The 144,179-nt window shown below is 39.2% G+C and overlaps 3 protein-coding genes across 3 annotated transcripts; all 3 read right to left on the bottom strand.

The window, feature by feature from the left end:
• Positions 1-23,569: 23,569 nt before the first annotated feature.
• LOC127543518 (proteoglycan 4-like) lies at positions 23,570-114,289 on the bottom strand. The gene is made up of 4 exons (XM_051969648.1): positions 114,159-114,289; positions 112,389-112,432; positions 108,874-110,310; positions 23,570-26,545 (listed from the first exon to the last, which is right to left on the bottom strand). The coding sequence occupies exons 3-4, from the start codon at positions 110,085-110,087 to the stop codon at positions 26,512-26,514; spliced, it is 1,248 nt and encodes a 415-aa protein (XP_051825608.1). The 5' UTR covers positions 110,088-110,310; positions 112,389-112,432; positions 114,159-114,289; the 3' UTR covers positions 23,570-26,511.
• Positions 33,167-40,012, bottom strand: LOC127543515 (proteoglycan 4-like). The gene is made up of 3 exons (XM_051969646.1): positions 39,847-40,012; positions 38,078-38,121; positions 33,167-36,004 (listed from the first exon to the last, which is right to left on the bottom strand). Exons 2-3 carry the CDS (start codon positions 38,106-38,108, stop codon positions 34,533-34,535), a joined length of 1,503 nt encoding a protein of 500 aa, XP_051825606.1. The 5' UTR covers positions 38,109-38,121; positions 39,847-40,012; the 3' UTR covers positions 33,167-34,532.
• Positions 57,429-63,913, bottom strand: LOC127543516 (uncharacterized). The gene is made up of 3 exons (XM_051969647.1): positions 63,790-63,913; positions 62,021-62,064; positions 57,429-59,954 (listed from the first exon to the last, which is right to left on the bottom strand). The coding sequence occupies exons 2-3, from the start codon at positions 62,049-62,051 to the stop codon at positions 58,501-58,503; spliced, it is 1,485 nt and encodes a 494-aa protein (XP_051825607.1). The 5' UTR covers positions 62,052-62,064; positions 63,790-63,913; the 3' UTR covers positions 57,429-58,500.
• Positions 114,290-144,179: the final 29,890 nt, after the last annotated feature.

Below are 144,179 nucleotides of genomic sequence, written 5' to 3'. Positions count from 1 at the left end.
TTCTTTCCTTTCCTTCTTCCCTTCTTTCTTCCTTTGCTTCCTCCTTCCTTCCTACTTCCCTCCCTTCCTTCCCCTCTCCTTCCTTCTCTCCCTCCCTTCTTCCCTCCCTCTCTCCTTTATTCTCTCTCTCCTTCCCTCCCTCCATATCTTGCTAAAGGGTAGCATAGACAATGAAGCAATGTCAATACTAAACATATATGCACCAAGTGGTATAGCATCTAACTTCTTAAAGGAGAAGTTAAGAGAGTTGCAAGAAGAAATAGAAAGCAAAACTATAATAGTGGGAGCTCTCAACCTTGCACTTTCAGTATTAGATAAATCAAACCATAAAATAAATAAGAAGTTAAAGAGGTAAATAGAATATTAGAAAAGTTAGGTATGATAAATCTTTGGAGAAAACTGAATAGAGACAGAAAAGAGTACACTTTCTTCTCAGCAGTTCATGGAACCTATACAAATATTGACCATATATTAGGACATAAAGACCTCAAAATTGACTGCAGAAAGGCAGAATTAGTAAATGCATTTTTTCAGATCATGATGCAATAAAAACTACATTCAACAAAAAGCTAGAGGTAAAGCAACCAAAAAGTAACTGGAAACTAAATAATCTCATCCTAAAAAATGAATGGGTGAAACAGCAAATCATAGACAAAATTAATAATTTCATCCAAGAGAATGACAATGAGACAACATACCAAAATTTGTGGGATGCAGCCAAAGTGGTAATAAGGGGAAATTGTACATCTTTAGAGGCTTACTTAAATAAAATAGAGAAAGAGAAGATCAATGAATTGGGCTTGCAACTTAAAAAGCTGGAAAAAGAGTAAATTTAAAACCACCAATCAAATACTAAATTTGAAATTCGAAAATTAAAAGGAGAAACTGAGAAAATTGAAAGTAAAAAATCTATTGAATCAATAAATAAAACTAAGAGTTGGTTTTATGGAAATACCAACGAAATATATAAATCTTTGGTAAATCTGATTAGAAAAAGGAAAGAGGAAAATCAAATTGTTAGTCTTAAAAATGAAAAGGGAGAATTTTCCACCAAATGAAGAGGTGGAATAATGAGGAGCAATAATTAGGAGTTACTTTGCCCAACTTTATGCCAACAAATTTGATAACCTATGTGAAATGGATAACTACCTTGAAAAATATAGGCTTCTCAGATCAACAAAGGAGGAAATAAATTGCTTATATAGTACCATTTTAGAAAAAGAAATAGAACAACCTATTAATTAATTCCCTAAGAAAAAATCCCCATGACCAGATGGATTTACATGTGAATTCTACCAAACATTTAACTCCAATGCTATTTAAACTATTTGGAAAATATAGGGGATGAAGGACACCTACCTGTATGACACAGACATAGCACTGATACCTAAACCAGGTAGGTTGAAAACAGAGAAAGAAAATTATAAACCAATCTCCCTAATGAATATTAATGCTAAAATATTAAATAAAATATTAGCAAAAAGATTACAGAAAATCACCCCCAGGATAATATACCATGACCAAGTAGGATTTATACCAGGAGTGCAGGGCTGGTTCAATATTAGGAAAACTATTAGCATAATTGACTATATCAATCACTAAATTAACAAAAACTATATGATCATCTCAACAGATACAGAAAAAGCATTTGATAAAATCCAACATCCATTCCTATTAAAAATACTTGAGAATATAGGAATAAATGGTCTTTTCCTTAAAATAGTCAGGAACATATATGTAAAACCGCTAGTAAGCATATATGTAATGGGGATAAACTGGAATCATCCGAATAAGATCAGAAGTGAAACAAAGTTGCCCACTATCACCATTACTATTCAATACTGTATTAGAAATGTATTAGAGCTCCAGAGATTCTACTAAAAAGTTATTAGAAATAATCCACCCCTTTAGCAAAGTTGCAGGATACAAAATAAACCCACATAAGTCATCAGCATTCTTATATATCACTAACAAAATCCAACAGTTAGAGACTCAAAGAGAAATTCCATTTGAAATAACTGCCAAGGTTGTGGGGGGACAGAGTCAAGATGGCGCAGAAGGCACACGCAAATTTCTAAGCTCCTCTCATGGTTCATGACCAACATTAAATTCAGCCTCAAAAATAGTGCTTGACTCGTAAAACCCATAAAGATTAGAAGCACAACAACTCACCAGCCGAAGATAATCTAGAAGATCTCCAGGAAAGGTTTGTCCTGAGGTCCCAGAAACAGACCAGCGCAGGCAGGGAGAGACTAGCATCCTGAGCAGACCGGGGGAGGGGGGGGGGTAATCTCTGTGGCTAGAGAAGTTATAGAGATGACTCTGCTATAGGCTAATTACACTGCCTTAATTATAAAGCAGTAAATCGGGAGAGAAATTAAAGCCAAAAACAGAGGTACTCTCTAAAAAACATCAGAACCTAATTTTCTGGTCCTAATCTATTCTTCAGTTCTGTCTTTTAAGTTTTGTTTCACATGGTTCAATTTGTTTTCAATATTTACAATCTCTACTGTAATTTCTGCTTGTTCTTCACTTCTATGGTTTCCCATTGCCAATTCTCATTTTGCAAAGACTTGTTCATCTTGAGATTCCTTTCCTCCTTTGCAAGTGGGTTTTCTTTCTTTTTTTTTTTTTTTTAATGCTTTTAGTTTTTCTTGGAAGGGTTTTTTTGGTTACTTTGTTCTCCATTTGGTTTGATTTTTAAATTCTTTTTTGAGTTCTCCATATTTTCTTTAGTTGTGCAGGCATTGCACATTAGTCTTGGTGGGAAAAAGCTTTTTTTTTTTTCACTTAAGTGTCCTCTTCTGAGGATGAAGTCTTGTCTTCCCTGTTCTGATCATCTATTTCAATGTTTCTTTGCAGGTGTGTGTGGAGAGAATGTTCCTAAAGCTTCCATGTCACTTTGCCCTCTGACCAGGAATGGGAAAGTAAGAGGTCCTCTCCCGTGGGAGTAGCAGCAGCCAGCAGTGTCCTGGATCCATTTTCTCTGCACCCAGCAGGAGCTGGATCCTGGCCAGGGCCACATCCTCAGCTTCTTAGGACCTGGCTGCCATCTTAGTCAGCCTAGCTTCATTCAGGCCTCCAGGACTCACACCTCAACTTGAAAAGTCTAGGAGATGAAAGTGTCTGTGGTGCCTGCTGAGGCTCCAGCCACTCCCAGCTTGGCCGAGGGTCCCCACTTGTTATTTCTGTGGATTGAAGTTTGCAAGTGGTAGAGAACTTCATCCCCAGCCTGATGACTTTGTCCCCAGCCCTTTGGGTTGTGTATAAGGGATCCCCTGTGATATTCTGACTCTTTGAAATGAATGTCGCTCAATGACAAATTTGTTTCAATTGTGGGGGAAGTTGGGAAAGCACGAAAACCTTCTTAAAAAGCGCCAAAATAGGCCTTGGTGTCTCCCACCATTTTCGTTGGACCTTTGGGAGGAATGCTCGGGGTCTGTTGTTGGAGAAGGGGTTGAGTTGAAGGTCAAGGGTGGCAGGAACTTGCCAGACCTCTTCCTGAGACAGTTGCCTGCTGGGGCAGCTTCTTCGGGTGGACCACCTTCTCCTTGGGTGAAGGGGGGTTCAGAGAGGACTCGGGGATTGGTGTGGGACTGGGTGGGAAGAGCCGGGCATAAATTGGTGGTCTCCGCAGGGGCTCTCAGTTCTTGCATGCCACAGGTGGGGCTAGCTTCTTGCGGTGGAGGAGCTCTGGGGGGTGTCTTCGGCTCAGGGGACTCCTCTTGAAGAGCAATCATGACTTCTGTGGTGTAGGCAGGCTGGGCTTCCTCGGCTGAAGGATCTTTTCCCTTTGTCCAATCGAAGGAAAGTTCAGCGAGAACTCTGGGGGACATCTGCAACTCAGTGGCAAGTGCCGGGTATATTTGCTTGGTCCCCTTGCGAAGAGCTTTCATGGAGCAGACTGGGCTGGCTTGTTGAGGGCGAGGACTTGTTCCCTGTGTCCAATGGAGAGAGGATTTGGAGAGAACTCTGCGGGATGCCTTGCAAGCAGTCGGAAGATCCAGGGATGCTTTGGTTATCATCCTCTGAGAAGCATTGAACCTGTCGAGGGCACGGGCTAGGCTGGCCTCTTCGGATCGAGGACTTTCTGCTTGGGCCCAACTGCAGGAGGGTTTGGAAAGAATTCGGGGGGATATTTGGCACTCCGTAGGAAGATCCAGGGACGCTTTGTGAATCTTCGCTCGGGGAGCACCGACCCCATCGATGGCATAGGCCGGACTGGCTTCTGGAGGACCTTCTCCTTGTGCCCAGTCTAAGGAAGGGTTGGAGAGAACTTCGGTTGATGGCTGACATTCAGTCAGAAGAGCTGGGGCCACTTTGGATGTTCTTTTCCAAGAAGTTCTGATTACTTTGATGGCCCAGAATGAGCCGACATCTTGGTCTGCAGCAGAAGAGTCTTCCTGAGGTGATTCCGAGGAGGGTTCGAGCCCAGTCTCAGAAGATGTCAGACATTCTGTGTCCAGCATCGAAGACAATTGGTTTGTCCTTTTCTGAGGAGCAGCAGCCGCTTGGCCAAGACAGGCCGGGGTGGTTTTCGAATACCTCGGAGGGGAAACAGGACGGAATGGGTCCATCCTGATGAAAGGATCGGGAAAAGACAAACTCCTCCCGGAGGTTGAGGCCACAGTGTCCTTTCCCTCTGTTTTTGGCCTAGAAGTAATGCTGCCCTCCTCGTCCTCAAGGTCTGGCTCTTGCACATTCTGGTTATTTGATGAGGGTGCAATGCAGTGAGGGGGACCTCGGAATCGCAGGTTTTTTGTCTTCTTCAATAAGCTCCTTGGCTTCTCCTGGCCCAAGTCTTTGAAGGAAAAAGGGACCCTATGAGCAAAGGGGAAGGAATCAGGAAAGAGATTGTGGGTGGGAAAGATAGCAGCAGCACAGGGATTATGATCTCCCAAGAGTGAGACCTAGCCTTTGGAGGACAACTGGACCCTTGTCAACATGCTCTCCTTCGTGGCATACTTGAAGGAAGCCCAAGAGACAATTCCCTTACTTCCAACCACATTGCTAAGCCCTTATTTGAACAGAGTCAGCTCCTTGGACTGGAAGCTCCTCCAAGCCAGGACCCACCTTCAGCCTTTCTTTATATACACCCAGTGCTTCTTATGGGGCTTAGTGCACAGTAGAAAATATTGATTGACTCTGCTCTCCACTTATTCTTCCCTCTTTCTTTGGCTTTTCAACTCTGCACTCTGGTTTCTCACATTCTCATTCAGTCGAGTTTTACAAGTTGAAATGTAAAATTACTCTTGGAACTCTCAAATTTCAAAACGGAATGCATTTTGGATTCAATTTATTTAATATTTTGGCAATTTACATTAAAAAAATATTCTTATTTGGTTTTTGTCTTTTTTCAATATTGCTTTGTAAGTTCTTTCCTTGATTCCCACCCACAAATAAGAAGCGACATTTAAAATTTTGCAAAACATTTCCATAAAAGTTGAGAAAAAACCATAGATCTCCCATCTTAATGAAAAATCAAGTCTTAAGAAAAATTAAGTGAAAAATAGAGAGATAAAGAGGGAAATAGAGAATGCTTCAATCTGTATTCAGATACAAACATTCCTTTTCTGTGAATGGATTTTTTTTTTACCATAACTCTTTAGAGTAATTATGGATGATTGTGTTACTAAGAATAACGAAATCATTTGATGCTTCTCACTGAAGAACATTGCTATCATTTCATAGAAGGCACGTTTCACTGTGTTCATGGAGGACTTTGCAGGGTATTTTCCCCCTGTGAACATTCTGCTCATTATTTCCCAGTGAACAATGATATTCCATCAGAAACTTGTTTCAGAAATTGTTTTTACATTTCCTATTGCTAATTTGATTTCCCCCCATTTATTCTCTCTTGTTTCACTCTGTCTCTCCTCAAAAGTGTTTTGCTACTGATCACTGACTCCTCCAAAATGAGCTGTTCTTTTATCCCCCCTGCCTTCCCATATTGCATTAACCTCCTATTTTCCTGCAGGCTAAGATAAGTGTTCCCTATCCCTATTCAGTATGTAGGGTGTTTCCTAGTTGAAGCAATACTGATGAGAGTAGGGTTCACTCAACCTGCCTCTCAAAAAGCTTTTACTTGACTCTTTTTTGTATGCAAGTTAACTTGGGCTATTCCCCTTCTCCCTTTCCCTTTTCTGGGCACGTTCCCATTTCACTCCTTTTTTAAAGAAAAGGTATCATCCCTTCCTCTTCACCTCACACCTCTCTTTTTCTCTGGCGATATTGACTGCTTATAACTGCCAGAATCACAGCAAAGTCCTAACGAGTTGCAAGTATCGTCCTCCTATGAAGCGATGGCAACAGATGAACTTGCAACACTCCCAAGAATATTGATCCTGATGCAGTCTCTATCTTGAACTTTCTTCTCCATGCACATGGAATGTCTGTCGGACATTTTGACTTGGATGCCCAATTGCACCGGAACCTCAATGTATCCAAAACAGAATCTGTTCTTTGTCCTGGAACCTGTGTCCTCTTCTGAAATTCCCTTTTCTGTCAGCCACGTTGGAAGGCTTAGTCATCCACCACTCTTCCCTTGGCTTAGCCCACATATCATCCATTGACTGAGGGATCTTTTCCTTCCTTCCTCAACATTTTCCCCAGAGGCTTGCTTTTCTTCATTCCCCTACCTAACAAGCTTGTCACCCTGTCCCCCCGTCTCCTGAGCTCTTCTGAGAGCCTCATTGTTCCATTCTGATGATGCCTTCGGACGTTATTTTTCTACACTCTCTATCAGGCATATTCTAGTTGAAGTACTTTGGGACCTCCCTCTTGCAATTAATTTGTGGGGTATCTTTCTCATTTAATACAGTGACTGATAGAAGAAGAAGTATCACTACATGTTTGTTCATTGATTCTCACCTTGGGGAATTGCTCCATGTTTTTTCACCATCTTGAAAGCTCTCATGAGGGAAAAGAATGTCAACAAATAAATATTCAGCTTTGTTTCCAATAATTACCCCATCTTCCTAGCTAAAGGAGCAGCAAACAGTCCAAGAAGGCTCTCATAACTCATCGGGCCCAGTCCAGTTGTTGCCTTTTCTTGTCCTCTATGTTTGAACAGTAGAGGCAGCCTCAACACAATTGATCAAAATGATCCATTCCTACGGCCCCATCCCTTTTTCTTCCTTTCTCCATCCCTTCTTTTTCGTCTCCTAATCTTTAAAAGAAATCCAAAGGCAGCAAGTGAGAACCTCCATTGTATGACAATATCAAGTAGAAGTTGCAATCTTGGAGGCAAACTGTCTGTCAGTATAAAGAAGAATCTATCAAGTTCATTGGTTTGCCGTGGCGTATGGGGACCTTCTATCAGACTGCTCCAAGCATCCAATTTCTGAGAATCCTTATAATATTCTTTGATTTCACAACCTCCTATGCACCTGTCAGGCTTACAGTCCATTGGCTCTTCTCCCGGTTTCTTCTTTCCAAGAAGAGTTCTCTTCTATTGCTGTTCTCAGATCCACAAGCCCTAAGGGCTACAATGTGGATCAGATGGGCCAGAATTAGAGGCTTGAAAGTCCTAACCTATACTTGTACCCTGGATAAACCTTTCTTAACACTTTCACTGCCTTGAAGCACCACAGGTCACTAAGAAGTCATGAAAGATCGTTGACCCAAGTACAGGGAGAAAGGGATTTTCTATGCTTACTTTGGATATCTACAGGGACAATGCACAACTTGGTCCATCCCCTCCAATAAAAAACAAAAAAATGGGATAGATATCCATTTTGAGATTACAAAGAATTTGTTTTATGACTTTAAAATATGGTTTGGAGAAAGGTGGAAGAGGCTCCAGTAGCTTGTCAGAAAACGTTTGAGAACTTTGCTACTGCTGTCCCGCATCCTCTCTGGCTAAGGGAATCCACAAGTATTTGAGGTTTAAGCTTGATCCCCCAAAGGATGGAATTGTTTGAAGGGTCTAAGCAATGAGGACTTGGAGGCAGTCTCGGGGTCATATCAGGGAAAGAGTATGAGAGGAAATACCTCTCTTCTGTCCTTTGCACTGTACTCTACAGCCTTTGCCAGTATACCGTCTCATTTGATCCTTAGATCAAGCCAGTGAGGAAATGGGAGGCAAAAAGGGGAAATGGTTTGCCTCAGAGCCTCTCAACTCTGAGCCTGAATTGGAAACTCAAGTCATCCTGACTCCCAGCTCTTTGTCTTTCTTCTACTCAAGAACAGAGGAGCCTCTTCAGGACAACCAAAAAATGCCATTTTCTTTGGAGGTGAGTCTCAGATTATTTGACTTCTCTCCTAAGAGGCTGCCAAAGACTTCTCGCTTACGATCTCAGTTCTATCGAGGACATTGAGGACAGAGGAACAAGCATCTTGTCCATTTCCTATTGCTGGCACAAGGAAGCTCTCTCACTTTCCTAAACAGCAAAATGGTTCTGTATGATGTCATCACTACCTCACAATCTGTTACTAGGATCAAAGGCCAGGAGTCTCCACAACTCTGCTTTGTGTGAGAGAGAGGAGAGTGAGAGTGAAAGTGAGAGAGTAAGTGCCAGACAACAAGGTCTTCCCACAAAATTATACACCTCCTCCCCAAACACAAATTTCCTCATTCTTCCTCCTACACATATTCAGCTTTCCCCATCCCCAGAATAGCCTGCATCATGGGGCCTCTTACCTGTAAGTGCTCCTCGCAGATGAGAAAAACACTCAGCCCCGTTAGGTGGTGAAATGAAGATACACAAAATACAAACAAACACGGACACACACAAAACACAAACACGGACACACACAAAACAAACACAAACACGAACACACACACACTCTCTCTCTCTCCTCTCCTCCTCTCCTCCTCTCTCTCCTCTCCTACTCTTCTCCTCTCTCCTCTCTCCTCTTCTCCTCTCCTTCTCTCTCCTCCTCTTCTCCTCTCCTCCTCTCCTCCTCTCCTCCTCTCCTACTCTTCTCCTCTCCTTCTCTCCTCCTCTCCTCTTCTCCTCCTCTCCTCCTCCTCTCCTCCTCTCCTACTCTTCTCCTCTCCTTCACTCCTCCTCTTCTCCTCTCCTCCTCTCCTCCTCCTCTCCTCCTCTCCTACTCTTCTCCTCTCTCCTTCTCTCCTCTCTTCTCCTCTCCTCTTCTCCTCCTCTCTTCCTCTCCTACTCTTCTCTCCTCCTCCTCTCCTCTTCTCCTCCTCTCCTCCTCTCCTCCTCTCCTACTCTTCTCCTCTCCTTTTCTCCTCCTGTTCTCCTCTCCTCCTCTCCTTCTCTCCTACTCTTCTCCTCTCCTCCTCTCCTCTTCTCCTCCTCTCTTCCTCTCCTACTCTACTCCTCTCCTCCTCTTCTCCTCCTCTCCTCCTCTCCTACTCTTCTCCTCTCCTTCTCTCCTCCTGTTCTCCTCTCCTCCTCTCCTTCTCTCCTCCTCTTCTCCTCTTCTCCTCTTCTCCTCTCCTCCTCTCCTCCTCTCCTACTCTTCTCCTCTCCTTCTCTCCTTCTCTCCTCCTCTCCTTCTCTCCTTCTCTCCTCCTCTCCTTCTCTCCTTCTCTCCTCCTCTCCTCCTCTCCTCCTCTCCTCCTCTCCTCCTCTCCTACTCTCCTCCTCTCCTCCTCTCCTCCTCTCCTACTCTTCTCCTCTCCTCCTCTACTCCTCTCCTCTTCTCCTACTCCTCCCACCTCTCTCGCTCTCTCACTTTCCCTGACTCAGGCTCTGGCACTCTCTCGCTCTCGCTCACTCTCTCGCTCTCCCTCTCACTCTCCTCTCTCTCCCGCACAGAGCACCGTTGTTGAGATTCCTGGCCTTTTATCCTAGTAAGAGATTGTGAGGTAGTGATGACATCAAACGGAAGCTTTTTTCTATTATATCCATTGCCGACAGAATGCTCCCTTTACATTGATGCTTGGTTACACTGTTTACTGAACCAAAGCCACTCTGCCTGAATTGGCTTTTCCACAGATTCTCATTTAATCATTTCGTCACCTTCCCCCTAGAGTGGATCTTTACCAAAGATGAAAAATATTTCCCAACACTAAACATTTAAAATTCTTGTCTTTGTCTGACTGTCCATTAATAAAGAAAAATATATATTTGCATCCCCCGTTCATGGGTAAAAGAATCGGATACGCTTCTTTGTAAAACTTTATGATTCGGCTTTCTTGTCTTTTCCCTTTCTGGTTCAAGTTCAGGATAGATCATTTGTCTTGCATTACTGATAAGGCAACAAAATTGAAATCTTCCTCCTTCTCTTCATCTTTATCTTCCCTAACACTCTTTTCCTCCTTTTGCATCTTTTTGGCAAACTTCTTTTGATTTTTTATTGAAGTTTTTTATTTCCCAAACATTGGCAAGGAAAATTTTTTCAACATGGACCCTCGACAAACCATGTGTTTCAATGCCTCCCAATTTTCCCCCACTTCCTCACCTGCATGGCATGCAATCCCTTATATGCTAAACGTGCTTAAACACATGTTCATTCCAATATAGGCATACACATTTAGACAACGATCTTGATGCAAAAGACAAATGAAACCTAAAACCTTTTTTAAAATGGCCTAGAAAATAAAATACAAGCAAATCCTAACCAAAAGTGTGAAAATGCTATGTTGTGATCCACACTTAGTTCCTACAGTCCCCTCTCTGGGTGCAGATGGCTCTCATCCTCACAGATCATTGGCTCAGGCCCGTATCATCTCTTTGTTGAAAAAGGCCACGTCCATCAGAATTGATCACCGTACAATCTTCTTGTGGCCTTGTACAATCATCTCCTGGTTCTGCTCATTTCACTCCGCATCAGTTCATGTAAGTCTTTCCAGTGTCTCTGACATCACCCTGCTTACTGTCAAACTTCCTTTGAACTCTCACACCCTAGGTAGAGAGTCTAGTCTGCCTCTCTTGAAATCATCTTGTGAATCCAACTCAGCCAATTTGTCAAGGCACTGGTAGATTTAGTGTGAAAGGGTTCATTTCAGCCTCTACAATTCCCCTAGCAGTGCTACAAATCAGCTTGAAAATAAGATGGAAAGGCGCTTGATCAATGGGCCATGTTCTCGATCAGCTCCCCAAACCCCTGTACCCTCTAGGTATTCATTTGACACTGAAGCATACAGTGCCTTGTTCTACATCTTCCCTTATTATCCTTGATATTGGATACTAAAAATGTCCTGGTGTTCCAATAATATCACAGGTTCCTTGGGAGCCTCAGTTTCTTCACCTCTAGAATGGGAATGGATAACAATACTTATATTGAGGAAGCGTTCTGAGAAAAGCATTCTGTAAACTGGATAGTTATATGAAAATGTAAAGGATTGCTCTATTTGCTAGAGAGTTGCAAGAAGAAATAGACAGCCAAACTGTAATAGTGGGAGATCTCAACCCACAAAACAAATTAGAAAGAAATTCAAGAGGTAAATAGAATATTAGAAAAAATTAGGTAGGCTAAATCTTTGGAGAAAACTGAATGGGGTCAGAAAGGAGGATACTTTCTTCTCAGCACCACCTACACAAGGGTAGTAGGAACCTACTACCTACACAAACCTGCACAACCTACACCAACCTACACAAAAATTGACCCTATATTAGGACATAAAGACCTCAGAATTCAATGCAGAAAGGCAGAAATAGTAGATGCTTTCTTTTCAGATCACGATGCAATAAAAACGACATTCCACAAAATATTGAAAGAACAGTTATCCCCAATGATATAGCAACTATTTGCAAAAACAAGGAATGAAGGAGTCCTACCAAATTCCTTTTAGGACACAGACATGGTACTGATACCTACACCAGGTAGGTTGAAAACAGAGAAAGAAAATTATAGACCAATCTCCCTAATGACTATTGATGCTAAAATCTTAAAGAAGATATTAGCCAAAAGACTACAGAAAATCATCCCCAGGATCATACACCATGAGCAAGTAGGATTTATACCAGGAATGCAGGGCTGCTTCAATATTAGGAAAACTATCAGTATAATTGGCCCTATTCATAACCAATGAACAAAGACCAATGATCATCTCAAGAGATGAAGAAAAACCATTTGATAAAATCCAACATCCATTCCTATGAAAACACTTGAGAGTATAGGAATAAATGGACTTTTCCTTCAAATCATCATTGGCATCTATTTAACACCAGCAGTCAGCACCATATGTAATGGGGACAAACTGCAACCATTCCCAATAAGATCAGGTGTGTGACAAGGTTGCCCATTATCACTGTTACTATTCAATATTCTATTAGAAATACTCGCTTTGGCAATAAGAGTTGAGAAAGAGATGAAAGGAATCAGAGTAGGCAATGAGGAAACCAAATGATCACCCTTTGCTGATGATATGATGGTATACTTAGAGAACCCCAGAGAGTCTTCTAAAAAGTTGTTAGAAATAATCCACAACTTTAGCAAAATTGCAGGATACAAAATAAACCCTCATAAGTTATTAGCATTCATATATATATATATATATATATATATATATATATATATATAAAATACAACAGTTAAGAGTTAAAAAAGAGAAATTCCATTTAAAGTAACTACTGATAGTATAACATATTGAGGAATCTATCTGCCAAGGGAAAATCAGAAACTTTATGAACCAAACTACCAAACACTTTTCACACAAATTAAGTCTGATCTAACCAAGTGGAAAATTATTAAATGCTCTTGGATAGGATGAGCTAATATAATGAAGATGACAATGCTACCTAAACTACTATATTTGTTTGGTGCTATATCGATCAGACTCCCAAATAAACGATTTGAATGACCTAGAACAAAGAACAAAGTTCATATGGAAAAAACAAAAGGTCAAGAATTTCAAGGGAATTAATGGAAAAAACAAATCAAATGAAAGTGGCCTAGCTGTACCAGATGTAAAATTATATTAGAAAGCAGTGGTTACCAAAATCATTTTGTATTGGCTAAGAAATAGACTAGTTGGTCAATGGATTAGATTCGGTTCAAAGGACAAAACTTCCAATAACTTTCATAATCTAATGTTTGACAAACCGAAAGACCCCAGTATTTGGTAGAAGAACTCACTGGGAAAACGAAGAAGAAAAAATTGTAACCCTTTCTAGCTGTATGAAAAGATGCTCCAAGTCACTATTAATCAGAGAAATGCCAATTAAGACAACTCTGAGATACCACGACACACCTGTCAGATTGGCTAGAATGACAGGGAAAGATAATCCATAATGTTGGAGGGAATTTGGGAAGACAGGGACACTAATACATTGTTGATGGAATTGTGAACACATCCAGCCATTCTGGAGAGCAATTTGGAACGATACTCAACAAGTTATCAACAAGTGCCTACCCCTTGATCCAGCACTGTTTCTACTGGGCTTATATCCCAAAGAAATCTTAAAGAAGGGAAAGGGACCTGTACGTGCACGAATGTTTGTGGCAGGTCTCTTTATAGTAGCCAGAAACTGGAAACTGAGTGGATGCCAATCAGTTGGAGAATGACTGAATAAATTGTGCTACATGTGTATTGTGGAATATTATTGTTCGGTAAGAAATGATCAGCAGGAGGATTTCAGAAAAACCTGGAGAGACTTACCTAAAATGATGGGGAGTGAAATGAGCAGGACCAGGAGATCATTATATACTTCAACAACAATACTATGTGATGATCAAGGGGAAAAATTGGAACAGAAGCTTTGGCAATTGTCATTGCTCTAAAATTATGCATGCATAGAACTTGTCAATAAAAAGCTATCAAAAAATTTTTTAAATAACTGCCAATACTATAAAATATTTGGGAATCTATTGGCCAAAGGAAAGTCAGAAACTATATATAAGCAAAACTACAAAACACCTTCCACACAAAAACAGTCAAGTCTAAACAATTGGAAAAATATCAAGTGCTCTTGAATAGGACGAGCAAATATAATAAAGATGACAATATTACCTAACCTAAACTATTTATTTCGTGCTATACCAATCAAACTCCCAAGAAACTATTTTGCTGACAAATAACAACAAAATTTATCTGGAACGACAAAAAGTCAAGAAATTCAAGGGAATTAATGAAAAAAAAAAAATGAAATGAAATGAAGGTGGCCTAGCTGTACCAGATCTAAAACTATATTATAAAGCAGAGGTTACCAAAATCATTTGGTATTGGCTAAGAAAAAGAGTAATCGATCAGTGGAATCGGTTAGGTTCACAGGACAAAATAGTCAATCACTTTAATAATCTAGTCTTTGACAAACCCAAGGACCCCAGCTTTTGGGATAAGGACTCACTGTTTGACAAAAACTGCTGGGAAAATTGGAAATTGGTATGGCAGAAACTAGGCGTTGACCCACACTGAACACTGTACACCAAGATAAAGTCCAAATGGGTTCATGGTCTCAGCATAAAGAATCTGATTATACATAAATTAGAAGAACATAGGATAGTTTACCTCTCAGACCTGTGGAGGAGGAAGGAATTTGTGACCAAAGAACTAGAGATCCTCATTGATCACAAAATAGAACATTTTGATTCTATCGAATTCAAAAGCTTTTGTGCAAACAAAACTAATGAAGACAAGATTCGCAGGGAAACAAACTGGGAAAACATTTGGAAAGTTAAAGTTTCTGATGAAAGCCTCATTTCCAAAATATAGAGAGAATTGACTCTCTAAGAAATCAAGCCATTCTCCAACTGATAGATGGTCAAAGGATATGAACAGGCAGTTTTCAGATGAAGAAATTAAAATGATTTCTAGCCATATGAAAAGATGCTGGACTTCCGGTTAAGATGGCGGAGAGGAGGCTCACAGTTGCATAAGCTCCGCGCTTTCTCTCACTATCCACTTCATTACAAGCCTCTGAATCAATGCTTGACTGAAGAAAACCCACAAATAGTTACCAAGAGAAGCCATCCTTGAGATCCGCCAAGAAAGGTCTGTCTTTACTGGAGGGCTGGGGCGGTTTTAGATCGGGCGCAGGCGGCGGGCAGCAGCAGTGAGAGCACGGGAGCAGACTGGAGAGGGGGTGGAGAGTGATCGTAGCCGTTTCTGCGGGGAGAGCTTCGCTACAGGTTTGGATACTTTGCTCCGGCAGCAAGTCAGCAGCCCAGCAGAGAAGCTAAAAACACCGGGGCTGAAGAATACAACCCCAAACAGCTGGAGTCTCTCAGGACCTGGCCGCCCCCCCCCTTCCCCCCCCACAGTGACTCAGCACGCTTTGGGATCTCAGAGCGCAGGCGCAGCACAGTCCTGCTAGTGCCTCACTGCTGCCCCCTGCAGTCTGTAGAGGAAGCTCGATAACACACCCAGCCCCCCCCCAAAGAAAGACTCCAGTTTTTTCTGTTTTTCTTTGGTAGTTTGTCTCTGATTAATAGACAGAATGAGCAAGAAGCTGAAGAGGACTTTAACCCTTGACAGCTTCTACACAGATAGAGAGCAGACTCTAAATCCTGAGGAGACTAAAAACAGGCAGTCCCCAGGTGATTCCCCAAAGGAGGAGATTGTCTGTTCCTCAGCACAGATGAACCTCATAGAAGTGATTAAAAAGGCTCTCACAAGGGAGCTAGAAGAAAAATGGGGAAAGCAGAGTGAGGCTTGGGAAAAGGAGAGGGAGGCTTGGCAAAAGAGCCTGGAGAAGTCGGTTAAAGAGAGAGTGGATAAAGAAGTAAAATCCTTGAAAAATAGGATTAGTGAACTGGAAACAGAAAACAGCTCTCTAAAAAACAAAATTGGCGAAATGGAAAAAAATTCCACAGAACAAAAGAACTCAATGGGACAATTAGAGAAAGATTTTAAAAAAGTGAGTGAAGAGAATACTTCACTGAAAATCAGAATTGAACAAGTGGAATTGAATGACTCGAGGAGACAAGAAGAATCAGTCAAGCAAATCCAAAAAAATCAAACAATGGAGAAAAATGTGAAATACCTTCTGGGGAAGACAACAGACCTGGAAAACAGATCCAGGAGAGACAATCTGAGAATCATTGGACTCCCAGAAAAACATGATGAAAAAAAGAGCCTGGACACTGTCTTCCAGGAAATTATCAAAGAGAACTGCCCAGAAGTCATAGGAACAGAGGAAAAAATAAACATTGAAAGGATTCATCGATCACCCACTGAAAGGGATCCTAAAATCAAAACACCAAGGAATATAGTGGCCAAATGCCAGAACCCTCAGATGAAAGAAAAAATATTGCAAGCGGCTAGAAAAACCCAATTCAAGTATCAAGGAGCCACAATAAGGATCACCCAGGATCTGGCAGCATCCACATTAAAAGATCGAAGGGCCTGGAATATGATATTCCGAAAGGCTAAGGAACTTGGTATGCAACCAAAAATAACTTACCCAGCGAGAATGAGCATCTTTTTCCAGGGAAGAAGATGGACATTCAACGAAGTAAGCGAATTTCATCTATTTCTGATGAAAAAACCAGAACTTAACAAAAAGTTTGATCTACAAATATAGAACTCAAGAGAAATCTAAAAAGGTAAAGATTAATCTTGGGAACTATATTTTGACTATATAGATGTATAAAGAATACATGTATACCTTGTTCTAGAAATTGATGTGGAAAGGACATTGTACCAGAAAAAGGGTAAAGTGGGGGTAGTACATCTCATGAAGAGGCATAGGAAACCTATTATATCTGAGAGAAAGAATGGAGGGGGATGAATATAGTGGGTATCTTACTGCCTTCAGAATTGGCTTTAAGTGAAAAATCTTAAGACATATTCAATCTATGGTGAAACTTCTCCCATCTCATTGAAAAGTGAGAAGGGAAAAGTGGAAAGGGAAGGAATAAGCTAAGCGGAAGGGAATACGGGAACTGGGAGGGAAAGGGGTAAGATAGGGGGAGGAACTCTAAGGCGGGGGGAGGGACACTAAAAAGGGAGGGCTGTGAGAAGCAAGGGGTGCTCACAAGCTTAATACTTGGAAGGGGGGAAAGGGGAAAGAAGGGAGGAAAGCATAAACCGGGTTAACAAGATGGCAAGTAATACAGAATTGGTCATTCTAACCATAACGTGAATGGGGTAAACTCCCCCATAAAGAGGAAGCGGTTAGCAGAATGGATTAAAAGCCAGAATCCTACAATATGTTGTTTACAGGAAACACACCTGAAGCGGGGAGATACATGCAGGTTAAAGGTAAAAGGTTGGAGCAAAATCTACTATGCTTCAGGTGAAGTCAAAAAAGCAGGGGTAGCCATCCTGATCTCAGATCAAGCTAAAGCAAAAATTGACCTAATTAAAAGAGATAAGGAAGGACACTATATCTTGCTAAAGGGTAGCATGGATAATGAAGCACTATCTATATTAAACATATATGCACCAAGTGGGGTAGCATCTAAATTCTTAAAAGAGAAACTAAGAGAGCTGCAAGAAGAAATAGACAGTAAAACTATAATAGTGGGAGATCTTAACCTTGCACTCTCAGAATTAGATAAATCAAACCACAAAATAAATAAGAAAGAAGTCAAAGAGGTAAATAGAATACTAGAAAAGTTAGATATGATAGATCTCTGGAGAAAATGTAATGGAGACAGAAAGGAATACACTTTCTTTTCAGCAGTTCATGGAACCTATACAAAAATTGACCATATATTAGGACATAAAAACCTCAAACTCAAATGTAGTAAGGCAGAAATAGTAAATGCATCCTTTTCAGACCACGATGCAATGAAAATTACATTCAACAAAAAAGCAGGGGGAAGTAGACCAAAAAATAATTGGAAACTAAATAATCTCATACTAAAGAATGATTGGGTGAAACAGCAAATCATAGACATAATTAATAACTTCACCCAAGAAAACGATAATAATGAGACATCATACCAAAATGTATGGGATGCAGCCAAAGCGGTAATAAGGGGAAATTTCATATCTCTAGAGGCCTATTTGTATAAAATAGAGAAAGAGAAGGTCAATGAATTGGGTTTGCAATTAAAAATGCTAGAAAAGGAACAAATTAAAAACCCCCAGTCAAACACTAAACTTGAAATTCTAAAAGTAAAAGGTGAGATCAATAAAATTGAAAGTAAAAAAACTATTGAATTGATTAATAAAACTAAGAGTTGGTTCTATGAAAAAACCAACAAAATAGACAAACCCTTAGTAAATCTGATTAAAAAAAGGAAAGAGGAAAATCAAATTGTTAGTCTTAAAAATGAAAAGGGAGAACTCACCACTAACGAAGAGGAAATTAGAGCAATAATTAGGAGTTACTTTGCCCAACTTTATGCCAATAAATTCGACAACTTAAATGAAATAGAAAAATACCTCCAAAAATACAGCTTGCCCAAACTAACAGAGGAAGAAGTAAATATCCTAAACAGTCCCATCTCAGAAAAAGAAATAGAACAAACTATCAATCAACTCCCTAAAAAAAATCCCCAGGACCAGATGGATTTACATGTGAATTCTACCAAACATTTAAAGAACAATTAACTCCAATGTTATATAAACTATTTGAAAAAATAGGGATTGAAGGAGTCCTACCAAACTCCTTTTATGACACAGATATGGTACTGATACCTAAACCAGGTAGGCTGAAAACAGAGAAAGAAAATTATAGACCAATCTCCCTAATGAATATTGATGCTAAAATCTTAAATAAAATATTAGCAAAAAGATTACAGAAAATTGTCACCAGGATAATACACTATGACCAAGTAGGATTTATACCAGGAATGCAGGGCTGGTTCAATATTAGGAAAACTATTAGCATAATTGACTATATCAATAACCAAACAAACAAAAACCACATGATCATCTCAATAGATGCAGAAAAAGCATTTGATAAAATCCAACATCCATTCCTAATAAAAACACTTGAGAGCATAGGAATAAATGGACTTTTCCTTAAAATAGTCAGGAGCATATATTTAAAACCATCAGTAAGCATCATATGCAATGGGGAAAAACTGGAACCTTTCCCAGTAAGATCTGGAGTGAAGCAAGGTTGCCCACTATCACCATTATTATTTAATATCGTATTAGAAACACTAGCCTCGGCAATAAGAGTCGAGAAAGATATAAAAGGAATTAGAGTAGGCAATGAGGAAACCAAACTATCACTCTTTGCAGATGATATGATGGTATACCTAGAGAACCCCAGAGATTCTACCAAAAAGCTATTGGAAATAATTCATAATTTTAGCAAAGTAGCTGGCTACAAAATAAATCCCCATAAATCCTCAGCATTTTTATACATCACCAACAAAACCCAACAGCAAGAGATACAAAGAGAAATTCCATTCAGAATAACTGTTGATACCATAAAATATTTGGGAATCTATCTACCAAAGGAAAGTCAGGAATTATATGAGCAAAATTATAAAAAAGTCTCCACACAAATAAAGTCAGACTTAAATAATTGGAAAAATATTAAGTGCTCTTGGATCGGCCGAGCGAACATAATAAAGATGACAATACTCCCTAAACTAATCTATTTATTTAGTGCTATACCAATCAGACTTCCAAGAAAATATTTTATTGATCTAGAAAAAATAACAACAAAATTCATATGGAACAATAAAAAGTCGAGAATCTCAAGGGAATTAATGAAAAAAAAATCAAATGAAGGTGGCCTAGCTGTACCTGATCTAAAATTATATTATAAAGCAGCAGTCACCAAAACCATTTGGTATTGGCTAAGAAATAGATTAGTGGATCAGTGGAAAAGGCTAGGCTCACAAGACAGAATAGTCAATTATAGCAATCTAGTGTTTGACAAACCCAAAGCCCCTAACTTCTGGGAAAAGAATTCATTATTTGATAAAAACTGCTGGGATAATTGGAAATTAGTATGGCAGAAATTAGGCATGGACCCACACTTAACACCATATACCAAGATAAGATCAAAATGGGTCTATGACCTAGGCATAAAGAACGAGACTATAAATAAATTAGAGGAACATAGAATAGTTTATCTCTCAGACTTGTGGAGGAGAAAGAAATTTGTGACCAAAGATGAACTAGAGACCATTACTGATCACAGAATAGAAAATTTCGATTACATCAAATTAAAAAGCTTTTGTACAAATAAAACTAATGCAAACAAGATTAGAAGGGAAGCAACAAACTGGGAAAACATTTTCACAGTTAAAGGTTCTGATAAAGGCCTCATTTCCAAAATATATAGAGAACTGACTCAAATTTATAAGAAATCAAGCCATTCTCCAATTGATAAATGGTCAAAGGATATGAACAGACAATTTTCAGAGGATGAGATTGAAACTATTACCACTCATATGAAAGAGTGTTCCAAATCATTATTGATCAGAGAAATGCAAATTAAGACAACTCTGAGATACCACTACACACCTGTCAGATTGGCTAAGATGACAGGAAAAAATAATGATGAATGTTGGAGGGGATGCAGGAAAACTGGGACACTAATGCATTGTTGGTGGAGTTGTGAACGAATCCAACCATTCTGGAGAGCAATCTGGAATTATGCCCAAAAAATTATCAAATTGTGCATACCCTTTGATCCAGCAGTGTTTCTATTGGGCTTATATCCCAAAGAAATACTAAAGAAGGGAAAGGGACCTGTATGTGCCAAAATGTTTGTAGCAGCCCTGTTTGTAGTGGCTAGAAACTGGAAAATGAATGGATGCCCATCAATTGGAGAATGGCTGGGTAAATTGTGGTATATGAATGTTATGGAATATTATTGTTCTGTAAGAAATGACCAGCAGGATGAATACAGAGAGGACTGGCGAGACTTACATGAACTGATGCTAAGTGAAATGAGCAGAACCAGGAGATCATTATACACTTCGACAACGATATTGTATGAGGACATATTTTGATGGAAGTGGATTTCTTTGACAAAGAGACCTGAGTTTCAATTGATAAATGACGGACAAAAGCAGCTACACCCAAAGAAAGAACACTGGGAAACGAATGTAAACTATCTGCATTTTTGTTTTTCTTCCCGGATTATTTATACCTTCTGAATCCAATTCTCCCTACGCAACAAGAGAACTGTTCGGTTCTGCAAACATATATTGTATCTAGGATATACTGCAACATATCCAACATATAAAGGACTGCTTGCCATCTAGGGGAGGGGGTGGAGGGAGGGAGGGGGAAAAAAATCGGAACAGAAACGAGTGTCAATATAATGTAATTATTAAATAAAAAATTTAAAAAAAAAATAATAAAATAAATAAATAAATAAATCCCTGACCAAAAAAAAAAAAAAAAAAAAAAAAAAAAAAGAACAATTAATTTATAGATCCAGGGAAAGAATATAGATCATCATTACTTTTCCCCCTTGCTATTTGCTTGGTTTTGTTATCAAAAGAATAAATAATGTTTTAAAATGGAAAAAAAAAAAAGAAAAGATGCTCCAAGTCATTATTAATCAGAGAAATGCAAATTAAGATAACTCTGAGATAGCACTACACACCTGTCAGATTGGCTAGGATGACAGGAACAGATAATGAGGAATGTTGGCGGGGATGTGGGAAAACTGGAACACTGATACATTGTTGGTGGAATTGCGAATGCATCCGGCCATTCTGGAGAGCAATTAGGAACTGTGCTCTAAAAGTTATCAAACTGTGCCGACTCCTTGAGCCAGCAGTGTCACGACTGAGCTTATATCCCCAAGAGATAGTCAAGAAGGGAAAGGGACCTGTATGTGAAAAAATGTTTGTGGCAGCCCTCTTTGTACTCTTTGTAGTGGCTAGAAACTGGAAATTGAATGGATGTCCATCAATTGGAGACTGGCTAGGTAAATTGTGGTATATGAATGTTATGGAATATGATGGTTCTGTTAGAAATGACCTGCAGGATGATTTCAGAAAGGCCTGGAGAGACTTACACGAACTGATGCTGAGTGAAACGAGTACAACCAGAAGATCATTATATACTTCAACAACAATACTACATGATGATCACTTGTGATGGGCGTGGCTCTCTTCAACAAGGAGATGAACCAAATCAGTTCCATTTGTTCCATAATGAAGAGAACCAGCTGTACTCAGCGAAAGAACTCTGGGAAATGAGTGTGAACCACTACATAGCATTTCCACTCCCTCTGTTTTTGTCCGCTTCCATTTTTGATTTCCTTCTCAGGTAAATTTCACTTGATCTTAAGTCCGATTTTTCTTGTTCAGCAAAATAACTGTGTGGACATGTACACATATATTGTATTTACCATATACTTTAACATATTGAACATGATTTGGTCTACCTGCCATCTGAGGGAGTGGGGGGAAGGAGGGGAAAAGTTGGAATGAAGCTTTTGCAAGGGTCAATACTGAAAAATTACCCATGCATATATCTTATCAATAAAAAGCTATAATAAAAAATAGTAAAACTTATTGGAGTAGGGATCCAAATAAATCATCTTTCATGGGATTTTGTCTCCAACAGACCTGAGCTCAATACATTTAACTTATAAGAGCCAACATCAAAGACTAATTTCAAGGGACTCAAGAAGGACCACTATACATGAAAATGTAAATCATGTGTCTAAAATTGACATTAGTAATTGAGCAGCCCAAAAGCAAGATTGAGGTAGAGCTGAGTATTATGTGACATTCAAAAGAAAAATTGTCCAAAAAAAGGCAAAAATAGCAATCATCCTATATGAATAAGATTCGAGCAAAGACCAACACAAAGGAATCTGATCAGAGAGTTGCACTGGTAATTCTTGCATCAGGAATGGATTAAAGAGGGAATATGATGCCAAGAAGAGTATATAGCATGCTTCGAACACTATGAAGGAATAAGTGGGGAGGGAATAGGATAAGGTGGAGTATTATAAGAAGGGTGTATAGAGTTATGGAAATGGGACAAAGATACGCAGATTCATGGGAAAGGGAAAGATTAAAAGGAAAGAGAAATAGGATAAAGTGAGGTACAGTAGGTTGTTTAGATTAATGAGAGTGGCATGAAGTGTGTAGATTAATAGGATAAAGACAGAGTGGGGAGGGAGAAAATGAGAGGGATCCATGAGTGGGAGTTGGTGTTGAGGTTAAGTAATATTGCGAGGCAAATTAAAAGGTAGAGTAAGAGTAGTTAGCCAAGATAGGAAACAAGATATCCACAGACATAATAACAGTGTAGAGCAGAATTAGAAAAAAAATAGGGGTATTAATAGTAAAAAAAAAAAAAATGATTCAAGCGACAGAGAACATCTGCATTATATCAAATATTGTCTTAGATATATGTGTATATACGTGTGTATAATGTGTTTTTAAGTGTCCATGTGTGTATGTCCATAGGTGTGTGTATGTATAATATATATATGCTTATGTGTGTGTGTGTGTGTGTGTGTGTGTGTGCCTGTGTGCGTGGTTATGGATATTTTTTTGTGTATCTGTATACATACATAAAACCATCTGTGTTTGATTGCACATCGTGCTTCGGAGAGGTGGGGAGAAAAGCTTGGGAGAGATGGGGGGGAGAAATAAAAAAGTGCACAGCAGAGAACAAAAGTTACCAAGAAGCAAAGATGGACACAAATATGGCTTATACTTTTTTGAAATGGAAATTACATATTTTGAATTCTTCCCAAGGATCTGCTGGGCATATGACAATTTTTTTGGTCTCTTCTATTTTGCTTTTTCTTTCTTACTTTGCATTTAAGTTCTAAATATATTTTCAAAATATTCTGTTCATAAAAAGCAATGAGAATAGTTTGAGAGAAACATGATATATCGTTTATTATGGGAACTGATGCAAAATAAAGAACTAGGAAATCATAGCACACAATAATAGTAAAGTTCTAATGATAAACTGAAAGATTTGGATGACTTTGATCAATATCAAATATATATGGAGTATGGAACTGAGTCAAATTCATAAAAATTTTAATTTTAATCATTCCTTTAGACTAAGTTGAGGAAAAGGTTCCAATCTGCTGCTGTAGAGAATGGCTTCCTTATGTGACATATCAGTGAAATCATAGGTCTACTTCCTCTATTTAATTGGGCATTCTGGTACATTGTTCCCATCAAATTGTAATTGGTCAAGTTTATTTTCACTGTGGCCTTCTTTGATCAATATCAAATATATATTGAGTATAGAACTGAGTCAAATTCATAAAAACTTTCGTTTTAATCATTCTTTTAGACTGAGTTGAGGAAAAGGTTCCAATCTGTTTCTGTAGAGAAGGGTTTCCTTATCTGACATATCAGTGAAATCATCGGTCTAGTTCCTCTATTAAATTGGGCATTCTTGAACATTGTTCCCATCAAATTGTACTTGGTCAACTTTATTTTCACTGTGGCCTTCTATTTGTTGTCAATACACTCTTCCTGATCTTGAACTTTTCTCCCAGATTCCCAACTATTTGCTGTCAATGCACTGTTCCTGATCTTGAATAACTTTTCTCCCAGATATCTTCAATAACCGAGGATGGTTGACCTATGATTTGAACAGTTAATCCCAGATAGATGCCATTTTTGTGATAGCTATTTCTCTCCTTCCCTCTGACCTTTTTAGAGATTCTCTTTCCATCAATTATTGTATTCACTTCTCTGTGTACATATTGCAAATCTCCCAATAAAACATAAGATCCTCAAAGGCAAGAAGGAAATAAAGAGAAGGGAGTGAATGGGACCAGGAGGTGGTTTCTTTGAGGCTCGAGGACGTCAGGCCCAAGGTTCAGGACATCACATGACCACTATTCTCAAGGGATTAGAGGGCAGAAAAGGTCAGAGCCTAGGCCCAAGTTTCAGTCCCATGACCTCCAGGAAGGAGACAGCCTTGTGGTCTTTGGTCAGTGGTTACTTCCGTTTCTGGCCCTCCAAATCTTTTCCTGTTTATGAATCCATGCCTCTTTCCGGCCTGGGGCCCCACACCATGTGGGGCCGTTCCCTTTAGGTGCTGGGACCTCTCCTTGCCAGCATAGAATCCATGCTTTCGGTTGCCATCTGGAGATGCCTCAGAGTAGCCCATCTGAGTTAGGGTGTCCCACAGAGATTCCTCAATTCTTCCTTTGTTCTGGTTTTTTGCCTCACAATTAGATTTTTTCTTCCACAGCCTGAGAAATGGGGTTGAGTGTGTACGAGAGTTCTAATGATTTCACTTAGATCGCTTGCTGTCTTGGGAAGAGTGGCTTAAGGGAGCAAAGGAGAAACACTGGGATCCTCAATTTTGAAAAAATTGAATGTAGAATTTGGAAAAATGCTCATTTCAAGATTTAAAATCATTTTGAACTATACTCTAGGAAATCTTTCCAATGGAAGCTCTCACGTTCTTCCCTCTTCTCTTGTTTGCCTCCCTCCCCTTCTGTTCTTTTCCTCTGTCTTCCTTCCCTCCCTAACTTAGGGAGTTGCTCCATGCTGCCTGATCCCTTTTTCTCCTTTCTGCTCGCCCTCTCTCCACCCTCCCCTCTCAGAATCGGCACTCACCAGATATCTTTCCAGTCATTTACTGAGGCTGCTGATGTGTCTTGTTCAATTCCAATTCTAGTTCCCACTTAAATGAATATTTTTTGGTTTGTTTCTTCAAAAATTTCCCTTTGATCTATGGGTTTCTAAATTGAACACCAATATTCTGATGTCTTTGGACCACTGGATTTCGGTGAGATGGTATTGGGGGATTTTTTGACCTCTTTGGACCTTTTCCCCTCATGCCCTATCATTCCAGGACAATTTGCCAAATTATTTCTTGCATTATTTGTGTTCAGGTTCTCTTTTTGGTCAACATTTTCAGGTAGTCCATTTCTTCAATTTTCTGGTCCTAATCTATTCTTCAGTTCTGTCTTTTAAGTTTGGTTTCACATGGTTCAATTTGTTTTCAATATTTACAATCTCTACTGTAATTTCTGCTTGTTCTTCACTTCTATGGTTTCCCATTGCCAATCCTCATTTTGCAAAGACTTGTTCATCTTGAGATTCCTTTCCTCCTTTGCAAGTGGGTTTTCTTTCTTTTTTTTTTTTAATGCTTTTAGGTTTTCTTGGAAGGGTTTTATTGGTTACTTTGTTCTCCATTTGGTTTGATTTTTAAATTCATTTTTGAGTTCTCCATATTTTCTTTAGTTGTGCAGGCATTGCACAGTAGTCTTGGTGGGAAAAAGCTTTTTTTTTTTTTCACTTAAGTGTCCTCTTCTGAGGATGAAGTCTTGTCTTCCCTGTTCTGATCATCTATTTCAATGTTTCTTTGCAGGTGTGTGTGGAGAGAATGTTCCTAAAGCTTCCATGTCACTTTGCCCTCTGACCAGGAATGGGAAAGTAAGAGGTCCTCTCCCGTGGGAGTAGCAGCAGCCAGCAGCGTCCTGGATCCATTGTCTCTGCACCCAGCAGGAGCTGGATCCTGGCCAGGGCCACATCCTCAGCTTCTTAGGACCTGGCTGCCATCTTAGTCAGCCTAGCTTCATTCAGGCCTCCAGGACTCACACCTCAACTTGAAAAGTCTAGGAGATGAAAGTGTCTGTGGTGCCTGCTGAGGCTCCAGCCACTCCCAGCTTGGCCGAGGGTCCCCACTTGTTATTTCTGTGGATTGAAGTTTGCAAGTGGTAGAGAGCTTCATCCCCAGCCTGATGACTTTGTCCCCAGCCCTTTGGGTTGTGTATAAGGGATCCCCTGTGATATTCTGACTCTTTGATGTGAATGTCGCTCAATGACAAATTTGTTTCAATTGTGGGGGAAGTTGGGAAAGCACGAAAACCTTCTTAAAAAGCGCCAAAATAGGCCTTGGTGTCTCCCACCATTTTCGTTGGACTTTTGGGAGGAATGCTCGGGGTCTGTTGTTGGAGAAGGGGTTGAGTTGAAGGTCAAGGGTGGCAGGAACTTGCCAGACCTCTTCCCGAGACGGTTGCATGCTGGGGCAGCTTCTTCGGGTGGACCACCTTCTCCTTGGGTGAAGGGGGGTTCAGAGAGGACTCGGGGATTGGTGTGGGACTGGGTGGGAAGAGCCGGGCATAAATTGGTGGTCTCCGCAGGGGCTCTCAGTTCTTGCATGCCACAGGTGGGGCTAGCTTCTTGCGGTGGAGGAGCTCTGGGGGGTGTCTTCGGCTCAGGGGACTCCTCTTGAAGAGCAATCACGACTTCTGTGGTGTAGGCAGGCTGGGCTTCTTCGGCTGAAGGATCTTTTCCCTTTGTCCAATCGAAGGAAAGTTCAGCGAGAACTCTGGGGGACATCTGCAACTCAGTGGCAAGTGCCGGGTATATTTGCTTGGTCCCCTTGCGAGGAGCTTTCATGGAGCAGACTGGGCTGGCTTGTTGAGGGCGAGGACTTGTTCCCTCTGTCCAATGGAGAGGGGATTTGGAGAGAACTCTGCGGGATGCCTTGCAAGCAGTCGGATGATCCAGGGATGCTTTGGTTATCATCCTCTGAGAAGCATTGAACCTGTCGAGGGCACGGGCTAGGCTGGCCTCTTCGGATCGAGGACTTTCTGCTTGGGCCCAACTGCAGGAGGGTTTAGAAAGAATTCGGGGGGATGTTTGGCACTCCGTAGGAAGATCCAGGGACGCTTTGTGAATCTTCGCTCGGGGAGCACCGACCCCATCGATGGCATAGGCCGGACTGGCTTCTGGAGGACCTTCTCCTTGTGCCAGTCTAAGGCAGGGTTGGAGAGAACTTCGGGTGATGGCTAACATTCAGTCAGAAGAGCTGGGGCCACTTTGGATGTTCTTTTCCAAGAAGTTCTGACTACTTTGATGGCCCAGAATGAGCCGACATCTTGGTCTACAGCAGAAGAGTCTTCCTGAGGTGATTCCGAGGAGGGTTCGAGCCCAGTCTCAGAAGATGTCGGACATTCTGTGTCCAGCATCGAAGACAATTGGTTTGTCCTTTTCTGAGGAGCAGGAGCCGCTTGGCCAAGACAGGCCGGGGTGGTTTTCGAATGCCTCGGAGGGGAAACAGGATGGAATGGGTCCATCCTGATGAAAGGATCGGGAAAAGGCAAACTCCTCCCGGAGGTTGAGGCCACAGTGTCCTTTCCCTCTGTTTTTGGCCTAGAAGTAATGCTGCCCTCCATGTCCTCAAGGTCTGGCTCTTGCACATTCTGGTTATTTGATGAGGGTGCAATGCAGTGAGGGGGACCTCGGAATCGCAGGTTTTTTGTCTTCTTCAATAAGCTCCTTGGCTTCTCCTGGCCCAAGTCTGTGAAGGAAAAGGGGACCCTATGAGCAAAGGGGAAGGAATCAGGAAAGAGATTGTGGGTGGGAAAGATAGCAGCAGGACAGGGATTATGATCTCCCAAGAGACCTAGCCTTTGGAGGACAACTGGACCCTTGTCAACATGCTCTCCTTCGTGGCATACTTGAAGGAAGCCCAAGGGACAATTCCCTTACTTCCAACCCCATTGCTAAGCCCTTATTTGAACAGTCACCTCCTTGGACTGGAAACTCCTCCAAGCCAGGACCCACCTTGAGCCTTTCTTTATATACACCCAGTGCTTCTTATGGGGCTTAGTGCACAGTAGATAATATTGATTGACTCTGCTCTCCACTTATTCTTCCCTCTTTCTTTGGCTTTTCAACTCTGCACTCTGGTTTCTCACATTCTCATTCAGTCGAGTTTTACAAGTTGAAATGTAAAATTACTCTTGGAACTCTCAAAGTTCAAAAGGGAATGCATTTTGGATTCAATTTATTTAATATTTTGGCAATTTACATTAAAAAAATATTCTTATTTGGTTTTTGTCTTTTTTCAATATTGCTTTGTAAGTTCTTTCCTTGATTCCCACCCACAATTAAGAAGCGACATTTAAAATTTTGCAAAACATTTCCATAAAAGTTGAGAAAAAACCATAGATCTCCCATCTTAATGAAAAATCAAGTCTTAAGAAAAATTAAGTGAAAAATAGAGAGATAAAGAGGGAAATAGAGAATGCTTCAATCTGTATTCAGATACAAACATTCCTTTTCTGTGAATGGATTTTTTTTTTACCATAACTCTTTAGAGTAATTATGGATGATTGTGTTACTAAGAATAACAAAATCATTTGATGCTGCTCACTGAAGAACATTGCTATCATTTCATAGAAGGCACGTTTCACTGTGTTCATGGAGGACTTTGCAGGGTATTTTTCCCCCTGTGAACATTCTGCTCATTATTTCCCAGTGAACAATGATATTCCATCAGAAACTTGTTTCAGAAATTGTTTTTACATTTCCTATTGCTAATTTGATTTCCCCCCATTTATTCTCTCTTGTTTCACTCTGTCTCTCCTCAAAAGTGTTTTGCTACTGATCACTGACTCCTCCAAAATGAGCTGTTCTTTTATCCCCCCTGCCTTCCCATATTGCATTAACCTCCTATTTTCCTGCAGGCTAAGATAAGAGTTCCATATCCCTATTCAGTATGTAGGGTGTTTCCTAGTTGAAGCAATACTGATGAGAGTAGGGTTCACTCAACCTGCCTCTCAAAAAGCTTTTACTTGACTCTTTTTTGTATGCAAGTTAACTTGGGCTATTCCCCTTCTCCCTTTCCCTTTTCCCGGCACGTTCCCATCTCACTCCTTTTTTAAAGAAAAGGTATCATCCCTTCCTCTTCACCTCACACCTCTCTTTTTCTCTGGCGATATTGACTGCTTATAACTGCCAGAATCACAGCAACGTCCTAACGAGTTGCAAGTATCGTCCTCCTATGAAGCGATGGCAACAGATAAACTTCCAACAATCCCAAGAATATTGATCCTGATGCAGTCTCTATCTTGAACTTTCTTCTCCATGCACATGGAATATCTGTCGGACATTTTGACTTGGATGCCCAATTGCACCGGAACCTCAATGTATCCAAAACAGAATCTGTTCTTTGTCCTGGAACCTGTGTCCTCTTCTGAAATTCCCTTTTCTGTCAGCCACGTTGGAAGGCTTAGTCATCCACCACTCTTCCCTTTGCTTAGCCCACATATCATCCATTGACTGAGGGATCTTTTCCTTCCTTCCTCAACATTTTCCCCAGAGGCTTGCTTTTCTTCATTCCCCTAGCTAACAAGCTTGTCACCCTGTCCCCCCGTCTCCTGAGCTCTTCTGAGAGCCTCATTGTTCCATTCTGATGATGCCTTCGGACTTATTTTTCTACACTCTCTATCAGGCATATTCTAGTTGAAGTACTTTGGCGCCTCCCTCTTGCAATTAATTTGTGGGGTATCTTTCTCATTTAATACAGTGACTGATAGAAGAAGAAGTATCACTACATGTTTGTTCACTACATGTTTGTTCATTGATTCTCACCTTGGGGAATTGCTCCATGTTTTTTCGCCATCTTGAAAGCTCTCCTGAGGGAAAAGAATGTCAACACATAAATATTCAGCTTTGTTTCCAATAATTACCCCATCTTCCTAGCTAAAGGAGCAGCAAGCAGTCCAAGAAGGCTCTCATAACTCATCGGGCCCAGTCCAGCTGTTGCCTTTTCTTGTCCTCTATGTTTGAACAGTAGAGCCAGCCTCAACACAATTGATCAAAATGATCCATTCCTACGGCCCCATCCCTTTTTCTTCCTTTCTCCATCCCTTCTTTTTGGTCTCCTAATCTTTAAAAGAAATCCAAAGGCAGCAAGTGAGAACCTCCATTGTATGACAATATCAAGTAGAAGTTGCAATCTTGGAGGCAAACTGTCTGTCAGTATAAAGAAGAATCTATCAAGTTCATTGGTTTGCCGTGGCCTATGGGGACCTTCTATCAGACTGCTCCAAGCATCCAATTTCTGAGAATCCTTACAATATTCTTTGATTTCACAACCTCCTATGCACCTGTCAGGCTTACAGTCCATTGGCTCTTCTCCCGGTTTCTTCTTTCCCTGAAGAGTTCTCTTCTATTGCTCTTCTCAGATCCACAAGCCCTAAGGGCTACAATGTGGATCAGATGGGCCAGAATTAGAGGCTTGAAAGTCCTAACCTACACTTGTACCCTGGATAAACCTTTCTTAACACTTTCACTGCCTTGAAGCACAACAGGTCACTAAGAAGTCATGAAAGATTGTTGACCCAAGTACAGGGAGAAAGGGATTTTCTATACTTACTTTGGATATCTACAGGGACAATGAACAACTTGGTCCATCCCCTCCAATAAAAAACAAAAAAATGGGATAGATATCCATTTTGAGATTACAAAGAATTTGTTTTATGACTTTAAAATATGGTTTGGAGAAAGGTGGAAGAGGCTCCAGTAGCTTGTCAGAAAACGTTTGAGAACTTTGCTACTGCTGTCCCGCATCCTCTCTGGCTAAGGGAATCCACAAGTGTTTGAGGGTTAAGCTTGATCCCCCAAAGGATGGAATTGTTTGAAGGGTCTAAGCAATGAGGACTTGGAGGCAGTCTCGGGGTCATATCAGGGAAAGAGTATGAGAGGAAATACCTCTCTTCTGTCCTTTGCACTGTACTCTACAGCCTTTGCCAGTATACCGTCTCATTTGATCCTTAGATCAAGCCAGTGAGGAAATGGGAGGCAAAAAGGGGAAATGGTTTGCCTCAGAGCCTCTCAACTCTGAGCCTGAATTGGAAACTCAAGTCATCCTGACTCCCAGCTCTTTGTCTTTCTTCTACTCAAGAACAGAGGAGCCTCTTCAGGACAACCAAAAAATGCCATTTTCTTTGGAGGTGAGTCTCAGATTATTTGACTTCTCTCCTAAGAGGCTGCCAAAGAGCTTCTCGCTTACGATCTCAGTTGTATCGAGGACATTGAGGACAGAGGAACAAGCATCTTGTCCATTTCCTATTGCTGGCACAAGGAAGCTCTCTCACACTTTCCTAAACAGCAAAATGGTTCTGTATGATGTCATCACTACCTCACAATCTGTTACTAGGATCAAAGGCCAGGAGTCTCCACAACTCTGCTTTGTGTGAGAGAGAGGAGAGTGAGAGTGAAAGTGAGAGAGTGAGTGCCAGACAACAAGGTCTTCCCACAAAATTATACACCTCCTCCCCAAATACAAATTTCCTCATTCTTCCTCCTACACATATTCAGCTTTCCCCATCCCCAGAATAGCCTGCATCATGGGGCCTCTTACCTGTAAGTGCTCCTCGCAGATGAGAAAAACACTCAGCCCCGTTAGGTGGTGAAATGAAGACACACAAAATACAAACAAACACGGACACACACAAAACACAAACACGGACACACACAAAACAAACACGAACACACACACACACTCTCTCTCTCTCTCTCTCTCTCTCTCTCTCTCTCTCTCTCTCTCTCTCTCTTTCCTATCTTGCCCTCTCTATCTCCTAGCTCTCTCTGTCTCTGTCTCACACACTCACTCACTCTCTCGTCTATCTCTATCTTTTTTCTCTGTCTGTGTCTCACACACTCACTCACTCTCTCGTCTATCTCTATCTGTTTTCTCTACTCTATCTTCTCTCTATAGATCTATTTCTACCTTCTCTTTCTCTATAAATGCACTCTCTCTAATTTCTCGATCTTTTCTATATCTGATCCTATCTTCTCTATCACTATCACTATCACTATCACTAGATCTATCACTATCACTCTGTCTATCACTATCACTATCACTCTATCTATCACTATCTCTATCTCTCTATCACTATCACTAGATCTATCACTATCACTATCACTATCACTATCACTATCACTATCACTCTATCACTATCACTATCAGTCTATCTATTACTATCACTATCACTATCACTATCACTATCACTCTATCACTATCTCTCTCTAGATTCTCTATCACTATATTTTCTCTAGTTAACAAAATCTTCCCTATATCTATCGTTTCCCTATATCATCTATCTCTATTTTCTCTATATCTATCTCTATCTTTATTATTGCTATCTCTATATTCTCTATGACTATCTTTTCTATCTCTATGACTATCTTTTCTATCTCTATTTCTATCTTCTCTATATCTGTCTCTATATCTATCTCTCACTTTCTATAGCTATCTCTATCTTCTATATATCTATCTCTACTCTTTGTCTATGTCTGTGTTCTCTATATAACTTCTCTGTCTATATCTTTCTATCTACTACCTCTTTCCCTTCCCCCCTCCCTATCCTTTCCCTCCCTTTTCCCCTCTTCCCCCCCTACCCCCCCAATTCCCCCACCCTATCCCTTCCCCCCCGCTCCTACCACCTCTCTCCTCTCCTCCTCTCCTCTTCTCCTCCTCTCCTCTCTCTCTCCTCCTCTCCTCCTCTCCTACTCTTCTCCTCTACTTCTCTCCTCCTCTTCCTCCTCTCCTCCTCTTCTCCTCTCCTCCTCTCCTCCTCTCCTACTCTTCTCCTCTCCTCCTCTCCTCTCTCTCTCTCTCCTCTCTCCTCCTCTCCTCTTCTCCTCTCCTCCTCTCCTCCTCCTTCTCTCCTCCTCTTCTCTTGTTTGCCTCCCTCCCCTTCTGTTCTTTTCCTCTGTCTTCCTTCCCTCCCTAACTTAGGGAGTTGCTCCATGCTGCCTGATCCCTTTTTCTCCTTTCCACTCGCCCTCTCTCCACCCTCCCCTCTCAGAATCGGCACTCACCAGATATCTTTCCAGTCATTTACTGAGGCTGCTGATGTGTCTTGTTCAATTGCAATTCTAGTTCCCACTTAAATGAATATTTTTTGGTTTGTTTCTTCAAAAATTTTCCCTTTGATCTATGAGTTTCTAAATTGAACACCAATATTCTGATGTATTTGGACCACTGGATTTGGGTGAGATGGTACTGGGGGATTTTTTGACCTCTTTGGACCTTTTCCCCTCATGCCCTATCATTCCAATTTGCCAAATTATTTCTTGCATTATTTGTGTTCAGGTTCTCTTTATGGTCAACATTTTCAGGTTGTCCATTTCTTCAATTTTCTGGTCCTAATCTATTCTTCAGTTCTGTCTTTTAAGTTTGGTTTCACATGGTTCAATTTGTTTTCAATATTTACAATCTCTACTGTAATTTCTGCTTGTTCTTCACTTCTATGGTTTCCCATTGCCAATTCTCATTTTGCAAAGACTTGTTCATCTTGAGATTCCTTTCCTCCTTTGCAAGTGGGTTTTCTTTCTTTTTTTTTTTTTAATGCTTTTAGTTTTTCTTGGAAGGGTGTTTTTGGTTACTTTGTTCTCCATTTGGTTTGATTTTTCAATTCATTTTTGAGTTCTCCATATTTTCTTTAGTTGTGCAGGCATTGCACATTAATCTTGGTGGGGAAAAGCTTTTTTTTTTTTTTTTACTTAAGTGTCCTCTTCTGAGGATGAAGTCTTGTCTTCCCTGTTCTGATCATCTATTCCAATGGTTCTTTGCAGGTGTGTGTAGAGAGAATGTTCCTAAAGCTTCCATGTCACTTTGCCCTCTGACCAGGAATGGGAAAGTAAGAGGTCCTCTCCCGTGGGAGTAGCAGCAGCCAGCAGCGTCCGGGATCCATTGTCTCTGCACCCAGCAGGAGCTGGATCCTGGCCAGGGCCACATCCTCAGCTTCTTAGGACCTGGCTGCCATCTTAGTCAGCCTAGCTTCATTCAGGCCTCCAGGACTCACACCTCAACTTGAAGAGAGAGTCTAGGAGATGAAAGTGTCTGTGGTGCCTGCTGAGGCTCCAGCCACTCCCAGCTTGGCCGAGGGTCCCCACTTGTTATTTCTGTGGATTGAAGTTTGCAAGTGGTGCCATAGGAGAGAGCTTCATCCCCAGCCTGATGACTTTGTCCCCAGCCCTTTGGGTGGTGTATAAGGGATCCCCTGTGATATTCTGAGTCTTTGATGTTAAAGTCCCTCAATGACAAATTTGTTTCAATTGTGGGGGAAGTTGGGAAAGCACGAAAACCTTCTTAAAAAGCGCCAAAATAGGCCTTGGTGTCTCCCACCATTTTCGTTGGACCTTTGGGAGGAATGCTCGGGGTCTGTTGTTGGAGAAGGGGTTGAGTTGAAGGTCAAGGGTGGCAGGAACTTGTCAGACCTCTTCCCGAGACGGTTACATGCTGGGGCAGCTTCTTCGGGTGGACCACCTTCTCCTTGGGTGAAGGGGGGTTCAGAGAGGACTCGGGGAGTGGTGTGGGACTGGGTGGGAAGAGCCGGGCATAAATTGGTGGTCTCCGCAGGGGCTCTCAGTTCTTGCATGCCACAGGTGGGGCTAGCTTCTTGCGGTGGAGGAGCTCTGGGGGGTGTCTTCGGCTCAGGGGACTCCTCTTGAAGAGCAATCACGACTTCTGTGGTGTAGGCAGGCTGGGCTTCTTCGGCTGAAGGATCTTTTCCCTTTGTCCAACCGAAGGAAAGTTCAGCGAGAGCTCTGGGGGATGTCTGCAACTCAGTGGCAAGTGCCGGGTATATTTGCTTGGTCCCCTTGCGAGGAGCTTTCATGGAGCAGACTGGGCTGGCTTGTTGAGGGCGAGGACTTGTTCCCTCTGTCCAATGGAGAGAGGATTTGGAGAGAACTCTGCGGGATGCCTCGCATGCAGTCGGATGATCCAGGGATGCTTTGGTTATCATCCTCTGAGAAGCATTGAACCTGTCGAGGGCACGGGCTAGGCTGGCCTCTTCGGATCGAGGACTTTCTGCTTGGGCCCAACTGCAGGAGGGTTTGGAAAGAACTCGGGGGGATGTTTGGCACTCCGTAGGAAGATCCAGGGACGCTTTGTGAATCTTCGCTCTGGGAGCACCGACCCCATCGATGACATAGGCCGGACTGGCTTCTGGAGGACCTTCTCCTCGTGCCCAGTCTAAGGCAGGGTTGGAGAGAACTTCGGGTGATGGCTGACATTCAGTCAGAAGAGCTGGGGCCACTTTGCATGTTTTTGTCCAAGAATTTCTGACTACTTTGATGGCCCAGAATGAGCCGACGTCTTGGTCTGCAACAGAAGAGTCTTCCTGAGGTGATTCCGAGGAGGGTTCGAGCCCAGTCTCAGAACAAGTCGGACATTCTGTGTCCAGCATCGAAGAGACTTGGGTTGTCCTTTTCCAAGGAGCAGCAGCCGCTTGGCCAGGACAGGCCGGGGTGGCTTTCGAATGCCTCGGAGGGGAAACAGGATGGAATGTGTCCATCCTGATGAAAGGATCGGGAAAAGACAAACTCCTCCCGGAGGTTGAGGCCACAGTGTCCTTTCCCTCTGTTTTTGGCCTAGAAGTAATGCTGCCCTCCATGTCCTCAAGGTCTGGCTCTTGCACATTCTGGTTATTTGATGAGGGTGCAATGCAGTGAGGGGGACCTCGGAATCGCAGGATTTTTGTCTTCTTCAATAAGCTCCTTGGCTTCTCCTGGCCCAAGTCTGTGAAGGAAAAAGGGACCCTATGAGCAAAGGGGAAGGAATCAGGAAAGAGATTGTGGGTGGGAAAGATAGCAGCAGCACAGGGATTATGATCTCCCAAGAGTGAGACCTAGCCTTTGGAGGACAACTGGACCCTTGTCAACATGCTCTCCTTCGTGGCATACTTGAAGGAAGCCCAAGAGACAATTTCCTTACTTCCAACCCCATTGCTAAGCCCTTATTTGAACAGAGTCACCTCCTTGGACTAGAAGCTCCTCCAAGCCAGGACCCACCTTGAGCCTTTCTTTATATACACCCAGTGCTTCCGATGGGGCTTAGTGCACAGTAGATAATATTGATTGACTCTGGTCTCCACTTATTCTTCCCTCTTTCTTTGGCTTTTCAACTCTGCACTCTGGTTTCTCACATTCTCATTCAGTCGAGTTTTACAAGTTGAAATGTAAAATTACTCTTGGAACTCTCAAAGTTCAAAAGGGAATGCATTTTGGATTCAATTTATTTAATATTTTGCCCAATTTACATTAAAAAAAATATTCTTATTTGGTTTTTGTCTTTTTTCAATGCTGCTTTGTAAGTTCTTTCCTTGATTCCCACCCACAATTAAGAAGCGACATTCAAAATTTTGCAAAACATTTCCATAAAAGTTGAGAAAAAACCATAGATCTCCCATCTTAATGAAAAATCAAGTCTTAAGAAAAATTAAGTGAAAAATAGAGAGATAAAGAGGGGAATAGAGAATGCTTCAATCTGTATTCAGATACAATCATTCCTTTTCTGTGAATGGATTTTTTTTTTTTACCATAACCCTTTAGAGTAGTTATGGATGATTGTGTTACTGAGAATAACAAAATCATTTGATGCTGCTCACTGAAGAACATTGCTATCATTTCATAGAAGGCACGTTTCACTGTGTTCATGGAGGACTTTGCAGGGTATTTTCCCCCTGTGAACATTCTGCTCATTATTTCCCAGTGAACAATGATATTCCATCAGAAACTTGTTTCAGAAATTGTTTTTACATTTCCTATTGCTAATTTGATTTCCCCCCATTTATTCTCTCTTGTTTCACTCTGTCTCTCCTCAAAAGTGTTTTGCTACTGATCACTGACTCCTCCAAAATGAGCTGTTCTTTTATCCCCCCTCCCTTCCCATATTGCATTAACCTCCTATTTTCCTGCAGGCTAAGATAAGAGTTCCATATCCCTATTCAGTATGTAGGGTGTTTCCTATTTGAAGCCATACTGATGAGAGTATGCCTCTCAAAAAGCTTTTACTTGACTCTTTTTTGTATGCAAGTTAACTTGGGCTATTCCCCTTCTCCCTTTCCCTTTTCCCGGCACGTTCCCATCTCACTCCTTTTTTAAAGAAAAGGTATCATCCCTTCCTCTTCACCTCACACCTCTCTTTTTCTCTGGCGATATTGACTGCTTATAACTGCCAGAATCTCAGCAAAGTCCTAACGAATTACAAGTATCATCCTCCTATGAAGCGATGGCAACAGATGAACTTGCAACATTCCCAAGAATATTGATCCTGATGCAGTCTCTATCTTGAACTTTCTTCTCCATGCACATGGAATATCTGTCGGACATTTTGACTTGGATGCCCAATTGCACCGGAACCTCAATGTATCCAAAACAGAATCTGTTCTTTGTCCTGGAACCTGTGTCCTCTTCTGAAATTCCCTTTTCTGTCAGCCACGTTGGAAGGCTTAGTCATCCACCACTCTTCCCTTTGCTTAGCCCACATATCATCCATTGACTGAGGGATCTTTTCCTTCCTTCCTCAACATTTTCCCCAGAGGCTTGCTTTTCTTCATTCCCCTAGCTAACAAGCTTGTCACCCTGTCCCCCCGTCTCCTGAGCTCTTCTGAGAGCCTCATTGTTCCATTCTGATGATGCCTTCGGACTTATTTTTCTACACTCTCTATCAGGCATATTCTAGTTGAAGTACTTTGGCGCCTCCCTCTTGCAATTAATTTGTGGGGTATCTTTCTCATTTAATACAGTGACTGATAGAAGAAGAAGTATCACTACATGTTTGTTCACTATATGTTTGTTCATTGATTCTCACCTTGGGGAATTGCTCCATGTTTTTTCGCCATCTTGAAAGCTCTCCTGAGGGAAAAGAATGTCAACAAATAAATATTCAGCTTTGTTTCCAATAATTACCCCATCTTCCTAGCTAAAGGAGCAGCAAGCAGTCCCAGAAGGCTCTCATAACTCATCGGGCCCAGTCCAGCTGTTGCCTTTTCTTGTCCTCTATGTTTGAACAGTAGAGCCAGCCTCAACACAATTGATCAAAATGATCCATTCCTACGGCCCCATCCCTTTTTCTTCCTTTCTCCATCCCTTCTTTTTGGTCTCCTAATCTTTAAAAGAAATCCAAAGGCAGCAAGTGAGAACCTCCATTGTATGACAATATCAAGTAGAAGTTGCAATCTTGTAGGCAAACTGTCTGTCAGTATAAAGAAGAATCTATCAAGTTCATTGGTTTGCCGTGGCCTATGGGGACCTTCTATCAGACTGCTCCAAGCATCCAATTTCTGAGAATCCTTACAATATTCTTTGATTTCACAACCTCCTATGCACCTGTCAGGCTTACAGTCCATTGGCTCTTCTCCCGGTTTCTTCTTTCCCTGAAGAGTTCTCTTCTATTGCTGTTCTCAGATCCACAAGCCCTAAGGGCTACAATGTGGATCAGATGGGCCAGAATTAGAGGCTTGAAAGTCCTAACCTACACTTGTACCCTGGATAAACCTTTCTTAACACTTTCACTGCCTTGAAGCACAACAGGTCACTAAGAAGTCATGAAAGATCGTTGACCCAAGTACAGGGAGAAAGGGATTTTCTATACTTACTTTGGATATCTACAGGGACAATGAACAACTTGGTCCATCCCCTCCAATAAAAAAAAATGGGATAGATATCCATTTTGAGATTACAAAGAATTTGTTTTATGACTTTAAAATATGGTTTGGAGAAAGGTGGAAGAGGCTCCAGTAGCTTGTCAGAAAACGTTTGAGAACTTTGCTACTGCTGTCCCGCATCCTCTCTGGCTAAGGGAATCCACAAGTGTTTGAGGGTTAAGCTTGATCCCCCAAAGGATGGAATTGTTTGAAGGGTCTAAGCAATGAGGACTTGGAGGCAGTCTCGGGGTCATATCAGGGAAAGAGTATGAGAGGAAATACCTCTCTTCTGTCCTTTGCACTGTACTCTACAGCCTTTGCCAGTATACCGTCTCATTTGATCCTTAGATCAAGCCAGTGAGGAAATGGGAGGCAAAAAGGGGAAATGGTTTGCCTCAGAGCCTCTCAACTCTGAGCCTGAATTGGAAACTCAAGTCATCCTGACTCCCAGCTCTTTGTCTTTCTTCTACTCAAGAACAGAGGAGCCTCTTCAGGACAACCAAAAAATGCCATTTTCTTTGGAGGTGAGTCTCAGATTATTTGACTTCTCTCCTAAGAGGCTGCCAAAGAGCTTCTCGCTTACGATCTCAGTTGTATCGAGGACATTGAGGACAGAGGAACAAGCATCTTGTCCATTTCCTATTGCTGGCACAAGGAAGCTCTCTCACACTTTCCTAAACAGCAAAATGGTTCTGTATGATGTCATCACTACCTCACAATCTGTTACTAGGATCAAAGGCCAGGAGTCTCCACAACTCTGCTTTGTGTGAGAGAGAGGAGAGTGAGAGTGAAAGTGAGAGAGTGAGTGCCAGACAACAAGGTCTTCCCACAAAATTATACACCTCCTCCCCAAATACAAATTTCCTCATTCTTCCTCCTACACATATTCAGCTTTCCCCATCCCCAGAATAGCCTGCATCATGGGGCCTCTTACCTGTAAGTGCTCCTCGCAGATGAGAAAAACACTCAGCCCCGTTAGGTGGTGAAATGAAGGCACACAAAATACAAACAAACACAGACACACACAAAACACAAACACGGACACACACAAAACAAACACAAACACGAACACACACACACACACTCTCTCTCCTCTCCTCCTCTCCTCCTCTTCTCCTCCTCCTCCTCTCCTCTCCTCCTCTTCTCCTCCTCTCCTCCTCTCCTCCTCTCCTACTCTTCTCCTCTCCTCTCTCCTCTTCTCCTCTCCTCCTCTCCTCTTCTCCTCCTCTCCTACTCTTCTCCTCTCCTCCTCTCCTCCTCTCCTCTTCTCTTCTCCTCCTCTCCTCCTCTCCTACTCTTCTCCTCTCCTTCTCTCCTCCTCTTCTCCTCTCCTCCTCTCCTCCTCTCCTCTTCTCCTACTCCTCCCACCTCTCTCACTCTCTCACTTTCCCTGACTCAGGCTCTGGCGCTCTCTCGCTCTCGCTCACTCTCTCGCTCTCCCTCTCACTCTCCTCTCTCTCCCGCACAGAGCACCGTTGTTGAGATTCCTGGCCTTTTATCCTAGTAAGAGATTGTGAGGTAGTGATGACATCAAACGGAAGCTTTTTTCTGTTATATCCATTGCCGACAGAATGCTCCCTTTACATTGATGCTTGGTTACACTGTTTACTGAACCAAAGCCACTCTGCCTGAATTGGCTTTTCCACAGATTCTCATTTAATCATTTCGTCACCTTCCCCCTAGAGTGGATCTTTACCAAAGATGAAAAATATTTCCCAACACTAAACATTTAAAATGCTTGTCTTTGTCTGACTGTCCATTAATAAAGAAAAATATATATTTGCATCCCCCGTTCATGGGTAAAAGAATCGGATACGCTTCTTTGTAAAACTTTTTGATTCGGCTTTCTTGTCTTTTCCCTTTCTGGTTCAAGTTCAGGATAGATCATTTGTCTTGCATTACTGATAAGGCAACAAAATTGAAATCTTCCTCCTTCTCTTCATCTTTATCTTCCCTAACACTCTTTACCTCCTTTTGCATCTTTTTGGCAAACTTCTTTTGATTTTTTATTGAAGTTTTTTATTTCCCAAACATTGGCAAGGAAAATTTTTTCAACATGGACCCTCGAAAAACCATGTGTTTCAATGCCTCCCAATTTTCCCCCACTTCCTCACCTGCATGGCATGCAATCCCTTATATGCTAAACGTGCTTAAACACATGTTCATTCCAATATAGGCATACACATTTAGACAACGATCTTGATGCAAAAGACAAATGAAACCTAAAACCTTTTTTAAAATGGCCTAGAAAATAAAATACAAGCAAATCCTAACCAAAAGTGTGAAAATGCTATGTTGTGATCCACACTTAGTTCCTACAGTCCCCTCTCTGGGTGCAGATGGCTCTCATCCTCACAGATCATTGGCTCAGGCCCGTATCATCTCTTTGTCGAAAAAGGCCACGTCCATCAGAATTGATCACCGTACAATCTTCTTGTGGCCTTGTACAATCATCTCCTGGTTCTGCTCATTTCACTCCGCATCAGTTCATGTAAGTCTTTCCAGGTGTCTCTGACATCACCCTGCTTACTGTCAAACTTCCTTTGAACTCTCACACCCTAGGTAGAGAGTCTAGTCTGCCTCTCTTGAAATCATCTTGTGAATCCAACTCAGCCAATTTGTCAAGACACTGGTAGATTTAGTGTGAAAGGGTTCATTTCAGCCTCTACAATTCCCCTAGCAGTGCTACTAATCAGCTTGAAAATAAGATGGAAAGGCGCTTGATCAATGGGCCATGTTCTCGATCAGCTCCCCAAACCCCTGTACCCTCTAGGTATTCATTTGACACTGAAGCATACAGTGTCTTGTTCTACATCTTCCCTCGTTATCCTTGATATTGGATACTAAAAATGTCCTGGTGTTCCAATAATATCACAGGTTCCTTGGGAGCCTCAGTTTCTTCACCTCTAGAATGGGAATGGATAACAATACTTATATTGAGGAAGCGTTCTGAGAAAAGCATTCTGTAAACTGGAAAGTTATATGAAAATGTAAAGGATTGCTCTATTTGCTAGAGAGTTGCAAGAAGAAATAGACAGCCAAACTGTAATAGTGGGAGATCTCAACCCACAAAACAAATCAGAAAGAAATTCAAGAGGTAAATAGAATATTAGAAAAAATTAGGTAGGCTAAATCTTTGGAGAAAACTGAATGGGGTCAGAAAGGAGGATACTTTCTTCTCAGCACCACCTACACAAGGGTAGTAGGAACCTACTACCTACACAAACCTGCACAACCTACACCAACCTACACAAAAATTGACCCTATATTAGGACATAAAGACCTCAGAATTAAATGCAGAAAGGCAGAAATAGTAGATGCTTTCTTTTCAGATCACGATGCAATAAAAACGACATTCCACAAAATATTGAAAGAACAGTTATCCCCAATGATATAGCAACTATTTGCAAAAACAAGGAATGAAGGAGTCCTACCAAATTCCTTTTAGGACACAGACATGGTACTGATACCTACACCAGGTAGATTGAAAACAGAGAAAGAAAATTATAGACCAATCTCCCTAATGACTATTGATGCTAAAATCTTTTTTTTTTTAATTTTTAATTTAATAATTACATTATATTGACACTCATTTCTGTTCCGATTTTTTTCCCCTCCCTCCCTCCACCCCCTCCCCTAGATGGCAAGCAGTCCTTTATATGTTGGATATGTTGCAGTATATCCTAGATACAATATATGTTTGCAGAACCGAACAGTTCTCTTGTTGCGTAGGGAGAATTGGATTCAGAAGGTATAAATAATCCGGGAAGAAAAACAAAAATGCAGATAGTTCACATTCGTTTCCCAGATGCTAAAGATATTAGCCAAAAGTCTACAGAAAATCATCCCCAGGATCATACACCATGATCAAGTAGGATTTATACCAGGAATGCAGGGCTGCTTCAATATTAGGAAAACTATCAGTATAATTGGCCCTATTCATAACCAATGAACAAAGACCAATGATCATCTCAAGAGATGAAGAAAAACCATTTGATAAAATCCAACATCCATTCCTATGAAAACACTTGAGAGTATAGGAATAAATGGACTTTTTCTTCAAATCATCATTGGCATCTATTTAACACCAGCAGTCAGCACCTTCAATCATTCCCAATAAGATCAGGTGTGAGACAAGGTTGCCCATTATCACTGTTACTATTCAATATTGTATTAGAAATTCTCGCTTTGGCAATAAGAGTTGAGAAAAAGATGAAAGGAATCAGAGTAGGCAATGAGGAAACCAAATGATCACCCTTTGCTGATGATATGATGGTATACTTAGAGAACCCCAGAGAGTCTACTAAAAAGTCAGTTCTCTTGTTGCGTAGGGAGAATTGGATTCAGAAGGTATAAATAATCCGGGAAGAAAAACAAAAATGCAGATAGTTCACATTCGTTTCCCAGATGCTAAAGATATTAGCCAAAAGTCTACAGAAAATCATCCCCAGGATCATACACCATGATCAAGTAGGATTTATACCAGGAATGCAGGGCTGCTTCAATATTAGGAAAACTATCAGTATAATTGGCCCTATTCATAACCAATGAACAAAGACCAATGATCATCTCAAGAGATGAAGAAAAACCATTTGATAAAATCCAACATCCATTCCTATGAAAACACTTGAGAGTATAGGAATAAATGGACTTTTTCTTCAAATCATCATTGGCATCTATTTAACACCAGCAGTCAGCACCTTCAATCATTCCCAATAAGATCAGGTGTGAGACAAGGTTGCCCATTATCACTGTTACTATTCAATATTGTATTAGAAATTCTCGCTTTGGCAATAAGAGTTGAGAAAAAGATGAAAGGAATCAGAGTAGGCAATGAGGAAACCAAATGATCACCCTTTGCTGATGATATGATGGCATACTTAGAGAACCCCAGAGAGTCTACTAAAAAGTTGTTAGAAATAATCCAAAACTTTAGCACAATTGCTGGATACAAAATAAACCCTCATAAGTTATCAGCATTCATATACATATATATATATAGTGTGTGTGTGTATATATATATATGTGTGTGTGTGTATATATATATATATATATATATATATAACAAAAGAGAAATACCATTTAAAGTAACTACTGATAGTATAACATATTGAGGAATCTATCTGCCAAGGGAAAATCAGAAACTTTATGAACCAAAGTACCAAACATTTTTCACACAAATTAAGTCTGATCTAACCAAGTGGAAAAATATTACATGCTCTTGGATAGGGTGAGCAAATATAATGAAGATGACAATGCTATCTAAACTACTCTATTTGTTTAGTGCTATATCAATCAGACTCCCAAAATAAAATGATTTGAATGACCTAGAACAAAGAACAAAGTTCATATGGAAAAACAAAAGATCAAGAATTTCAAGGGAATTAATGGAAAAAACAAATCAAATGAAGGTAGCCTAGCTGTACCAGATATAAAATTATATTAGAAAGCAGTGGTTACCAAAATCATTTGGTATTGGTTAAGAAATAGACTAGTTGGTCAATGGATTAGGTTCGGTTCAAAGAACAAAGCTTCCAATAACTTTCATAATCTAATGTTTGACAAACCGAAAGACCCCAGTATTTGGTAGAAGAACTCACTGGGAAAACGAAGAAGAAGAAATTGTAACCCTTTCTAGCCGTATGAAAAGATGCTCCAAGTCACTATTAATCAGAGAAATGCCAATTAAGACAACTCTGAGATACCACGACACACCTGTCAGATTGGCTAGAATGACAAGGAAAGATAATCCATAATGTGGGAGGGAATTTGGGAACACAGGGACACTAATGCATTGTTGATGGAATTGTGAACACATCCAGCCATTCTGGAGAGCAATTTGGAACGATACTCAACAAGTTATCAACATGTGCCTTCCCCTTGATCCAGCACTGTTTCTACTGGGCTTATATCCCAAAGAAATCTTAAAGAAGGGAAAGGGACCTGTACGTGCACGAATGTTTGTGGCAGGTCTCTTTGTAGTAGCCAGAAACTGGAAACTGAGTGGATGCCAATCAGTTGGAGAATGACTGAATAAATTGTGCTACATGTATATTGTGGAATATTATTGTTCGGTAAGAAATGATCAGCAGGAGGATTTCAGAAAAACCTGGAGAGACTTACCTAAAATGATGGGGAGTGAAATGAGCAGGACCAGGAGATCATTATATACTTCAACAACAATACTATGTGATGATCAAGGGAAAAAATTGGAACAGAAGCTTTGGCAATTGTCATTGCTCTAAAATTATGCATGCATAGAACTTGTCAATAAAAAGCTATCAAAAATTTTTAAAAATAACTGCCAATACTATAAAATATTTGGGAATCTATTGGCCAAAAGAAAGTCAGAAACTATATATAAGCAAAACTACAAAACACCTTCCACACAAAAACAGTCAAGTCTAAACAATTGGAAAAATATCAAGTGCTCTTGAATAGGTCGAGCAAATATAATAAAGATGACAATATTACCTAACCTAAACGATTTATTTCGTGCTATACCAATCAAATTCACAAGAAACTATTTTGCTGACAAATAACAACAAAATTTATCTGGAACGACAAAAAGTCAAGAAATTCAAGGGAATTAATGAAAAAAAAAATGAAATGAAATGAAGGTGGCCTAGCTGTACCAGATCTAAAACTATATTATAAAGCAGAGGTTACCAAAATCATTTGGTATTGATTATACATAAATTAGAAGAACATAGGATAGTTTACCTCTCAGACCTGTGGAGGAGGAAGGAATTTATGACCAAAGAACTAGAGATCCTCATTGATCACAAAATAGAAAATTTTGATTCTATCAAATTCAAAAGATTTTGTGCAAACAAAAATAATGAAGACAAGATTCGGAGGGAAACAAACTGGGAAAACATTTTGAAAGTTAAAGTTTCTGATGAAAGCCTCATTTCCAATCTCTACTGTAATTTCTGCTTGTTCTTCACTTCATTTCTTGGAAGGGTTTTTTTGGTTACTGTTTTTGTTGAATGTGAATATTTAGCTTGAATAGGATAAATCTGTGGAGATATATATACACATACATAAGAGGACACATCTATATTTATGAGGTCAAAATAATTCCTTATCTGTTGACTACCCCTTTGGAAAGCAATGTCTTCATGCTCAGATAACCCAATCCTCTAAGAGTAAATCTCTGGGTCCATCCTCAGAGCCTTCCCAGCTGGGTAAAATCTGCCATAGCTTATATTCCATTCATTTAGTCTTCTCAAATCAACATTCTCTAATACCTTAAGATGTTATATAAGTGCTCATGAAATTAGGTAAAAAATTAACCCCTAAAAGAAATTGAAGGAGAAAACTCACAGAGAAAACCTGGACAATTGAAAAGGTCTCGAGAGTGGAGAGAATCACCTTGATGATGATAGTATTAGAAACTTTATTAATTATAATAATTATTATTATTAACATAATGGACAGCTAAGTGGCTCAATGTCCTAAAGTCTAATTTGGAACATAGTCTTATAAAAATGAATATTGAAAACTATTTTACATGTTATTGGAAAAATACAATATTAATGAAATTACAAATAAAAAAAGAAAAACCTCTTGACTTCTGCTTCTGCCCACAATTAGATAACTTACCCTTTGACATGACCATGCTGTGGGCTAACATAGTCCAAGTATAATGGAAAATGAATTCTACCAGAGATGCCCATTAGTGTTGTTATCAAGTTGCTTCAATCATATCTGACTCTTTGTGACATCATTTGGCATTTTCTTGGTAAGGATAATGGAAGGATTTGCCGTTTCCTTTTCCAGCTCATTTTACATAAGTGGAAACTGTGGCAAATAGGTGAAGTGACTTTTTCAAGATGACATAGCTAGTAAGTGTCTGGGGCAGGATTTTGAACTCAGGAAAATGACATTGCCTGACTTCAGTCTGGGTATTCTATCCAATGCACCTATTTTAGTACTGAGCAAGCCAGTTAATTTTTCTGGGTCTTGTTTTTCTTTTCTGTAAATTCAGGAGGCTAGATTATATAATAACAGATAACATTTATGTAGTGCTCGCATTAATGCTGTGCTAACTGCTTTACAATTACACCATTTCATTTGATTCTCAAAACAAGCTTGGGAAGTAGGTGCTATTATTATCCCCATTTTACAGATGAGAAATTGAGGCAAACAGAGGTTAAGTGACTTGCCCAGATTCACTCAACTAGTAAGAATCTGAGATCATATTTGAACTCAAGTCTTGCTAATTCTAGGTTCAGTTCTCTATTCATTTTGCCATCAAGCTACCCTTATGTTGTCTAAAGTTCCTTCAAGCTTAGAATGAAGATGACTGAGACTAATATTGATCTAATCTTTTTGGTGATAATAATGGATTCACAGCATTTGGATTATAGCATCTTAATACATTTCACACTAGTATGCTATGTAATGTAAAAAAGTGGCAATTGCATTTAAAATGAAAACGAGAACTGCTAGACCTGATCAAATATGGATAAAAGAAAAATATGTTGCGAACAATACAGTATTAAAGATCCTCAGAGATTAATTTCAAATCTCTCTCAAATTGCTAAAATAGAAAATATTACTTATCGTAATTTTAGAGTTCCACTTCTTTCCTACTACAACTAAACATTCTTTATTACCCACCTTGTGCCTTTTTTCACCTCATATCTATGAAATCTTTATGAGAATGAATATATCAAACGTATTACTGAGAAAAACATGAAATAGGATCTTTCTTTCCAAGTTTTTTTTTAATTTTTCCTTCCTTCCCTCTTGCTCTCCTTCCCTCCCTTCCTTCTTCCTTCCTTCCTTCTTTCCTTCCTTCCTCCCTCTCTCCCTTCCTTCTTTCCTCCCTCCCTCTCTTCTCTCCCTTCCTCCTTCCTTCCTTTCTTTCTTCCCTTCTTTCTTCCTTTGCTTCCTCCTTCCTTCCTACTTCCCTCCCTTCCTTCCTCTCTCCTTCCTTCTCTCCCTCCCTTCTTCCCTCCCTCTCTCCTTTATTCTCTCTCTCCTTCCCTCCCTCCCTCCCTTCTTCGCTCCTTCCTTCCTTCCTTCCTTCTTTCCTTTTTCCCAAGAGGAGTCCACATTTTTATAGTCACACAACCGATTGAGAGATGCAGAAAACACAAGATTTTGTTTTGTTCATTGCTTGATTTTTTGAAAAAGCACTGGATTTGGTAAGGAGACAATGCTACTTTGCAGTATCTCCCTAAATAAAGTGCACCTATAAAATGCATCTTTCATGTATGTGTTAAAGTAATACAAGATTCTGGACAGATGTGGCCACAAGGATGAATATTCATACAAAGGATGAATTTGTATGAACATAAAATATGGAGATATAACAATCATCTAAGGTGATCTTCAGTGACACGGACAATATCCTACCCAAAGGTTAAATAGAAACATAATTCTCTGTTGATAGTCAGGTTCTTTTGGTTTTGTAGATGTGAGCCCTGCGGGCACTACAAAGCCTCCTCAGTGATATCTGCCATTATTCTAAAGAGATTGATTTAACCTTCCACACAGGAAAAACAAAACAAATAAAAATGCATATTGCTTTGAATATAACATTCAGTTGTATAAACAAGCCTTTGTAGCCTAGTACATCTTTCACAGACACTACAGACAGAGTGAGCAGGGTCCAGAATTGATTAGTAGGAGGATATGTGTGTCTGCATTGCATTTAGGGAAATAGATAGTCACTCCAAGGATCCTAAGTTGCTAGGTGATATAATAATCCATCTCTTTAGCACTAATATTCTTGAAGTGAGGCAGGATGGTACATAGGTAGAGAGCTGGCAGAGCAGAGTCCAGAAGGATTGGGTTCAAATTTGGTCTCTGAAACACTAGCTGTGTGACTGAGCAAGTCAAGTTCCTGACTGTTGTGAGTTTTCATGGAGAAGGACTTTCTTTAATATATTAAAAAAAAATAACCAAAGATTGCAGATCAGATTTTAGACTGAGGCTCAGAGCTAGGAATCATGGGTCACCACAATGTCAAAAAATAAAAATGGCAGTCAGATGCAGTCCTAATAGTTGACAAATGGAGATTTATATCCAAGAAGCTGATTAAAATACATCATCAATGATTTGTATGACCAGAAAAGGAGGTGGATTAGTCATGAAATGAAAGCAAGAGACAATAGATGAACAAACTTCTCTTAATATCATTCTTAATATATTAAAAGATCCAGAGGAAGACTTCTGGAGTTATGGAGAGTTCTTTTATGAAGGATTTATGAAAGAACAGGGATGAAAGCTCTGTTTGAACAGTCATGGATAGCTTGTGATCTTCACTGGTGAAGAGCATACAGCACAGGTAACAGTGATTGAGAGGATGACAAATATCATGGAGGCAGGGGGTTATGGCCTATTGACAAACTTTGCTATTCATCCATGAGTCACTCTTCTTTACTTTTCATATTTCATCTTTCTTTTCCCCAGCACTTTTGATAATTTGGACCTTTGCTGTTGTTGTTATCCAGGCATTTTTCATTCATGTCTAACTCTTTGTGATCCCATTTTTATAATTTTCTTGGCAAATCCTCATCCATCTAAGTATCAATACAAGACAAAAATGTTGGTCAGTTAAGGGTGTGACATACCAAGGGATTTCCTTGGACCAGTTCTAAAGAGTTGGAATGGAAAATAATGAACAAAGCTATACTAGAATAGAATGACCATGACTTTGTTCCAGGATGCCTAAATTTAGGGTGTGTTCATAGCTCTTGTATTCCCCCAATACATAGGAAAAAAATTAAGTTTAATACCTAGTTTAACAAAAATTATTAGTTTAGCTATGAGATCTTCATCATCCTTCCATAATCTCTTCTATATGATCAAGACTCACATCCCATGTCAGGTTTTTCTGCTGCTCAATCTAGCTCCTCCCCATCTTTTCTTCTGGTGAACATGAGTGTTGTCCCATTGTTTCCATAGAATCATGACCCAGGGTTTCTATTTATTCCCCATGAGCTCTATACCTCTCCTTTCATGCTACTTACCTTGAACTCCAAGAATCACTAGTGATAGTGCTGCTTTGGAATTCAGAGGATAGAGAGGTTTCTGTGGATTCGGTTAGTCAAGAGTGACTTCAGATAGGTAATACTTGAACTGAACCTTAAAATATGGAGACGATGTGAACAGGAGGAGGTGGAAGAGAATTCTACAAAGCTGAGAATAGCCTGAGCAAAGGCTTGTGCCGGAGACATGGAGGACACCTGGCCAGCTTGGAAGAAGGGACTGGGATATACAGTACTGGTAGAAAAGCCAAGGGGAAACTAGGCGGAGAGAAGTAAGGAAAATTCATTTTCCTGAGTTCAAATCTGGCCTCAGATACTTCTTGGTTGTGTGACCCTGGGCAAATCACTTATCCTTTTTGCCTCCATTTCCTTATCTGTCAAATGAGCTTGAGAAGGAAATGGCAAACTGTTCTAGTATTTTTGCCAAGAAAATTCCTGAAAGAGGATCACGAAGTGTTAGACATGAATGAAAAATGACTGAATAATCAACAAGAACAGCAGAAGAAAAGACTAGGGAAGTAAGATAAAGCCAGATTATCAGAAGTTTGGGGGGGGGAAGGGGGAGATGAAGTATGAGAAGAAATAAACAAGACCGACTCATGGATAAATTGCAAAGTTTGTCAACAGTTCATAGCCCCCTGCCTTAATGATATTTGTCATTCAACTAGATGCACTCTTAAGTTCTCCACAGAATTCTGCCAGATCAGTAAACAGTGCTATAGATCTCCCAAAGAAACCAGACATGGTAGAAACATCTGGGCTGTAGTGGGGCTTTTGGAGGAAGCTGTCCAAGAAAAAAAAATAATAATAGTTTACAGAGAAACTTCTCTCACCTCATGAAAAAGTGGGAGAGGAAAAGGGAAAAAGAAAAGAATAATAAGGGAAAGGTATAAGAGAGGGGAAGGGACTCAAAGGGAGTGGGAGGGATTCTAAGGAGGAAGAGCTTCGTGAGGCAAGTGGTGTCCATAAGTTTAGTACTTGGAAAGTGGGTAATGGGGGAAATAAAAAGAAAACCATAATCTGGGGATAATAAGATGGCAGAAAATACAGAATCAGTAATTTAAACCATAAATGTGAATGGGATGAATTCTCCTATAAAGCAGAGGCAAAGATCAGCAGACTGAATCAACAGCTGGAATCCTACAATATGTTGTTTACGGGAAACACATTTAAAGAAGGGTGATACATACAGAGTAAATATAAAAGGTTGGAACAGAATCTATTATGCTTCAGGTGAAGTGAAAAAAAGCAGGGGAAGTCATCCTTAGATCAAGCAAAAGCAAAAATTGGTCTAATTAAAAGAGATAAAGAAGGAAACCATATTTTGCTAAAGGGTAGCATAGACAATGAAGCAATGTCAATACTAAACATATATGCACCAAGTGGTATAGCATCTAACTTCTTAAAGGAGAAGTTAAGAGAGTTGCAAGAAGAAATAGAAAGCAAAACTATAATAGTGGGAGCTCTCAACCTTGCACTTTCAGAATTAGATAAATCAAACCATAAAATAAATAAGAAGTTAAAGAGGTAAATAGAATATTAGAAAAGTTAGGTATGATAAATCTTTGGAGAAAACTGAATAGAGACAGAAAAGAGTACACTTTCTTCTCAGCAGTTCATGGAACCTATACAAATATTGACCATATATTAGGACATAAAGACCTCAAAATTGACTGCAGAAAGGCAGAATTAGTAAATGCATTTTTTCAGATCATGATGCAATAAAAACTACATTCAACAAAAAGCTAGAGGTAAAGCAACCAAAAAGTAATTGGAAACTAAATAATCTCATCCTAAAAAATGAATGCGTGAAACAGCAAATCATAGACAAAATTAATAATTTCATCCAAGAGAATGACAATGAGACAACATGCCAAAATTTGTGGGATGCAGCCAAAGTGGTAATAAGGGGAAATTGTACATCTTTAGAGGCTTACTTAAATAAAATAGAGAAAGAGAAGATCAATGAATTGGGCTTGCAACTTAAAAAGCTGGAAAAAGAGTAAATTTTAAACCAACAATCAAATACTAAATTTGAAATTCGAAAATTAAAAGGAGAAACTGATAAAATTGAAAGTAAAAAATCTATTGAATCAATAAATAAAACTAAGAGTTGGTTTTATGGAAATACCAACAAAATATATAAATCTTTGGTAAATCTGATTAGAAAAAGGAAAGAGGAAAATCAAATTGTTAATCTTAAAAATGAAAAGGGAGAATTTTCCACCAAATGAAGAGATGGAATAATGAGGAGCAATAATTAGGAGTTACTTTGCCCAACTTTATGCCAACAAATTTGATAACCTATGTGAAATGGATAACTACCTTGAAAAATATAGGCTTCTCAGATCAACAAAGGAGGAAATAAATTGCTTATATAGTCCCATTTTAGAAAAAGAAATAGAAAAACCTATTAATTAATTCCCTAAGAAAAAATCCCCATGACCAGATGGATTTACATGTAAATGCTACCAAACATTTAACTCCAATGCTATTTAAACTATTTGGAAAATATAGGGGATGAAGGACTCCTACCTGTATGACACAGACATAGCACTGATACCTAAACCAGGTAGGTTGAAAACAGAGAAAGAAAATTAATAACCAATTTCCCTAATGAATATTAATGCTAAAATATTAAATAAAATATTAGCAAAAAGATTACAGAAAATCACCCCCAGGATAATATACCATGACCAAGTAGGATTTATACCAGGAGTGCAGGGCTGGTTCAATATTAGGAAAACTATTAGCATAATTGACTATATCAATCACTAAATTAACAAAAACTATATGATCATCTCAACAGATACAGAAAAAGCATTTGATAAAATCCAACATCCATTCCTATTAAAAATACTTGAGAATATAGGAATAAATGGTCTTTTCCTTAAAACAGTCAGGAACATATATGTAAAACCGCTAGTAAGCATATATGTAATGGGGATAAACTGGAATCATCCGAATAAGATCAGAAGTGAAACAAAGTTGCCCACTATCACCATTACTATTCAATACTGTATTAGAAATGTATTAGAGCCCCAGAGATTCTACTAAAAAGTTATTAGAAATAATCCACCCCTTTAGCAAAGTTGCAGGATACAAAATAAACCCACATAAATCATCAGCATTCTTATATATCACTAACAAAATCCAACAGTTAGAGACTCAAAGAGAAATTCCATTTGAAATAACTGCCAAGGTTGTGGGGGGACAGAGTCAAGATGGCGGAGAAGGCACACACAACTTTCTAAGCTCCTCTCATGCCTCATGACCAACATTAAATTCAGCCTCAAAAATAGTGCTTGACTCGTAAAACCCTTGAAGATTAGAAGCACAACAACTCACCAGCCGAAGATAATCTAGAAGATCTCCAGGAAAGGTTCGTCCTGAAGTCCCAGAAACAGACCAGCGCAGGCAGGGAGAGACTAGCATCCTGAGCAGACCAGGGGTGGGGGTAATCTCTGTGGCTAGAGAAGTTATAGAGATGACTCTGCTATAAGCTAATTACGCTGCCTTAAGTATAAAGCAGTAAACCGGGAGAGAAATTAAGGCCAAAAACAGAGGGTACTCTCTAAAAAACGTCAGAACCTAACAAGATCTGGCTATAAACACCCAAAACCAGAAGTGACTCAGGCAGACCTGTAACACAGCCCTGCAGCCATATCCTGCAGTACAGGCTTGCTCTAGGCAGTTACAAATCTACACACAGCCCGGGGCAGCCTCTAATCTGCACAGTGTGGGGCTCAGCCTGGGGCAATAGACCTTCCCGAGCACAGCTGTGCTTCCCGGGGCAGAGAGACTTCCAGTCCCTGCAGAGCTATTCACTGCTCAGCCCCTAATGCCCACATTCCCACCTCGGGCTTTGGCCTAGGGTAGTGATACATTCACTGCCCAGATTCTAGCCCTAGGGCAGTTATTAACCCGCACAGCACGGTTCTTTACAGGGCACTTCCTCAGCTCTGTAGTGCCTGCCTGAGTTACTTCCGGGGGGAACTCTTTCCCAGAGCACTCCCATCATTGCTGTTCTTTGTAGCAGGTTGGCAGCCTGTCCATACACCTATCACTGCTCTGCAGAGGAAGCTGGCAACCTCCTGGTCCAGAAGGCAGACCCTACAGTCTTTAACAAAATGAGTAAAAAAAAAAGCAAAAGGACAATCAATAGCTTCTATACAGAAAGAGAGCAGCTTTTCAATCCTGAGGAGACTAATAGCAGACCGTCTCCAGACAATTGTTGGTCCACAACACAAAAGGCTGTCTGAGAAGAGACTATTAAAAACCTTAAAAGAGAATTAGAAGAAAAATGGGGAAAGAAAAGAGAAGCTATGCAAGAGAGCAACAACTTCTTGAAGTGTGAATTAGAAAAGGTAAAAGACTCCGAAGAAGTGCAGGGAAACAGAATTTATGAATTGGAAAAGGTGAAGAATTCCCAAGAAAGTAGGATTTGTGAATTGAAAAAAAAAAAAAACTCACTAAAAAACAAAAAAAATAGTGAAATAAAAAAAATTCCATGCAGCAAAACAACTTATTTACAAACTATATTGGACATATAGAAAACGAAGTAAAAAAAGATAATGAAGAAAATAACTCACTAAAAATCAGAACCGAAGAAATAGAAATGACTGATTCATTGACAGCAAGAATCAGTCAAGCAAAACCAAAAAAATGAGATTAGAAAAAATGTCAAATATTTACTTGGAAAAACAACAGACCTGGAAAATAGATCTAGGAGAGATAACCTGAGGATCACTGGACTACCCAAAAAGTATGATGAAAAAAAGAGCCTAGATACTATTTTCTATCAAGGAGAACTGCCCAGAAGTAATTGAACCAGAAGGTAAAATAGGTGTTGAAAGAATTCATCAAACCCCTTCTGAAAAAGGCCCTAAAATAAAAACTCCAAGGAATATTGTGGCCAGATTTCAAAACTATCAGACTAAAGAAAAAATATTACAAGCAGTCAGGAAAAAAAAAAAAAAAACAATTCAAATGCCTTCGTGCCACAATAAGGGACTCAAGATCTGGCTGCCTCAACATTAAAGGATCGAAGGGCCTGGAATCTGATATTCCTAACAGCAAAAGAACTTGGAATGCAGCCAAAAATAAACTACACAGCTAAACTGAGCATTTTTTCCCATGAAGGAAGATTAACATTTAATGAAACAGAGGAATTGCATTTGTTTCTAAGGAAAAAGCTAGAGTTAAATGAAAATTTTGATCTCCAGAGGACTCAAGAGAAGCAGAAAAAGGTAAAAGTAACTCTTGAGAACTCTATTTTTGTTGTGGATATACAAAAAAAAAAAAACATATATAATATGATTTTACTGATATAACATAAAAAAGGGAAATAGGAATGGAAAGGGGATAGTTTCAGAAAAAGGAAAAAGGGGAGATAAAAAGAGGGAACTACTTCCCACGATGAGGCAAAGAAAAGCTATCATATCTAAGAGAACTTAGAGGGGAGGAACATTGTGTGAATCTTACTCTCATCAGATTTGGTTCAAAGAGAAAATAATTGGCATATTTATTTAACAGAGAATCTTCTCTCACCTCATTAAAAAGTGGGAGAGGAAAAGGGAAAAGAAAAAAAAAGTAATAAAGGAAAGGTACAAGAAAGGGGGAGGGATTCAACGGGAGGAGGGAGGAGGGAGGGATCCTAAAGAGGGAGAGCTGTGTGACACAAGTGGGGCCCATAAGTTTAATACTAGGGAAAGAGGTAAGGAGGATAAGAAAAAGAAAAGCACAATCTGGGCATATTATGATGGCAGGAAATACAGAATTAGTAATTTTGACCATAAATATGAATGGGATGAACTCGCCCATAAAGTGAAGGCAGATAGCAGACTGGATCAAAAGTCAGAACCCTACAACATGTTGTTTGTGGAAAACACATTTAAAACAGGGAGATACAAACAGAGTAAAGGTAAAAGGCTGGAGCAGAATCTATTATGCTTCAGGTGAAGTCAAAAAAGCAGGGGTAGCCATCCTTATCTCAGATCAAGCAAAAGCAAAAATTGAACTAATCAAAAGAAATAAGGAAGGAAACTATATCTTACTAAAGGGTACCATGAAAAATGAAGCAATATCAATATTAAACATATATGTACCAAGTGGTATAGCATCTAACTTCCTAAAGGAGAAGTTAAGAGAGTTGCAAGAAGAAACAGACAGCCAAACTGTAATATTGGGAGATCTCAACCCACAAAACAAATAAGAAAGAAATTCAAGAGGTAAATAGAATATTAGAAAAAATTAGATATGCTAGATCTTTGGAGAAAACTGAATGGTGTCAGAAAGGAGGATACTTTCTTCTCAGCACCACCTACACAAGGGTAGTAGGAACCTACTACCTACACAAACCCGCATAACCTACACCAACCTACACAAAAATTGACCCTATATTAGGACATAAAGACCTCAAAATTAAATGCAGAAAGGCAGAAATAGTAAATGCTTTCTTTTCAGAGCACAATGCAATAAAAATGACATTCCACAAAATATTGAAAGAACAATTATCCCCAATGATATAGCAACTATTTGCAAAAACAAGGAATGAAGGAGTCCTACCAAATTCCTTTTAGGACACAGACATGGTACTGATACCTACACCAGGTAGGTTGAAACCAGAGAAAGAAAATTATAGACCAATCTCCCTAATGACTATTGATGCTAAAATCTTAAATAAGATATTAGCCAAAAGACTACAGAAAATCATCCCCAGGATCATACACCATGAGCAAGTAGGATTTATACCAGGAATGCAGGGCTGCTTCAATATTAGGAAAACTATCAGTATAATTGGCCATATTCATAAACAATGAACAAAGACTAATGATCATCTCAAGAGATGCAGAAAACATATTTAATAAAATCCAACATCCATTCCTATGAAAACAATTGAGAATATAGGAATAAATGGACTTTTCCTTAAAATCATCATTGACATCTATTTAACACCACCAGTCAGCATCATATGAAACGGGGACAAATTGCAACTATTCCCAATAAGATCAGGTGTGATACAGGTTGCCCATTATCACTGTTACTATTCCATATTGTATTAGAAATGCTCGCTTTGGCAATAAGTGTTGAGAAAGAGATGAAAGGATTCAGAGTAGGCAATGAGGAAACCAAATTATCACCCTTTGCGGATGATATGATGGTATACTAGAGAACCCCAGAGATTCTACTAAAAAGTTGTGAGAAATAATCCACACCTATAGCAAAACTGCAGGTACAAAATAAACCCACATGAGTTATCAACATTCATATACATATACATATATATATATAACAAAATTCAAAAGTTAAGAGTTACAAAGAGAAATTCCATTTAAAGTAACTACTGATAGTATAAAATATTGAGGAATCTATCTGCCAAGGGAAAATCAGAAACTATATAAACCAAAATGCAAAACATTTTTCACACAAATTAAGTGTGATCTAACCAAGTGGAAAAATATTAAATGCTCCTGGATAGGGTGAGGAAATATAATGAAGATGACAATGCTACCTAAACTACTTTATTTGTTTAGTGCTATATCGATCAGACTCCCAAAAAATGATTTAAATGACCTAGAACAAAGAACAAAGCTTACATGAAAATTATTTCTTGCATTATTTGTGTTCAGGTTCTCTTTTTGGTCAACATTTTCAGGTAGTCCATTTCTTCAATTTTCTGGTCCTAATCTATTCTTCAGTTCTGTCTTTTAAGTTTGGTTTCACATGGTTCAATTTGTTTTCAATATTTACAATCTCTACTGTAATTTCTGCTTGTTCTTCACTTCTATGGTTTCCCATTGCCAATTCTCATTTTGCAAAGACTTGTTCATCTTGAGATTCCTTTCCTCCTTTGCAAGTGGGTTTTCTTTCTTTTTTTTTTTTAATGCTTTTAATTTTTCTTGGAAGGGTTTTTTTGGTTACTTTGTTCTCCATTTGGTTTGATTTTTAAATTCTTTTTTGAGTTCTCCATATTTTCTTTAGTTGTGCAGGCATTGCACATTAGTCTTGGTGGGAAAAAGCTTTTTTTTTTCACTTAAGTGTCCTCTTCTGAGGATGAAGTCTTGTCTTCCCTGTTCTGATCATCTATTTCAATGTTTCTTTGCAGGTGTGTGTGGAGAGAATGTTCCTAAAGCTTCCATGTCACTTTGCCCTCTGACCAGGAATGGGAAAGTAAGAGGTCCTCTCCCGTGGGAGTAGCAGCAGCCAGCAGGCTCCTGGATCCATTGTCTCTGCACCCAGCAGGAGCTGGATCCTGGCCAGGGCCACATCCTCAGCTTCTTAGGACCTGGCTGCCATCTTAGTCAGCCTAGCTTCATTCAGGCCTCCAGGACTCACACCTCAACTTGAAAAGTCTAGGAGATGGAAGTGTCTGTGGTGCCTGCTGAGGCTCCAGCCACTCCCAGCTTGGCCGAGGGTCCCCACTTGTTATTTCTGTGGATTGAAGTTTGCAAGTGGTGCCATAGGAGAGAGCTTCATCCCCAGCCTGATGACTTTGTCCCCAGCCCTTTGGGTTGTGTATAAGGGATCCCCTGTGATATTCTGACTCTTTGATGTGAATGTCGCTCAATGACAAATTTGTTTCAATTGTGGGGGAAGTTGGGAAAGCACGAAAACCTTCTTAAAAAGCGCCAAAATAGGCCTTGGTGTCTCCCACCATTTTCGTTGGACCTTTGGGAGGAATGCTCGGGGTCTGTTGTTGGAGAAGGGGTTGAGTTGAAGGTCAAGGGTGGCAGGAACTTGCCAGACCTCTTCCCGAGACAGTTGCCTGCTGGGGCAGCTTCTTCGGGTGGACCACCTTCTCCTTGGGTGAAGGGGGGTTCAGAGAGGATTCGGGGGGTGGTGTGGGACTGGGTGGGAAGAGCCGGGCATAAATTGGTGGTCTCCGCAGGGGCTCTCAGTTCTTGCATGCCACAGGTGGGGCTAGCTTCTTGCGGTGGAAGAGCTCTGGGGGGTGTCTTCGGCTCAGGGGACTCCTCTTGAAGAGCAATCATGACTTCTGTGGTGTAGGCAGGCTGGGCTTCTTCGGCTGAAGGATCTTTTCCCTTTGTCCAATCGAAGGAAAGTTCAGCGAGAACTCTGGGGGACATCTGCAACTCAGTGGCAAGTGCCGGGTATATTTGCTTGGTCCCCTTGCGAGGAGCTTTCATGGAGCAGACTGGGCTGGCTTGTTGAGGGCGAGGACTTGTTCCCTCTGTCCAGTGGAAAGGGGATTTGGAGAGAACTCTGCGGGATGCCTTGCAAGCAGTCGGATGATCCAGGGATGCTTTGGTTATCATCCTCTGAGAAGCATTGAACCTGTCAAGGGCATGGGCTAGGCTGGCCTCTTCGGATCGAGGACTTTCTGCTTGGGCCCAACTGCAGGAGGGTTTGGAAAGAACTCGGGGGGATGTTTGGCACTCCGTAGGAAGATCCAGGGACGCTTTGTGAATCTTCGCTCGGGGAGCACCGACCCCATCGATGGCATAGGCCGGACTGGCTTCTGGAGGACCTTCTCCTTGTGCCCAGTCTAAGGCAGGGTAGGAGAGAACTTCGGGTGATGGCTGACATTCAGTCAGAAGAGCTGGGGCCACTTTGGATGTTCTTTTCCAAGAAGTTCTGACTACTTTGATGGCCCAGAATGAGCCGACATCTTGGTCTGCAGCAGAAGAGTCTTCCTGAGGTGATTCCGAGGAGGGTTCGAGCCCAGTCTCAGAAGATGTCGGACATTCTGTGTCCAGCATCCTTTTCTGAGGAGCAGCAGCCGCTTGGCCAAGACAGGCCGGGGTGGTTTTCGAATGCCTCAGAGGGGAAACAGGACGGAATGGGTCCATCCTGATGAAAGGATCGGGAAAAGGCAAACTCCTCCCGGAGGTTGAGGCCACAGTGTCCTTTCCCTCTGTTTTTGGCCTAGAAGTAATGCTGCCCTCCATGTCCTCAAGGTCTAGCTCTTGCACATTCTGGTTATTTGATGAGGGTGCAATGCAGTGAGGGGGACCTCGGAATCGCAGGTTTTTTGTCTTCTTCAATAAGCTCTTTTGCTTCTCCTGGCCCAACTCTGTGAAGGAAAAAGGGACCCTATGAGCAAAGGGGAAGGAATCAGGAAAGAGATTGTGGGTGGGAAAGATAGCAGCAGGACAGGGATTATGATCTCCCAAGAGTGAGACCTAGCCTTTGGAGGACAACTGGACCCTTGTCAACATGCTCTCCTTCGTGGCATACTTGAAGGAAGCCCAAGAGACAATTCCCTTACTTCCAACCCCATTGCTAAGCCCTTATTTGAACAGAGTCACCTCCTTGGACTGGAAGCTCCTCCAAGCCAGGACCCACCTTCAGCCTTTCTTTATATAGACCCAGTGCTTCTTATGGGGCTTAGTGCAGAGTAGATAATATTGATTGACTCTGCTCTCCACTTATTCTTCCCTCCTTCTTTGGCTTTTCAACTCTGCACTCTGGTTTCTCACATTCTCATTCAGTCGAGTTTTACAAGTTGAAATGTAAAATTACTCTTGGAATTCTCAAAGTTCAAAAGGGAATGCATTTTGGATTCAATTTATTTAATATTTTGGCAATTTACATTAAAAAAATATTCTTATTTGGTTTTTGTCTTTTTTCAATATTGCTTTGTAAGTTCTTTCCTTGATTCCCACCCACAATTAAGAAGCGACGTTTAAAATTTTGCAAAACATTTCCATAAAAGTTGAGAAAAAACCATAGATCTCCCATCTTAATGAAAAATCAAGTCTTAAGAAAAATTAAGTGAAAAATAGAGAGATAAAGAGGGAAATAGAGAATGCTTCAATCTGTATTCAGATACAAACATTCCTTTTCTGTGAATGGATTTTTTTTTACCATAACTCTTTAGAGTAATTATGGATGATTGTGTTACTAAGAATAACAAAATCATTTGATGCTGCTCACTGAAGAACATTGCTATCATTTCATAGAAGGCACGTTTCACTGTGTTCATGGAGGACTTTGCAGGGTATTTTCCCGCTGTGAACATTCTGCTCATTATTTCCCAGTGAACAATGATATTCCATCAGAAACTTGTTTCAGACATTTTTTACATTTCCTATTGCTAATTTGATTTCCCCCCATTTATTCTCTCTTGTTTCACTCTGTCTCTCCTTAAAAGTGTTTTGCTACTGATCACTGACTCCTCCAAAATGAGCTGTTCTTTTATCCCCCCTGCCTTCCCATATTGCATTAACCTCCTATTTTCCTGCAGGCTAAGATAAGAGTACCCTATCCCTATTCAGTATGTAGGGTGTTTCCTAGTTGAAGCAATACTGATGAGAGTAGGGTTCACTCAACCTGCCTCTCAAAAAGCTTTTACTTGACTCTTTTTTGTATGCAAGTTAACTTGGGCTATTCCCCTTCTCCCTTTCCCTTTTCCCGGCACGTTCCCATCTCACTCCTTTTTTAAAGAAAAGGTATCATCCCTTCCTCTTCACCTCACACCTCTCTTTTTCTCTGGCGATATTGACTGCTTATAACTGCCAGAATCACAGCAACGTCCTAACGAGTTGCAAGTATCGTCCTCCTATGAAGCGATGGCAACAGATAAACTTCCAACAATCCCAAGAATATTGATCCTGATGCAGTCTCTATCTTGAACTTTCTTCTCCATGCACATGGAATGTCTGTCGGACATTTTGACTTGGATGCCCAATTGCACCGGAACCTCAATGTATCCAAAACAGAATCTGTTCTTTGTCCTGGAACCTGTGTCCTCTTCTGAAATTCCCTTTTCTGTCAGCCACGTTGGAAGGCTTAGTCATCCACCACTCTTCCCTTTGCTTAGCCCACATATCATCCATTGACTGAGGGATCTTTTCCTTCCTTCCTCAACATTTTCCCCAGAGGTTTGCTTTTCTTCATTCCCCTAGCTAACAAGCTTGTCACCCTGTCCCCCCGTTTCCTAAGCTCTTCTGAGAGCCTCATTGTTCCATTCTGATGATGCCTTCAGACGTTATTTTTCTACACTCTCTATCAGGCATATTCTAGTTGAAGTACTTTGGGACCTCCCTCTTGCAATTAATTTGTGGGGTATCTTTCTCATTTAATACAGTGACTGATAGAAGAAGAAGTATCACTACATGTTTGTTCATTGATTCTCACCTTGGGGAATTGCTCCATGTTTTTTCGCCATCTTGAAAGCTCTCCTGAGGGAAAAGAATGTCAACAAATAAATATTCAGCTTTGTTTCCAATAATTACCCCATCTTCCTAGCTAAAGGAGCAGCAAGCAGTCCAAGAAGGCTCTCATAACTCATCGGGCCCAGTCCAGCTGTTGCCTTTTCTTGTCCTCTATGTTTGAACAGTAGAGCCAGCCTCAACACAATTGATCAAAATGATCCATCCTACGGCCCCATCCCTTTTTCTTCCTTTCTCCATCCCTTCTTTTTGGTCTCCTAATCTTTAAAAGAAATCCAAAGGCAGCAAGTGAGAACCTCCATTGTATGACAATATCAAGTAGAAGTTGCAATCTTGTAGGCAAACTGTCTGTCAGTATAAAGAAGAATCTATCAAGTTCATTGGTTTGCCGTGGCCTATGGGGACCTTCTATCAGACTGCTCCAAGCATCCAATTTCTGAGAATCCTTACAATATTCTTTGATTTCACAACCTCCTATGCACCTGTCAGGCTTACAGTCCATTGGCTCTTCTCCCGGTTTCTTCTTTCCCTGAAGAGTTCTCTTCTATTGCTCTTCTCAGATCCACAAGCCCTAAGGGCTACAATGTGGATCAGATGGGCCAGAATTAGAGGCTTGAAAGTCCTAACCTACACTTGTACCCTGGATAAACCTTTCTTAACACTTTCACTGCCTTGAAGCACCACAGATCACTAAGAAGTCATGAAAGATCGTTGACCCAAGTACAGGGAGAAAGGGATTTTCTATGCTTACTTTGGATATCTACAAGGACAATGAACAACTTGGTCCATCCCCTCCAATAAAAAAAAAATGGGATAGATATCCATTTTGAGATTACAAAGAATTTGTTTTATGACTTTAAAATATGGTTTGGAGAAAGGTGGAAGAGGCTGCAGTAGCTTGTCAGAAAACGTGTGAGAACTTTGCTACTGCTGTCCCGCATCCTCTCTGGCTAAGGGAATCCACAAGTGTTTGAGGGTTAAGCTTGATCCCCCAAAGGATGGAATTGTTTGAAGGGTCTAAGCAATGAGGACTTGGAGGCAGTCTCGGGGTCATATCAGGGAAAGAGTATGAGAGGAAATACCTCTCTTCTGTCCTTTGCACTGTACTCTACAGCCTTTGCCAGTATACCGTCTCATTTGATCCTTAGATCAAGCCAGTGAGGAAATGGGAGGCAAAAAGGGGAAATGGTTTGCCTCAGAGCCTCTCAACTCTGAGCCTGAATTGGAAACTCAAGTCATCCTGACTCCCAGCTCTTTGTCTTTCTTCTACTCAAGAACAGAGGAGCCTCTTCAGGACAACCAAAAAATGCCATTTTCTTTGGAGGTGAGTCTCAGATTATTTGACTTCTCTCCTAAGAGGCTGCCAAAGAGCTTCTCGCTTACGATCTCAGTTGTATCGAGGACATTGAGGACAGAGGAACAAGCATCTTGTCCATTTCCTATTGCTGGCACAAGGAAGCTCTCTCACACTTTCCTAAACAGCAAAATGGTTCTGTATGATGTCATCACTACCTCACAATCTGTTACTAGGATCAAAGGCCAGGAGTCTCCACAACTCTGCTTTGTGTGAGAGAGAGGAGAGTGAGAGTGAAAGTGAGAGAGTGAGTGCCAGACAACAAGGTCTTCCCACAAAATTATACACCTCCTCCCCAAATGCAAATTTCCTCATTCTTCCTCCTACACATATTCAGCTTTCCCCATCCCCAGAATAGCCTGCATCATGGGGCCTCTTACCTGTAAGTGCTCCTCGCAGATGAGAAAAACACTCAGCCCCGTTAGGTGGTGAAATGAAGACACACAAAATACAAACGAACACGGACACACACAAAACACAAACACGGACACACACAAAACAAACACGAACACTCTCTCTCTCTCTCTCTCTCTCTCTCTCTCTCTCTCTCTCTCTCTCTCTCTCTCTCTTTCCTATCTTGCCCTCTCTATCTCCTAGCTGTCTCTGTCTCTGTCTCACACACTCACTCTCTCGTCTATCTCTATCTTTTTTCTCTGTCTGTGTCTCACACACTCACTCCCTCTCTCGTCTATCTCTATCTGTTTTCTCTACTCTATCTTCTCTCTATAGATCTATTTCTACCTTCTCTTTCTCTATAAATGTACTCTCTCTAATTTCTCGATTTTTTCTATATCTGATCCTATCTTCTCTATCACTATCACTATCACTATCACTAGATCTATCACTATCACTCTATCACTATCACTATCACTCTATCACTATCATTATCACTGTATCTATCACTATCACTATCACTAGATCTATCACTATCACTATCACTCTATCTATCACTATCACTATCACTCTATCTATCACTATCACTATCACTATCACTATCACTCTATCACTATCTCTCTCTAGATTCTCTATCACTATATTTTCTCTAGTTAACAAAATCTTCCCTATATCTATCGTTTCCCTATATCATCTATCTCTATTTTCTCTATATCTATGTCTTCTCTATATCTATCTCTATCTTTATTATTGCTATCTCTATATTCTCTATGACTATCTTTTCTATCTCTATGACTATCTTTTCTATCTCTATTTCTATCTTCTCTATATCTGTCTCTTTATCTATCTCTCACTTTCTATAGCTATCTCTATCTTCTATGTATCTATCTCTACTCTTTGTCTATGTCTGTATTCTCTATATAACTTTTCTATGTCTATATCTTTCTATCTACTACCCCTTTCCCTTCCCCCCTCCCTATCCTTTCCCCCCTTTTTCCCCCCTTCCCCCCTACCCCCCAAACCCCCCATCCTATCCCTTCCCCCCCCCCGCTCCTACCACCTCTCTCCTCCTCTCCTCCTCTACTCCTCTCCTCTTCTCCTACTCCTCCCACCTCTCTCGCTCTCTCGCTTTCCCTGACTCAGGCTCTGGCGCTCTCTCGCTCTCGCTCTCGCTCTCCCTCTCACTCTCCTCTCTCTCCCGCACAGAGCACCGTTGTTGAGATTCCTGGCCTTTTATCCTAGTAAGAGATTGTGAGGTAGTGATGACATCAAACGGAAGCTTTTTTCTGTTATATCCATTGCCGACAGAATGCTCCCTTTACATTGATGCTTGGTTACACTGTTTACTGAACCAAAGCCACTCTGCCTGAATTGGCTTTTCCACAGATTCTCATTTAATCATTTCGTCACCTTCCCCCTAGAGTGGATCTTTACCAAAGATGAAAAATATTTCCCAACACTAAACATTTAAAATTCTTGTCTTTGTCTGACTGTCCATTAATAAAGAAAAATATATATTTGCATCCCCCGTTCATGGGTAAAAGAATCGGATACGCTTCTTTGTAAAACTTTTTGATTCGGCTTTCTTGTCTTTTCTCTTTCTGGTTCAAGTTCAGGATAGATCATTTGTCTTGCATTACTGATAAGGCAACAAAATTGACATCTTCCTCCTTCTCTTCATCTTTATCTTCCCTAACACTCTTTTCCTCCTTTTGCATCTTTTTGGCAAACTTCTTTTGATTTTTTATTGAAGTTTTTTATTTCCCAAACATTGGCAAGGAAAATTTTTTCAACATGGACCCTCGAAAAACCATGTGTTTCAATGCCTCCCAATTTTCCCCCACTTCCTCACCTGCATGGCATGCAATCCCTTATATGCTAAACGTGCTTAAACACATGTTCATTCCAATATAGGCATACACATTTAGACAACGATCTTGATGCAAAAGACAAATGAAACCTAAAACCTTTTTTAAAATGGCCTAGAAAATAAAATACAAGCAAATCCTAACCAAAAGTGTGAAAATGCTATGTTGTGATCCACACTTAGTTCCTACAGTCCCCTCTCTGGATGCAGATGGCTCTCATCCTCACAGATCATTGGCTCAGGCCCGTATCATCTCTTTGTCGAAAAAGGCCACGTCCATCAGAATTGATCACCGTACAATCTTCTTGTGGCCTTGTACAATCATCTCCTGGTTCTGCTCATTTCACTCCGCATCAGTTCATGTAAGTCTTTCCAGGTGTCTCTGACATCACCCTGCTTACTGTCAAACTTCCTTTGAACTCTCACACCCTAGGTAGAGAGTCTAGTCTGCCTCTCTTGAAATCATCTTGTGAATCCAACTCAGCCAATTTGTCAAGGCACTGGTAGATTTAGTGTGAAAGGGTTCAATTCAGCCTCTACAATTCCCCTAGCAGTGCTACAAATCAGCTTGAAAATAAGATGGAAAGGCGCTTGATCAATGGGCCATGTTCTCAATCAGCTCCCCAAAACCCTGTACCCTCTAGGTATTCATTTGACACTGAAGCATACAGTGTCTTGTTCTACATCTTCCCTTGTTATCCTTGATATTGGATACTAAAAATGTCCTGGTGTTCCAATAATATCACAGGTTCCTTGGGAGCCTCAGTTTCTTCACCTCTAGAATGGGAATGGATAACAATACTTATATTGAGGAAGCGTTCTGAGAAAAGCATTCTGTAAACTGGAAAGTTATATGAAAATGTAAAGGATTGCTCTATTTGCTAGAGAGTTGCAAGAAGAAATAGACAGCCAAACTGTAATAGTGGGAGATCTCAACCCACAAAACAAATCAGAAAGAAATTCAAGAGGTAAATAGAATATTAGAAAAAATTAGGTAGGCTAAATCTTTGGAGAAAACTGAATGGGGTCAGAAAGGAGGATACTTTCTTCTCAGCACCACCTACACAAGGGTAGTAGGAACCTACTACCTACACAAACCTGCACAACCTACACCAACCTACACAAAAATTGACCCTATATTAGGACATAAAGACCTCAGAATTCAATGCAGAAAGGCAGAAATAGTAGATGCTTTCTTTTCAGATCACGATGCAATAAAAACGACATTCCACAAATTATTGAAAGAACAGTTATCCCCAATGATATAGCAACTATTTGCAAAAACAAGGAATGAAGGAGTCCTACCAAATTCCTTTTAGGACACAGACATGGTACTGATACCTACACCAGGTAGGTTGAAAACAGAGAAAGAAAATTATAGACCAATCTCCCTAATGACTATTGATGCTAAAATCTTAAAGAAGATATTAGCCAAAAGACTACAGAAAATCATCCCCAGGATCATACACCATGATCAAGTAGGATTTATACCAGGAATGCAGGGCTGCTTCAATATTAGGAAAACTATCAGTATAATTGGCCCTATTCATAACCAATGAACAAAGACCAATGATCATCTCAAGAGATGAAGAAAAACCATTTGATAAAATCCAACATCCATTCCTATGAAAACACTTGAGAGTATAGGAATAAATGGACTTTTTCTTCAAATCATCATTGGCATCTATTTAACACCAGCAGTCAGCACCATATGTAATGGGGACAAACTGCAACCATTCCCAATAAGATCAGGTGTGAGACAAGGTTGCCCATTATCACTGTTACTATTCAATATTCTATTAGAAATACTCGCTTTGACAATAAGAGTTGAGAAAGAGATGAAAGGAATCAGAGTAGGCAATGAGGAAACCAAATGATCACCCTTTGCTGATGATATGATGGTATACTTAGAGAACCCCAGAGAGTCTTCTAAAAAGTTGTTAGAAATAATCCACAACTTTAGCAAAATTGCAGGATACAAAATAAACCCTCATAAGTTATTAGCATTCATATACAGATATATATATATATATATATATATATATATATATATATATATAACAAAATACAACAGTTAAAAGTTACAAAGAGAAATTCCATTTAAAGTAACTACTGATAGTATAACATATTGAGGAATCTATCTGCCAAGGGAAAATCAGAAACTTTATGAACCAAACTACCAAACACTTTTCACACAAATTAAGTCTGATCTAACCAAGTGGAAAATTATTAAATGCTCTTGGATAGGATGAGCTAATATAATGAAGATGACAATGCTACCTAAACTACTATATTTGTTTGGTGCTATATCGATCAGACTCCCAAATAAACGATTTGAATGACCTAGAACAAAGAACAAAGTTCATATGGAAAAACAAAAGGTCAAGAATTTCAAGGGAATTAATGGAAAAAACAAATCAAATGAAAGTGGCCTAGCTGTACCAGATGTAAAATTATATTAGAAAGCAGTGGTTACCAAAATCATTTTGTATTGGCTAAGAAATAGACTAGTTGGTCAATGGATTAGATTCGGTTCAAAGGACAAAACTTCCAATAACTTTCATAATCTAATGTTTGACAAACCGAAAGACCCCAGTATTTGGTAGAAGAACTCACTGGGAAAACGAAGAAGAAGAAATTGTAACCCTTTCTAGCCGTATGAAAAGATGCTCCAAGTCACTATTAATCAGAGAAATGCCAATTAAGACAACTCTGAGATACCACGACACACCTGTCCGATTGGCTAGAATGACAGGGAAAGACGCCTTACCATTTCTGGTAGCCCGAGTCTGTGTTAGCATTAAAGTTACCCAGAATTATAAGCTTGTCTTTTTTTGGAGCATTAAAGATAAGGGTCTTTGAGTCTTTGTGAATATTTTTCTTTGACCTCATCATGGTGGGAGCATAGACACTGATGGTAGAGGCAAAGTGTTTTCTGTAAGCTCCACAGCACAGACAATTTTATTGTCACAAGCCTGTCATACATTTCTTTTGGAAGGCATGTGAGCTTATTAACTAAATTAGTTTTGATTGTAAAACCTACAGCAACTTCATGGCTCTCCCCTTTATTGTGGCCACTCGAGAAAAATGTGTATCCAACTCTGACTTCAGTAAGGCAGCCTTTATTTGCCAACCTTGTTTCACTTAGCGATGCCATTTGGATGCAATACTTGTTGAGTTCTCTTGCAACAAGAGCTATTAGCCTTTCAGGTCTACTAGATTTTGTGCTGTCTATAAGTGTGCACACATTCCGTGTACTGATGGTGAGTGGAATTAGCTTTGCTGAAGTTTTTTTTCGTACTTTTTTTTTTTTTTTTTAGTATTTTGACCACAGGACAGGATTCTTGCCTGCCTTAGTAATCAGGCAAGGATTGGGTAAGTAGACAAATTTTAGGGCACCTTTTCTAGCCTCTTCCTTACACCTGGAGGTGAGCAATGTGATCCTTAAAAGGCTAAGAGGTTGCCAAATCCCACTGCTGGTTTCAGCTTGGGCCCCCTGTGTATAGGGTTGTGACTACAGTTCCGAGGGTGTCTGCACCTGCTACTTTATCACTTGCCCATCACAACAGGGCTTTAAAGGTAAAAATGATAAAATGGTATGGTTATGTCTTTTGATTTGTATATAAATTGGATTGAAACAAGGCAGAGTTGCATGAAATTGTCATCCTCATTCTCTTTTCCAGAACCACCACTGTCCAAGCAGGATGGAGTCAACATGACTGGTGATGACTTAAAATGCCGAGGCTGACCTTGGTCTCTTTGATATCTAATCAAGCACTAAGTGCTCCCCAGCACCTGCTTCACTCACCCTTTTTAGATGCTAAGCCCTTTGAAGGCAAGAAATTGTCTAGTCACTATATCCCTAGCACTTAGCACAGACCTGATACATTTGTTGCTGTCCAGTTGGGTCTGACTCTTCATGATACTATTGACTATAGTATGCCAGGTCCTTTATCCTCTATTTCTGGAAATGGGTACTAGTACCTCTGAGGGACTAGTGAGGTTCACTCACCTTCATGGCTCTTGAATAAATTGTTCTTCTCTGCCCATTCCATCAAGGGATGTCTTCACATGCTTGGAGTAGAAAATCCTCTAAATCACCTGTTACCCTCAACCTGCTTTAGCCCATCTTCCAAAATGGTTTAGAGGGGTGTGGCTGCTGTGCCTGATGGCAGAGCTTTTTGGAGCCATAGATGAGAATTAGGTAGATCAAATGGACCCCAAAGGTAGAAAGCAGTCCTATAAAGGGCACAACAACCATCACGTCAGAGGTGGAGAAGATGTGGTGGCGATTCAAGGGTTTCGTGTGGCAGCCATGCAGATGGGGAAGAAGGGAAACGGGGAGGGGAAAGCAGGGCAAGCAAGCTAGAGAGACTCCTAGTTGGCATTAGTGGACGAAGTAGCTAAAGGGGAGTTGGAGGGATGGCAAAGGAGAACTTTTCAGAACGTCTGGGAACCCCAGGGGGACTGCGGTACTTTCAGGAGCAGAGAGAGGCGGATCGAGGAAAAGTTAAGTAGCGACAGGTGGTTTCCGCCTAAAGTTCTGTTGTGGCTTGTCCCGAAAGTTACATTGGCATTTTGGAGAGGTACGATTTCCTTTCTCTTTTCTCCCCCTACGCGCTTTCTTTACTCGGGAGATGGGGGTTGGAGGATGCTGGGGGAGAGCCGCCTGCAAGAATGTCCTGGCGCTGGAACCTCTCGAACTCCACATCTAAAGATGCTGCCAGGCCAGGGGAATATGCCAGGGAAGGGGACGGGACCGGTGAGAGATGTAACTGGGAACTGAAGTTGGATGAAGCTTTGTATACTATATTATATATTCTTGTTATCTCCGAGAGGAGAGGAGCTGGGAGAGGTAGGTATCCTGGGGAAGATGAGTGGGTGCTGAGGTTGACGGGCAGGGGAGGACTATATGTGGCTGACACTGGATATGCTTTTCGTAAATTCTGGTGAAATTTAAGGATCTACAAGGTGCCTGGCGTAGAAGATTAGAAGGACAGGGGGAGCCAAGATGGCGGAGCAGGCACATATGACTTTCTAAGCTCCTCTCATTCTCCTCATAACCAACTATTTAATGCAGCCTCAAAAATAACTCTTCATTACTTAAATTCAGGAAGATTAGAAGCATTACAACTTACCAGCAGATCCGGAAGATCACCAGGAAAGGTTTATCCTGAGGGGCCAGGAACAGACTAGCACAGGCAGCAAGAGGCTAGGGTTCTCAGCAGACCAGGGGTGGGGGTGATCTCTGTGGCTAGAGAAGTTATAGAGACAACTCTGCTATAGGCTAACTGCTCTGCCTTGACTACAAAGCAGTAAACTGGCAGAGGAATTAAAGTCTAAAACAGAGGGTCCTCTTAAAAAACGCCAGAACCTAATGAGATCTGGCTGTAACCCCTCAAACCCGGAAGTGATTCAGGCAGACATTACCGCAGCCCTGGGGCCACATATAACAGTTCAGGGCTTTTGCGGGGACAGTTACTAATCTGCAGGACAGAGGGGCACAGCCTGGGCAGCCTCTGATCGGCAGAATGGGGGGCTTGGCCTGGGGCAATAGAACCTCCCCAGCTGACTGTGCTTCCCAGGCAGACACTTCTGGTCCCTGCAAATCCATTCACTGCTCAATTGCTAACACCCACAGCCCCAGGGCAGGATTTGGCTTGGGAAGTGAAACTCTCACTGCTCAGCATCTAGCCCCAGGGCAGTCGTTATCTCACACAGCAGTGGTTCTTTGAAGGGCATTTTCCCAGCCTGGCCCTGCAGGCCTGAGTTACTTTCAGGTGGGGAACTCTTTCCCAGAGCACTCCAATTCGTAGCTGCTTTTTGTAGCCTGTTGGCAGGACAGCTACTGGGCCATATACCTTTCACTGCTCTGCAGAGGAAGCTGGTAACCTCCTGGCTCTGAAGGCAGACCTTACAGGCTTTAACAAAATGAGTAAAAAAAAAAAAAAAAATCAAAAGAACGATTGATAGTTTCTACACAGAAAGAGAACAGCTTTTCAACCCTGAAGAGACTAATAGCAGACAGTCTCCAGACGATTGTTGGTTTCCAATACAAAAGGCTCTCCTAGAAGAGACTATTAAAAACCTTAAAAGAGAGCTAGAAGAGAAATGAGGAAAGACACATAACTCACTAAAAGAAAAATTTGATAAAGTGGAAAAAGAAGACAACTTCCTGAAATGTGAATTGGAAAAGATAAAAATCTCCCAAGAAGTGCAGGGAAACAGAGTTTGTGAATTGGAAAAAGAAAATAACTCACTAAAAAAAAAAAAAAATAGTGAAATGGAAAAAAATTCCATAGAGCAAAACAGCTCAATTGGACATATACAAAAAAAGACGTTTAAAAAGCTAATGAAGAAAATAACTCACTAAAAATCAGAACTGAACAAATAGAAATGACTGATTCATTGAGACATCAAGAATCAGTCAAGCAAAACCAAAAAAATGAAAGATTGGAAAAAAATGTCAAATATTTACTTGGAAAAACAACAGACCTGGAAAATAGATCTAGGGGAGATAACCTGAGGATCATCGGACTACCAGAAAATTATTATGAAACAAAGAGCCTAGATAATATTTTATAGGAAATCATCAAAGAGAACAGCCCAGAAGTAATGGAATTGGAAGGGAAAATAGGCGTTGAAAGAATTCATCGAACACCTTCTGAAAAAGACCCTAAAATAAAGACTCTGAGGAATATTGTGGCCAAGCCTCAGAATTTTCAGATTAAAGAAAAAATTTTACAAGCAGCCAGGAAAAAACAGGAAAATACCGAGATGCCACAATAAGGGTCACGCAAGATCTGGCTGCCTCAACATTAAAGGATCGAAGGGCCTGGAATCTGATATTCCGAAAGGCAAAAGAACTTGGAATGCAGCCAAGAATAAACTACCCAGCTAAGCTGAGTATTTTTTTTCCATGGAAGGAGATGGACATTTAATGAAATAAAGGAATTCCATCTGTTTCTAAGGGAAAAACCAGACTTAAACAAAAAATTTGATCTCCAACAGCAGGAATCAAGAGAAGTAGAAAAAGGTAAAAGGAACTCTTGAGAACTATATTTCTGTTGTGGATATACATAAAAACCATATGTATAATTTGATTTTACCAATATAACATAAAAAAGGGAAGTAGAAATGAAAAGGGGATAGTGTCAGAAAAAGGGAAGAGGGGAGATAAAAAGAGGGAAACTACATGGGACAGTGAGGCAAAGGAAACCTATCATATATGAGAGAACTTAGAGAGGGGGAGGAACATTGTGTGAATCCTACTCTCATCAGAGTTGGCTCAAAGAGGAAACAATTGATATTTTGATTTACAGAGATTCTTCTCTCACTTCATTAAAAAGTGGGAGAGGAAAAGGGAGAAGGAAAAAGAGTAATAAGGAAAGGGTACAAGAAAGGGGAAGGGATTCAAAGGGAGGAGAGAGGGATACTAAAGAGGGAGAGCTGCATGACATTAGTGGGACCAATAAGTTTAATACTAGGGAAGAAGGGAAGGAGGGCAAGAAAAAGAAAAGTATAATCTGGGGATATTAGGATGGCAGGAAATACAGAATTGGTTATTTTAACCGTAAATGTGAATGGGATGAACTCTCCCATAAAGAGAAGGCGGATGGCAGACTGGATCAAAAGTCAGAACCCTACAATCTGTTGTTTACAGGAAACACATTTAAAACAGAGAGATACATACAGAGTAAAGATAAAAGGCTGGAGTAGAATCTATTATGCTTCAGGTGAAGTCAAAAAAGCAGGGGTAGCCATCCTTATCTCAGATCAAGCAAAAGCAAAGATTGATCTAATTAAAAGAGATAAGGAAGGAAACTATATCTTGCTTAAGGGTACTATAGACAATGAAGCAATATCAGTATTAAACATATATGCACCAAGTGGTATAACATCTAACTTCCTTAAAGAGAAATTAAGAGAGTTGCGAGAAGAAATAGACAGCAAAACTATAATAGTGCGAGATCTCAACCTTGCACTCTCAGATTTTGATAAATCAAATCACAAAACAAATAAGAAAGAAATTAAAGAGGTAAATAGAATATTAGAAAAATTAGGTATGATAGATCTTTGGAGGAAACTGAATGGTGACAGAAAGGAGTATACTTTCTTCTCAGCAGTTCATGGAACCTACACAAAAATTGACCATATATTAGGGCATAAAGACCTCAAAATTAAATGCAGGAAGGCAGAAATAGTAAATGCTTTCTTTTCAGATCACAATGCGATAAAAACTACATTCAACAAAAAGTTGGGTGTAAATAGACCAAAAAGTAATTGGAAACTAAATAATCTCATCTGAAAGAATGATTGGGTGAAACAGCAAATTATAGACACAATTAATAATTTCACTCAAGATAATGACAACGATGAGAAATATCAAAATTTATGGGATGCAGCCAAAGCAGTAAGGGGAAATTTCATATCCTTAGAGGCTTACTTGAATAAAATAGAAAAAGAGAAGATCCGTAAATTGGGCCTGCAACTTAAAAAGTTAGAAAAAGACCAAATTAAAAACCCCCAATCAATTACTAAACTTGAAATTCTAAAATTAAAAGGAGAAATTAATAATATAGAAAGTAAAAATACTATTGAACTAATAAATAAAACTAAGAGTTGGTTTTATGAAAAAAACAATAAAATCGATAAATTTTTGGTAAATCTGATTAGAAAAAGGAGAGAGGGAAATCAAATTAGTAGTCTTAAAAATGAAAAAGGAGAACTTTCCACTGATGAAGAGGAAATTAAAGAAATAATAAGGGGTTACTTTGCCCCACTTTATGCCAATAAATTTGATGACCTAAGCAAAATGGATGACAACCTCCAGAAATATAGGCTTCCCAGATTATCAGAGGAGGAAGTAAATTGCTTAAATAGTCCCATTTCAGAAAAAGAAATAGAACAAGCTATTAATCAACTCCCTAAAAAAAAATCCCCGGGACCAGATGGATTTACATGTGAATTCTACCAAAACAGTCAAAGAACAATTAGCCCCAAAGCTTTATAAACTATTTGAAAAAATAGGGAAAGAAAATTATAGACCAATCTCCCTAATGAATATTGATGCTAAAATCTTAAATAAGATATTAGCAAAAAGAGTACAGAAAATCATCCCCAGGATAATACACCACAATCAAGTAGGATTTATACCATAGAGCAAAACAACTCAATTGGACATATACAAAAAGAAGTTTAAAAAGCTAATGAAGAAAATAACTCACTAAAAATCAGAACTGAACAAATAGAAATGACTGATTCACTGAGACATCAAGAATCAGTCAAGCAAAACCAAAAAAATGAAAGATTGGAAAAAAATTCAAATATTTACTTGGAAAAACAACAGACCTGGAAAATAGATCTAGGGGAGATAATTAATAATCAAATTAACAAAAACCATATGATCATCTCAATAGATGCAGAAAAAGCATTTGATAAAATCCAACATCCATTCCTATTAAAAACTCTTGAGAGTATAGGAATAAATGGACATTTCCTTAAAATAATCAGTAGCATCTATTTAAAACCAACAGTAAGCATCATATGTAACAGGGACAAACTACAACCATTCCCAATAAGATCAGGAGTGAAATAAGGTTGCCACCTATCACCATTACTATTTAATATTGTATTAGAAATGCTAGCTTTGGCAATAAGAGTTGAGAAAGAGATTAAAGGAATAAGAATAGGCAATGAGGAAACCAAATTATCACTCTTTGCTGATGATATGATGATATACTTAGAAAAGCCCAGAGACTCTACTAAAAAGTTATTAGAAACAATCCACACCTTCAGAAAAGTTGCAGGGTATAAATTAAACCCACATAAGTCATCAGCATTCTTATATATCACTAACAAAACCCAACAATTAGAGTTACAAAAAGAAATTTCATTTAAAGTAACTACTGATTTATAAAATATTTAGGAATCTATCTGCCAAGGGAAAATCAGAAACTTTATGAGCAAAACTACAAAACACTTTCCACACAAATTAAGTCTGATCTAACCAACTGGAAAAATATTAAATGCTCTTTGATTGGGCGAGCAAATATATTAAAGATGACAATACTACCTAAATTAATCTATTTATTTAGCGCTATACCAATCAGACTCCCAAAAAACTACTTTGATGAACTAGGAAAAATAACAAAGTTCATATGGAAAAACAAAAGGTCAAGAATTTCAAAGGAATTAATGAAAAAAAAAATCAAATGAAGGTGGCCTGGCTGTACCAAATCTAAAATTATATTATAAAGCAGCAGTTACTAAAACCACCTGGTATTGGCTAAGAAATAGACTAGTTGATCAATGGAATAGGTTAGGTTCAAAGGACAAAACAGCCAATAACTTTAATAATATAGTGTTTGACAAACCCAAAGACCCCAGTTTCTGGGATAAGAATGCACTATTTGACAAAAATTGCTGGGAAAATTGGAAATCAGTATGGCAGAAACTAGGCATTGACCCACACTTAACACCGTACACCAAGATAAGGTCAAAATGGGTTCATGACCTAGGCATAAAGAATGAGATGATACATAAATTGGAAGAGCATAGGATAGTTTACCTCTCAGACCTGTGGAAGAGGGAGGAATTTATGACCAAAGAAGAACTAGAGATCACTATTGACCACAACATAGAAAATTTTGATTATATCAAATTGAAAAGTTTTTGTACAAACAAAACAAATGCAGACAAGATTAGAAGGGAAACAATAAACTTGGAAAACATTTTTTACATCAAAGGTTCTGATAAAGGCCTCATTTCCAAAATATATAGAGAATTGACTCTAATCTATAAGAAATCAAACCATTCTCCAATTGATAAATGGTCAAAGGATATGAACAGACAATTCTCAGATGAAGAAATTGAAACTATTTATAGGCATATGAAAATATGCTCCAAATCATTATTAATCAGAGAAATGCAAATTAAGACAATTCTGAGATACCACTACACACCTGGCAGATTGGCTAGAGTGTGGAATGTTGGAGGGGATGTGGGAAAACAGGGACACTGATACATTGTTGGTGGAATTGTGAATGCATCCAGCCATTCTGGAGAGCAATTTGGAACTGTGCTCCAAAAGTTATCAAACTGTGCCTACCCTTTGATCCAGCAGTGTCATGACTGGGCTTATATCCCCAAGAGATATTAAAGAAGGGAAAGGGACCTGTAAGTGCCAAAATGTTTGTGGCAGCCCTGTTTGTAGTGGCTAGAAGCTGGAAAATGAATGGATGTCCATCAATTGGAGAATGGTTGAGTAAATTGTGGCATATGAACAGTATGGAATATTATTGTTCTGTAAGGAATGACCAGTAGGATGAATACAGAGAGGACTGGCGAGACTTACATGAACTGATGCTGAGTGAAATGAGCAGAGCCAGGAGATCATTATATACCTCAACAATGATATTGTTTGAGGATGTATTCTGATGGAAGTGGATCTCTTTGATAAAGAGAGCTAATTTCAGTTGCTCAAAGATGGGCAGAAGCAGCTACACCCAAAGAAAGAACACTGGGAGATGAATATAAACTGCTTGCATTTTTGTTTTTCTTCCCGGATTATTTATATCTTCTGAATTCAATTCTTCCTTTGCAACAAGAAAACTGTTCGGTTCTGCACACGTATATTGTATCCAGGATATACTGTAATCTATTCAACATGTAAAGGATTGCTTGCCATCTGGGGGAGGGGGTGGAGGGAGGGAGGGGAAAAATCGGAACAGAACTGAATGCAAGGGATAATGTTGTAAAAAAAATTACCCTGGCGTGAGTTCTATCAATAAAAAGTTATTTGAAAAAAAAAAAAAAAAACAGGGTATATCTTTTCAATGGTTTTTGATGTAACCTGTCATTTGCCAGTACGCTTCCCTCGTGTCTGTGTGTGTGTGTGTGTGTGTGTGTGTGTGTGTGTGTGTGTGTGTCTTTTGAAAGAAAACCTAGTTGGGTCACTGTGCCCTTTGTTGTTCTGGTTATTTGTTTGATTTTATCAGATGAATGGTCAGGGAATCCCCAGGAGAGAATCAAGCGCATTTCCCTTTTCCTTTGTAACCTTGTGAAACTTGGAGGCGTTTGTGGAAACAGTCTGGGGAGTAAAGTGGGTTGCAGCTTCTTTCTCAAGGCTTCTACTTCTGATCATTTGGGGTTCTGGTGTTTGAGTCTGTCTGAAAGACATTATTCAAAGTGGAAAAAGAAGGCATCAGTTCAGAGTGGTGACACTTTATTTTTAGGAATAAGGATAGTGGGGGAAAGGAGCAGGAACCCCAGAAAAAGACACGGAGACAGACGCATTGTGTAGGTGCTGGAAATGCTGCCATTCCTAGGCTTGGTTTTGTTTATCAGCAGCACAAACCCGGTTCAATTTCACAAGCATTTATTAGATGCCTACTCTGTGCAAGATGCAGCTCCAGGCTCTGGGATTGTAAACACAAAACACACGAAAGGCCAAGGTATGGCATTGCTTTTTATTTATCTTCTGCTAAAAGAAATCCAGACCTACTCTTGTAGATCTGGAATTTAAAATTAATAAAAATTGGGAAAGGAGACAAGAAATCACAGTGCTTTGTCATTTTAGATACTAAGTAAATGCTTATTGACTGATTGATTTGGGTATTTATTGTCGGAAAATAAATTAAAAATCAAAAACAAAGCTATTGCTTTTAAACAATATTCACAAAAATGAAGAAGTAGGTGAGAGTGAGGAATAGAATGATATGGGGAAACGGAAGCTAATTGTCAGAGAACCTTTGTTCAAAACCTGCCTATGATGCTGACTACCTATATAACCTTAAACAAGTCAGCCTCTGAGGGTCTCAGTTTCTTTATCTGCAAAATGATGTAGTTGAATAACTTCTGAGGTCTCCTCTACTTTTAGACCCATAACTGAGATCAGTTTCCTTCTTATACAGATAAGGAAATGCCTAGTAATTTAGTGACTTGTCCAAGAAAAACTAGTTAGTACCAAAGCTGAAATTATAATCCTGGTCTTTCACTTCCCTGTGAAATAATTTTTGCATGCACCAAAGATGAAAGAAAATTAAGTCTACTTTGTTACATCTCTCCAATAATGAAGGATTACTTATATGCACTTTGCTATGTATTTCCTCTCAGTTGCTAACAGTTTACAGTGAAGAGTACTGTCCTGGGAATATTAAGGGAAGACATGTGGGGAAAAAACTCAAAAGACAGTGAAGGTATTTCCCCTGCCCTAAAGTAACTTATAATCTAATGTATGACAGGTACATGGAAATGAAAATGTATTGTATTTGTCCCACCACCTTGCTGATTTATACCCCTCTCCCGCAAAGTGGAACACAGAATCAGCTTTTCGTAGGACAATAAATGAGAATGATGAAGATAAAGAGAGCAATAATAATAAAAATGAATAAAATATCTTTATTAAATTAAAAATAAATGTATATAAACACAGTAAAGATATTTCATATCTTAATTTTATGTAATTATTTTTATTGTGGGACTATTTTTTTTCTTTCAAAGACATTTTGTAGAATCCCAGAATAGCAGAGTTGAACAGATCTTAGAGGTCCTTTATTCCAACCCATTCCTTAAAATAAAACAAACAAACAAAAAACCTCTCTATCTTATGCCTGAAAATCTTTGTTTAAGAATCTAGTGCTATGAGGTATTTGGAAAAGCAGGGGTGGTGTAGTGCATCAAGAACTGGCCAGAAAGTCCCTAATTCAAATTCTCTCTCATACTGGTTCTTTGATGGTAAGGCAAGTTAGATTTTCAGAATGCCAAGAAAACTTTCTGAGACTATAAGATGCCAAAATGTGTCAATGAAAAGAGAGTTGCTGATAAGAATGAAATTATAAATCCTGTGTATGTATGTGTAAGTATGTATAAAGTACAAATGTATATATTTGACAGGTATACATGTATATATACATAGGTCTATATTTATAGCTCAATAAACATTTCTATCCGGAAGTATAGAATTTAGAACAATGAGGGGCCTTCTAGGTCATTTAGTCCAACTCCATTTTACAGATAAATAAACCGAGGCCCACAGATGAAATAGGTGCTTTAAAAACAACAAAGATGCCATATATTTATTATAGCTCTACAATAAATGAAAACATAACTGCTGAGAAATTCTCTGGTGATGAAGCCATTTGTTTCTGGTACTTTACTTTCACCCCAAGCCCCCAAATCACCTCCAGGCTTAACTGATTTTCTTTTTCCTGACAGTTAGGTTAGGAGCAAACATTGTCTCATGTGGTTTCCTAATCCTAAACAATAAATTGCATTTCCATCCAATGTGCCCTTTGCTTCCCGTTTAAAACAACAAAAACAAAAAGCCCCAAACAAACAAACCAAAAAGCCATGTCTCTTACAATGAGCCTCTTTGGGACATAATCTTAACATCTTCTGATCTCTTTTTCCAACAAATAACTTAAACTGATTTTGCTACATGGTCTGGTTTGATGAATTGTGATGGGACTGGAGCTTAGGAGTTCCACTGAAGGGGATAACGGTTAAGAGGAGCCTAATTTTTAGATCAATTACCTCATGAATACGAATGAAATAAAGGATGATGGTAGATATCAAAAGAGAAGGGTGAACTATTGTTAGGAATGTATGACAATGTCAATGAAGAAATTTTCAGCAGTTTGTTAAATTGTATTTTTGTCAAATAAACACAATCTATTATTTGGTTGCAATGAATAGTAATCATAATTCATATTTATAAAGTCTTTTAGATTTAGGTAGGTTGTACAATTACTGTCCCCATGTTAAAGATGAGGGGGCAGAAATGGAAAGAGCAGAAGGAGCTGACCAAAAACACGTGTTTAAAATTTATAGTGGTAATGACATGTTTCTAAGTGTATCAAACATTGATTTTCAGCATAAGTCAAAGAGATAAATCATAGGGTCATACACCTTGAGCAGGGAGACTATCCCTTGGTTTATAAATAAGGAAATTGAGAGCCAGAGAGGTTGTGACTAATGTCACACAGATAGTTGGGACAGATAGGTACCATAGTAGATAGAATCCTGAACTTGGAAGACAGATCTTCATGAATTTAAATCAGATCTCAGGCACTTATTAATTTTTCAACCCTAGACAGGTTACTTCACCTTGTTTCCTTCAGTTTCCTCATTTGTAAAGTGAGTTGGAGAAGAGAATGGCAGATCATTCCATTATGTTTGCCAAGAAAACTCCCAGTTGGAGTACAAATAGTTGGACACAACTAAAAATGACTAAACATTGAAAAAATATGTGTATTATATATATGTGTGTGTGTGTGTGTATGTGTGTGTATGTACATATACATAGATATAGTATGTAAATGTATATGTGTATATGTATTTTTTTCCCATAGGATGGGAATAGGGATTGTTTCATCCTTTGTATTTGAATTTCCAATGTCTAGGCTATTTATATTAGGTATTTAATTATGTTTATTGATTGGTTGACCCAGCTCTAAATCTATTATTCTATGCTTTAATAGAGAAAGGGGCAAACAAGAACTATTAGTATGCTTCTAATTAAGTGGAAGTGAAGTAGAGAAACTATATTCTATATAAATTCATGGTAGAAAAACCCAGATTGAGTCATTTACATCCTGTCTCAAAAGATCTTAGTAAATATAAAGCCAGAAGAAATCTAATATTATTATTATCTAATACTATTTCCTCATTTTACAAATTGGGCCTTAGGAAACCAGGAGCAGGACATTTAATTAGGGCATACACTGAGAAAGATTAGAGTAGAAGTTTTGATGAACTATAGTATTCCTTTGGATTAATTTGTTCTTTACTAAATGTAAATGCTCCAGAGGGGCAACAAGATATAATTCAGCTTAGTGCTTTGTTTATTTACTAATTTATTTGTCTATTTATTTATTTGTTGAGTATTAATTTTGATTTGTTAGGGCAAATATCAAGATTAGTAAAAAGGAATGAGAAATAAAAATAATAAGTAAAGGATATGGAATATAACCAAAACAACTCAATCATAAATTTATTTTAAAATGTAATCAACAATGAAAATGATAAATGGTCATCAGAAATTCCCTCGATACTGATTGCAATCATCTTATATAGACATTTAACCTCTAGAAATCTTTTGTCACAGCAAAAAGACCAAAGGAGTCCAGAAAATGCTTTAATTAGTAAATATATTACTTACTTGCCAAATGGAGAGAAATGGAAGCCAAAGACAAGAGTGATTTAAAATATAAATTTATCTATAATCATACAAAGAAAGATTATGAACAGTTAGTAGTAGTACTGTATCATAAGTCAGAGAGAAGTAGTGAATGGTAAAATCAGTTTGAAGAAAATCTGGCAAGAGCACCAACAAGAAAGTTATCCCAAGGTCCCTTAAGGACAAAAATGAAAGGACAACAGAGAGAAGAAAAATAGAAAAGATCTATGAAGATTACTAATATCTTCATGACCAATATCAGTGGAACTACCACAATTGGACACTAACATTCCAGACCCAGATGTTCTTATAAGGGACATAGAAATGACACATGAGAAAACAAAGATATGAAAAGCAGCTGCATTGGACTAAGTTATATAGAGAGCATCCATGCTGGAGAAAAAGGGGGAGAAAAGGGATGTGAAGTGGGGGAAGATACTGAAGACAATGAAAGAATCTTATACCTTGTACTACTCTGTACTCTGCCCCTTTCTCCCCCCTACCCCCACCACAAAAAAAGGAAATGAGAAATCAATAAAAGAACTAGTATCCATATGCCTACTTTCCCATCTCTTTGGTGATTTTTGTTATTCGGTTGTTTCAGTCCTGTCTGAATCTTCATGGCCCATTTGAGGTTTTCTTGGCAAACATACTGGAGTAGCTTGCCATTTCCCTCTCCAGCTCATTTTCCAGATGAAGAATTGAGTCAGACAGAAATAAGTGACTTGTCCAGGATCACACATCTAATAAGTATCTGAGGTCCAGGATCACACATCTAATAAGTATCTAATTTGAAATCAAGTTCTCTTCTCTCTAGGACCTGCATTCTATTGATTCCCATCAATGCATAATGTTTATTCCTAAACAAATCAAATACAAGCTCAATGAAAGTATTACTAGAGAAAAAGCAAGTTTTCAGGAGCAATATTCAACAATGAACCATATTTCTACCATTTCATAATTGGCTGAAAGATGTAAAGAATGTAAAAACTTATTTGTGCTTAATTTTTTGTTGATTATGAAAAAAATACTGCTTCAAAAACTTTTCCTCCCCCTTTCCCCAACAAAGTGTCTCCTACCCATACATGAAAAGTCATTCAAGCTCTTTTTAAAGATATAACAACAGAAATAATCCTGTTCAGTCATCCTTTGATCATAAAAATCAAGTGAGGCATAAAATGGGAAGATGGATGCATTGCAAAAGTGATGTGATAGAGATCAAATGTAGAATCTAATGCAGAGGCTTTTCCCATGAATAGTGAAATCTTCCAAATATTTTCATTTGTGGATGGCATAGTTGTACCAAGCCCTGGAGCACCACAAAGTCTCCTGGAAGAGGTGCATTTTAGCTACTCAAAAGGATTTGGCCTAACTTGATATGGGAACCCAATGGAGGAAAAATGTCTGTTGCTCAGATTATTACATGCATTTGTATAGAAGTTGTATAGAATTTGTCCCTCAGCATGGATTTCTGGGACAGACAGTTCAGATGGACAATTGGTTCCAGAACCAAACAGGAGCTGGTGATTTGGTTGGATAGTAAAGAACTTAATAAGTGCTTGTTGATTGCCTTTGGAAAATTACAAAGTTCCTTTAATGATCCCAAGCTTCCCATGGAAAGGCTCTTCAACTGGTATTGTTATATATCAATGAGGTATGGAATACAACAGTCTCTGAAAAACTTTAAATAAATATCACATAGAAGACAATGGAGATACCCAATAGGTGTGAATGGACTGCAACATATAATCAATGAAGATCTCTATAGAAGAATTGGGGTATTAGTGAGATACCCTATTTTCAATAGGGTCAAAAATGAATGTTAGGAAGAAAAGATGAGTTCTTTACCTGTCAAGGGTGAGAGATGACAATTGGGCAGTCAGAGAAGGACTCCATTGATTTCCTTACAGTGTCAGGAAGAAGGATCACAGTATGTTGGATGGATCAACCTGTAGCAAAATTATGGAAAGACTTGAACAAGAGTTCCATTGGAAAAGCTGGCATGGATAGGTTACTATTTATTTATTGGAGGAAACTCCCACATCAATGACATCACAGATGTGTTTTAGAATTTGGTTGCTGATTTTTACTATCCTTCCTTTTCTAAATCAATCCTTTACCTCTGATTATTTGGAAAGAATCATACAATGATGACGACAAGATCCACTACAAAACAATCTTAACAATTCTTTCCTAATTGATATTCTATCACACCTCCCAGAATTGATGCTCCAAACCTTCCTGTACTTAGGTCCTCCTTCCTCTCCCCCGCTCCCCAGACCCCAGCCAAATCTGCTTCCAAAGCAGAAGACAGGAAATAGAGATGACCCATCATACCTTCCTCTAATCCATTTGACCATCGATTCCCATATGCTCATTTCTCTTTTGTTTCCCTGCCCTATCCCAAGTTCCTGGAATTTACCTAAATGTTAGTTTCTATTCATTTTAGTTTGAAGTATTTCTACTTTAAAATATTTTTAAATTCTATTTTTAATTTATAAAACAACCATTTACATAATATAGTAGTGCAAAAAAAGATGACTGCACTGCACTACAACTGTAACTGCAATTCTATTATGGACAACCTGCTATTCCTTTTATTTTATTTTTGCCTTTTTAATTTTTAAAATTTAAAAAAATATTTTATTTTTAATTTATAGAATAAAACAAGCATTTCTATAACAGTATAATAAAAAGTTGTATATGAAACTGCTTGCTATTCCTTTTAAATATATATTAAAGTTATCAGAATTTTTTTCCTTTTTTTCTACATTTCTTCCCTGCTCTATAGATAGATACCCATCTAACACATACACACACATACACACACACACATACACACATATGCACAAACATTATTTTATACATTCAATTGCCAAGAGAATATTATATACAATAACAGCTATATCATTTTAGAAATGACTTTGAGTGAATAATTTTGACTATTACAAACCCAAATTAATTATAAAGTACATATGAAGACTGCATCTACAGAAAAAAAAACTGATATATATTTGTATAAATAACTTTACATATATTACTTTTAAATATATAATAAAGTTATCATGTGACTTTTCCCCTTTTTTTTCTTCCCTCTTTGTCCCACTCACTCATCTTAGAGATGGTTACACAATTTTACCTAAATTCAATGTCAACCCAAATTAAATAACATTTCTAATTTTTAAAATTTCCCCCATCTTTTGATCTTGTTTCAAATCCTTGTTCTTACTTAAATAAATTTAGTTAAAATTTCTGTTTAAAATTTCTCCTGCTCTTTCTTTCTTCCTTCCTTTCTTCCTTTCTTCCTTCCTTTCTTTTTCTTTCTTTCTTTCTTTCTTTCTTCCTTCCTTTCTTTTTCTTTCTTTCTTTCTTTCTTTCCTTCTTTCCTTCTTTCCTTCTTTCCTTCTTTCCTTCTTTCTTTCTTTCTTTCTTTCTTTCTTTCTTTCTTTCTTTCTTCTTTTGTCTTCCTTCCTCCCTCCTTTCCTTCCTCCCTCCCTCCCTCCTTCTTTCTTTCTCTCTTTTGCTTTTTCTTTATCTCTCTCTTTCTTTCTCTCTCTTTCTTTGTTTCTTTCCTTTTTTCTTTCTTCTTTCTTTCTTTCTTTCTTTCTTTCTCTCTTTCTCTCTCTTTCCTTCTTTCTCTTTCTTTCTTTCTTTTTCTTTCTTTCTTTCTCTTTCTTTCTTTCTTTCTTTCTTTCTTCCTTCCTTCTTTCTTCCTTCCTTCCCTCCTTTCCTTCCTTCTTCCCTCCCTCCTTCTTTCTTTCTCTCTTTTGCTTTCTCTCTCTCTCTCTTTTTCTTTCTTTCCTTCTTTCTTTCTCTCTTTCTCTTAACGGAGAATCTTTTGTTATTCCCTCGTCTTAGAGATATCAGTGAGTAAAGTGTAGTAAGAGTCACTTTGTATTTTTTTTATTTTTTAATAACTTTTTATTGATAGAATGCATGCCAGGGTAATTTTTTACAGCATTATCCCTTGCATTCACTTCTGTTCCGATTTTTCCCCTCCCTCCCTCCACCCCTTCCCCCAGATGGCAAGAGTCCTTTACATGTTGAATGGGTTGCAGTATATCCTAGATACAATATATGTGTGCAGAACCAAACAGTTTTCTTGTTGCACAGGGAGAATTGGATTCAGAAGGTATAAATAACCCAGGAAGAAAAACAAAAATGCAAGCAGTTTATATTCATTTCCCAGTGTTCTTTCTCTGGGTGTAGCTGCTTCTGTCCATCTTTGATCAATTAAGGCTCTCTTTATCAAAGAGATCGACTTCTATCAGAATACATCCTCAAACAGTATCGTTGTTGAGGTATATAATGATCTCCTGGTTCTGCTCATTTCACTCAGCATCAGTTCATGTAAGTCTCGCCAGTCCTCTCTGTATTCATCCTGCTGGTCATTCCTTACAGAACAATAATATTCCATAACAGTCACTTTGTATTTTGAAGAATTGGAGAAGTTGTCATTCCTTACCCATGCCATAACTTTCCTCTCTTCTAAAGCCAGCCTATCTCTTATTCAGTTGTTTCCAACCCTTCATGGTCTCATTTGGGATTTTCTTGGAAAAGATACTGGAATGGTTTGCTATTTCTTTCTACATCTCATTTGACTGATGAGGAAATTGAGGCAATCGGGGTTAAGTGCCTTTCTCAGGGTCACACAGCTAGTAAGTGTCTGAGGGCCAGATTTGAACTCTGGAAGATGAGTTTTTCTGACTTCAGGCGCTGTACTCTATATACTGATCTACCTCGCTGCCTTCCAATATATCTTACACAGCCATACCTTGTTTTATTGTGCTTCCCTTTATTGCATTTTGCAAATATTGTGAGGATGGTGGGGTCGTTTCTTTTTACAAATGCAAGGTTTGTGCCAATCCTGTGTTGAGTACCATTCTTCCAACAGCATGTGCTTACATTTTTTGTCTCTGTCACATTTTGCTAATTCTTGCAATATTTTAAACTTTTTCATTATTATTATACGTGTTATGATGATCTGTGATCAGTGATCTTTGAGATTACTTTTGTAGCTATTTAAGGGCTCTCTGAATTATACCTATATAAGGTAGTGAGCTTAGTGATAAATATTCTATGTATTCTTACTGCTCTACCAACTGGTCATTTCCTTGTCTCTCTCTGTTTCTGTGTATTTCCCTCTTTCCTGAGACATAACAATATTGAACACTATTTATTTGATAAAGCAGCAATGGGATTTGAGAAGATTGGCTACAACTTTGAAAGAAGTTCTACATGTGGATAAAGTGCTATTAAACAGAATTGCATGCTACAGAGAAATCTTCCATGAAAGGAAGGGTCAATCAATGAGGTAAAATTCACTGTTGTCTTATTTTAAGAAATTGCCACAGGTACCCAGTCTTCAGCAACCAATACCTTCATCAATCAGCAGCTTTCAACATTAAAGCAAGCCCCTCCACTAGCAAAAAGTTATGACTCACTGAATGCTTATCATTGTTAAGATTTTTTTAGCAATAAAATATTTAAAAATTAAGATGTATACATTTTAAAGATAATGCACGCTTGTTCACATAATAGATGACCATATAGTGTACATATATATATTTTTATATGCACTGGAAAACAACAACAAAAAAAAAACTCATGTAATTTGCTTTAATGTGGTATTTGCTTTATTGTGATAGTCTGGAACTGAACCTGCAATATCTTTAAGGTCTGCATGTATCCTTCCTATCACCCTGCTTGATGGCCCTACTAGATACTTCACACAGCCTTTCTCCTGGGCTCAAGCATAAGAGGAGCATATGAAAACATAATTCTTTTTTGTAGGTAGTGTCTCTTCTTTTCTTTTTTTAATATTATATCTGTACTTTATTTTTTTAATTAAAGCTTTTTATTTACAAAACATATGCCTGCATTTTTTTTAACATTGACCCTTGCAAAACTTTTTGTTCCAAATTTTTCCTTCCTTCCCCCTACCCCCTCCCTTAGATGGCAGGTAATACAATACATATTAAATATGTTAAAATATATGTTAAATCTAATATACGTATACATATTTATACAGTTATCTTGCTGCACAAGAAAAATCGAATCTAAAAAGGAAAAAAATAAACCTGAGAGAAAAAAATTGCAAGCAAACATCAACAGAAAGCGTGAAAATTCTGTTGTGGTCCACACTCAATTCCCACAATTCTCTCTCTGGGTGTAGATGGCTTTCTTCATCACTGAACAATTGGAATTGGTTTGAATTTTCTCATTGTTGAAGAGAGCTATGTCCATTAGAATTGATCATTGTATAGTCCTGTTGTTGCCGTGTATAATGATTTTCTGGTTCTGCTCATTTCACTTAGCATCAGTTCAGGTAACTCTCTCCAGGCCTCTCTAAAATCAGCCTGCTGGTCATTTATTCTTTTCTGCTCCCAATCAGGCTAGAGGAGACCATGCATCTCCAACTTCCTCATGTATTACTTCTCTACTTGACCAATAAAAAGTATCAGTTTGTTTGTAGAGGAGCACAGACTTTAGTCTACAGAATAGTAATTCAACCCTTTCCCCTTTCTTTTTCCTGAGTCTTTACATTTTCTTTATATTTTTAACCCCTTAGATTCTTTTTGTCCTGTGACAATTCTTTTTTGGTTTTCATTTTAGTTATTGATCAGACTTTTTTTTTCATCTTAGTTGTTGATTGGACTTTTATAATAGTTTGCATTTATAGAGAGCTTTAAGGTTTACAAAGCACTTCATATATCTCAAGTTACTTGATCCTCATAACAGTCCTGAGCAGTGAGTGTTATTAGCCCTGTCTTACAGTTTAGGAAACTGAGGTAGACAAAGGTTAAGTGATTGAAAGTGAATTTGAACTTAGATCTTCCTTGGTCCAGGTCTCACTCTCTAATCCCTGTGCCTCCTAGCTGACTCTTTAACAATAGCCTTGTTGTCTTGCCCTATAAACAAGAAAGAATTAATTTTGTAGCTTAGATTTTTCTTGATAATTGTTCTGATTTAGCTTTGTGGTAAATGTGTGCTCATTTCTTAGGCATATCTATTTTTGGAGGTTTGCAAGTCAAAATTCTGTTTGTTCTGATTTCTTTTTCAGGAATGACTCAAATGCCCTTTTTTGAAAATCCATATGTCTTTATTGATGATTAAGCTAGTTTTTTCAGAATATGCTTTTTAAAGGTGCATCTTGATCTTGTTTGTTTTAAAAATATAATATAGTGCATTCCAATTTTTTTCTGTGATTTCTCCTGGACATTATAATCCTTAGCTGCACATACAAGACCCAACTCCCATCTGGCTATATAATGGATTTTTTTTAAATATGGAAATTCAGAAACTTAACCACTACAGACCTTGAAGTTTAATCTTGGACATTTTTTGTTTCTCAGTTTGTAATATATGTTTTCCAACATTAGTACTTAGTCAATTGTTTTCAAAACTTATGGCTAGTTTTTTTGGGGGGACATTATTTCCTATAGTATGACAGTAATGCTTTTAAATTTATCATGTTTTTCTGGGTAATCTATGATTCTTTAATTAGTACCTATGTTTCAGATTTTCTAGATTGTTTTGGTTTGCATGATTTAATTCATGCATGATTTAAAAGTTATTTTTGTTTATCTTCTATCAGTTTTTCTTCTACTTCTGTATTTTTGAGTGGTAAATCTTTTATTCTCTTTTTCTGAGTCTCTACCACTTTGGAGAATTTTTAAGGGTGTTTTAAGTTGTTTTTCCTGTTGTCTTATTTATTAGTTCTTTTAAAGTTCTGATTTCTGGTCCAATTGTCAACCTAATATCTTTTTTTTTAATCTCTTTTGAATTTCATGTTTTGCCCTTGTTCTCTCCTTTATTGAGAGTTTTTGATTTGCTTTCCTTTAATGTATAATACTTATTAGTTGTGTTAAAAAAATTCTCATTTAACATTTGTTCTATTGTTTTATCCACTTGAGAGGTAGGCTTATACATTATCTTTTTTTTTATTTTTTATCTTTCTTCTTGTTTTTTTTTTCTAGTAGTTTATCTCAAGCTTCCCATCAAGCTTCCCATCATATCATTCACTGTTCCCACTTCCATTTCTATAACTTGCATATTTTCTCCTAAATTCACTCTCAAGTCTGTGTGGCTTCATTAACCTCAAGTTAGAGAAGGAATTTTGTGGCCTAGCTGGACCTTTGCCCTGTGTAAATTTCATCAGGAGAGGTCAGACCATTTTTTTTTAAATAGGTAGATTTCTAGATTTCTTTGTCTCAGACAGCAAAGCCCCTTCTTCTTTGAATGGCTTTGTATTGCTTTGACTTCCTTCCACAATTAAATCCCTTTTTCATATGCTCCTAAACAAGATCAATGTTTTTTCATTTCTTCTTATTTAGTGAGGGGTTCAGACTGAATTAACACTCTAAGGAAACCTAGTTGAGGACTTTATATTCTAAAACACAAGACTATCAAGTTGTATGTGTTGGCTTAGCCTGGTTTGTGGGACAGCCTGGAGGTGATTAGGAGGAATAACTGGCTTAGGCAGTTAATCCTCTGCTGCTATTTCAGAAGGATTTACTTTATGTGGAACATATTTCTATCTTCTCATCATAGTTTAAATTATAATAGATTTAAAACATTTTGTTTTTAGGTGTGGAGGAGTTATACTAAAAATAAGTACCAATCACATGACAATTTAAATCCTTTCTTAAGGGTACTTATGGGGTCTTCTCTAATGAGAAATAGAAGGATTTAGTGAACAGAATCCTGGATTTGGAATCAGAGGACTTAATAAAAGCTAATATTTACGTAGCACCTACTATGTGCTAAGCATTATGTTAAATACTTTACAAATATTAGCTTGTTTAATGCTTATAACAATCCTGGGAAGTAGGTGCTAATATCATTTTCATTTTACAGATGAGGAAACTGAGGCAAGCAGAGATTAAATAATTTATCAAGGATCACATACTGAGTATCTAAGGCTGGATTCGAACTCAGGTCCCCAGAACCTCTACTCTATTCATTTAGTTGCCTTTGACTTAGGTTCAAATCCTGCCTCTATTTTTATTATCTCTGTGATCTGAGGGATCAGGTATGATAGACTTTCTGAACAGCAGTTTCTTCATATATGAAATAAGATAGTTGGTTCCAGCTCTAGCTCTATGATCTTATGATAAGTTGATATAAAGTTCTGATAGGAATAAATGGAATAGCTTGGCTTGGGAATAAGGAATGAGTGGGCATGGTACCAAAATGGCAGACAGTTGCTTAAGGGGAAGGTACCAAATGCAATTTTTGTTCCTTGACAATTTTACTGAGGATCATTCTCTTAATAGACCAACAAGATTAGTTATTCTCTTTTATCATTAACTAAGTGATAGGGCTGTACTTTCTGAGAACTCTGGAGATGGTCTTTAGGTGATCAAAAGTTCAGAAGCAGAATGGAAGAGGTGAGGAATAGATCTAGGTTCCATCCACCAATGCTTCTTCAAACATGTGCTTGGACCTAAGAGTAAAGTCACAGATATTTCTCTTTTTCCTCCAAGCAGTGAAACTATTCATTCTAGGATCTCCCCTTGTCTTCTCTCCCACCCCCACTTCTTGTCTGAGTATCAGCGAGGTCTTTTGTGAAAGACTTTAACTTCTGTTTAGAAATATTACCTTATTGAATTTGGGGGGGCAGCATGTTTGTGGGATCAGAGTTTTGGGGAGAAGGGGAATCATCATATAAGTGAAATTTATTAATAGATCTTTTTCTCCACTTTATCATTGCCTATTATATAATTCTGTGTATATTTCTTTGTTTTTCTGGTAGATAAGCATTCTTTCTTAAAGGAGTTCGGTATTTGACTCATAGATTTCCTGTTCATCACAACTTATGCCCTTCAATTAGGAAATTTCAGTATGCTTGTTGATGTTTCCTAAACATCCTGAATTCTCAGGTCAACTCCATCCATGCACATGGATGTTACATTGATCTCACTGGTCCCCACCTGGATTCTCTTCTCCCCAAATTCTGAAATTCTTTTATCTAACCATAACCTCTTGCTATTCCATCTCTCTATATACCTTCATACTCCTAAACTCCTTCATTCTTACTGGGACCCCCAGTTCCTTCTCACCCTTCAATGTTCTTCTTGCTCTGCTTTCTTTTTCCTTCTTTCTCTGTTTTGACTTTATAGTTAACCACTTAAATATTACACTGCATTATTCTCAAATCCCTTGTCTCCTTGTATACTTCACACCTTGCCAAACCCCAACCCTGCATTACTCATACCATCCACCTCTAGAACTCCTACTCCCCTGCTGCTATTAGATGCTAGAGAAAGTCATGTAACTCTGCTGACTGTGTCTACTACAAATGTGTATTATCTATTTTTGACCGGGGCCTCATTACAACAATTCTTTTATTACTTTCTGATTCTTTTTATTTTATTTTATTTTATGTTTTGGGAGACAACTGGGGATAAGTGACTTGCTTAGGAAGAACACACCTACTAAGTGTTAAGTTGTCTGAAGTCAAATTTGAACTCAGGTCCTCCTGACTCAAGAGCCAGTGCTCTCTCCACTACCCCATTCAGCTACCTCCTTCCTAATTCTTTTTAAAAATATATATATTTATATATATGTTTATATATATATATATATATATATATATATATAATTCAATCGGCAAAAATTTGTATTTTGTCCCTCCTACTTCAAACTCTTTCCCTAGCAATTGAGAATGAAAGAAAAAAAAAAGAATGTTAACAAAAATAATTAAGCAAACAAATTTCTGATTAATGTCTAAAACAGTGTCTCCTTTTTATTACTCTGAGTCCTTCATCTATCTCAAGAGGTGGGCAGCATGTTGCATTATAAGTTCTCTGGAATCATGGTTGATCATGACACTGATCAGACTTCCTAAAGCTTTCAGTATTGTCTTTATCCTATTGTTATCAATGTATAAATTGTTCTCCTAGTCCTGATCACTTCACTCTGTAACAGTTTATACAAGTCTTCTCAAATGTCTCTGAAATAATCCCTTTATTTGTTTTTAAATATTTTAATTTTAAAAATTTTTCAATAGTATTTTAATTTTGCAAATATACATAAAGATAATTTTCAAAATTGATTTTTTTACCTTGTGTTTCAAATTTTTCTCCCTCCTTCCCTTCCCTTCCCCTTTCCCAAGACAGCAAGTAATCTGATATAGGTTTAATATATGCAATTCTTTTAAACATATTTCCATGTTTGTCATATTGTACAATAAAAATCAGACCAAAAGAGGAAAAAAACATGAGAAAGAAAACAAACAAAAAACAAAAAGGTGAAAATACTATGCTTTGATCCATAGTCAGTCTTCATAGTTCTCTCTCTGGATAAGGATGGCATTTTCCATCCCAAATCTATTAGGATTGCCTGGAATCACCACGTTATTGAGAAGAGCCAAATTCTTGACAGTTGATCAATACATAATCTTGTTGTTCCTGTGTACAATGGTTTCTTGGTTCTGCTCACTTTACTCAGCATCAGTTCATAAAAGTCTTTCAAAGATTTTCTGAAACCAGCCTACTCATCTTTTCTTTTTCTTTTGTATAAAACTTTTTATTTTCAATACATATGCACAGTTTTCAGCATTCATCTTTGTAAAACCTTGTGTTCCAATTTTTTCTTCCTTCCCTCCCCTCCCACCCTCCCTTAGATGGCAAGTAAATCAATGTATGTTAAACATATGAAATTCTTCTATACATATTTCTACAATTATCATGCTGTACAAGGAAAGTCAGATCAAAAAGGAAAAAAGGAAAAAAAAAGAAAACAAAACATAAGCAAACAACAGCAGCAAACAAAGTGAAAATACAATGTTATGCTCCACATTCAGTCCCCATAGTCCTCTCTCTGGGTACAGATGGCTCTCTCCATCACAAGGCCATTGGAACTGAATCACCTCACTGTTGAAAAGCTGCTCATCATTTCTTATAGAACAATAATATTCCACAACATTCATATACCACAATTTACCCAACCATTCTCCAACTGATGGGCAATCATTCATTTTCCAGTTCCTTTCCACCACAAAAGGGACGCCACAAACATTTTTGCACATGTGGATCCTTTCTCTTCTCTTCTTTTGTGATCCCTTTGTATCTTTTTATTTCATACGGCACAATAGTATTTCACCGTATTTATGCCCCACAATTTGTTCAGCTATCCCCAACTTATAGGCACTACTTCAAATTCTATTTTTTGCCACTTTAAAAAACTATAAATGCTTTAGTGTATCTTTAGATAGACTTTATTTTGTTTAAACAAATTCATACTCTAAACTCTTTCTCTTTTTTTCTCCTTTTTCTCCTTTTCCTTCTTTTTCCCTGTTGAGTGAAATGTATTTCTGTACATAGTTCTGTGTGATATGTGTTTGTGTATTCTTCCCTTCTTCAACCAATCCAGAGAAGAAAGAAGTCCAAATGTCAGCCACTTCCCTCAACCTTGTTTATGTGAATGTCTACTGATGCATTCTGATGATGTGATATACTTTTCCTTACTCTTTGGTATGAGATTCCTGCTTCATTTATTCCTCTATAAGCTTCAGGCTGGACTAGGAGCTAGAATTTAAATTCTATTCTGTTTCTCGGCTCTGAGCCACACTGTGGTTATTTCCTTCTGAACCTGCTCCTCTCTTGGTACACTTCCTGGTGTCTGAGATGGTTCCTTATTCAGGAATGCTATTCCCGGACACATTTCCCCTTTTCAGGCAACCCAGGATCTGGAACCTAGAATGGGCTGGTGGACAACCATCAGCCATTTGGTAACCTTTTCTGTGTTGGTGACTTGGTATGGGTCTGGGACCTTCTCTTTTCCTGATGCACAGCTTTTCCTTGTTCTGAAGTACTTTGTGAGGCAGGCTTCTGGCCAGAAGCAGTCCCCAACATCAACAGACTTCTTTGTTTTCATTTACTAAGTTTGTGGGAAAAAATAACTCACTGTGACTTTTCTTGGATTTTCCCATAAAGATTCAGTCTAGTACATTTTTCTAGGTCTGTTTGGGGAAGTTTGGGTGAGAAATTTACTATGTCTTTTTCCTGATACTCTGCTACCTTGGCATTGTTTCTCCCTAATTGATTCTCTGGGGCAGTCAGGTGGCACACTGGATAAAGTGTGGGTCCTGGAGTGGGAAGATCTGAATTTACATTTGGTCTCAGACACTTACTTAGTTGTGTGACCCTGGGCAAGTTATTGAACCCAGCTGACCTAAGTTTCCTCATCTTAAGATGAGCTGGAGTAGGAAATGGAAAGTGACTTCAATATCTTTGCCAAGGAGTTTTCTCCTTTTCTCCCTCTTTCCCTTCTCCCTTTCCCTCTCCCTCCCTCCTTCTCTCTCTTCCCTTCTTTCTCTCCCCTCTTTCTTTACACACACACATACATACACAGACAGACACACACACACACACACACACACACACACACACACACCAGCCATTCCAAACTCTCGTTCTTCCCTCCTCAAGATTACCTCAGTAACACTTTCCTGCTTTGTCAGTAGAACATCTCAGCTCATACTGAAGTGAAAAACAGAGCCATTTGTATTGAAATCCTTTTTATTTACTCCTTTATGTCAAAACACCTTGACATCATCCACCATCCTCCATTCTTTTATTCCAGTCTCTGGTGAAAACCCTCCTTTTTTTAATTTTTATTTAATAATTACTTTATATTGACAGAATCCATGCCAGGGTAATGTTTTTACAACATTATCCCTTGCACTCGTTTCTGTTCCGATTTTTCCCCTCCCTCCCTCCACCCCCTCCCCTGGAAGGCAAGCAGTTTTATATATGTTAGATATGTTGCAGTATATCCTAGATACAATATATGTTTGCAGAACCGAACAGTTCTCTTGTTGCACAGGGAGAATTGGATTCAGAAGGTAAAAATAACCCGGGAAGAAAAACAAAAATGCAGATAGTTCACATTCGGAAAATCCTCCTTTTGGACTTTCATTACTGGGGATAACAAAGGGAGCCAAGCAAGATTGTCAGATAGTGTATGTGTGTATGTGCATGTGGAGATATATATACACATACATAAGAGGACACATCTATATTTATGAGGTCAAAATAATTCCTTATCTGTTGACTACCCCTTTGGAAAGCAATGTCTTCATGCTCAGATAACCCAATCCTCTAAGAGTAAATCTCTGGGTCCATCCTCAGAGCCTTCCCAGCTGGGTAAAATCTGCCATAGCTTATATTCCATTCATTTAGTCTTCTCAAATCAACATTCTCTAATACCTTAAGATGTTATATAAGTGCTCATGAAAGTAGGTAAAAAATTAACCCCTAAAAGAAATTGAAGGAGAAAACTCACAGAGAAAACCTGGACAATTGAAAAGGCCTCTAGAGTGGAGAGAATCACCTTGATGATGATAGTATTAGAAACTTTATTAATTATAATAATTATTATTAACATAATGGACAGCTAAGTGGCTCAATGTCCTAAAGTCTAATTTGGAACATAGTCTTATAAAAATGAATATTGAAACTATTTTACATGTTATTGGAAAAATACAATATTAATGAAATTACAAATAAAAAAAGAAAAACCTCGACTTCTGCTTCTGCCCACACTTAGATAACTTACCTTTTGACATGACCATGCTGTGGGCTAACATAGTCCAAGTATAATGGAAAATGAATTCTACCAGAGATGCCCATTAGTGTTGTTATCAAGTTGCTTCAATCATATCTGACTCTTTGTGACATCATTTGGCATTTTCTTGGTAAGGATAATGGAAGGATTTGCCGTTTCCTTTTCCAGCTCATTTTACATAAGTGGAAACTGTGGCAAATAGGTGAAGTGACTTTTTCAAGATGACATAGCTAGTAAGTGTCTGGGGCAGGATTTTGCACTCAGGAAAATGACATTGCCTGACTTCAGTCTGGGTATTCTATCCAATGCACCTATTTCAGTACTGAGCAAGCCAGTTAATTTTTCTGGGTCTTGTTTTTCTTTTCTGTAAATTCAGGAGGCTAGATTACATAATAACAGATAGCATTCATGTAGTGCTCGCATTAATGCTGTGCTAACTGCTTTACAATTACACCATTTCATTTGATTCTCAAAACAAGCTTGGGAAGTAGGTGCTATTATTATCCCCATTTTACAGATGAGAAATTGAGGCAAACAGAGGTTAAGTGACTTGCCCAGATTCACTCAACTAGTAAGAATCTGAGATCATATTTGAACTCAAGTCTTGCTAATTCTAGGTTCAGTTCTCTATTCATTTTGCCATCAAGCTACCCTTATGTTGTCTAAAGTTCCTTCAAGCTTAGAATGAAGATGACTGAGACTAATATTGATCTAATCTTTTTGGTGATAATAATGGATTCACAGCATTTGGATTGTAGCATCTTAATACATTTCACACTAGTATGCTATGTAATGTAAAAAAGTGGCAATTGCATTTAAAATGAAAACAAGAACTGCTAGACCTGATCAAATATGGATAAAAGAAAAATATGTTGCGAACAATACAGTATTAAAGATACTCAGAGATTAATTTCAAATCTCTCTCAAATTGCTAAAATAGAAAATATTACTTATCGTAATTTTACCAGTTCCACTTCTTTCCTACTACAACTAAACATTCTTTATTACCTGTTAAGAGTTCAAATGTTGGAGTTTGTTCTTCTCAGGGCACAGCCGGTTTAGAGGCTTAGAGCCCTTCGGATGTCTCCAAATCCAAAGGTTCTGTCCTTCAGCCTCTGCCTCTGCTTTCTTCTGCCTCCAACAGAGATGGAAGATCTCTCTTATCTCCTTCTGGGGAGCCCAGCCACACTTGCCGCGGAGAGAGGGCTTCTGGCGTAGCTCCACTGAAATCCGTCAAAAGTGTTCTCTGCAGCAGAGTCGTTTCTCTCGAGTCTAGCGCGATCAGCCAGCCAAGAGGAAAAAATGTATTCTGGAATGGCTGTCTTGCCTTATATGTGAACCTTCTGAGAGAATGGGATTATGGGTTTTCTCCCATAGTGCTCTCTGGCCCAAAGAGCTTTAAGGTGTGGACTCCCTTGAGTAAAGGTGGGAACACAAGCCTTGTCTTGATTAGTTCTACTTAGTACCTTGTTTCAGGTTCTGGCCAAAACAACTTCTTGTAAAATTAGATCAACTCTAATTACTTAGCAGTTAGTAAGGATTCCAACATCTCCCCCTTTCTTTTGTTTTAAACATAGGGGGTTTCTGAGGGGGTAAATCCATCAATATGGGCCAGAACTTTGTAACAGATATACATGGTATACATAAATCCATCAATATGGGAGGCATTATACATAATTTACATGAGCACATAGCAATATAACACAGGCTAGTAGTAATGTAACAAATAACAAGAATCAATCTGAAAATTTACACATGTCCATAAGTCCTAGAAACAGTCCAATAGGATTCCATTGTCCATTAGTTCATGTGCCAGGAATCTAATAATTCTTGTGAGCACAATCAGCAACAGAACCACCCGATATTTCTTGGGTCTTCTCCTTTGTTTCAAGGGTCTGCTCCATCTTTCTGCGATGGACAAGGCGAATGCGGCTCGTAGGCACCCATCTGATTCCTTCTCCACCTGTAGAGATGCAAGCAAATCCTCTCCCCCAAGCAGTTAGCCTATCTGGTCCCTTCCATTCACCACTTTCTGGGTCTCTCCACATCACCTGGCGATTATCTAAAGATAGTGGAGCTGCTCGCACTGGACACTGCTCTTCTGGTGGGTTATAAAACCTGTCTGCTGGAGCCAGGGCATCTTTATCAAAGATTAAAAAATTAATGGTATAGAGAACTAAATTTAGAAGTTCTCTAGGGTTACCCGTGGCTCCCCCTTTCTTTTGTTTTTGGAGGAGTGTCTTAATGTCTCTGTTTCTTCTTTCTACTATTGCTTGACCTTGAGGATTGAAGGGTATGCCAGTAGTGTGTAGAATCTTATACTGTGCACAAAAGTGTTCAAAATGTTTGGAGGTATATGCCGGTCCATTATCTGTTTTTATTTCTTGTGGCACACCCATAATTGCGAATGCTTGAATGAGGAATTCAGTGACCACTCGGGCTGTCTCTTTTGCTGCTGGTGTGGCAAAAGTGAATCCTGAAAAGGTGTCTACCACAACGTGGATAAAAGACAGACGACCAAAAGATTTATAATGGGTCACATCCATTTGCCAGATTTCATTGGGTCTCAAACCACGAGGGTTCTTCCCTGGAGGCAGTGTAGGAGCGTGGAAGGGAAGGCAAGCTGTACAGCTTTTCACTATGCTCCTAGCTTCTTCTTTTGTAATCCCAAACTGTAAACGCAAAGCTCGAGCAGCCTGATGGTATTTAGAATGGGATTCCTGGGCCTCTTGAAATAAAGGCGTACTGGCCAACATAGTTAAAAGGCTATCTGCCTTTGAATTTCCATCAAAAATAGGACCTGGAAGTCCACTATGTGAATGGACATGCAGGATATAAACCTTTCCTGGATGCTTTCTCACTTGCTCTTGAAGTTCCTTAAAGAGCTGATATATATTAGAAGCTGCAAATTTTATTTGGGCTGTGGCAATTCTTTGTACCACACCTACTGAATAGGCTGAATCAGATATTATATTTATGTCGCCTGGGTAATAAGTGAGAGCTAGCATGATCGCATATAATTCGTTCTGCTGAGTGGACTGAAAAGGAGTTCTGACTACTCTTTTTACGGTTAGATCATGAGAGTATACAGCACAAATATTTTGTTTGGCTGCGTCTGTAAAGATGGTTGGTCCTTCAAGAGGAACCTTAGAAACCTTCTCTTCAAAAATCCATTGCCAATTATGCAGTAGTCTGGTTATCTTTAATGGAGATCCATGTGCAAAATTTGGAGCCATGGCCAATAAAATCATCACCTGTGACCTACTAACAGGTACAGGTCCTTATGCAGATGTCACAGCACAAATTAGTTATTCTGTAGCAGCATATCAGCAAATTGCTGATAATGCTATCAAAGCGTGGGCTTCTCTTCACAATAAAGACGACAAGGGGGGGGCCTTCACAAAAATAACACAAGGGCCAAATGAACCCTTCGCTGACTTTGTGGGACGCTTGCAGACAGCTATCATAAGAACAAATGGAGAAAATGCAATAACAGACATTTTGATAAGGCAACTTGCTAAGGAAAATGCTAATGAGGTTTGCAGAAGAATTATACTAGGACTGCGCAAGGATGCTCCTTTAGAGGAACTCATAAGACGCTGTGCCACAGTGGGCACAGGTGCCTTTTATAGCCAGGCTATGATGCAGACTTCCCAAAATCCAAACATGAGAAGACAGAGTCCCTCTTGGCAAGGGACTTCCAGAGAGACTCATAGATGCTTTCAGTGTGGAAAAGTAGGACATCTGAAAGCTCAATGTTGGTATAGAGATAGAATGGGAAGACAAGGTGGGAGAACAAGACCCCAAACCCCATGTCCAAAATGCAACAGAGGCTTCCATTGGGCCTCAGAATGCAGACAGATTCAGGGAAACGGGATGAGGGGCCCAGCCCCAGGGCCCAAGGCAAAAAACACTTGGGGCATGATGGCAGCCAATGGTGCACCCAGAGAGTGCCTAGAAGTCCAGTACCCAGACATGACCAATCAGCCAGAAAGCCATATGATAAGAGAAGGGGATTACACAGTCAACCAGCCAGGAAGCAACCTGATGGCAGAAGGGAATTACAATTGGGGAGAATAGAGCTGTATGCAGCTGGGACAACTGAGATACCCCCAGGAGAGGTGAAATCTGTTCCTCTCCAGCCTATGGATCCCTTACCCCCAGGCACAGTAGGCTTGACCATTTCACCTCCTTGTATGTACAAAACAGTGTCCATCCACACACTGATGTGGGAAACTGGGGAATGTGTAGCTAATATCCCAGTCACTAATACAGGTAGACAATGTGTGACTTATCACCCAGGAGACGTAGTAGCATCAGGTTTACTCATACAGAATCCTAATAAGCAGCCTCGTGATAGTCACCCAGGTTCTGACTCCAGACCACAAAAACCAGGGATATACTGGACAGCAGCAGTAACGGCTGACCGACCTATGCTCACTATCTATATAAATGGCCTACCATTGGAAGGATTGGTAGACAAAGGTGCAGATCGTACAGTTATTAGAGGTGCCAGTTGGCCCAGTCACTGGCCAAAGATTAAAGCAGATACCTATATGTCTGGAGTAGGAGGATCAATAGCAGCTGAAGTTAGTGCTGCCCCATGAGATGGACTTTTGAAGGCAAAACAGGAGTTTTTACTCCTTTTATAGTTGAAAAAATCCCCATCAATCTGTGGGGAAGAGACGTTTTACAACAATTGGGGTTAAAAATGAGTACTTCGGTTTTTTAAGCAGGGCTGCTGTTGAAGGCCTGCCAACACTTTCACCTATTCCTATCCAATGGAAAACTGATACACCAGTGTGGATAGAACAGTGGCCCTTAAGTAGCGATAAAATTCAGGCCTTATTAGATATAGTACAGGAGCAGCTTGAACAAGGGCATTTACAACCTTCTCTAAGTCCTTGGAATTCACCAGTGTTCGTTGTAAAAAAGAAATCGGGAAAATGGAGGATGCTCACTGATTTAAGAAAAGTGAATGAACAGATGGAAACTATGGGAACTCTTCAGCCTGGACTTCCATCTCCTACTCAGCTTCCTAGAGAATGGCCTCTTTGGGTTATAGACATCAAGGATTGTTTCTATTCCATTCCTCTGGATAAGGAGGATATGAAGAGATTTGCCTTTTCGGTGCCCAGTGTCAATTTAGCTGAGCCTTATAAAAGATATGAATGAACGGTTTTGCCACAGGGTATGAAGAACAGCCCCACGTTGGGCGCCAAATGTTAAGAGTTCAAATGTTGGAGTTTGTTCTTCTCAGGGCACAGCCGTTTAGAGGCTTAGAGCCCTTCGGATGTCTCCAAATCCAAAGGTTCTGTCCTTCAGCCTCTGCCTCTGCTTTCTTCTGCCTCCAACAGAGATGGAAGATCTCTCTTATCTCCTTCTGGGGAGCCCAGCCACACTTGCCGCGGAGAGAGGGCTTCTGGCGTAGCTCCACTGAAATCCGTCAAAAGTGTTCTCTGCAGCAGAGTCGTTTCTCTCGAGTCTAGCGCGATCAGCCAGCCAAGAGGAAAAAATGTATTCTGGAATGGCTGTCTTGCCTTATATGTGAACCTTCTGAGAGAATGGGATTATGGGTTTTCTCCCATAGTGCTCTCTGGCCCAAAGAGCTTTAAGGTGTGGACTCCCTTGAGTAAAGGTGGGAACACAAGCCTTGTCTTGATTAGTTCTACTTAGTACCTTGTTTCAGGTTCTGGCCAAAACAACTTCTTGTAAGATTAGATCAACTCTAATTACTTAGCAGTTAGTAAGGATTCCAACAGTTACCCACCTTGTGCCTTTTTTCACCTCATATCTATGAAATCTTTATAAGAATGAATATATCAAAGGTATTACTGAGAAAAACATGAAATAGGATCTTTCTTTCCAAGTTTTTTTTTAATTTTTCCTTCCTTCCTTCTTGCTCTCCTTCCCTCACTCCCTTCTTCCTTCCTTCTTTCCTTCTTTCCTCCCTCTCTCCCTTCCTTCTTTCCTCCCTCCCTTTCTTCTCTCCCTTCCTCCTTCCTTCCTTCCTTCTTCCCTTCTTTCTTCCTTTGCTTCCTCCTTCCTTCCTACTTCCCTCCCTTCCTTCCTCTCTCCTTCCTTCTCGCCCTCCCTTCTTCCCTCCCTCTCTCCTTTATTCTCTCTCTCCTTCCCTCATTCCCTCCCTTCTTCGCTCCTTCCTTCCTTCCTTCCTTCTTTCCTTTTTCCCAAGAGGAGTCCACATTTTTATAGTCACACAACCAATTGAGAGATGCAGAAAACACAGGATTTTGTTTTGTTCATTGCTTGATTTTTTGAAAAAGCACTGGATTTGGTAAGGAGACAATGCTACTTTGCAATATCTCCTTAAATAAAGTGCACCTATAAAGTGCATCTTTCATGTATGTGTTAAAGTAATACAAGATTCTGTGACAGATATGGCCACAAGGATGAATATTCAGAGGTCTCCTTTGTATGAACATAAAATATGGAGATATAACAATCATCTAAAGTGATCTTCAGTGACATGGACAATATCCTACCCAAAGGTTAAATAGAAACATAATTCTCTGTTGATAGTCAGGTTCTTTTGGTTTTGTAGATGTGAGCCCTGCGGCACTACAAAGCCTCCTCAGTGATATCTGCCATTATTCTAAAGAGATTGATTTAACCTTCCACACAGGAAAAACAAAACAAATAAAAATGCATATTGCTTTGAATATAACATTCAGTTGTATAAACAAGCCTTTGTAGCCTAGTACATCTTTCACAGACACTACAGACAGAATGAGCAGGGTCCAGAATTGATTAGTAGGAGGATATGTGGCTGTATTGCATTTAGGAAATAGATAGTCACTCCAAGGATCCTAAGTTGCTAGGTGATATAATAATCCATCTCTTTAGCGCTAATATTCTTGAAGTGAGGCAGGATGGTACACAGATAGAGAGCTGGCAGAGCAGAGTCCAGAAGGATTGGGTTCAAATTTGGTCTCTGAAACACTAGCTGTGTGACTGAGCAAGTCAAGTTCCTGACTGTTGTGAGTTTTCATGGAGAAGGACTTTCTTTAATATATTAAAAAAAATAACCAAAGATTGCAGATCAGATTTTAGACTGAGGCTCAGAGCTAGGAATCATGGGTCACCACAATGTCAAAAAATAAAAATGGCAGTCAGATGCAGTCCTAATAGTTGACAAATGGAGATTTATATCCAAGAAGCTGATTAAAATACATCATCAATGATTTGTATGACCAGAAAAGGAGGTGGATTAGTCATGAAATGAAAGCAAGAGACAATAGATGAACAAACTAAGAGCTTGTGTTGTCATTCTTAATATATTAAAAGATCCAGAGGAAGACTTCTGGAGTTATGGAGAGTTCTTTTATGAAGGATTTATGAAAAGACAGGGATGAAAGCTCTGTTTGAACAGTCATGGATAGCTTGTGATCTTCACTGGTGAAGAGCATACTGCACAGGTAACAGTGATTGAGAGGATGACAAATATCATGGAGGCAGGGGGTTATGGCCTATTGACAAACTTTGCTATTCATCCATGAGTCACTCTTCTTTACTTTTCCTATTTCATCTTTCTTTTCCCCAGCACTTTTGATAATTTGGACCTTTGCTGTTGTTGTTTGTTCCAGGATGCCTAAATTTAGGGTGTGTTCATAGCTCTTGTATTCCCCCAATACATAGAAAAAAATTTAAGTTTAATACCTAGTTTAGCAAAAATTATTAGTTCAGCTATGAGATCTTCATCATCCTTCCATAATCTCTTCTATATGATCAAGACTCACAGCCCATGTCAGGTTTTTATGCTGCTCAATCTAGCTCCTCCCCATCTTTTCTTCTGGTGAACATGAGTGTTGTCCTATTGTTTCCATAGAATCATGACCCAGGGTTTCTATTTATTCCCCATAAGCTCTATACCTCTTCTTTCATGCTACTTACCTTGAACTCCAAGAATCACTAGTGATAGTGCTGCTTTGGAATTCAGAGGAGAGAGAGGTTTCTGTGGATTCAGTTAGTCAAGAGTGACTTCAGATAGGTAATACTTGAACTGAACCTTAAAATATGGAGACGATGTGAACAGGAGGAAGTGGAAGAGAATTCTACAGAGCTGAGAATAGCTTGAGCAAAGGCTTGTGCCGGAGACATGGAGGACAATTGGCCAGCCTGGAAGAAGGGACTGGGATATACAGTACTGGTAGAAAAGCCAAGGGGAAACTAGGCGGAGAGAAGTAAGGAAGACTCATTTTCCGGAGTTCAAATCTAGCCTCAGATACTTCTTGGTTGTGTGACCCTGGGCAAATCACTTATCCTTTTTGCCTCCATTTCCTTATCTGTCAAATGAGCTTGAGAAGGAAATGGCACTGTTCTAGTATTTTTGCCAAGAAAATCCCCAAAATAGGATCACGAAGTGTCAGACACGAATGAAAAATGACTGAATAATCAACAAGAACAGCAGAAGAAAAGACTAGGGAAGTAAGATAAAGCCAGATTATCAGAAGTTTTGGGGGAAAGGGGGAGATGAAGTATGAGAAGAAATAAACAAGACCGACTCATGGATAAATTGCAAAGTTTGTCAACAGTTCATAGCCCCCTGCCTTAATGATATTTGTCATTCAACTAGATGCACTCTTAAGTTCTCCACAGAATTCTGCCAGATCAGTAAACCGTGCTATAGATCTCCCAAAGAAACCAGACATGGTAGAAACATCTGGGCTATAGTGGGGCTTTTGGAGGAAGCTGTCCAAGAAAAAAAAGTAATAGAAATATTTGGTTTACAGAGAAACTTCTCTTACCTCATTAAAAAGTGGGAGAGGAAAAGGGAAAAAGAAAAGAATAATAAGGGAAAGGTATAAGAAAGGGGAAGGGACTCAAAGGGAGTGGGAGGGATTCTAAAGAGGAAGAGCTTCGTGAGGCAAGTGGTGTCCATAAGTTTAGTACTTGGAAAGTGGGTAATGGGGGAAATAAAAAGAAAACCATAATCTGGGGATAATAAGATGGCAGAAAATACAGAATCAGTAATTTAAACCATAAATGTGAATGGGATGAATTCTCCTATAAAGCAGAGGCAAAGATCCAGCAGACTGACTCAACAGCCGGAATCCTACAATATGTTGTTTACGGGAAACACATTTAAAGAAGGGTGATACATACAGAGTAAATATAAAAGGTTGGAACAGAATCTATTATGCTTCAGGTGAAGTCAAAAAAAGCAGGGGAAGTCATCCTTGGATCAAGCAAAAGCAAAAATTGGTCTAATTAAAAGAGATAAAGAAGGAAACCATATCTTGCTAAAGGGTAGCATAGACAAAGAACCAATGTCAATACTAAACATATATGCACCAAGTGGTATAGCATCTAACTTCTTAAAGGAGAAGTTAAGAGAGTTGCAAGAAGAAATAGAAAGCAAAACTATAATAGTGGGAGCTCTCAACCTTGCACTTTCAGAATTAGATAAATCAAATCATAAAATAAATAAGAAGTTAAAGAGGTAAATAGAATATTAGAAAAGTTAGGTATGATAAATCTTTGGAGAAAACTGAATAGAGACAAAAAAGAGTACACTTTCTTCTCAGCAGTTCATGGAACCTATACAAATATTGACCATATATTAGGACATAAAGACCTCAAAATTAACTGCAGAAAGGCAGAATTAGTAAAGGCATTTTTTCAGATCATGATGCAATAAAAACTACATTCAAAAAAAGCTAGAGGTAAAGCAACCAAAAAGTAATTGGAAACTAAATAATCGCATCCAAAAAAATGAATGGGTGAAACAGCAAATCATAGACAAAATTAATAATTTCATCCAAGAGAATGACAATGAGACAACATACCAAAATTTGTGGGATGCAGCCAAAGTGGTAATAAGGGGAAATTGTACATCTTTAGAGGCTTACTTAAATAAAATAGAGAAAGAGAAGATCAATGAATTGGGCTTGCAACTTAAAAAGCTGGAAAAAGAGTAAATTTTAAACCAACAATCAAATACTAAATTTGTAATTCGAAAATTAAAAGGAGAAACTGATAAAATTGAAAGTAAAAAATCTATTGAATCAATAAATAAAACTAAGAGTTGGTTTTATGAAAATACCAACGAAATATATAAATCTTTGGTAAATCTGATTAGAAAAAGGAAAGAGGAAAATCAAATTGTTAGTCTTAAAAATGAAAAGGGAGAATTTTCCACCAAATGAAGAGGTGGAATAATTAGGAGCAATAATTAGGAGTTACTTTGCCCAACTTTATGCCAACAAATTTGATAACCTATGTGAAATGGATAACTACCTTCAAAAATATAGGCTTCTCAGATTAACAAAGGAGGAAATAAATTGCTTATATAGTCCCATTTAGAAAAAGAACTAGAACAACCTATTAATTAATTCCCTAAGAAAAAAATCCCCATGACAAGATGGATTTACATGTGAATTCTACCAAACATTTAACTCCAATGCTATTTAAACTATTTGGAAAATATAGGGGATGAAGGACTCCTACCTGTATGACACAGACATAGCACTGATACCTAAACCAGGTAGGTTGAAAACAGAGAAAGAAAATTATAAACCAATCTCCCTAATGAATATTAATGCTAAAATATTAAATAAAATGTTAGCAAAAAGATTACAGAAAATCACCCCCAGGATAATATACCATGACCAAGTAGGATTTATACCAGGAATGCAGGGCTGGTTCAATATTAGGAAAACTATTAGCATAATTGACTATATCAATCACTAAATTAACAAAAACTATATGATCATCTCAACAGATACAGAAAAAGCATTTGATAAAATCCAACATCCATTCCTATTAAAAATACTTGAGAATATAGGAATAAATGGTCTTTTCCTTAAAATAGTCAGGAACATATATGTAAAACCGCTAGTAAGCATATATGTAATGGGGATAAACAGGAATCATCCGAATAAGATCAGAAGTGAAACAAAGTTGCCCACTATTACCATTACTATTCAATACTGTATTAGAAATGTATTAGAGCCCCAGAGATTCTACTAAAAAGTTATTAGAAATAATCCACCCCTTTAGCAAAGTTGCAGGATACAAAATAAACCCACATAAATCATCAGCATTCTTATGTATCACTAACAAAATCCAACAGTTAGAGACTCAAAGAGAAATTCCATTTGAAATAACTGCCAAGGAAGTGGGGGGACAGAGTCAAGATGGTGGAGAAGGCACACACAACTTTCTAAGCTCCTCTCATGGTTCATGACCAACATTAAATTCAGCCTCAAAAATAGTGCTTGACTCGTAAAACCCATGAAGATTAGAAGCACAACAACTCAGCAGCCGAAGATAATCTAGAAGATCTCCAGGAAAGGTTTGTCCTGAGGTCCCAGAAACAGACCAGCGCAGGCAGGGAGAGACTAGCATCCTGAGCAGACCAGGGGTGGGGGTAATCTCTGTGGCTAGAGAAGTTATAGAGATGACTCTGCTATAGGCTAATTACGCTGCCTTAATTATAAAGCAGTAAACCGGGAGAGAAATTAAAGCCAAAAACAGAGGGTACTCTCTAAAAAACGTCAGAACCTAATTTTCTGGTCCTAATCTATTCTTCAGTTCTGTCTTTTAAGTTTTGTTTCACATGGTTCAATTTGTTTTCAATATTTACAATCTCTACTGTAATTTCTGCTTGTTCTTCACTTCTATGGTTTCCCATTGCCAATCCTCATTTTGCAAAGACTTGTTCATCTTGAGATTCCTTTCCTCCTTTGCAAGTGGGTTTTCTTTCTTTTTTTTTTTAATGCTTTTAGTTTTTCTTGGAAGGGTTTTTTTCTCCATTTGGTTTGATTTTTAAATTCTTTTTTGAGTTCTCCATATTTTCTTTAGTTGTGCAGGCATTGCACATTAGTCTTGGTGGGAAAAAGCTTTTTTTTTTTTCACTTAAGTGTCCTCTTCTGAGGATGAAGTCTTGTCCTCCCTGTTCTGATCATCTATTTCAATGTTTCTTTGCAGGTATGTGTGGAGAGAATGTTCCTAAAGCTTCCATGTCACTTTGCCCTCTGACCAGGAATGGGAAAGTAAGAGGTCCTCTCCCGTTGGAGTAGCAGCAGCCAGCAGCGTCCTGGATCCATTGTCTCTGCACCCAGCAGGAGCTGGATCCTGGCCAGGGCCACATCCTCCACTTCTTAGGACCTGGCTGCCATCTTAGTCAGCCTAGCTTCATTCAGGCCTCCAGGACTCACACCTCAACTTGAAAAGTCTAGGAGATGAAAGTGTCTGTGGTGCCTACTGAGGCTCCAGCCACTCCCACCTTGGCCGAGGGTCCCCACTTGTTATTTCTGTGGATTGAAGTTTGCAAGTGGTAGAGAGCTTCATCCCCAGCCTGATGACTTTGTCCCCAGCCCTTTGGGTGGTGTATAAGGGATCCCCTGTGATATTCTGAGTCTTTGATGTGAATGTCGCTCAATGACAAATTTGTTTCAATTGTGGGGGAAGTTGGGAAAGCATGAAAACCTTCTTAAAAAGCGCCAAAATAGGCCTTGGTGTCTCCCACCATTTTCGTTGGACCTTTGGGAGGAATGCTCGGGGTCTGTTGTTGGAGAAGGGGTTGAGTTGAAGGTCAAGGGTGGCAGGAACTTGTCAGACCTCTTCCCGAGACGGTTGCATGCTGGGGCAGCTTCTTCGGGTGGACCACCTTCTCCTTGGGTGAAGGGGGGTTCAGAGAGGACTCGGGGGGTGGTGTGGGACTGGGTGGGAAGAGCCGGGCATAAATTGGTGGTCTCCGCAGGGGCTCTCAGTTCTTGCATGCCACAGGTGGGGCTAGCTTCTTGCGGTGGAGGAGCTCTGGGGGGTGTCTTCGGCTCAGGGGACTCCTCTTGAAGAGCAATCATGACTTCTGTGGTGTAGGCAGGCTGGGCTTCTTCGGCTGAAGGATCTTTTCCCTTTGTCCAATCGAAGGAAAGTTCAGCGAGAACTCTGGGGGACATCTGCAACTCAGTGGCAAGTGCCGGGTATATTTGCTTGGTCCCCTTGCGAGGAGCTTTCATGGAGCAGACTGGGCTGGCTTGTTGAGGGCGAGGACTTGTTCCCTCTGTCCAGTGGAGAGGGGATTTGGAGAGAACTCTGCGGGATGCCTTGCAAGCAGTCGGAAGATCCAAGGATGCTTTGGTTATCATCCTCTGAGAAGCATTGAACCTGTCGAGGGCACGGGCTAGGCTGGCCCCTTCGGATCGAGGACTTTCTGCTTGGGCCCAACTGCAGGAGGGTTTGGAAAGAACTCGGGGGGATGTTTGGCACTCCGTAGGAAGATCCAGGGATGCTTTGTGAATCTTCGCTCGGGGAGCACCGACCCCATTGATGACATAGGCCGTACTGGCTTCTGGAGGACCTTCTCCTTGTGCCCAGTCTAAGGCAGGGTAGGAGAGAACTTCGGGTGATGGCTGACATTCAGTCAGAAGAGCTGGGGCCACTTTGGATGTTCTTTTCCAAGAAGTTCTGACTACTTTGATGGCCCAGAATGAGCCGACATCTTGGTCTGCAGCAGAAGAGTCTTCCTGAGGTGATTCCGAGGAGGGTTCGAGCCCAGTCTCAGAAGACGTCGAATATTCTGTGTCCAGCATCGAAGAGAATTGGACTGTCCTTTTCTGAGGAGCAGCAGCCGCTTGGCCAGGACAGGCCGGGGTGGCTTTCGAATGCCTCGGAGGGGAAACAGGATGGAATGGGTCCATCCTGATGAAAGGATCTGGAAAAGCCAAACTCCTCCCGGAGGTTGAGGCCACAGTGTCCTTTCCCTCTGTTTTTGGCCTAGAAGTAATGCTGCCCTCCTCGTCCTCAAGGTCTGGCTCTTGCACATTCTGGTTATTTGATGAGGGTGCAATGCAGTGAGGGGACCTCGGAATCGCAGGGTTTTTGTCTTCTTCAATAAGCTCTTTTGCTTCTCCTGGCCCAAGTCTGTGAAGGAAAAAGGGACCCTATGAGCAAAGGGGAAGGAATCAGGAAAGAGATTGTGGGTGGGAAAGATAGCAGCAGCACAGGGATTATGATCTCCCAAGAGTGAGACCTAGCCTTTGGAGGACAACTGGACCCTTGTCAACATGCTCTCCTTCGTGGCATACTTGAAGGAAGCCCAAGAGACAATTCCCTTACTTCCAACCCCATTGCTAAGCCCTTATTTGAACAGAGTCAGCTCCTTGGACTGGAAGCTCCTCCAAGCCAGGACCCACCTTGAGCCTTTCTTTATATACACCCAGTGCTTCTTATGGGGCTTAGTGCACAGTAGATAATATTGATTGACTCTGCTCTCCACTTATTCTTCCCTCTTTCTTTGGCTTTTCAACTCTGCACTCTGGTTTCTCACATTCTCACTCAGTCGAGTTTTACAAGTTGCAATGTAAAATTACTCTTGGAACTCTCAAAGTTCAAAAGGGAATGCATTTTGGATTCAATTTATTTAATATTTTGGCAATTTACATTAAAAAATATTCTTATTTGGTTTTTGTCTTTTTTCAATATTGCTTTGTAAGTTCTTTACGTGATTCCCAACCACAATTAAGAAGCGACATTTAAAATTTTGCAAAACATTTCCATAAAAGTTGAGAAAAAACCATCGATCTCCCATCTTAATGAAAAATCAAGTCTTAAGAAAAATTAAGTGAAAAATAGAGAGATAAAGAGGGAAATAGAGAATGCTTCAATCTGTATTCAGATACAAACATTCCTTTTCTGTGAATGGATTTTTTTTTTACCATAACTCTTTAGAGTAGTTATGGAGGATTGTGTTACTGAGAATAACAAAATCATTTGATGCTGCTCACTGAAGAACATTGCTATCATTTCATAGAAGGCACGTTTCACTGTGTTCATGGAGGACTTTGCAGGGTATTTTCCCCCTGTGAACATTCTGCTCATTATTTCCCAGTGAACAATGATATTCCATCAGAAACTTGTTTCAGACATTGTTTTTACATTTCCTATTGCTAATTTGATTTCCCCCCATTTATTCTCTCTTGTTTCACTCTGTCTCTCCTCAAATGTGTTTTGCTACTGATCACTGACTCCTCCAAAATGAGCTGTTCTTTTATCCCCCCTGCCTTCCCATATTGCATTAACCTCCTATTTTCCTGCAGGCTAAGATAAGAGTTCCATATCCCTATTCAGTATGTAGGGTGTTTCCTAGTTGAAGCAATACTGATGAGAGTAGGGTTCACTCAACCTGCCTCTCAAAAAGCTTTTACTTGACTCTTTTTTGTATGCAAGTTAACTTGGGCTATTCCCCTTCTACCTTTCCCTTTTCCGGGCACGTTCCCATCTCACTCCTTTTTTAAAGAAAAGGTATCATCCCTTCCTCTTCACCTCACACCTCTCTTTTTCTCTGGCAATATTGACTGTTTATAACTGCCAGAATCACAGCAAAGTCCTAACGAGTTACAAGTATCATCCTCCTATGAAGTGATGGCAACAGATAAACTTCCAACACTCCCAAGAATATTGATCCTGATGCAGTCTCTATTTTGAACTTTCTTCCCCAGGCCACATGGAATATCTGGAATATCTGTTGGACATTTTGACTTGGATGCCCAATTGCACCGGAACCTCAATGTATCCAAAACAGAATCTGTTCTTTGTCCTGGAACCTGTGTCCTCTTCTGAAATTCCCTTTTCTGTCAGCCACGTTGGAAGGCTTAGTCATCCACCACTCTTCCCTTGGCTTAGTCCACATATCATCCATTGACTGAGGGATCTTTTCCTTCCTTCCTCAACATTTTCCTCAGAGGTTTGCTTTTCTTCATTCCCCTAGCTAACAAGCTTGTCACCCTGTCCCCCTGTCTCCTAAGCTCTTCTGAGAGACTCATTGTTCCATTCTGATGATGCCTTCGGATGTTATTTTTCTACACTCTCTATCAGGCATATTCTAGTTGAAGTACTTTGGGGCCTGCCTCTTGCAATTAATTTGTGGGGTATCTTTCTCATTTAATACAGTGACTGATAGAAGATGATGTATCACTACATGTTTGTTCATTGATTCTCACCTTGGGGAATTGCTCCATGTTTTTTCGCCATCTTGAAAGCTCTCCTGAGGGAAAAGAATGTCAACAAATAAATATTCAGCTTTGTTTCCAATAATTACCCCATCTTCCTAGCTAAAGGAGCAGCAAGCAGTCCAAGAAGGCTCTCATAACTCATCGGGCCCTGTCCAGCTGTTGCCTTTTCTTGTCCTCTATGTTTGAACAGTAGAGCCAGCCTCAACACAATTGATCAAAATGATCCATTCCTACGGCCCCATCCCTTTTTCTTCCTTTCTCCATCCTTCTTTTTGGTCTCCTAATCTTTAAAAGAAATCCAAAGGCAGCAAGTGAGAACCTCCATTGTATGACAATATCAAGTAGAAGTTGCAATCTTGTAGGCAAACTGTCTGTCACTATAAAGAAGAATCTATCAAGTTCATTGGTTTGCCGTGGCGTATGGGGACCTTCTATCAGACTGCTCCAAGCATCCAATTTCTGAGAATCCTTACAATATTCTTTGATTTCACAACCTCCTATGCACCTGTCAGGCTTACAGTCCATTGGCTCTTCTCCCGGTTTCTTCTTTCCCTGAAGAGTTCTCTTCTATTGCTCTTCTCAGATCCACAAGCCCTAAGGGCTACAATGTGGATCAGATGGGCCAGAATTAGAGGCTTGAAAGTCCTAACCTACACTTGTACCCTGGATAAAACTTTCTTAACACTTTCACTGCCTTGAAGCACAACAGGTCACTAAGAAGTCATGAAAGATCGTTGACCCAAGTACAGGGAGAAAGGGATTTTCTATGCTTACTTTGGATATCTACAGGGACAATGAACAACTTGGTCCATCCCCTCCAATAAAAAAAAAATGGGATAGATATCCATTTTGAGATTACAAAGAATTTGTTTTATGACTTTAAAATATGGTTTGGAGAAAGGTGGAAGAGGCTCCACTAGCTTGTCAGAAAACGTTTGAGAACTTTGCTACTGCTGTCCCGCATCCTCTCTGGCTAAGGGAATCCACAAGTGTTTTGAGGGTTAAGCTTGATCCCCCAAAGGATGGAATTGTTTGAAGGGTCTAAGCAATGAGGACTTGGAGGCAGTCTCGGGGTCATATCAGGGAAAGAGTATGAGAGGAAATACCTCTCTTCTGTCCTTTGCACTGTACTCTACAGCCTTTGCCAGTATACCATCTCATTTGATCCTTAGATCAAGCCAGTGAGGAAATGGGAGGCAAAAAGGGGAAATGGTTTGCCTCAGAGCCTCTCAACTCTGAGCCTGAATTGGAAACTCAAGTCATCCTGACTCCCAGCTCTTTGTCTTTCTTCTACTCAAGAACAGAGGAGCCTCTTCAGGACAACCAAAAAATGCCATTTTCTTTGGAGGTGAGTCTCAGATTATTTGACTTCTCTCCTAAGAGGCTGCCAAAGAGCTTCTCGCTTATGATCTCAATTGTATCGAGGACATTGAGGAAAGAGGAACAAGCATCTTGTCCATTTCCTATTGCTGGCACAAGGAAGCTCTCTCACACTTTCCTAAACAGCAAAATGGTTCTGTATGATGTCATCACTACCTCACAATCTGTTACTAGGATCAAAGGCCAGGAGTCTCCACAACTCTGCTTTGTGTGAGAGAGAGGAGAGTGAGAGTGAAAGTGAGAGAGTGAGTGCCAGACAACAAGGTCTTCCCACAAAATTATACACCTCCTCCCCAAATACAAATTTCCTCATTCTTCCTCCTACACATATTCAGCTTTCCCCATCCCCAGAATAGCCTGCATCATGGGGCCTCTTACCTGTAAGTGCTCCTCGCAGATGAGAAAAACACTCAGCCCCGTTAGGTGGTGAAATGAAGACACACAAAATACAAACAAACACGGACACACACAAAACACAAACACGGACACACACAAAACAAACACAAACATGAACACACACACACACTCTCTCTCTCTCTCTCTCTCTCTCTCTCTCTCTCTGTCTCTCTCTCTCTCTCTCTCTCTCTCTCTTTCCTATCTTGCCCTATCTCCTAGCTGTCTCTGTCTCTGTCTCACACACTCACTCACTCTCTCGTCTATCTCTATCTTTTTTCTCTGTGTCTCACACACTCACTCTCTCGTCTATCTCTATCTGTTTTCTCTACTCTATCTTCTCTCTATAGATCTATTTCTACCTTCTCTTTCTCTATAAATGTACTCTCTCTAATTTCTCGATCTTTTCTATATCTGATCCTATCTTCTCTATCACTATCACTATCACTATCACTAGATCACTATCACTCTGTCTATCACTATCACTATCACTGTATCTATCACTATCACTATCACTAGATCTATCACTATCACTATCACTATCACTCTATCTATCACTATCACTATCAGTCTATCTATTACTATCACTATCACTATCACTATCACTATCACTATCACTCTATCACTATCTCTCTCTAGATTCTCTATCACTATATTTTCTCTAGTTAACAAAATCTTCCCTATATCTATCGTTTCCCTATATCATCTATCTCTATTTTCTCTATATCTATGTCTTCTCTATATCTATCTCTATCTTTATTATTGCTATCTCTATATTCTCTATGACTATCTTTTCTATCTCTATGACTATCTTTTCTATCTCTATTTCTATCTTCTCTATATCTGTCTCTATATCTATCTCTCATTTTCTATAGCTATCTCTATCTTCTATGTATCTATCTCTACTCTTTGTCTATGTCTGTGTTCTCTATATAACTTCTCTATGTCTATATCTTTCTATCTACTACCCCTTTCCCTTCCCCCCTCCCTATCCTTTCCCCCCCTTTTTCCCCCTTTCCTCACTCCCCCCTAACCCCCCCACCCTATCCCTTCCCCCCCCCCCGCTCCTACTACCTCTCTCCTTCTCTCCTCCTCTCCTCCTCTCCTCCTCTCCTCCTCTCCTACTCTCCTCCTCTTCTCCTCTCCTCTTCTCCTACTCCTCCCACCTCTCTCGCTCTCTCGCTTTCCCTGACTCAGGCTCTGGCGCTCTCTCGCTCTCGCTCTCGCTCACTCTCTCGCTCTCCCTCTCACTCTCCTCTCTCTCCCGCACAGAGCGCCGTTGTTGAGATTCCTGGCCTTTTATCCTAGTAAGAGATTGTGAGGTAGTGATGACATCAAACGGAAGCATTTTTCTGTTATATCCATTGCCGACAGAATGCTCCTTTTACATTGATGCTTGGTTACACTGTTTACTGAACCAAAGCTACTCTGCCTGAATTGGGTTTTCCACAGATTCTCATTTAATCATTTCGTCACCTTCGCCCTAGAGTGGATCTTTACCAAAGATGAAAAATATTTCCCAACGCTAAACATTTAAAATGCTTGCCTTTGTCTGACTGTCCATTAATAAAGAAAAATATATATTTGCATCCCCCGTTCATGGGTAAAAGAATCGGATACGCTTCTTTGTAAAACTTTTTGATTCGGCTTTCTTGTCTTTTCTCTTTCTGGTTCAAGTTCAGGATAGATCATTTGTCTTGCATTACTGATAAGGCAACAAAATTGACATCTTCCTCCTTCTCTTCATCTTTATCTTCCCTAACACTCTTTTCCTCCTTTTGCATCTTTTTGGCAAACTTCTTTTGATTTTTTATTGAAGTTTTTTATTTCCCAAACATTGGCAAGGAAAATTTTTTCAACATGGACCCTCGAAAAACCATGTGTTTCAATGCCTCCCAATTTTCCCCCACTTCCTCACCTGCATGGCATGCAATCCCTTATATGCTAAACGTGCTTAAACACATGTTCATTCCTATATAGGCATACACATTTAGACAACGATCTTGATGCAAAAGACAAATGAAACCTAAAACCTTTTTTAAAATGGCCTAGAAAATAAAATACAAGCAAATCCTAACCAAAAGTGTGAAAATGCTATGTTGTGATCCACACTTAGTTCCTACAGTCCCCTCTCTGGGTGCAGATGGCTCTCATCCTCACAGATCATTGGCTCAGGCCCGTATCATCTCTTTGTCGAAAAAGGCCACGTCCATCAGAATTGATCACCGTACAATCTTCTTGTGGCCTTGTACAATCATCTCCTGGTTCTGCTCATTTCACTCCGCATCAGTTCATGTAAGTCTTTCCAGGTGTCTCTGACATCACCCTGCTTACTGTCAAACTTCCTTTGAACTCTCACACCCTAGGTAGAGAGTCTAGTCTGCCTCTCTTGAAATCATCTTGTGAATCCAACTCAGCCAATTTGTCAAGGCACTGGTAGATTTAGTGTGAAAGGGTTCATTTCAGCCTCTACAATTCCCCTAGCAGTGCTACAAATCAGCTTGAAAATAAGATGGAAAGGCACTTGATCAATGGGCCATGTTCTCGATCAGCTCCCCAAACCCCTGTACCCTCTAGGTATTCATTTGACACTGAAGCATACAGTGTCTTGTTCTACATCTTCCCTTGTTATCCTTGATATTGGATACTAAAAATGTCCTGGTGTTCCAATAATATCACAGGTTCCTTGGGAGCCTCAGTTTCTTCACCTCTAGAATGGGAATGGATAACAATACTTATATTGAGGAAGCGTTCTGAGAAAAGCATTCTGTAAACTGGAAAGTTATATGAAAATGTAAAGGATTGCTCTATTTGCTAGAGAGTTGCAAGAAGAAATAGACAGCCAAACTGTAATAGTGGGAGATCTCAACCCACAAAACAAATCAGAAAGAAATTCAAGAGGTAAATAGAATATTAGAAAAAATTAGGTAGGCTAAATCTTTGGAGAAAACTGAATGGGGTCAGAAAGGAGGATACTTTCTTCTCAGCACCACCTACACAAGGGTAGTAGGAACCTACTACCTACACAAACCTGCACAACCTACACCAACCTACACAAAAATTGACCCTATATTAGGACATAAAGACCTCAGAATTCAATGCAGAAAGGCAGAAATAGTAGATGCTTTCTTTTCAGATCACGATGCAATAAAAACGACATTCCACAAAATATTGAAAGAACAGTTATCCCCAATGATATAGCAACTATTTGCAAAAACAAGGAATGAAGGAGTCCTACCAAATTCCTTTTAGGACACAGACATGGTACTGATACCTACACCAGGTAGGTTGAAAACAGAGAAAGAAAATTATAGACCAATCTCCCTAATGACTATTGATGCTAAAATCTTAAAGAAGATATTAGCCAAAAGACTACAGAAAATCATCCCCAGGATCATACACCATGATCAAGTAGGATTTATACCAGGAATGCAGGGCTGCTTCAATATTAGGAAAACTATCAGTATAATTGGCCCTATTCATAACCAATGAACAAAGAGATGAAGAAAAACCATTTGATAAAATCCAACATCCATTCCTATGAAAACACTTGAGAGTATAGGAATAAATGGACTTTTCCTTCAAATCATCATTGGCATCTATTTAACACCAGCAGTCAGCACCATATGTAATGGGGACAAACTGCAACCATTCCCAATAAGATCAGGTGTGAGACAAGGTTGCCCATTATCACTGTTACTATTCAATATTGTATTAGAAATACTCGCTTTGGCAATAAGAGTTGAGAAAGAGATGAAAGGAATCAGAGTAGGCAATGAGGAAACCAAATGATCACCCTTTGCTGATGATATGATGGTATACTTAGATTACCCCAGAGAGTCTACTAAAAAGTTGTTAGAAATAATCCACAACTTTAGCAAAATTGCAGGATACAAAATAAACCCTCATAAGTTATTAGCATTCATATACATATATATATATATATATATATATATATATATATATATATAACAAAATACAACAGTTAAGAGTTACAAAGAGAAATTCCATTTAAAGTAACTACTGATAGCATAAAATATTGAGGAATCTATCTGCCAAGGGAAAATCAGAAACTTTATGAACCAAACTACAAAACACTTTTCACACAAATTAAGTCTGATCTAACCAAGTGGAAAAATATTAAATGCTCTTGGAGAGGGTGAGCAAATATAATGAAGATGACAATACTACCTAAACTACTCTATTTGTTTATTGCTATATCGATCAGACTCCCAAAAAACGATTTGAATGTCCTAGAACAAAGAACAAAGTTCATCTGGCAAAACAAAAGGTCAAGAATTTCAAGGGAATTAATGGAAAAAACAAATCAAATGAAGGTGGCCTAGCTGTACCAGATGTAAAATTATATTAGAAAGCAGTGGTTACCAAAATCATTTGGTATTGGCTAAGAAATAGACTAGTTGGTCAATGGATTAGGTTCGGTTCAAAGGACAAAACTTCCAATAACTTTCATAATCTAATGTTTGACAAACCGAAAGACCCCATTATTTGGTAGAAGAACTCACTGGGAAAACGAAGAAGAAGAAATTGTAACCCTTTCTAGCCGTATGAAAAGATGCTCCAAGTCACTATTAATCAGAGAAATGCCAATTAAGACAACCTCTGAGATACCACGACACACCTGTCAGATTGGCTAGAATGACAGGGAAAGATCATCCATAATGTTGGAGGGAATTTGGGAAGACAGGGACACTAATACATTGTTGATGGAATTGTGAACATGTCCAGCCATTCTGGAGAGCAATTTGGAACAATACTCAAGTTATCAACATGTGCCTACCCCTTGATCCAGCACTGTTTCTACTGGGCTTATATCCCAAAGAAATCTTAAAGAAGGGAAAGGGACCTGTACGTGCACGAGCAGGACAGTGTAGTGCTTATATGAAATATAAAATGTTGGATTATATTCTTTAAAATCTGCTGATATTCAAATGAAGGTGGCCTAGCTGTACCTGATCTAAAATTATAAAGCAGCAGTCACCAAAACCATTTGGTATTGGCTAAGAAATAGATTAGTGGATCAATGGAAAAGGTTAGGTTCACAAGACAGAATAATCAACTATAGCAATCTAGTGTTTGACAAACCCAAAGCCCCTAACTTCTGGGAAAAGAATTCATTATTTGGTAAAAATTGCTGGGATAATTGGAAATTAATATGGCAGAAATTAGGCATGGACCCACACTTAACACCATATACCAAGATAAGATCAAAATGGGTCCATGACCTAGGCATAAAGAACGAGATTATAAATAAATTAAAGGAACATAGAATAGTTTATCTCTCAGACTTGTGGAGGAGAAAGAAATTTGTGACCAAAGATGAACTAGAGACCATTACTGATCACAAAATAGAACATTTTGATTACATCAAATTAAAAAGCCTTTGTACAAACAAAACTAATGCAAACAAGATTAGAAGGGAAGCAACAAACTGGGAAAACATCTTCACAGTTAAAGGTTCTGATAAAGGCCTCATTTCCAAAATATATAGAGAACTGACTCAAATTTATAAGAAATCAAGCCATTCTCCAATTGATAAATGGTCAAAGGATATGAACAGACAATTTTCAGAGGATGAAATTGAAACTATTACCACTCATATGAAAGAGTGTTCCAAATCATTATTGATCAGAGAAATGCAAATTAAGACAACTCTGAGATACCACTACACACCTGTCAGATTGGCTAAGATGACAGGAAAAAGTAATGATGAATGTTGGAGGGGATGCGGGAAAACTGGAACACTAATGGTTTGTTGGTGGAGTTGTGAACGAATCCAACCATTCTGGAGAGCAATCTGGAATTATGCCCAAAAAATTATCAAATTGTGCATACCCTTTGATCTAGCAGTGTTTCTATTGGGCTTATATCCCAAAGAAATACTAAAGAAGGGAAAGGGACCTGTATGTGCCAAAATGTTTGTAGCAGCCCTATTTGTAGTGGCTAGAAACTGGAAAATTAATGGATGCCCATCAATTGGAGAATGGCTGGGTAAATTGTGGTATATGGATGTTATGGAATATTATTGTTCTGTAAGAAATGACCAGCAAGATGAATACAGGGAGGACTGGCGAGACTTACATGAACTGATGCTAAGTGAAATGAGCAGAACCAGGAGATCATTATACACTTCGACAACGATATTGTATGAGGACATATTTTGATGGAAGTGGATTTCTTTGACAAAGAGACCTAACTGAGTTTCAAATGATAAATGACGGACAAAAGCAGCTACACCCAAAGAAAGAACACTGGGAAATGAATGTGAACTATCTGCATTTTTGTTTTTCTTCCCGGGTTATTTATACTTTCTGAATCCAATTCTCCCTATGCAACAAGAGAACTGTTCGGTTCTGCAAACATATATTGTATCTAGGATATACTACAACATATCCAACATATAAAGAACTGCTTGCCATCTAGGGGAGGGGGTGGAGGGAGGGAGGGGAAAAAAATCGGAACAGAAACGAGTGCAAGGGATAATGTTGTAAAAAAAAAAAAAATTACCCTGGCATGGATTCTGTCAATATAAAGTAATTATTAAATAAAAATTTTAAAAAACTGCTGATATTAACTTTAAATACACTTTGATGTCAGCTTCTAAACTAGGTAGAACTATAGTTAAATGTTATTACTGAATTCTATTCTAATAGTTCTGTTAATACTTGTGATTCTTCTATGCTTACTTAGCATTCCTTTTTTGTGAGTTAGGGATAAATTAAATGTTCCCACCCAATTCATATTACACCTTAAGTACTTTTTTTACCTATCCCCTTACCCACTTTGGAGGCCCTAGACTTCTGAGTCTACATTTAATTTACAATAATTAATATTGTCTTAGGGACATGGGGTTTTGCTGAAGTGCCAATGGTGTGAGGAAAAAGGAATCCCCTGGCCCCAGAGGGAGGCTTCCTAGCACTGTTCCACTTCACAAATGGCAAAGGCTGGGTACCAGATATGGAGGAATGAGTGCCCCAGCCCCTGAGGCCTCAGCTGAGCTGTTTTGCTATGCTAGATCTATTTAAGGTATGATGGCTATTTTTTAAAATTGTGAATAAGAGACCCTCATTTGGTACACAGCTGGGAGATGACTCTCGTTGCTAAAGAAAGACCAATCCTTTAGCAAGAAGTTGGATATGGGGCCATCTCAGGAAAAAGGCAACATGTTTTTCTCAGGTGTTGATCTGCACAAAGATTTCCAATGCCACAGATGAAACTAAGCAAAAGGAGAGAGAATTAATGGGGCCTGGTCAACTGCTCCTACTGAGCCTGAAAAGAGAAGTAGGGTTCCAAGTCTAGGAGAATTGATCTTGATTCTTCACTTCCTAGAAATAATTCTGGCAGTAGGCAACCCATTGGTCCTTAGGACTGATGTCAAAGGATCATAGGATTAGAGTCAGAAACATTCCCAGAGTCCATCTAGTCCGATCCTCCTCATTCTCCAAAGACATACAGTAAATACCACCTTGTACTGACAATTAAATCATTATATGAGACCTTAGAGATCAATTAATCTAATTTTTTTTCATTTTAAAAATGAGGAAACTAAGGCTTGAGGAGACATACGTCACACAGTTAGTAAACAGGAGAGACCAGTCCTCGGACACCACTTGAGTGCAGTATGGAACAAATACCCAAATGAGTGGACCCAACAGTCAATGCTACAACAGGTCAGAGCAGGGAAAGGTCACCATGGCCCTAGCACAGTCTTATAACTCCTGCCTTGACATCCTAATATCCTGTTTGCCTCAGTTTCCTCATCTGTAAAATGAGCCGGAGAAGGAAATGGCAAAACCACTCCACTATCTTTGCCAAGAAAACTCCAAATGGGGTCACAGAGAGTCGAGCACAATTAAACAACAACTGCACTTAGAATAAAAATGAAAATACTGACAAAGTCCTCCTTACTCTGCCACCCAAAATGTTTGATTAATTTTAGCCATATATCCTGCCAACTTTCAGAAGAACTGGAGGGAGATTAAAATTTAAAACATGGTGCATTTAGCACTCTTCAGACAGAAGAATCATTACCTAAAGGAAAGCAGAAGCAGATGTTAACAGGCACTTGAAATGACCTGATTATTATAACTGGGCATTGAATTTGACCTTATTTCCTGGAATTGAAAGCACAATTGAAATAGGTTGGGCTGTAGTTTTCATTTTCTGATAAGAGAAAGAACACAAATTCATGCATGAAGACAACTTTTATTTCCTCCCCTGGATCTAAGCCCAAAGAACCTTTCATCTATCACATGGACTCTGTTCCAAACTTTAAATTCTAAAGGAAGCTGTACAACATGGTGAATGACAACTTCAATTAGAGGTTTACAAAGAACCCAGACCATCCAAAAGGATGGTTCTTGTACAAGGTATCCTCAAAGTCTTACTGCACTATCATAGCTGAAAACTGACCTAAGACTTTGGGGACACCAAACTCCTTACATAATTACACACCAGGGATGACATTTCTACCAAAGATTAAAGCAATCTATTCCACATACTTTGCTTTCTAATAATTTAATAAGAAAGAAAGAAAAATCAGATATTCTAGGGCAATGGATAATTAATATATCAGATTATTTCAAATACCATATTTTTATCTAGTTTTTGACAGATTCTACACCACTGCCAGGTCATAATGGCATGTATTAACAAACACCTGTAGTGTAACTTCTCTGTGTTAGTGGGAGTCCTCTGCTTTAGATGTGAATTGTGCTGAGAAGCAATAACCATTACGTTGTTAGATTTTAGGGGCCAGAATTGTATTTTCCCCTAAACAGAAAGTATCCAACAACAGCCCAGTTGTTAGACATCATAGCCCACAGGGAAGTCAATATTTTCTTCAGAAAAGAGTTCTGGGTCTTGGTAAGCACTGGTGCAAATACTTAGTGAACCCCCCTGAGTTCTGTTTCCCATTAAAAAAAAAAAAAAGGCAACCTATTTAACCTGAAAACAATTTTATCCACAGTGCCCTGACCACACCATAAAAACATTCCAGTAAGATCCCTGTGAAATATTTGATTTTTTAAAAATGCAAACAGATAGGCCTAAAATGTTGAATTCACTAAAAAGTGCATCTCTCTACATATCAGAATGAATTCACCTGCTGGATGAGATTAAAATTCTCTCTTTCCTAACAAAGATGGTCTGCAGAAGTCTTACTTTGCCCCCTGGTGGCTGCAAAATTAATCAATTCTATCTACTTCCAGAAAAATAATGAATAGAAATTTACCAGAATGAGCAGAAGATCCTGTATAGACAATTCAGAATAAGTGAATGATACATCCCATAACAGAAAGTGTGATCATCAAGAAAAAGAAGATAAAGTCAGACTGGTATAGGGCTGTATAAAGTTAAAACACTCGGGAAGTCTTGAAACACTATGCCAATAGGAAATATCAATTTCAGGAAAAACAATCAACAATTAAGAAAAGAATCCTGGTTTTGCCAGCATTTTTACATAGATCATTGATGGTAACATTGAAGAGTTAAACATTTCTGCATTGATCTTTATAGACTCTTCCTTTTTTATCAGTGTTTTATAAATTTAGGCTTAATCTATTGACTTTACACTCTGTGGTATGTCTTCCCATGATGTTCTTTTCCCAAACAAGGTAAATGTTATCATACTGCTGGCTCTCTTGATATCCAAGTTATCATTCAACCTGCTGGATAACACAGTGGACAGAATGTTGGGCATACAAAACCAGCCTCAGACATTTCCTGGCTGTGTGACTCGGGAAAATCACTCAATCTCTGTTTGCCTTAGTTCTTCAACTATAAAATATATAATAATAGTATCTATCTCCCAGGGTTGTTCTTAAGATCAAATAAGATAATATTTGTAAAGCACTTAACACAATGTTAAACACAATAAGTGTTTAATAAATGCTTGCTTCTCCCCCCTCCCACAGAATTATAGATCATCTAAACTCCAGAAGACTTCTATTCCAACTCCTTCATTTTACTGAGACTTGGAGAAATTTAATGATTTGTCAATGGCCATATAAAGAAGGGATCTGAATCTAGATCCCCTGACTCTAAGCCACTTCTCTTTCTATAATACCACAGACCTCCCTAGGCTTTGCATATAGTTTCTACTTTGTTTTTATCAAGTTTCATCTCTAATCAAGTCCTGTTAAATATCTTCTGCAATTATTGCAGTTTTGCTACAATAAACAGACACAATCACCTACATAAAAATCAAATTCATGTGTTCACCCTCAGGCAGTCAGAGCAGTTAACCTACTGGGGCAAGAAGGAAGTAGTTACTGCCACATTTTACATAACAATTCCAATAGCATCACTGATAGAGTACTTGAAAGCCTGCAAAGTGCTTTATATGTCACCTTATTTAATTTTCATAATAACCCTGTGAAAGAGTTGCTATATTATTATTATTCAGATGAGGAAATAGGCTGAAAAAATTAGCTGATTGCCCAGAATCACATAGATATTAAGTAACTAAGACAGAATTCCCCTCAGGTCTTCCAAATTCCAAGTCCAAAATTCTATCCACTGTCTCTCCAGGATTATTTTAAAATTAGCTTTTAATGATTGTGAAGCTGGATTTGGGTTTTTTTGTTTGTAGGATGGGGTTCAAAAAGATTCTCCATTTTGGTTTCCTGGAAGAGGACATTGGCTTGGAACACTTTATTGATTAGTGTGGGACCTATTCCATGGCCCTGGAAACCAGGAAATACAGTTCAAAAAAAAAAGTCTTAAAACTAAAGGAACCAATTTGTAGGAATAGCTCCATTCTATTCCAAAGAGCTTGACATGAAGCAAAGAATTTTCTTCTGGAGGTGAAATACTCATTCCATCAGTCTCCAAAAAAATAAAAAATAAGAGTTCTCTGTGTATGAGAAAGCTACAAGGCTTTCTTCCTTATTTGGATACCTGATGTGAAGTTTCTGCTTTTCTAAGAGAGTTATAGCAAGTATATAAAGTCAAGAGCAATTTTCCACTGGGCAAGTGGACAAAGGAAAGAATAAGTAATTGTCAGAAAAAGAAATATAAATCACTACAACTTTATGAAACATTGTGCTCAATTGCTAATCAAAAGAAAAATGAGAAATCAAAGCAAGTGTGAGGTTCCATCTCATATTCAGAAAATTGACAAAGGTGAAATAAAATGGAAATATTCAATCAGATCAATTAGATACCTTCGGTTATTGCTGAAGCTTTCCTGGAATAACCAGATGCAATCATCCATATGAAGATCAGATTCATGAGGTGATCATTTTAAGGAGGGACTGAGGAAAGAAAAAAAAAAATAGTACAGTAATTAGCTGCTGTTAAAATTGTAAACTGATCCAACTAGTCTGGAAAACAATTTGGAATTTGCTTAAAAAAATATGACTAAATTATCCATATTCTTTGATCTAGAGATTTTAGTACTCCAAGTACTCCAAGGAAGTCTTTTCATTTTAAGATTCTATATAACTGGTCACCACAATCCACTCCATCTCCCTTTATTGCCCTGTCAGTAATTCACCCTTCAAAAAAGATTTCTTGTAGTTATAAGCATTGTTCTTTCCCACTTCCCTACCTCTGCTCATGCAGATATATCTGCCTGTCCATAAAGTTCTCCTTTCTCCTTGAAACTTTGCCTAATCATGCCAACCAAATTGATCTCTTTCCTTCACCTCAATTTTAAGACATATACTGTCTATGTCACTTCATGCACTTAATAATAGACTGAATATATTGTTTTCCAATGTTTTACTGGCAGCCCCTCCCTCCTCATTCTTTTGACTATCAATAAAGTTGGGTCCCCAAAGAGACCACTGCTAGGGGCAGCTAAGTAGCACAATGAAGAGAGAGAAAGAGAGACAGACAGACAGGACAGAGATAGAGAAAGAGAAAGAGAGACAGACAGACAGGACAGAGATAGAGAAAGAGAAAGAGAGCAGAGACAGAGGAAGAAGAAGAAGAACAAGAAGAAGAACAAGAAGAAGAAGAACAAGAACAAGAAGAACAAGAACAAGAAGAACAAGAACAAGAAGAACAAGAACAAGAAGAAGAAGAAAAGAGGGAGGAAGAGGGATAAGGAGAGTGGAAGAGGGAGAGGGAGAGTGGGAGAAGGAAAGGGAGAGAGGGAGAGGGAGAGAACTGCTTACCTTGGATTCTAAGAGTAACTCTGTAAGTAATAATCAGCCAGTGGAGTTATTTAGTTCCAAGAAGACCTTATTATTGTGAGGCAGTATAACCCAGTGGATTACTGTACCAGGAAGTCAAACGATTTGGATTCAAATCCTTCCTGTTCTCTTTCTTAGCTACATATTGCTTAGCTTCTAGCAGTTTAAGTTTTCTCATCTTTAAGATGGAACCAATAATGCCATCATTAATTGCACAAGCTACCTCACAGGGTGGTTGTAGGGAAAGTGCTTTGTGAATATAAATTGCTATGGAAATATGAGTTGGCTGTGATGAGAATAAGTAGCAGTAGCTACACAGAAGGAGACATACTTTATCTGCCTAACTCACCCAACTGTAGTCAGGGCCCAGTGAGACGACATAGCTGAAAGCACTTGGAGAAATATGAAGTGTCATGAAAATGGAAGATGCTCATCACCAAATGAGATCATTTATATAAAGCACTTTAGGCAAACTTAAATTGCCATATAAGTGTGAGATGCCACCATCATCCATCACCATCATTGGGCAAGGCCATTTGCTAATGGCCTGGAATTTTTCTCATTGTGAAAACGGCTGGCCTCTCATCCAGAAAGCCTCCGACTTATCAAGCAGCGTCCACCTGGAGGTTGCTAGCAGGGCGCCTCTTGATGATTTCTTTGCTCTTCACAATGCAGATAGTTCAGGGCTTGACTAAACAGTTTTATTACTTATCTCCACGAGGTGTCGCCCTTATGTCATTTTCCTGATGATGACGGGGCTCCTAATCCTTGAAAATCCTAAGAGATCTGGGCTTTATTCCCAGATTTTCCTGTATTCTTGGTCCCCACCACCTCACATCCGTGTGAGATTACCCGAGGGAGCAACATCAAGTAATGTGTGAAAACAGCATCACTGCGAAGCCTTCCAAAGAAGGGGACAACAGCAACTCCAGTCCTATGCCCTGGAATAAACTCTGGGTGGGGGGGCAGGACATACTGTGCAATCCCAAGAATCACCTTGGGTGGGGATTCCCGTTTGGGATTATCCCTCTTATACCGAATCCCCCAGTCAACGATGTGGTCAGTTTTCATAGGTTTTATCTCCTTAAGCCCCCAAAAGAGTGCTCAAGGTCAGTGCCCTTGTTTTTATCCATCCGTACCTATCGATGTTATAATTTAAAACCAAGTCTCTTGATTCCGGGATCTTTTCCATACATCATAACTGCCTTGCAAGTCGGTCATACACAATATAATTTTCAGTTGCTTTTCAGTCCTGATTCTTTGTGACCCAATTTTGGGGTTTTCTTGGCAGATCCCAGAGTTGTTTGCCATTTCCTTCTCCAGTTCATTTTACAGATGAGGAAACTGAGGCAAACAAGTTGAGTGACTTGTTCAGGATCACACAACTAGTAAGTATGGGAGGCTGGATTTGAACTCAGGAAAATGAGTCTTCCTGATTCTAGGCCTGAGACTCTACCCACTGCACCACCTCATGCCCCCAAATCCCTACTACAAGATAAATCAATTCTCAATTATCAACTACTGATCTCTTTTGTCAAAAAGTGTGAACTGGAATGGGTAGGGTAGAAGGAGCAATAGATTTGGAGTTGGAGGAGTTGAGTTCAAATCCCAGCCCCTACTACATATTGGGTGATTTGGGGAAAGAATGAAGGAAAAATGGAAGGAAGGAAGGGAAGGGAAGGAAGAAGGGAGGCAGGGAGAAAGTGAGCATTAATTAAGCACCTAGTATGAGTCAGACACTAGCTAGATATTTTCTCATTTGATCTTCACAATAATCCTGGGATGTAGGGGCTATTAAGATCAGTGTATAGATAGGGAAACTGATGCAGATAGAAGTTGTGATTTGCTCAGGGGCCTGCAACTAATAAAGGTCTGATATTGGATTTGAATTCAATTCTTCTTGACTCCAGGCCTTGTGGTCTATCCACTTTACCACTTAATCTCCTAAAGTTCGGATTTCTTCATCTATAAAACAAGTATTGTTAAACTAGACAATTCTTAGGTACTTTCCAGCTCTAAATCTATGATTCCACAGAAACAAATTTCAAAATCTATGTTAATTATGTTCACTAGATGTCTTCTAATCATCTTCAGATTTTTACAATCCACATCTCTGCTCCAGGAATAGAATGGTGCAGGGGAGGACATTGTAACTTGAAGTGAGGGTATGATGGGATGAAATCCTTGATTTGACACTTGCTAACTGTGTGACCATGATCAAGTCACATAACTCAACCTCACTTCCATATCTATAAAATAAGAATATAGCATATATCTTACAGGATCGGAATAAGCTCAAACATATAATAGAAACAGGAGGTGGTAGTGAATAGAGAACAGTTCTTTGAATCTAGAAGACCTGGATCCTAATCCTACTTCTTATTCATAAATTGTGAGACTTGATGAAGACAATTAACTCTCTGAACCTCAGTTTCCTTATTTTCAAATTTTCCATCTTCACCAGATTGTTGTGATGATTAAATAAGATCATGTACTTTAATGGAAGCTACTTTTATTCCTCAATAGTATTTTATTTTTCCAATTACATATAAAGATAATTTTCAACACTCACTTTTTTAAGAATTTGAATTTTTTCCTCTCTCCTTTCCTTCCCTCCCTTACCACAAGACAGCAAGCAATCTGATTTGCCAGACACTGTGCCAGATATTTTCCTTTTCTTTCCTCTCCTACCACAAGACAGCAAGCAACCTGATATAAGTTATACATGTACAGTTATTTTGAAGCATATTTCTATAGTAGTCATATTGTAAAGGGGGAAAAACAGAAAAAAAGGAAAACCCATAAGAAAGAAAAAGCAAACACACACAAAAAAAGATAAGAAATATGTGTCGATCCACACTCAGTCTCCATAGTTCTCTCTCAGAATGCAGATGGCATTTTCTATCCAAAATCTATTGGAATTGCCTTGAATCACAAAATTGTTTTAAAAAAAGAGTCAAGTCCATTACAGTTGATCATCAATCATCTTGTTCCTTTAGTTCTGTTCAATTACTCAGTATCAGTTCACATAAGTCTGTCAAGGCTTTTTTGAAATTGATCTGCTCATCATTTTTTATAGAATAATATTCCATGGGGCAGCTGAGTGGTGCAGTGGATAGAGCACCAGCCCTGAAGTTGGGAGGACTTGAATTCAAATCTGACCTCAGACACTTAACACTTCCTGGCTGTGTGACCCTGGGCAAGTCACTTAACCCCAAATGCCTCAGGAAAAAAAAAAAGGATAATATTCCATATTCCATATGTACTATATTCAATCATCCCCCAACTGATGGACATCCACTCAATTTAATGGAAGCTACTTTTATCAAAAATGTAAATACCATATAGATGTCAATTATTATTAGAGGTGGAAGAGATTTGTGTAATAATGGTTCATCTATTTCAACCTTCTTGTAAATGAGGGACTGTTCTAAACAGTCCCAGAATCATTCTTTAAAGATCTATCAATCCTTTAAAGCTGCCACAGAAAGCGATCGGGTCCTCTCTAGTAGCTTTTGGAGAGACTGACCACAGACACACTAAAATAGCAACAACACATGATAAAATGTCAAACAAAAGGGAGACAGAAAAGGTTTCTGACTTACAAAAATGAGGAGGATTCAGTCATCCAGACCTGATGTGACAGGAGTCAATGTTAAGGGACACGATAGAAGTTTAACAAAAGATTAAATTCATCATCACCTTGATACAGACTATAAATCCTTATGATATCCGTCAGCTTCAAAGTCAATCACAAACTATTTAACAAATAATCAAAAGTGATCACCACTGTGCTAGGTCGCATGGGAGATACAGTACATTGAATTATAAAAAATATTATAGGTGACTTAGTGGATAGATGGAGTCAGGAATAGCTGAGTTCAAATCTGGTCTCAAATACTTGCTATGTGGGCAAGTCATTTAACTACTATTTGCCTCAGTTTCCTCATCAGCAAAATGATAGCTTTTACTTTGCAAGATTTTTAATGAGGCTCAATAAAGTATACAAAATGTTTTGCTAACCTTTAAGTGCTACATAAATGTTAGCTATTGTTATTATTCAGTCTACAACTTAATTATCATCTGTATAAATCAGGAGATGATTTGACTTCCTCACCATTGAAAGAAATAAAGAAGGAAACAAGTCTTTATTAGAAACTATCTGAACATATGATATAATCACAAGTAAAAAGAAATTCCCTGCTCTTACTATACTTTAAAAGGGGAAGAACACACAGAAGAGAGATGAACTTTTGCTTAGGATCACACAACTAAGTAAATGTCTGAATCCAGTTTGAATTCAGGTCATCCTGATTCCAGGCGAACACTTTATCCACCATGCCATCAACTACTGGTAATTGGAACAAACCCAAGAAGAGTATTGTAGCCAATGTCATTATTATTGAAGAGGCTCATTACTGATGACACAAGAGAATATATATTCAACTTGCTGGCTTCTGTTTTCTGATGTTATTTAAGGCACATGAGTGAGTGAGGTGAGGAAACGGAATACATGTATACAGGAGAGTAGCAGTCCTGGGTGTGAGATTAATCCTCCCCAGGAGTGTTCCATTACGAGAAGGCTTGTAATGAGCCCTGTGGAGAACATGGTAAGGTGGCCCATGTTCTCAATATATCCTGAATTTAATTCAGTTTCTCCTCCAAACCTGCCCTTTCTCCCAGCTTTCCCATTTAGCTTGATGGAACCACTATTCTCTTTTTTCTCAGGTTCAAAACTCTGAATATTTTTAATTCTTCTCTTCCAGTTTATTTTGTCACATTTATTTCATTCACAAAGTCTTTAATTTCTTTTACCCACTAAACTGATCAACTGCTAGATCCTGTCAGGTTAGTCTCCACAATTTGTGTCATATTCATTGCCTTCTCTGTCTCCCTTAATCAAGGTTAAATGACTTGCCCAAGGTCATATAGCTAATAAGTATCTTAGGCTGGAGTTGAATTCAGGTCATCCTGATTCCAGGCGAACACTCTATCCACCATGCCATCAACTACTGGTAATTGGAACAAACCCAAGAAGAGTATTGTAGCCAATGTCATTATTATTGAAGAGGCTCATTACTGATGACACAAGAGAATATATATTCAACTTGCTGGCTTCTGTTTTCTGATGTTATTTAAGGCACATGAGTGAGTGAGGTGAGGAAACGGAATACATGTATACAGGAGAGTAGCAGTCCTGGGTGTGAGATTAATCCTCCCCAGGAGTGTTCCATTACGAAAAGGCTTGTAATGAGCCCTGTGGAGAACATGGTAAGGTGGCCCATGTTCTCAATATATCCTGAATTTAATTCAGTTTCTCCTCCAAACCTGCCCTTTCTCCCAGCTTTCCCATTTAGCTTGATGGAACCACTATTCTCTTTTTTCTCAGGTTCAAAACTCTGAATATTTTTAATTCTTCTCTTCCAGTTTATTTTGTCACATTTATTTCATTCACAAAGTCTTTAATTTCTTTTACCCACTAAACTGATCAACTGCTAGATCCTGTCAGGTTAGTCTCCACAATTTGTGTCATATTCATTGCCTTCTCTGTCTCCCTTAATCAAGGTTAAATGACTTGCCCAAGGTCATATAGCTAATAAGTATCTTAGGCTGGAGTTGAATTCAGGTCATCCTGATTCCAGGCGAACACTCTATCCACCATGCCATCAACTACTGGTAATTGGAACAAACCCAAGAAGAGTATTGTAGCCAATGTCATTATTATTGAAGAGGCTCATTACTGATGACACAAGAGAATATATATTCAACTTGCTGGCTTCTGTTTTCTGATGTTATTTAAGGCACATGAGTGAGTGAGGTGAGGAAACGGAATACATGTATACAGGAGAGTAGCAGTCCTGGGTGTGAGATTAATCCTCCCCAGGAGTGTTCCATTACGAAAAGGCTTGTAATGAGCCCTGTGGAGAACATGGTAAGGTGGCCCATGTTCTCAATATATCCTGAATTTAATTCAGTTTCTCCTCCAAACCTGCCCTTTCTCCCAGCTTTCCCATTTAGCTTGATGGAACCACTATTCTCTTTTTTCTCAGGTTCAAAACTCTGAATATTTTTAATTCTTCTCTTCCAGTTTATTTTGTCACATTTATTTCATTCACAAAGTCTTTAATTTCTTTTACCCACTAAACTGATCAACTGCTAGATCCTGTCAGGTTAGTCTCCACAATTTGTGTCATATTCATTGCCTTCTCTGTCTCCCTTAATCAAGGTTAAATGACTTGCCCAGGGTCATACAGCTAATAAGTATCTTAGGCTGGAGTTGAATTCAGGTCATCCTGATTCCAGGCGAACACTCTATCCACCATGCCATCAACTACTGGTACTTGAAATCCCTTTATTTCGCAGACAAATTCACCAGTATGGACATGGCTTAAACTACAGTCCCCACCCCCAGCACAGGAAAAGAACACAATGGCTTAATACATTCTCTGATATTATTGCCTTTCCAGAGAACAAGTTTTGATCTAGATGCAGGAAGATAAAATAGAAGGAAAGTGGGAAAGGAGACTAGGAAGGGCCAAGAAGAGAAGCTTTTGGTATTTACTCCTTGTGCCCAGGACTGGCTTAATGAGCAGTAGTGATGACTGGAGATGGCAGCAGAGGGCAGTGTTGACATGCCTGACAATAGGGATTTGGATGGTGGGTAACCATAATGGGGCCCCTTGTGTCCCCTCCTCTTACTAGTCCTGTTAATGTCACGAGAACCTGTTTCTGGTTCCAGCTCCATGACTCCAAAGCCAGGTCCTTTTCCCAGTGGTGAAAAAAAGCCAGCCCGTGTTAACCTGCTCCTTTCACCTGGCCAGGGAAATGAGCAGTTGACACAAATAAAGCAGAGTCCCAGGAGACACGGGGGCTGAAAGGGCCCTATGTCTCTTTGGCTATGCATAATGCTCCATTATCTCCCTGACTCCCCGGTCCAGCCTCCAATGAATGGGAAGGTAAGGGCTTTCAATGGCCAGTGATCTGGAAGGCTCCATTTATAGTTGCTTCTGCACATTTGTCTTGCACCAAGGCCACAGAAGCTCATCAGCCTGCAGGGTGATGGGGCAGGTCACAGCTCGAGACCCCCCCCCCACACACACACACTCTCCACACTAGGAACACTCACACACGCAGCTCCGGGAACCCAAGTCCCAAGCTTAAAACAAATCAATCGAGATGGATCTGCTCCTTTTGCAGTGTCCCCTTGCACAGTCACCCAGCCCACCAGATATAAGGCACAGAACAAAGTTTCATTAAAACGCTATTGAAAAGCTTAAGCCAAGTAGGTCAAACTCTTTGCAATTGTTTGTTTTTGTCCCTTCCAAAACCTTGTTAGCCCACGCAGGTTCTCTTCTCCTCTCTGTATCTGTCCCCACTCCTCCTCATACCCTGGAACTGGAGGGGACAACTGAATACTTTTCATGAGCAGAGAAGCCTCCTTCAAATCAGAGCTATGACCCTGAAGGACCAGGGGCAAGTTTCTTCCTTCTGAATCTCCCCTAAATTCAACAAGAACTTATTAAGCAATTATACGCTAGGTAAGGTCTCTCTGAAGAATTTTGGAATTGTTTTGAGCTTCAGAACTGCCCTGCTTAGCATGTCCACATCAAAGAAAGTAACGTACTCTATGAGCAAGGCAGAATTGTAGTAGCTCAAAAGAAATGTGAGATGCACTATTTAGAGACATCTCCACTCCAAATGTGCACATGAACTATTTATGCTCAACCTTTGGTGGAGCCTTCCAAGGCTCATGTTGGTCTAATCAGTCCCAGCTGGACACACACTGTACCTTGACTCCAACATAGCGATGCCATTTCAGTCCTCTTCAAGAACTGAGGGCAACAGAAAGGGTTATAAAACTGTGCATACTCTTTGACCCAGCAGTGCCATTTACTGAGTCTGTATCCAAAGAAATCATAAAGGAGGGGAAAAGATCCACATGTGCAAAAATGTTTGCGGCAGCCCTTTTTGTGGTAACAAAAAAATGGAAGATGAGTAGATTCCATTGGGTAATTGGGGAATAGCTGAATAAGCTGTGGTATATGAAGGTAATGGAATATTATTGTTCTATAAAAAATGACGAACAAGCTGATTTTAGAAAAGCCTGGAAATTTACGCGAACTGACACTGAACGAAACAAGGAGAACCAGGAATACATTGTACACAATAACTGCAAGAATGTGTGATGATCAACTATAAAAGATTTGGTTCTTCTCAGTGGTTCAGTGATCCAAAGCAATCCCAAGAGTATTTGGACAGAAAATGCCACCTGCATCCAGAAAAAGAAGTATGGAGACTTTTCCACTCCCCTGCCTCCACCCACCAAAATCGTCATTTCCTATACAACACATCAGGACTTGCATAAAGAGTGGGTGGGGGCCATTCTTTCTCCAAGCTTACATATTAATAGAGTATGGTCCAATTACTATTTAGCCTCATATGCTTGGGACCTCAGTGCATCAACTCAAGCCTCAGCCCATTATATCTCCCGCTTTCTTTTGTTTTAGAACACAGGTGATCATGCCATCCCTGACTCTTCAGGGAGGTCAGAGCCCCCAAGGGGAGGTGATCACACCCTCCCTGATTTCTCAGGAAAGGAGGTGAAAGCACCGAAAAGGAGGTGATCACGACCCCCCTGACTTCTCAGGAAGGGAGGTGAAAGCACTAAAAAGGAGATAATCATGCCCTCCCTGACATCTCAGGAAGGGAGATGAAAAGCACCAAAGGGAAGTGGGGGTTGCTAGCAGGTTTCTGGGTTCAAGGGTCTTATTATGCACAAACCCATCAGCATGGGAACACATAGCACATAGCACATAGCAACAACGCAGGGGCTATTAGTGATGACTCTCCCCACAGTCAGTGCAGGCTTGATGTGGTGTAACAAACATGAATTATACACCCAAGTAATGGTATAACAAACAATATAAATCAACATTGTGTTGTAAAAGATTGCCAAAAGTCCTAGAAGGAGAGTATGTAAACAGCAGTCACACATACACCTCTATGGCAGCCAAGAGATAGTCCAAAACCAGTCTATTGTCCATTGCTTCACATATCAGGGAATCCAATGATCCCCCCAAGTTTTTGAAGTCCAGCAAAAATCTTTTTATGTCTTAGGGAATCCAATGATTCCAGCAGATTTTGAAGTCCTGTAACAGTCTTATCATTTCTCAGAAAATCCAATGATTCCTGAGGGCTTTCAAGTCTTATGTCTCAAAGAATCCAATGATTCCTGAGGGATTTAAAGTCCTACAACAATCTTATGTCTCAGAGAATCCAATGATTTCTGAGGGTTTTGAAGTCCAATGATTTTCTATGTCCATGAGTCAAACGCCATAACTGCCACGCTCTTTCAATGGTGAGCACAATCAGCAACAGAACCACCCGATGTTTCTTGGGTCTTCTCCTTCGTTTCAAGGGTCTGCTCTGTCTCTCTGCGGTGGACAAGGCGAATACGGCTCGTTGGCATCCATCTGATTCCTTCTCCACCTGTAGAGATACAAGCAAACCCTCTCCCCCAAGCAGTTAGCCTATCTGGTCCCTTCCATTCACCACTTTCTGGGTCTCTCCACATCACCTGGCGATTATCTAAAGATAGTGGAGCTGCTCACACTGGACACTGCCCTTCCGGTGGGTTATAAAACCTGTCTGCCGGAGCCAGTGCATCTTTGTCAAAAATCAAGAAGTTAATAGTATAAAGTGCTAGATTTAGAAGCTCTCTAGGGTTACCCGTGGCTCCCCCTTTCTTTTGTTTTTGGAGCAGCGTCTTAATATCTCTGTTTCTCCTCTCTACTATTGCCTGTCCTTGAGGATTAAAGGGTATGCCAGTGGTGTGTAAAATCTTATACTGTGCACAAAAGTGTGCAAAATGTTTGGAGGTGTATGCAGGACCATTGTCTGTTTTTATTGCTTGTGGCACACCCATAATGGCAAATGCTTGCATGAGGAATTCAGTGACCACTCGGGCTGTCTCTTTTGCTGCTGGTGTGGCAAAAGTGAATCCTGAAAAGGTGTCTACCACAACATGGATAAAAGACAGACGACCGAAAGATTTATAATGGGTCACATCCATTTGCCAGATTTCATTGGGTCTCAAACCATGAGGGTTCTTCCCTGGAGGCAATGTAGGAGCATGGAAAGGAAGGCAAGCTGTACAGCTTTTTACTATGCTCCTAGCTTCCTCTTTTGTAATCCCAAATTGTAAACGCAAAGCTCGAGCAGCCTGATGGTATTTAGAATGGGATTCCTGGGCCTCCTGAAATAGAGGTGTACTGGCTAACATAGTTAAAAGGCTATCTGCCTTTGAATTCCCATCAAAAATAGGGCCTGGGAGTCCACTATGTGAGTGGACATGCAAGATATAAATCTTACCTGGATGTTTTCTCACTTGCTCCTGAAGTTCCTTAAAGAGCTGATATATATTAGAAGCTGCAAATTTTATTTGGGCTGTGGCAATTCTTTGTACCACACCTACTGAATAGGCTGAATCAGATATTATATTTATGTCTCCTGGGTAATAAGTGAGAGCTAAAAAGGGGAGGAGATGGCTCAGTGGATAGAGCACCAGCTTTGAAGTCAAGAGGATCTGAGTTCAAATCCAGCCTCAGACACTTAACAATTCCTGGTTGTGTGACCATGGGCAAATCACTTAACCCCAACTGCCACTGCCAAAGCAAAAAAGCAAAAAGAAGAAGAGAAGGGGAGGAGATGGCTCAGTGGGTAGAGCACCAGCCCTGAAGTCAGGAGGACCTGAGTTCAAATCCAGCCTCAGACACTTAACAAACAGAAAAAGTTGTCGAAAGCAGCAAAAGCAAAAAGAAGAAGAGAAACAAATCAGCTAACAGAGAGAGAGCGACGCAAGCCGAGCCAACCGTGGCAATGACAATCCCAAAAAAGCCTCTCCTCCCCTTCCTTTTCCACTCCCCTGCCTCCACCCACCAAAATCGTCATTTCCTATACAACACATCAGGACTTGCACAAAGAGTGGGTGGGGGCCATTCTTTCTCCAAGGTTACATATTAATAGAGTATGGTCCAATTACTATTTAGCCTCATGTGCTTGGGACCTCAGTGCATCAACTCAAGCCTCAGCCCATTACAGAGACTGAATGTAAATCAACATGTGCTATGTTCACTTCTTTCTTCTGTATTTTTGAATCTCCTATGGCTTTTCCCTCTTGCTCCGATTTTTCTCTCCCAATATGATTCATAAAGAAATGTATAATTTATTTAGCCATTCTCCAATTGATGGGCATCCACTCAGTTTCCAGTTTCTGGCCACAAAGAGGGCTTGCACAGACAGAATGAATGCTTCTTGAGGGCAGGGGCTATTTTCATATTTTCTTTATATCTCAACACCTAGGAAATAGTGCCTGACAGAGATAATATATAATATTACCTTGATGAATTGAATCAAATTTAACAATGTATTTAACATGCTTTACAAACTCTTAAGTGCCATATAAGTTGTAATTATTGCAATTATTACCTTCCAAGATAATAAGAATGGGAAAATTGTAATTGACAGGAAGTTGTCTTTACCTTGACTAAAAATCTACCTCTCTGCAGCTTCAGATAGTTTGAATAATGAAGTTTATAGTTTTACTAATATTAAACCAACCCAATGTTTTGGGTATAAATCTATCCTAGTCATTATCTGTATAATCTTTGCAATATATTGTTTACCTTCTTTACTGTGCCCTTTTAAATGCAAACCAAGATTGTGTTAGTTTTCTTGGTAGTGATATGGCACTTCTGACTTAATAATGATTGAGTTTATAGTTTTATATGAGATTGTTGACTAGTCAAACATATCCTATCTTATATTTTATGAAATTTATTTCTTGGACCTATGTGTCATAATTTGCACTTATTCTTATGCTTTACTTCTTTACTTCCAAATCTTAAAATTCCCAGCTTTCTTCATGACTCAGTCCATATGCCACTTTCTACTGTGGTCCCCTAAAGATACTTTCTAACTATTCCATTTTTATTTCTATTCTATCCCTATTTCTTTATTTCTTATTAAAGCTTTATTTTCAAAACATATACACGGATAATTTTTCAACAATGACCTTGCAAAACCTTGTTGTTTCAAATTTCCCCTCTTTCTCACCCCCTCCCCTAGATGGCAAGTAATCCATGTTAAAGATGGTAAAATAAAAAATGTTAAATTCAATATATGTATACATATGTATACAATTATCTTGCTGCACAAGAAAAATCAGATCAAAAAAGAAAAAAATGAGAAAGAAAATACAAGCAAACAACAACAAAAAAAGTGAAAATGCTATGTTGTGATCCACACTCAGTTTCCACAGGTCTCTCTCTGGGTGTAGATGGCTCTCTTCAACATAAATCTATTAGAACTGACCTGAATCACCTCATTGTTGAAAAGAGTCATGGCCATTAGAATTGATCTTTGTATGATTTTGTTGTGATCCTGTACAATGATCTCCTAGTCCTGCTCATTTCACTCAGTATCAGTTCATGTAAATCTCTCCAGGCCTTTCTGAAATCATCCTGCTGGTCTTTTCTTACAGAACAATAATATTCCATAATATTCTCCAACTGATGGACATCCGCTCAGTTTCCAGTTTCTAGCCACTACTAAAAGGGCTGCTACAAACATTTGCACATGTGGATCCCTTTCCCTTCTTTAAGATCTCTTTGGGAGATAGACCCAGTAGTGAAACTGCTGGATCAAAGGGTATGCACAGTTTGATAGCCCTTTGGGCATAGTTCCAAATTGCTCTCCAGAATTATCACTATTTATTTTAAATGTACATATTTTTGTGTATGTCGTCTCTCCCATTATAATGTAAGCTCCCTGAGGACAAAGTCTAACATTTCTTTTTCTTTGTACAGATCTACACTGTCTCTTTTCCATCCACCTCCTTATCCTGACCCTTAAACATGCTTACCATGTAAGTACTTGGAAATTTGGGGTGGGCCAGCTTCTAGATATATGTAAGAGAAAGGTCCTTCTCTCAAACTTCCTTTCTACTACCTCCGTTTCAGAGGAGGTTGCTTCTTGTTGGTGATAATGACTTAGGGGTGCATATTGTGACAATAAGTCAACAAGCTGCTGAGCCAAAATTACATTGATATGCTAAAGGGGTGAGCTAAGCCCCTCAAGCCTCTTTTTTGACAACCTTGAAGAATAAGGATGACTCTGAGCTACAAGGGTTGAAATGGGATATGTGCTTCATTTCTATTGTCCACCCTACCCCCTACCCCACTCCTCCAACCAGCTTCAATTCATGAGCTCATGAATTCCCAGGTTCGTCAGTGTCTGGGATGGAGCTAATTCTCATTTGAATTTTTCCCCCTTTTGGTACAGGGCCTTTTAAGATCTCAAGTTGTAAGGGGTAATGGCTACTAGAGTAATTGTGATAGCAACATCAGCAAATGTAGACCAGTTCAAAGGAAATAGCTGTCTAGAAAAAGAGAAGAGACAGAGAGACAGACAGAGAGACAGAGAAATTCAGAGACACAGAGAGAAATCCCTGGAAAGAAAAAACCCACTTTGTGCTGATAGGGCTAAATTCAGTGAAAGTGAAATGTAAAATAGCTAATTAACAGCCTCACAAAGAAACTGTTTGCAAAAGTCTCAAGGAGCCTCTCATCTGATTGCAATCATTCTATGGTTCTTTGTTGTTTAGCATTCCTTTCCCTTTTCCAAAGCAGATTTATGTTTTTGTTTTTATTTTTCCCTAAATACATTAAAAAAAAAGCTTCACTTTCTAAAAAGGATGATTTATACAAAAATCAAAAATAAAATTCTTCAGGAACCTGAGGGGAGTAGAATTAAAGTGTTGGGGAGCCGAGCTGCTCTACAGAGAAGACAGACAATTGTAAAGCAAGAACTCCAAAGCAAACCTCAAGGGTAGGTAAATGACAGAAATCGGCAAAGTCACTAATTGCAATGGCCTCAACAGAATAATAACTTGTTAGCCCTAAATTCATTTACCCAGCATTTAACAAAGAGCTTGACACACAGAAAATGCTTAATTGTTAGTTGATATTAAATTTCCCCTTATGAAATTCAGCATATCACCATAGTATGTCAAAATCTTTGGAAACTGACTCTGTCACCGACTGTGTTATTTATTACTTGAAGCTTCATGTGATCTGTAAATTCAATAGCAATATATTCTTCCAAGTTGAAATAACTCATTAAGGTATGAATCCAGTCATTTAATCAGTTCTGAAACCATTATAATAATTATATTTTTAATTATCATAATATCAGTCCATATATTAATTATAATAATCAGTCCATAAGGATAGCATGAAAGACTGTTAAATGTCTACTGAAATCCAAATGTTCAATATCTATGGCATGCCTACCCAACCCTATCTAGTATTTTTGTTCTTTTTGAATAAATTATAACCTTCCAGAACCATTTTCCAATTCTATCAAATCTCAGATCTCTCTCTTATCTTATTTTCCATGTCAACTTTGAGCATTTTTTGTATGTAAGACCATGAGTTTTGTTGCTGATTATTTGCTTGAGTATTATGTTCTGTGAATCATTGGTCCTCTTAGTTAATACTCTTCTTCCTATTTTGTAATGCCTCCTCTATGTTATGTGCAAAAATGTGTGGTGGTTCTCTCGCTCTCCTTTTATATTGCAGGGAGTTCTAATTTTGCCTTCTGGAACAAGAGTTGATCCAGTAAGGCTGCAATAAGTTCCAGAATCACAGAATTGGAGAGGACCTCAGAGTGTTTTGTCCAATCTATCCCTGAAAAAGAATCCCCAACTCTCTATACTCATATAACATATCTAATATATGATCTAATGACTTTTGTCTAAAGACCTTCAACAAAGTTAGTTGTTGGCTTAGATATAATAATTGGCTTATATATATAATATATATTATAATATAATATAAGATAATAAATAGTTGGCTTAATTTCTTCCAAGTCCATCAAGCTTTTGGATAGTTCTAATGGTTCAGAGTTTTCCTTTTATTAAGCCTCATTTGGCTTCTTTACAACTTTATCCACTGCTCCTCGCTCTTCTTCCTAGAACCAAACAGAAAAGGTCAAATCACTCTTCCATATGATGACTTTTGGATACTTGAACAAAGTTATTATGTCCCCACTGAACTGTCTTTTCTCAGTCTAAAAATCTCCAGAGTTTTCATACAGCATCCCTTATAAACTATTATACCTAGAACTGAATATGATATTCCAGAAATCTGACTCAGAATAAAGTAGAACTATCATAGTTAGCTTCTTCTTCCTGGAAACTAGTCAATAGCTTCTTTGTTACCATTTCATGCTTCAAATATTGGATTTAAAGTCCACAAAAAAAAAAAAAAAAAAACATTTCTTTAGACAACTAACTCTTAATTATCATCCCCCATTTTGTGCTCAGGAATCCACCACTAGTAAAAGATTTTACATTTATCTTCCTAAACCTCCATTTTTTAGATATGGTCTAATTTGACATCCTATCAAGACCTTTTTGGATGCTAACTTGCTCAAAAGTTGTGTTAACTCTGTGTCTTCTTCATGATGAACATGCCATCGAGGACTTTAAGTCTAGTCACTGATAAAAATGAAACATCACAGGGCTAAGCAGAGATCCCTGAGGCACTCCTTTGGAGACTTCCTTCCAAATCCCCAAGGAACCTTTAATGATTATTTTATTAAAACTAGTTGTTTAGCTACTTCTGAATCCATCTTATTGTAACAGAATATAGCTCATAGGCTTCCACCTTTTCTTTAAATATCATGAAATATTTTATCAAATTCTCTGCTAAAATCTAATTTAACTATATCTACAACACATTATGGTTTACCAGTGTTAATAACTATTTCAGAAAAGGAAATAAATGTAATGTGGCATAACTTGTTTTTGATGAAACTATGTTGGCTCATTTTTTTTTTTTGGCTCATTTTGACCAATTCTTTTTGAGACATTTACTAGCTAGATTTCTGATAATATTTTTTAGAATTTTCTCTAAAATTAAAGGCAAGCTCACAATTCTATAATTTGTTGGATCCCGCTTCTTCCCCTTTTTGGAAAATTAAGAATTTGCAGTTCTGCAGTATTGTCCAGCCTGTTTGCCATGATCTTTCAAATATCATTGACAATGGTTCAATAATCACAACTTTTAGTTCTTTTTGTTCCTGGGAGTGTAATTCATTTATGTCAGATGACTTACTTATCTTGGCTTTCAGCGCAGTATTATTCATATGTTTGTGTGTGTGTGTGTGTGTGTGTGTGTGTGTGTGTATTTATGTTCTTCCCAGTCTAAAGTCATTCTTCTTAAGAGGAGAACGCATGGAAACAGAATAAGAGAAGCTCTGCCTTCTCTCTTTTGTCAGGATGTCATCCCATCCACCTGAAGCAGTTGTCCACTCTTTTCTTTGAGCACTGGCTATCTTACCATATAACATGGAGGGAATTTTTTTTCTCTCATCATTAATTTTCTTCACCAGCCTTAGCTCACTCTGAGATTTAGCATTCTTAATACTATTCTTACACATCATGACAATTTTTTATATTTATTTATTCCTTATTACAGTCTCTCAATCCTATCTTCTTTATTTTATTCATTTTAATATTTTTCACTTAACAGTATTTTATTTTTTCCAATTACATGTAAAGATAGCTTTCAACATTCACTTTTGAAAGATTTTGAGTACTAATTTTTCCCCTCCTACTCTTACTTCCCTCTTCTCAAGACAGCAAGCAATCTCCCATAGGTTATACATGTACAAACATTTTTAACATATTTCCATATCCATAATGTTGTGAAATGTAGAATACAGGCTAGCTGCCTGGAGGGCCTTGGGGTCAGCCAGAGTCAGGATGAATTAAAGTCCTTGGTCTTTAGGGGGAGAAATGAAGGAGGCAGGCAAGCAAAATCCTGGACTCTGGAGTCCAGAGTCACTAACCTCTCTCCTCCTTGTCCTACTACCAAGTGACTCTGGTCTCTCTCCCGCCTCTCCCGAATCATTGCCTACCGTTATCTTAACACCAAACATTCAGCAAGCACCAATGGTGAGAAGAACCATTATCCAAACATAGGCTAATAGAGTCATTATCTCCCATCTAATAGGTAATAGCCTTAAGTGCTCCCTTGTCTGATTCAAGCATATCTTTTTGGAGTTTCAGCCCTCAACATCTCCCACTTTATTTTGTTTTAGAACACAGGTGGTCCAGCCCTCCCTGACTTCTCAGTGAAGTGAGAACCCCAAAAAAGAGGTGATCATGCCCTCTCAGGAAAGGAGGTGAAAACACCAAAAAGGAGATGATCACACCCTCCCTGACTTCTCAGAGAGGTGAGAACCCCAAAAAGGAGGTGATCACGCTCTCCTTGACTTCTCAGGAAAGGAGGTGAAAGCACTAAAAAGGAGGTGATCACACCCTTCCGGACTTCTCAGGAAGAGAGATGAAAAATATCAAAGGGAAGTGGGGAGTCAAGCCAGATATTGTTAATGGGTTTCTGGGCTGAAGAGTCTTACTAGAAACAGGTATGCACCCAATCAGACTCCCAAAAAACTACTTTGATGAATTGGAAAAAAATAACAACAAAGTTCATATGGAAAAACAAAAGGTCAAGAATTTCAAGGGAATTAATGAAAAAAAAATCAAATGAAGGTGGCCTAGCTGTACCAGATCTAAAATTATATTATAAGCAGCAGTTACTAAAACCATCTGGTATTGGCTAAGAAATAGACTAGTTGATCAATGGAATAGGTTAGGTTCAAAGGATAAAACAGCCAATAACTTTAATAATATAGTGTTTGACAAACCCAAAGATACCAGTTTCTGGGATAAGAATGCATTATTTGACAAAAATTGCTGGGAAAATTGGAAATCAGT

The sequence above is a fragment of the Antechinus flavipes genome, chromosome 1 (assembly GCF_016432865.1).
Source record: "Antechinus flavipes isolate AdamAnt ecotype Samford, QLD, Australia chromosome 1, AdamAnt_v2, whole genome shotgun sequence".
NCBI lineage: Eukaryota > Metazoa > Chordata > Mammalia > Dasyuromorphia > Dasyuridae > Antechinus > Antechinus flavipes.
The sequence above is the reverse complement of the archived record's forward strand: the minus strand, read 5'-3'. Positions and strand labels throughout refer to the sequence as shown.

What these genes read in the sequence shown, in the direction of transcription:
- LOC127543515 (XM_051969646.1), bottom strand. Translation starts at nt 38,108, where the DNA reads ATGGCGAAAAAACATGGAGCAATTCCCCAAG. An exon ending in ACATGGAGCAATTCCCCAAG is followed by an intron (nt 36,005 to 38,077) that starts GTGAGAATCAAT and finishes TTTCCTTCACAG; the next exon opens with ACTTGGGCCAGGAGAAGCCA.
- LOC127543516 (XM_051969647.1), bottom strand. Translation starts at nt 62,051, where the DNA reads ATGGCGAAAAAACATGGAGCAATTCCCCAAG. An exon ending in ACATGGAGCAATTCCCCAAG is followed by an intron (nt 59,955 to 62,020) that starts GTGAGAATCAAT and finishes TTTCCTTCACAG; the next exon opens with AGTTGGGCCAGGAGAAGCAA.
- LOC127543518 (XM_051969648.1), bottom strand. Translation starts at nt 110,087, where the DNA reads ATGGACCCATTCCATCCTGTTTCCCCTCCGAGGCATTCGAAAGCCACC. An exon ending in TTTTGGCGCTTTTTAAGAAG is followed by an intron (nt 26,546 to 108,873) that starts GTTTTCATGCTT and finishes CTTTTTAAGAAG; the next exon opens with GTTTTCGTGCTTTCCCAACT.